Below are 139,388 nucleotides of genomic sequence, written 5' to 3'. Positions count from 1 at the left end.
AAGGCCTAAGGTGAGACTTCAACTGAAACCTGCTTGATGAGAAGGAGCTGGCCTTGCAAATTGTACTTGAGAATAAGGGTTGGGGAGTATTCCAGCAGAGGCAGCAACACTGCCTGTGTTGCAGGAAACAGCGTTTGGTGAACTAGATTGGTGTGGATGGACTACAGTGAGGTGGGGAGAGTGCTAGAAAAGAAGGTTGGAGACTATAAAGGGAGGAGGGGTTTTTTGGGGGGGCAGGGGGTGTGAGGGAACTGGACCACTTTATAAACCATAGTAAAGCTTAGATTTTCTTCTTCTCTGTTTAGCTCCCAGGCATACTTCTACCCCAGGGCCTTTGCACTTGCTATTCTCTCCAACTGGAATATTCTGCAGAGCTCAACTCCCTCATTTCTTTCAAGTCCTTTGCTCAAAGATCACCTACTCAGTCTCAGTGAAACCTTCCTTGGAGTCCCTGTTTAATAACTGTAAAGACACACACACACACACACACACACACACACACACACAATTCCCTGTCCTTCACGCCTTCTTTATTTTTCTTCACAGCATTTACCACTATCTACATACTACATATTTCTTTTATTTCGTGAGTGGAGGCGTTGTTGAGGGTATGGCACACCGAGGGCACTCAGTAAAAATATGTTTAGTGAATGAATGGGAAGCCATTAAAGAGGGTTAAGTAGAGAGTGACACAGTATAATTTCTGTTTGGAAATGGGAGCTGTAGCTGCTGTGGAAAGAATGGACTAGAGGAACACTAGCATAGAAGCAGTGAGACCAGTTGGGAGGCTGGTACAGTGGCCCCGGTAAGAAATCATGTTGGCTGAGCCGAGAGTCATGGCAGTGAACATGAAGAGACTGCTTTGGACTCAAGACAGATTTTAGAAGTAGTAGCAACAAGACTCACTCATGTTGTTGGGGGTAAAGAAGAAGGAGCAATGCTTCCTCTGGCCTGAGTTACTGTGTGAAATGGGGTACAGTTTATTGAGATGGGGGAAGATGAGGGCAGAGAATCATTCGTTTCATTTTGGACCCATTAAGTTTGTAATGTTTTCGTAACATCCAAGTGCAAATAGTAATTAAGCTGGATATGCAAGCCTGCAGCTCAGAGGACTTGGGCTCAGAGGAGTGGATGGGAAATACAAGTATGTATTGAAAACCATGTAAAAAGTGGATATTTTAAAGACAGACAATGCCCTGGTGGTGGTGGAGGTAGGAAATATCCACAAGGAAGAAACTGAAAAATGATGCCGGGGGGTGAGACCTGGAAAGGTGGCAGGAAAAAATGGGGGGACGGAGGCAGAGGGGAGGAAGAGGAAGAAAGAGGGAGATGGAGCTATGAGTATGGTTATGAGAAGGAGGGACAGAAAGCAGGGGCAAAGAAGACGGAGATGTCAGTCATATTGAAATGCCCAAGGTCGCGAGGCCCCTCCACAAGACCACCAGAGTCGAGAGTCAAAGCCAAACGGCAAGGGTCATTTATTGCAGGTTCGAACCTGGACCTCCGCGCACTCCTTGCCCGTGACGCTAAGAGGCCCTGGCGGAGTTTAGTACAGCTCTTTTATAGACCGGTACAAATATAGTCGCCGATTGGTTGACTTTTAAACAAAGACACTAGTCGCCGATTGGTTGACTTTTAAACAGAGACACTAGTCGCCGATTGGTTGACTTTTAAACAAAGACACTAGTCGCCGATTGGTTGACTTTTAAACAGAGACGCTAGTCGCCGATTGGTTGACTTTTAAACAGAGACGCTAGTCGCCGATTGGTTGACTTTTAAACAGAGACACTAGTCGCCGTCTGATTGGTTGGACGGTTGCGGGGGGGGGGGTCAGCAGGCGTAATTACAGAAGCGAGAGCGGCTGGTTAAGTTTCGGTTTCCTGAGGTTTTGTTTCTTAATTAGAAATACTTAAGGCGGGGCCATGGTCGCAAAAAGAAATAGTGCAAACAGGAGGACTGATACAACCCTAGCAGTGCTGCGGCCTCCACCAGCCCAACGGCAGGGCGTCGGGAGGCTGTGCGCCCAACTTCAGGCGGCGCTCCCAAATGTGGCAAGCCCAGCGCCGCGCCCTGGAATGGTCCTTTTTTCGGCCCTCCCCCTCCGGAAAGAACAGAAAAGAAATTCCAGGAAAAGCACAAATTGAATGCAGGGCGTCAACTCAGTCCTATTCTCACCAAACTAGAACATAGCCCCCTCATTCCCCCCTTTCTCATGAACCAGAGGAGCCAATCTTGGGTCCTCAAGGCTCCGTTTCTTCAATTTCTGAGGCCTCGCAGGGCTGATATTGTGTTCTTAATATCATTAGCTGGACTGTATTTATTCTTTCGCGAACAAAATTCATGACTTTACTGAGTATACAGGGGCCTATAGTGAGGAGGAGAAGGAGGCATAGTAGAGGGCCCAGGATGGGGAGGAGGAAGGGGAGCATCCCATGAAATCCTGACCAAAGGGGATTATCCGCTAATTCTTGCCGGCGGCGAGCTAGGTCTTCCTGGAGCTGGTGGATCTTATTTCTTACAATGCCTGATTTATTTGCATAGAAACAGCATTTTTCTTTTAGGGCGAGGCATATCCCACCCTGTTCAGCTGTCAGTAAGTCTAAGCCCCTCCTATTCTGTAGGACCACCTCGGCCAGCGAATCTAATTGGTCCTGTAAGTCCTGAATGGTCCCAGAGAGAGTTTCTACATCTTCTATTACTTGCCTAGACAGCTGACTATAGGAGTGAAGGGAGACCCCAAGACCTGTACTCCCTGTGGCCACAGCTCCTGTAATTCCTAATCCTACCAGGAGGGGTAGGACTGTAATGGCTCGTTTGGTTCTGCCTGCCCAGAGGTCAAAGCTGGGAATGGGCAACGGGGTGTCTCCCGAGATCAGGTCTACATTGGGGAGAAGGGTGGCCAGGGTGCAGACCCCTGTCCAATTCGGGGGTAAATAGGTGTATGCTAGGTTACTTCCACAGACAAAGACAGTGGTATTAGGACTACAGAGGGAGGAGTTCACGGGGATATATTGACTACATTCAGTGGATGAAAGGATTCCCAAGTCAATACTGGCGTTAGAGAGGGAATCGTTCTTGACAAAGCATGAGGTATTAAAGGTGGTTGAAAATTTTGAAAATTGTATGGGGAACGGCTCGGGGAGTGAAGTAGGGTTACATCGTTCGCTGATATTTAAATTGGCGAAGGTGGGGATGGCTATAGGGCGGGGCGGTCCTTGAGGAAGGCAGAGCCAGCAATCCTGTGCTAAGTTGGGGTTGGTGGTATTCAAAAGCGCAAAAGTAGCTTCTAGTATGGACATGGTCTGGGAGTCCAATTCAGAGGGATCGACCTTAGGGAGAATTAGGGGGTGGTAGCTGAGCTGTGGGTACAGATGCCGATAGGCCTCTTCTATTTGTCTTCGGGTTTCTATCTGGCGCACTGCGTCCTGGGGCCCCCCACCGTCTGACATATGTGTGGGGGCCCTGGTATTCCAGCATACCGGGGTCCCGGGGGTGCCAGTGCATCCAGCCTGAAGGTATTTATTATCATCACTAATGGTGGGGCTTTTATTATTCTGTAGTATGGCTGTGAAATAAGTCTTGTTATTGGCCCCTATACATTGCTGGTAAGAGGAATAGCACATGCTATGCATTGATTCCTGGAAGGTAGAACAGGGGCAAGTAGCTCGAGGGGGAAGTGGCTTAGGCTTATGGTAGCATTGCCAGTTTTGAGAGGCCCCGGTAACCCTATATTCCTGAACAAGATACGCAGTTATGCCCCCGCAGTCCTGCATATGAGTATACCCTCGGGGAACAACAGGAGTCTCCATAGTACCTCCCCTGCACTCGCACGGTGCACCATATAGTAGTTGTATTAAAGTATTCTTATTGGGGGGAGGGCCGAATCCTCCCCTCGTGGCCCGAGGGTTGAGGGTTAGGACTATCATTAGGGCTATCAGCAGTACCTTGGTCATCATGGGGGAGGGTACGGCGCAAAGTCAGTTTGAGGGGATTGTTCTTACTCCGGTCAACAGTCCAGGTGACGTCAGCTTTAGTGGACTTGATGAGGTCAGAAAATGGGTCCACCGGCTTGACGTGCGTGTGATGGATCCAGGCAGCTATGCTGTCCACCTTAATGGCTGTCGGCGTTGTCAGGATGATCTGGTAAGGTCCTTTCCACCTGGGTTCTAGGGTCTCTTGTCGATGGCGTTTGACAAGGACCCAGTCACCTGGCCGGAGCTGGTGTGGAGTAGGTGGGGGTCCTGTTGCATATAGCTCTTTTAGTTTGGGCCAGATTGTCTCGTGTATCCGCTGTAAGGCTTGGAGGGAAGACAGGAGATTATTTTCTGGGTCCAATTGGATAAGGTTAGTCTTTAGATTAGGGATGATAGGAGGAGGCCTACCATGCATTATTTCATAGGGAGTAAATCCTAGCTTATAGGGGGAATTTCGCACCCTAAACAGAGCGTAGGGGAGTAGGACTACCCAGTTAGCGCCAGTCTCCATGGTCAATTTAGTCAAGGTCTCTTTTAGAGTTCTATTCATCCTTTCTACCTGTCCTGAACTCTGGGGGCGGTATGCACAATGTAATTTCCAATTAGCCCCAAGTATGGAAGCCAGATCCTGACTTACCTTAGAAACGAAGGCTGGCCCGTTGTCGGACCCTATCATAACTGGAAAGCCATACCTGGGCAGGATCTCTTCTAGTAGCTTCTTAGCTACTATTCGTGCAGTCTCATTCTTGGTTGGGAATGCCTCAGTCCAACCTGAAAAGGTATCTATAAACACCAGTAAATATTTATACCCATATTTGCCAGGCTTTACCTCCGTGAAGTCCACTTCCCAGTAGGCTCCGGGCTGGTTTCCTCTCTCCCGGATGCCAGTGGTTGGCGGGTGGGTGCTGGCATTATGGAGTTGGCAGACTGCACAGTCAGCAACCAGTCGTTCAGTCTTCTCGGAGACATTTTTAATTTTAAGTCCAGTCTGCCTGATGAGATCCTGTAGCCGTCGGGCGCCCAAGTGGGTGCTACGGTGGATCCGTTCAAGGACCAGGGTTCCTAGTCTCTCAGGAAGGAGGATATTGTTTTTAGCGTCCCGCCACCATCCGTCTCTAACCTGGGTTAGAGGAAGCTTGCTCATCCATCTGATGTCATCCTCCGAGTAGTCGGGTTGGGGCGGTAGTTCCCGGGGGCCTGGATCCGGCAGTTGCAGGGGAAGTAATGGTATTGGAGTGTGTGCCGCCTTTCGAGCCGTCTGGTCTGCCAAATTGTTGCCTCGGGTGACTGGATTCGTGGGTTTTTGATGCCCCGGGCAGTGTACAATGGCTAGCTTTTTGGGTTCCCATATGGCCGCTAGCAAGGCCAGGATTTCCTCTTTGTTCTTGATGTCTTTGCCCTCTGCTGTGAGTAGTCCCCGCTCTCGGTATATTGCCCCATGTATATGTGCGGTAGCGAAAGCATACCGGCTGTCTGTGTATATGGTGGCTTTTTGGCCTTTGCTCATCTTGAGAGCTTGGGTCAGGGCAATTAATTCAGCTTTTTGGGCTGAGGTCCCTGGGGGGAGAGTCTCTGCCCATATCACCTCAGTTTCTGATGTTACTGCTGCCCCCGCATACCTCTGACCTTGCTGGACAAAGCTGCTGCCGTCAGTGAACCATGTGACTTGTGCATCCGGTAGGGGCTGGTCACGTAGGTCTTCCCGAACCCCATGGATCTGGGCCAGTACCTCTGCACAGTCATGGAGTGGGGAGTCCAAATCTGGGTCAGGTAATAGGGAGGCAGGGTTTAATGCCCGCGGCGGAGTGTAGCTGATTCTGAGGGGATTTAACAGTAGACCCTGGTAGTGGACCAATCGAGCATTGCTCATCCATCGGTCGGGAGGCTGTTTGATAACCCCGTCGATGGCGTGGGGGGTGGTGACATGTAACTCCTGCCCCATAGTTAGTTTGTCAGCATCCTTTACCATTAGGGCCGTGGCGGCGATCATCCGGAGGCAAGGAGGCCAGCCGGCAGCCACTGGGTCCAATTTTTTTGATAGGTAAGCAACAGGCCGGGGCCAAGGACCGAGGGGCTGGGTCAACACGGCCTTAGCTATGCCTTTGCTTTCATCTACAAAGAGGTGGAAGGGCTTGGAGACATCAGGGAGACCCAGGGCGGGTGCGGACAGCAAGGCAGTTTTGATCTGCTGAAATGACTGCTCAGCCTCTTCTGTCCATTCAAAGGGCGTCTGCTCTTTGGTGGCTAGGTATAGCGGTTTGGCCATTTCAGCAAATTTGGGTATCCATAAACGGCAGAACCCAGCCGACCCCAAAAATTCCCTCACCTGTCGAGGCGTGGTGGGTCTGGGGATGCGGAGGACGGTTTCCTTCCGTGCATCTGTGAGCCATCGTTGCCCCCCTTTCAATAGGTATCCCAGGTAAGTTACCTCAGGCCTGCAGATCTGTGCTTTCTTGGCAGAGGCTCGGTATCCCAGGGTGCCGAGAGTCCGTAGGAGGTTTCTGGTTCCCTGCAGGCAGGCTTCAGCGGTCTCAGCAGCTATTAAGAGATCATCAACATACTGCAGAAGGGTTACATTGGGGTTTTGTCTCCGGTACTCACTGAGATCCTCGTGTAGGGCCTCATCAAACAAGGTAGGCGAGTTTTTGAATCCTTGGGGAAGTCTGGTCCAGGTGAGTTGTCCGTTTATACCTCTCTCGGGGTCTGACCATTCGAAGGCAAAGAGTTCTTGACTTTTGGGCGCCAAGGGTAAACTAAAAAAGGCATCTTTGAGGTCCAGCACAGTATACCATTGTTTTTCTGGACAAAGGGCGCTCAAAAGAGTATATGGATTGGGCACAGTAGGATGGATGTCTATGACCCGTCTGTTAACTTCCCTCAGGTCCTGCACTGGGCGGTAGTCTTTACTGTTAGGTTTGCGGACTGGCAGCAGGGGTGTATTCCAGGCCGACTGGCAGGGACGCAGTATCCCCAGGTCAAGAAGCCGGCGAATATGAGGAGTGATACCAGTCTTGGCCTCTAGGGGCATGGGATACTGTCGGACACGTGCAGGATCTGCCCCCGGTTTGATCTCTATGAATAGGGCTGGGCGGTGTTTGGCTAGTCCCATCCCCCCTGTTTCTGCCCATGCTTCGGGGAACTGCTGAAGCCATAACTCTATATCTTGATTTTGGGAGGGTGGTTCCTGGTGAAGTCGGTACTCATCTTCCAAGTTCAGGGTGAGCACAGATATGGGTTGGTCGTGAGGGTCTGTTACGATTGGCCCCTCTGGCCGAAAATGAATTTGTGCTCCCATTTTAGTGAGTAAGTCTCTCCCCAGTAAGGGGCAAGGGCTATCGGGAATGACCAGAAAGGTATGGGTTACCCTTCCCGTGCCCAAGTCCACAGTTCTCTGAGTGGTCCAAAGGTAACGTTTGACTCCCGTAGCTCCCTGGACTCAGGAGGATTTGTTAGAAATTTTCCCGTGGGGCTTAACCAAGACCGAATGCTGTGCCCCTGTATCCACCAGGAATTGGACTGGTTTCCCCTCCACTCGTAGGGTTACCCTGGGTTCGGGGAGGGGGTCCGAACCCCGTCCCCCCTACTTTGTATCATGTGTAAACAGGACTGGGGTGGCGTTCGGTTGCCATTGCCCCTGGTTGGGGCGCGGCTGCCTTTTCTTGGGGCATTCCCGAGCCCAGTGGCCCTTTACCTTGCAATAGGCACATTGATCTCTATCCAATGGTCGCCTGGAAGGTCGAGTGGCTGGGGGGCCCTCTTGGTCTTTCTGAACAATGGCGGCCAAGACTTTAGTCATTTTCTCAGTGGCTTTAAGTTGTTTATCCTCTGGGGCGTCCCGGTTATTAAAGACGCGCTGGGCGATACGGAGTAAGTCCTGTATCTGTTTGCCCTCCAGATCTTCTAACTTCTGGAGTTTCTTTTTAATATCAGGGGCTGCCTGGTTAACGAAGGACATTACAATGGCGGCCTGATTTTCGGGGGCCTCTGGATCCATAGGGGTATACTGCCTAAAGGCTTCCATTAATCTTTCTAAATAAGAGGAGGGAGTTTCTGTTTTACCTTGTACGATTGAATATACCTTGGCCAAATTAGTGGGCTTGCGCGCGGCAGCCCGGAGACCCGCCATTAGAGTCTGGCGATAAATGAGCAGTCGTCCCCTACCTTCTCCGGTGTTATAGTCCCAATCATCCTGCGGGGGGCGAGTTAAGGGAAAGGCTGCATTGATGAGGTCAGGGTTAGCGGTGGGTTGACCATCATCTCCAGGAACCAGTTTTCTCGCCTCCAGCTGGATTCGCTCCCGTTCTTCGGTAGTGAATAGGATCCGGAGGAGCTGTTGGCAGTCATCCCAGGTGGGCCGATGAGTGAACATAACGCTATCTAGAAGAGCTATCAAGTCTTTAGGATTATCAGAAAAACGGGCATTCTGGGTTTTCCAATTATATAGGTCACTGGTAGAGAATGGCCAATACTGGAGTCGGGGGTTCCCTGTCTCATCGGGAGGGCCTATTTCTCGCAGGGGTAGGGCTATGGTAGAATCAGGATGGCGGAACCCTGGGTCGCGCTGAGTGCGTCCGCGAGTGCGCCCAGCCGGCCCCTGGGAATTATTTTCATTGGGCAGGGGGACCGGTAGTGCCTCTGCCTCTCGGTCCTCCGGTTCTGGCCTGGGTGGCCCTCCGGGAGGGGCTGCAGGAGGTTCTACCAAGGGGAGAGGAGCAGAGCCAGGAGCAGGAAGGGGGACTGGTTGTGGGGCCACAGGAGGAGATTGATATGGGGGGGGGTCTAGGAGAAGGAGGTCTTGGCTGTCAGAGAGTATGGGTGCAGTTCGGGTCTGAGGCTTGGGAGGTTTAGTTGGTCGGGCCGCAAGGATCTTATATGACCCTGATGACAAAAAGGGGGTCATCCAGGGAGGAGGGTTTTCTACCAGGTCCTGCCATACCAGGATGTAGGGGATCTGGTCCGGATGGCCTTCTTTTCCTGGCAAGAAAACTCTAGATTTAACTTTTAGGATTATAGGAAGACAAAAGGTACCCTCGGTGGGCCAGCCAACCCCGAAAGTTGGCCATTCAGAGCGGCAGAAGGTAATTAGTTTTCTTCTCCAGATATCCAGACTGAAGTTGTGTCCTCGGGACTTTACATCCCCGAAATTAGCGAGAAGGAGGGAGAGGGGGGTACTCTGTGCTTGGCCCATGTCTAGGTCCTGTAAGAGATTGATTAGAAAAGGTTACTCTGAAAACAAAAGTGATTAAGAGCAGTCCCAATAGCGGAGTCTGTAAAAGGAGGAAGGGGAGGTTATCGCGTGCGCGCTTCAGATGGGCTGCCAGCCCCAGATGGGTCGTGGTGGACGTCTCCAACCACACCCGACTAGGTGTCCTATAGCGCGTCCGGCAGGACTGTCCTAGTCCCCAAAACAGAAGGTACCCTGAGCCGGCTTACTTACCGATCGGTTGTCAGCGATGACCCGTTGACCTGATGTCTGGTGGGCTTGGGGGCATCCCGGACGAGCCCCCAAATGAAATGCCCAAGGTCGCGAGGCCCCTCCACAAGACCACCAGAGTCGAGAGTCAAAGCCAAACGGCAAGGGTCATTTATTGCAGGTTCGAACCTGGACCTCCGCGCACTCCTTGCCCGTGACGCTAAGAGGCCCTGGCGGAGTTTAGTACAGCTCTTTTATAGACCGGTACAAATATAGTCGCCGATTGGTTGACTTTTAAACAAAGACACTAGTCGCCGATTGGTTGACTTTTAAACAGAGACACTAGTCGCCGATTGGTTGACTTTTAAACAAAGACACTAGTCGCCGATTGGTTGACTTTTAAACAGAGACGCTAGTCGCCGATTGGTTGACTTTTAAACAGAGACGCTAGTCGCCGATTGGTTGACTTTTAAACAGAGACACTAGTCGCCGTCTGATTGGTTGGACGGTTGCGGGGGGGGGGGGGGTCAGCAGGCGTAATTACAGAAGCGAGAGCGGCTGGTTAAGTTTCGGTTTCCTGAGGTTTTGTTTCTTAATTAGAAATACTTAAGGCGGGGCCATGGTCGCAAAAAGAAATAGTGCAAACAGGAGGACTGATACAACCCTAGCAGTGCTGCGGCCTCCACCAGCCCAACGGCAGGGCGTCGGGAGGCTGTGCGCCCAACTTCAGGCGGCGCTCCCAAATGTGGCAAGCCCAGCGCCGCGCCCTGGAATGGTCCTTTTTTCGGCCCTCCCCCTCCGGAAAGAACAGAAAAGAAATTCCAGGAAAAGCACAAATTGAATGCAGGGCGTCAACTCAGTCCTATTCTCACCAAACTAGAACATAGCCCCCTCAATATCTATGCCTGGGGATGAGGGCAAAGCCTGCCAGGATAAAAGGAATGAGGGGAGAAAAGAGGAGAGGGAGAACGGGAACACTAGGGAAGATACAAGACTCAAGTCCAAGGGGGAAAGGTGAGAACACAGATTAACTGTAATCACAACTAGAAATCAGCCCAGCAGCTGTGGCTGAGGAGGTGACCACAAGGTCAGGGCAGTTCAGAGGTCAAAGAGTGATTCTAGTATGAGATTAGAGGGTAGAGGAATGAGAAGGGAGGTGAGGATGGAATGTGAGTCTAAGAACGTGGCCATGAGGAAAATAGGATTCTATTATTAAACTCCAACATGAGCTCATAATGGGCAAAAGCCTGCTTAAGGCAGGGATTTTAAGCTAGGCTGCCCAAGCTTCTGGATGTCCATGAGCTCCCCAAAATTGCACACATAGTTTTATAAGTATGGTATTTTCTGTGGAAATAGGTTATTTTTAATATATTGCTTTTGTCTCATTAGATTAATATAACACCCCGAACAAAGTGAAACAAACCTCTCTAACTCTCCATCCCACTCCCTGTTCCCTTAAACTGCAGAAGCATTTGCTTCTGCCCCAGGACATGTGTGTCTGCAGGGAAGAATAAATGGTCTCCTTCTAGGGAAGTCAATGGACAGAGTTGGGAAGTAACAACACTAATGGCTAATGCTTAATGAGCACTTAACGCGCAGCACCGTTCACAGCACCTTATCCTAACCTCCACAAACCTCAGTCACACAGCAGCAGAGACAAAGTTTTTAACCCAAGAAATCTGGCTCGGAACCCATGGGTTAACCAGTTCACTATACTAGAGGCGGATCTAGGGATCCAGAGAACGGTATTATACAGGAACGTGTCTGCTATAAGTTGAATTGTGCCCCCCCCCCCCGCAAAAAGATAATGATGAAGTCCTAACCCCCAGCACCTCTGAATGTGACTTTATTTGGAAATATGGCTGTTGCAAATGTAATTAGTTGAGCTGAGGTCATAACTGGAGTAGATTGGACCCCTGATGCAATATGACTGGTGTCCTTATAAGAAGATGGCCATGCGAAGACAGGGAAACAGAGAGAACATCATGTGATTACAGCAGATTGGATTTATGCATCTATAAGCCAAGGAATGCCAAAGATCACCCACAAACCACCAGAAGCAAGTAAGGGCCAAGGAAGGATTCCCCTGCAGGCTTCAGAGGGAACAGAGCCTGCTAACATCTTGATTTTGGACTTAATCCCTCCTATACTGTGAGACAATACATTTCTATTGTTTTAAGCCATCCAGTTGGTGGTACTTTGTCACAGCAGCCCTAAGAAACTGATACAGTGCCCTTCTTTCTTGAACCCATGGGTGCCAGGTGGTACAAGAGAATGTGAAGTCATTCAGCAGTTGATAAAAGGTGGCTGTCCCCTTCCTCCCATCTGGGCCCAAGGTGCCATGTCTTCACAAGGCAGAGGCCTCATCCAAGTGGCTATGATGAAAGGGCCTCAGATAGGCACTACCCAGGCTCTGACACCATCACCACTACATAGTTCTTGGGAATTTTCCAGCTACATAGTTAAGATCTTAATTCTGGTTCTGTTCAGTGGGCGTCTGGCAGGGGTATGGTTGGCCATCTCCCAGAGCCCCCTCCACTCTTCCCAGCTTCTTCCAGTTTTGAAGTGGAGCCTGAGAAACTCTGCAAGCTCCAGATAGGGTGAAATTCTACCCCAAACCAAGTTAGGTCCTTCAACTATAGCCAAGCTCGTGCATATAGAGAAGCAATTAAATCTTCTATAGATAGACTGTTACCTACCTCATTTTGTTCCACGAGAGGCATCTCTTTGGGGCCAACTGTTGGGATCTGTAAGGCCACACATGCTGGGTGCTGTATGAATGTTTGAATTGCTTGGACTCTATGAGAAAAATTGCAGTGAGCCCTCTTTGGTAAGGTTAATAATCTTTACGAAATACTTTTGTTTGCATACCTTGCTGTGCACCACTGCAGCTGGGAGGGTCTGAAACAGCAAGATCCGGAAGTCTCAAGTAACTGCAGACAGACCGGAACTTCCCTGGGGATGAGACATTTAGTCAAGGTGACCCACCTCTAGGAGGGATGGGGCAGAGCACATAGCACTATGGGGGCTCAGACCCCTCTCAAATTTTCCATTGCCCCCAGCCTCCGCATACCCTCTGCTATTTCTCTGGAACCATTTCCTTGCTCTATCCATTCTAAAACCTGGCAAGTTTCTTAGTCATCTCTGTCTTCTGTTTGATCAGGCATTCAGGTTTCCCATAGACTAGCACATTCTACCCAGGAGTATCACTAGTCCACCCAGTGGCATTGTGCAGATTAGGTAACAAGGGTCCCTTCCCCCAGAGAGGCAGCTCTGTGCCAGGCACCATGGTGAGCACAGTGTGAAAGCATAGCCTGGATTTCAGTCCCTACTTGCCCTTGGGCCGGATGCCCTCGTGCAGAACCTGACCTGCACAACCCTCCTTGACGTTCCTGTAGTTGGGAGGCAGCCTTCACAGAGCGAGTGCTGTCTACCATGACACAGTCATCCAACCAGACGCCTGCGGGTTTTGGGCACCATACTGAAGTGGCTTCATTCATCTAATTGCTGCGAAAGCCTAAAGCATTGCCTTGCTCAGCACAGGTACACTTGTGACCTCAAGGAACTTTGCCTAGACTCTGTTTCGTCCTCTGTAAAATGAGGATAATAATAAGACCTACTTCATGGGATCGTTGTGACAATTAAATGAGATATTCAGCATAAAATACTTTGCACAGTGCTGAGCCCAAGAATAAAAGCAATGATTGCATTTCAAGTTCTTTCATCAATTAATCAAGAGCAAGTCGAGGTTCATTCAACAAGTATGTATTAACAGCTATTTTGTGCCAGGCATTGTGTAGGGTGTTGTGGTTACCAAGGTGAATACTCCCAATGTGGTAGGGAAGGCAGACGTGGATGTATACAAAGGCTGTGTACAGTGGGATCAGGGCTGTGACAGAGGTCAGTACAGAGGTGGGAGGAGAGGTGGTAAATGTCAACGAGTTTCATTCTGCTTGTGTTAGGGTTAAGGAAGCTTGACTATATCATTGGTACTCCTTCTGCATTTGACATTCACCAAAATAAAATGTATTGCTTTAGTTCTATTGTTACGTATCAATTCACCCCCAAACTGAAATGGCTTAAAACAACCATTGAGGGCTTCCCTGGTGGCGCAGTGGTTGAGAATCCGCCTGCCAATACAGGCGACACAGGTTCGAGCCCTGGTCCGGGAAGATCACACATGCCGCGGAGCAACTAAGCCCGTGCGCCACAACTACTGAGCCTGTGCTCTAGAGCCCGTGAGCCACAACTACTGAAGCCCGCGTGCCTAGAGCCCGTGCTCCACAATGAAAGAAGCCACCACAATGAGAAGCCCGTGCACTGCAATAAAGAGTAGCCCCCACTCGCCACAACTAGAGAAAGCCCACGCGCAGCAACGAAGACCCAACACAACCAAAAATAAATAAATTAAAAAAAAAAAAAACAACGATTGATTGTCAGCTCATCGGGAGGGTTTGTTTCTGCTCCAGATGTTGTTGGCACGGTGACTCAGCTGAGATTGGAGGATCCAAGATGGCGTCACTCACATGTCTGGTGCCTGAGGTGAGATGGCTGGAACAGCTGGGCTGGCCAGGCATTTACCTCTCCCTCCTCGCGGTCTCTCCAGCAAGGAAGTGGAACACGTCTATATAGTGGCTTGAGGTCCCAAGAGGATGAAGGCTGAATCTGCCAGGTGTCTTAAGACCTAGGTCCAGACCTAGGCAGCATCGCTTGTGCTGCATTCTATTGGTCAAAATAAGTCACCAAACCAGCCCAGGTTCAAGGGAAGCACCAATAGACTCCACCTCTGGGTGGGAGAAGAGGCAGAGAACTGGAGACATGTTTAACCCACCACATCTGTTATATCATATTCCATTTTACAGCCTATTTATTTATTTAATAAATTTATTTATTTTTGACTGCACTGGTCTTCGTTGCTGTGCACTGGCTTTCTCTGGTTGCGGTGAGCGGGGGCTATTCTTTGCGGTGTGCGGGCTTCTCATTGCAGTGGTTTCTCTTGTTGCGGAGCATGGGCTCTAGGTGTGTGGGCTTCAGTAGTTGTGGCACGCAGGCTCAGTAGTTGTGGCTCGCGGGCTCTAGAGCGCAGGCTCAGTAGTTTTGGCACACGGGCTTAGTTGGTCTGCGGCATGTGGGATCTTCCCGGACCAGGGCTTGAACCCACGTCCCCTGCATTGGCAGACGGATTCTTAACCACTGTGCCAGCAGGGAAGTCCCATTACAGCCGATTTATGACTTAGGAGGTATCTATCAATAATTGGTGAGATTCCGTGGCTGCTTCAGAAATCAGTGGCGTAAAATGCAGTGTGGTATAGCAGTGATAAAACACAGGGTTCAAACCCTCATTTCAGTACAAACTTGCTGTATGACCCTCGGGCAAGTTATCATACCTCTCTTCCCACCCTTTCCTAATCTGTAAAATGAGGGGCAGTAAGATCTAATTTGCCAGGGTTATTTTGAGTATTAGAGAGAATGCATGGAAAGTGCCGGCGCCTGGTAGATGAGATAGCTGAGCAGTTCTGTAATACTGTTGTTATTAGATTGCCTTTCTTCTTGTTTTTTTTTTTAATTTAATTTTTTGCAGTTATCTTCGGGTCTTTGACCATTTCCTGGGCAAAGAGAAACATTTTATTTTTAACATTTTTTATTTATTTATTTATTTTTGACTGTGTTGGGTCTGTTGCTGCATGTGGGCTTTCTCTAGTTGCGGCGATTGGGGGCTACTCTTAGTTGCGGTGCGCGGGCTTCTCATCGCGGTGGCTTCTCTTGTCGTGGAGCACAGGCTCTAGGTGCGTGGGCTTCAGTACTTGTGGCACTCGTGCTCAGTAATTGTGGCTCACAGGCTCTAGAGCGCAGGCTCAGTAGTTGTGGCGCACGGGCTTAGTTGCTCTGCGGCATGTGGGATCTTCCCGGACCAGGGCACGAACCCGTGTCCCCTGCATTGGCAGGCAGATTCTTAACCACTGTGCCACCAGGGAAGCCCTGTCTTTCTTCTTAAGTAAGGTAATAGGACTGGTAATAGAGTGATTTCTTCTACCTGTCAGGGGAACACCTAACAGACCTCTAGTATTGCTTGCCCCTCCCTGAAAACCTCGGCAATTATGCTGTGGAGTTGAGGCATGGCTTTGTCAATTTGTTCAACCTTTTGGAAAGCAATTTAGTAATCATTAACAAGAGTCGTAAAAAACGTTCATATCCTTTGACCCAATAACCAGATTTCAAAAAAATTATTCCAAGGGAACTGATTCAAAAGAAAAGCAAAATCCATATACATCAAGTTCTTCATTGCCATTTTCTGTAGAATGGCTAAAAATAGAGAAACAGCTTAAATGTCTAGTAATAAAGAAACGGTTAGTTAAATTATGATACAAATAAAAACTTGTTGGAATATTACATGATTCCTAAGGTGACAATTATTATCACTACATGAAAGCATGAAAACATTTTTTAACAAAATGCTAAGTGACAAATTCAGAATTAAAGAATTTCTCTACATAAACAACAACTAGAGACAAACAAGGAAAAAAAATTGTTAGTGTTTGGGAAGTGGTTTTGAAATTGATTTATTTTCTTTAAAAATATTCCTTATTTTTTAATATCAAAATCAGAAGAAAAATTTAGGCAGGGCCATGTGGGAAAGTGGTTTATTAAAAAAGAAATGCCACATCATAAAAGCCAGAGAATAAATTGCAGAGCTTTTAAAAATACAAATGCCCAAGCTCCTCCCTGGAGATTCTAATTCAGAAGGTCCCAGATAGGGCCCAGTTATTTGTATTTTTTCAGAGCTCCACAAATGATTTTGATGTACACGAAGGTGAAACTCATCATTATCCTTTCAAATGATCTAATAAACACTCTGTTTGATCAGAAATAGCAATACAAGGAAAACTTACATAACTAGAACTCTTTTTCCCTAATAAAATTGGTTTCTACTTGTGGGCCTTCTCCATTTCCAGTTATTTAGTTGTACTCTGATAAACTGCGGCCTTTGTACATAATCCAGAACACAGAAAGGACAGCTTTCGATAAACATGTGTGGTTCTGTACAATGTAAGGAAACAACATGACATAAGAGCTGATGACCTGGGGTTTAGCAGGAAGAGTAATAGCACCAGAAAAAAAATCTCATCTCCGTATCAGTCAAAAGTTATTGACAGAATTTCAAGGATCATCTCCCACTGTGACCAGCTGTGGCCCTTTCTTGAGGAATAGAGGTAGTGGGTAGGCTCATGAAAATTAATATGCATATTTTTCTTTCTTTTTATATTGCTAACATTAACCCATAGACAGTTATTGTTAAAAACGGAAGAGTAGGAACAGATAAAGCCATATAGAGCCTTGTTCTACCCAACTTAGCTTCCACAGAATATAGTGAAAGAGACAGCACACTCTTTGAGAAAATCCTGGAGTTAACCAATTTTCACAATAACTGTTTCCTGAGACCATCATTTCCCAAAGTGAGCTCTTTGTAGAAAGCAGTTCCTCAGAAGGCTGAAAGGTATTGCCTGAAAAGGGGTTCCGTGATGAAATAAATTTGGAATGAAGGATTTAACTGAGGTAGAGAGGTTTCTTTGCAGGACTTGTCAGGGCCTTTGTGAATCTCTCAGAAAGAATTGTAGTATGGAATACAAAACCTCCTCTTGGTCGATGAGACATGCTTTGCAAAACACTTCCATAGACCACATGATTTCCAGTAAGAGCTAAATAAATGTTAGTTGTTAAGTCAAAGAAAATTAATACAGGGTATTATGATCCTAAGTTTACATTACTAAATTTGCATATTTCACCTAAGGAAAATTAACTTTTGTGTAAAAATTAGGAGATAAAATTTCTAGAAAATTCAACAGCCTCTCCAGACAAATCCTCAGAACTGATGGATTTCCAGTAAAAAGAAAGTTGCAAAAAAAAAAAAAAGCAAATAATTGGAAAATTTGATTTTAAAATACCATTCATAATAGGACAAAAATCTATAAGCTATATAGGAATAAGTCTTATAAAATATGGTCAGACTTCTATGAAGAACAATTTAAAGCTTTTACTGAAAGACTTAAAAGTATTCCTAAACAAATGGAGAGATGATACCATGTCTGTGGCTGCGGAGACTCAATGTAGTAAAGATGTAATAGTCTCCATCTTTCACTTCCTTTGCTTCCTAATGAAGACCTTTACTTCTCATCCTTTCATTTTCTTGTTTCTTGTAATGTCCAAAAACAAAGAAGGTAGTAGCTCTTTCATTGCCAGAATGTCTTCTGCCTATCTTAACAAGCCTCTAGTGAGATGAATTTTAGAGCTCCATCTAAAGATGCCCAGTGTACCCTGGTAGTTGTTTTTAAGGTTTCCAGTGTAATATTCGTGTAATATCAGATCCTGTGAGGGGCCTAGGCAAGTTGTGTCTTCCAACCATTGGATATCTCTTTGCATGGCTTAGTTAGAAAGGGCTTTTCTTGTGTTCGAAATTGCCAATTTAATTTACTAAGCAGGGTGCGATAGAGATAAATGAAGGTAGCTTCCTGGCTCACAATAATACTCCTAGTGGCCACATTTGTGCTACAGTTCCCCTGATAATAAACTCAACCTCAAGTCACAGAGGTGGGCAAGCAATCCCACCTGGGTTAATTAAAATGCCTCATTTCTCAGGCCTGTAATTGGACCAGTGGTGGATACATGACCTGAGCTGGGCTGATCAGTCTTTCCTGATAGGCGGAAGGATAAAGCTAAGAGGAAAAGAGCAGAAGAGATAAGAGACTCATAGTTTTTGAAATCCTGGCTCCAGTCACCCCTCTTCTTTCATGGGTTGAGGATATAAGCCAAAAACGGTCCCTCTTTTGCTTAAATTAGTTCAGTATGGCTTTCCGTCTCTTGCAACAAAAGAATCTTCACGATAAGTAAGCAGGTGGAAGCTTCCGTGCATCGATTTCCCAGGAGTCTCCACAGGCTACTAGTAATGCAGTCAGAGGTTATTTAGGGAAGCAGAAATGCTCCAAGTCATAGAGTAGGAATTTATTATAGGAAGGAGACTTACACAATGGTGGGAGAATCTGGTGAAGAGAAGGACCAGGAGGAAAGTTGGGGATCAGAGAAGAGATCACTGTTTGGTCAATCTGAGAAGCTAAGCACATCCAGCACCAAAATGAGCCAAGTCTCATGGGAGGTCAGTGGGAAGCTGTGCCTTTGGGGAGCGACTGCCTTTGCGGATCACTGTCAAGCATCTGGTGTCGGGGGCCACTCTTAGTCATCAGGGTTAGCAGTTGGTAAGAAGAGGCAGATCAGGGGCTTCCCTGGTGGCGCAGTGGTTGAGAGTCCGCCTGCCGAGGCAGGGGACGCGGGTTTGTGCCCCGGTCCGGGAAGATCCCACATGCCGCGGAGCGGCTGGGCCCGTGAGCCGTGGCCGCTGAGCCTGCGCGTCCCGAGCCTGTGCTCTGCAACGGGAGAGGCCACAACAGTGAGAGGCCCGCGTACCGAAAAAAAAAAAAAAAAAGAAGAGGCAGATCAGGAGCAGAGGAGAAGAAGGACGAGCTGGAACCCACAGGCACCTCTGCAGCTATCTGTAACCGCTTCCGACCACAACAACCTGCCGAGGGTGATGGCTACTGCTTCCCCTCCACCTTCCAAATCTCATGCCAATTCCTTTTTTGGCCAAACGCTACCTGGAACCATACAGAGAAGGGGATCCTGGGAAACGTACATCCCAACTTAGTCAAACAGACACAGTACAAATTATCCTAACTTTATCCAGGAGGCACACATTGAGAACGTCCTGTAAAGGTTCTCCATTGAGAAGGACAACCAGACGCTACTGCACTTGACTTGACCGTGGGCTCTGCAATAGTCTGACCCTCCAGATACTTCTCATCGGGCAGTTTTTCTCACCCCCTTCCAGGTTCTCAGCTCTGCAGCTCTCTTCCCTTATACCCGAGAGCCCTTGATCCTCCTCCCAAACCTGTAGACTCAGCCTTGTCACAATTTCTAGGACCAATTCTAACTTTAGAAAAGGAAGATTAATGTTTAGTCTGATGATCAGGGACACGACATAAAGGTACGCTTGCTCTGAGATCATCTTTGACTTCTTGCTCTGTCCTAGGTTCCTTTGGTTGGGGCCAACAAGGCCCTTGTTTTTTTTTTTTTTTTAGCTTAAACAACAGAAATTTATTTTTTTTCCCAGTTCTGGAGGCTGGAAGCCCCAGATCACGGTGCCAGCACGGTTGGGTTCTGGTGAGGACTCTCTTCCTAGCTTGCAAATAGCATGTGTCCTCACATGGCAGAAAGGGATAGTAGCATCAAGGCCCTTTTTCTTATCACCCTAGTCCTCCCAGGACTAAGTCCTTACCTTGCTTTGGCTCTGCCCACGCCCCACCCAAGTCCTGCCTCTGAACTCCAGCTGGGAGAAATGGCTGCTACCTGCAAACATGCTTTCCCGAAACCGGCGCCTACAGGCTTGATTTCCAATTGCAGCAAACCCATGACATGCTTGAGCAATACTCTTCCAAGCCATTTCGAACCCCAACATTGTACAAGTGACTCCGTTGTGGAGCGCAGGCTCAGCGGCCATGGCTCACGGACCCAGCCGCTCCGCGGCATGTGGGATCCTCCCGGACCGGGGCACGAACCCGTGTCCCCTGCATCGTCAGGCGGACTCTCAACCACTGTGCCACCAGGGAAGCCCTGTATAAGTGACTCTTGTTCTCCAGAATCAAAGGGTCACCTGCTTGTCGTGTCTCATCACCTACTCACCTCCCTTTCAAAGTTCACTAAAATTTAACTCTCTTTTGATGACCAGTTTCTGTGCCATACTCAAACAGCTTCTTTAATTTCTTTTTTTTTGTATAGAACACAAGTGGACCTGTTCATCCCTTCCAGCCCAGCACAGCTGAGTTTGACATTCAGTTATATTTCATTTTTCTGACTAAATTTCTCTTCAGTTTAATACCAGCATCAACAGCTAACTTCTTCTTTCAAAGAAAAAAAAACATTGTGGTTATTGTTATTTTTTAATTACCTAAGGAAAATTTCTGTATGCCCAACAATGAGCAAAGAACCACAGCGTCATGGTGAGATGGAAGACCAGTCATTCGCTCAGTTAGTTCACACGTGCTCAGGTATTTAAGATGCTTGTCCTGGCAAAATGACAAATGGCTGCATGTCATGGATCTTCGGGGTCCCTCAAAAGTATTTTAAGTGGTGACTGTGACATCCAAGAATTCCAAGGGTGTTAATTTATTAGCTGCTCCGTTGTTACCCTGTATCCGCCTCTTGTCATATCAGATGACCCTGATGTCTCCTATTTTACAAAACAACTGCTTATCATTGATTGCCCTGTTCCCCAGATTCCACGTTCTGCCTGCAACACTGGAGAGCCTCCTAGCACCCCAACCCGTGGGCTGCATTCCCAGGGCATATCCTGGGTGGGTGTGTCAAGTGCCAGGTCCCCACCCCTTCCAGTGCACCTTGTTTCTTCAATGCTCTGCACCAGATTGGCTAGGATGGCTGCCATTACCAATAACACATTGAACACTGGATATACTGACTCATGGAAATAGTTTTAAATACCTCAGCTGGTTCCAGGGAAACATATCAAGAGAAAATACAGGAATCCATAAGATATCTTAGATCATTAAATCACCTCTTATGAGCCATCTAAACTCTAACAAGTTGAGCGAGATTATCATTTACCCTTTATAGCCATCAACTTAGGCTCTAGCTCAAGTGTATGATCCAACGGCACTTTTATGCACTTACAGCTCATTGGGCTCTTGTGTAATCATTGCAGCTATATTTAAGTCTGTTTTATAGAAGTTGAAGCAGCACACTTTTATTGTTCTAGGTGATAATAGATTTTATAATCTTTTCTCCTAGGATGTATTTTTGACCATGTCTCTGACTTATTTAATGCTGAGTCCTTGGTTAGGAGCCCACTGTCCCATTTTAATAGTATTCCTATGAAGAAATGAAATACATCTTCATTTTTTCATTCAATGAATATGTTAATGTTTAAATGACCCATTCTGCTACTGAGGACATCATGAGCAGTCTGCCTCTGATTTGTGCACTGAGTGTGTGTGTGTGTGTGTGTGTGTGTGTGTGTGTGTGTGTGTGTAGCCAATAGTGAGGGATGGGGTGGTGTGGAATGGATATGATCCTTGGAGAAGAAGCTCTATTCTAGGACTGATAAGTGTGACAAGTTTCCCAAATGGCAATAAAAGTAGAGAGCCTGCTGGTTGGGATGACCCTGAGCCAGGCTCCCCCAAAGATTCAACATCTTCAGCTTCCCCTAGGTTTCCTCCCTTAGAATTTCAGCTCATTCTTGTTCTTTCTCTGGACAAAATGGAGCCATTCCTTTTTATCTTGACCCTACTTTGTCTAGAGGCCCTAGCGTCTTTTCCCTGAAGCCTCAGCCTCTCCTAAGTACCTCCCAGGGATGTCCACATCTTAATCCCCAGAACATGGGAATATGCTACCTTGCAGGGCAAAGGGGACTTGGCAGATGTCATTAAGTGAAGGATCTTGAGATGGGAAGATTATCCTGGATTATTTGTGTGGGCACAACATAATCACAACGGTCCTTATAAGAGGGATGCAGGAGGGTTAGAGCCAGAGAAGGAGATGTGACTATGGAAGCAGAAGTTGGAGTGATGTGGGGCTATGAGCCAAGGAATGTGGACAGCCTCTAGAAGCTGAAAGAGGCGAGGTAACAGTGTCTCCAGAAAGAAGGCAACCTGACCAATATCTTAGCCCAGTAATACCCATTTTGGACTTCTGATCTCCAGAACTATAAGAAAATAAATTTGTGTTGTCTTATGCCACTCAATTTGGGGTGACTTGTTACAGCAGCAATAAGAAACTAATACAGTGCCCCAGCCAACATTGACTAGAAGGTAGAGACAGAGGGCTTATCTAGAGCCGTGCTGTCCAATATGGTAGCCATAGCCACACGTAGCTACTGAGCAGTTGAAATGTGGGAGGTCTGAATTAAGATGTGCTACCAGTGTAAAATACACACCAGATTTTAGGAACTTCATGAACATTTTGGATACATTGGGTTAAATAAAATATACCATTAGGATTCCTTTCACCTGATTATTTTTACTTGTTTAAATGTAGCCACTAGAAAATTTAAAGTTACCCCTGTGACTTGCATTATACTTCTATTGGTCAGCGCCGTTCTAGGGATTTGGATGAATCTTGCTGCTGGGGTTTCTTTTATTACTATGAAACCTGACTGGGTTGGTGCTTCCAGCTCAGATGCCTCTAGTCCCTGTTGAGTACTCCAGGATGCTGCCAGAAGGAGGACCAGTCCTGAAGTTCCCTGCCTGTCTTGAGTCCTGGTATTCCACTTTAAAAGTTTTATGGACTGGGGGCCACCTTTAAGAAAAAGAACAGAAAATTAGGTATGGGTCTTGGAGCAGTCTGTGCAAATAAAGGGCCTGGAAGCTTAAGCCTCATTTAGCCTCATGGTGATCTGCCTCTGCCCCCTCTCCCAAATCTCACCTAGCGGGTCTCCTTTCTCCTGGTTGCTGATCTGCCAGGTTTTCCAGTCTCCATAGATTCTCACTATTCCAAAGACAACATCCAAAGTGGCCACCACAGCCCTTAATCCAGGCAAAAGGGGCCCAAGCCTTGAGCTTTACACAACAGATAAGTGTATTAGGGAATGGAAGAGTGCCCATCATTTGGGGTTTGGCAGTCAGTGCTACCACAGCACGATCCGTAAACCCTAAACATTTGTTCTCGTGACTCACACTGCTCAGCTCCCAAGAAATGGCTTCCTTACATTTCTAACCCTATGCCCTTGAAATACAAAGGGACTGAGACCAAATGCCAGGAAGATTTGTCAGTGGTGCTACCGCTAACATAGAGCTAGACATTGCCTCCGAGAGCGCAAGGAGGAGGAAGAATTTAAGAAAAAAAGACAAATCAATTAACTTGTCAAATCCTTCCTCTCAGCTAGCTTGAATGCAACAGATTCCTGCATAACAAGGTTGTCATTTCCCGGTGGTGCATGGTTCTGGTATTTGCAAGAGTTGCAAGTAAAAGCTAAGGGATATTTTGTAACACTAAATAATTCATATCACTCTTAAATTTGTATATATGCAAGTTTAGATGCAACATTCAGGAAACATTATATGAATTGGCAACTAGGTGGACAAATACAGTGGCAACTAGATGCACATTGAATGCTAAAATGATTAATTTTCATTAACATTTGAATAAGATGTAAATTTTTCCAAGATTTAGATATACATTTCAGCTTTATTTAAATAATTTTGAAAATGAGTACAAGATCATCATAGAGATAGAAAATACAAAAGTGAAGCTCAGTGAAGAAAAAAGATGAAGGAAAAGGAAGTATTGATAGAAAGCAGTCTGCTTACATAGAGAACAGACTTGTGGTTGCCAAGGGGAAGAGAGGGTGGGAGAGGAACTAATCGGGAGTTTGAGGTTAGCAGATGCAAACTATTATATATAGAATGGATAAACAACACGTCCTACTGTATAGCACAGGGAGCTATATTCAATATCCTGTGATAAACCATAATGGAAAAGAATATAAAAAAGAATATATATATAGATATATATACACATACATATATGTATGTGTAACTGAATCACTTTGCTGTACAGCAGAAATTAACACAACATTGTAAGTCGACTACACTTCAATAAGAAAAAAAAGCAGTGCTTAAATTTCTAAAAACTAGAAACAATGAAAGTGAGCAGGTTTCTGCTGAGCATGACCCACATAAAGAGACAGACAGGATTTTACAAATTTTTTACCTAATAAAGATTTCATTACTAATCAAATAACAATGAACAAAATAATTTCCAACTCATCTTTTGGAAAGATTAGATGAAATCCCTGCAACTTCATATTCTCCATTAAATAAAGGCTTAATTATTGATTAAAATGATAACAGCAACAAAAAGAATTATTCATAACAAAATTATGACTCAGGGAGCCAAATGCAATTCTGGCCTGTCCGATAGCATATGAAGAAAATTGCATTTATAAAAGCTGAAATTGAACGTGAAAACGAAAAACCTCTGGCGCTTTACTGTGCTTATTGGACAGTGATCCTGAAAAATGGCTGTCACATCTTTCCGACAGTGTAAATATATTTCTAGCAAGATGCAATCCAATTCAAATGAATGAGTACAATTTTCCACTGTATGTATATGGCAGAATTAAATTTAGTATTTAATTTTACAGCAAAATTATTTTAGATGGAGAAAGAAATTGTAGAAATAGCTGTTATATGTTTTTATATCCTAGGTCCAAAAGCAGTATTTTGTTACCACTGTGACAAAATTTTAAAGCAAGCCTCATGATCAGTTTTGGCCAATTAAGGTGTTTGTTTCTGGAATCACTTAGGTTCTTGACTAAAATGAAACACCACTTGCACACAAAAAATATTACATATGTAACTACTACAATTAATTTTTAAAAGATTGAATAAACAGCAAAACAAAAATAGTATTCGACAGAGACAAATGATGTTCTTATATTATGTATGATGCTCTTATAATATAGTATGTGTCCAGATGGCAAATAGGCACATGAAAAGAAGCTCAACATCGCTAATTATTAAAAAAATGCAAATCAAAGCTCACACCAGTCAGAATGGCCAATCATCAAAAATACACATACAGGGCTTCCCTGGTGGCGCAGTGGTTGAGAGTCCACCTGCCGATGCAGGGGACGCAGGTTCGTGCCCCGGTCTGGGAAGATCCCACATGCCGCAGAGCGGCTGGGCCCGTGAGCTATGGCTGCTGAGCCTGTGCGCCCGGAGCCTGTGCTCCGCAACAGGGGAGGCCACAACAGTGAGAGGCCCGTGTACCGAAAAACAAAAACAAAAACAAAAACACATACAATAAATGCTGGAGAGGGTGTGGAGAAAAGGGAACCCTCCTACACTGCTGGTGGGAATGTAAATTGAGGCAGTCACTAGGAGAACAGTATGAAGGTTCCTTAAAAAACTAAAAATAGACTTGTCATATGATCCAGCAATCCCACTCCTGGGCATATATCCAGACAAAACTATAATTCAGAAAGATACATGAGGGATTCCCTGGTGGTGCAGTGGTTGAGAATCTGCCTGCCAATGCAGGGGACACGGGTTTGAGCCCTGGTCTGGGAAGAACCCACATGCCGCGGAGCAACTAGCCCCATGAGCCACAATTACTGAGCCTGCACGTCTGGAGCCTGTGCTCCGCAACAAGAGAGGCCACGATAATGAGAGGCCCGCGCACCGCGATGAACAGTGGCCCCCGCTCGCCGCAACTAGAGAAAGCCCTCGCACAGAAACGAAGACCCAACACAGCCATAAACAAATAAATAAATAAATAAAATTTAAAAAAAAAAAGATACATGCACCCCTATGTTCATAGCAGCACTATTTACAATAGCCAAGACATGGAAACAACTTAAATGTCCATCAACAGTATGAATGGATAAAGAAGATGTGGTACATATATACAATGAAACACTACTCAGCCATAAAAAAGAATGAATTAATGCTATTGCAGCTACATGGATGGACCTACAGATTATCGTATGAAGCGACATAAATCAGAAAGAGAAAGACAAATACCATAGGATATCACTTATATGTGGAATCTAAAATATGACACAAATGAACTTATCTACAAAATAAACAGACTCACAGACATAGAGAATGGACTTGTGGTTGCCAAGGGAAAGGGGGATGGAGGAGGGTTGGATTGGGAGTTTGGGATTAGCAGATGCAAACTATTATGTATAGAATGGATAAACAACCAGATCCTACTCTATAGCACAGGGAACTATATTCAATATCCTGTAATAAACCATAATGGAAAATAATTTTTTAAGTTAGAGGATAAAATAGTATGTGTCCAATATTTAATCAAGCATAATGATGCTTTTTGTGGCAATGGCAGCTCAATATTTACAGAAAACAATGGAAATTTTCTCAGTTTCATAAAAATTATTTTACAACATAATGCAAAAATGTTCAGCATGGAAAAAGAGAAAAAAAGAAAAAATAAATTTAAAAACAGAAAAACAAACGATAAAAAAGAAAAAACAACTACAAAAAAGGGAAAAAATGTTCAGCATGTAATATAGGTTAAAAAATGCATCAGATGGGGCTTCCCTAGTGGTGCAGTCATTGAGAGTCCGCCTGCCGATGCAGGGGACACGGGTTCGTGCCCCGGTCCGGGAAGATCCCACATGCCGCGAAGCGGCTGGGCCCGTGAGACATGGCCGCTGAGCCTGCGCGTCCGGAGCCTGTGCTCCACAACGGGAGAGGCCACAACAGTGGGAGGCCCACGTACCGCAAAAAAAAAAAAAAAAAAAAAAAAAAAAAAAATGCATCAGATGATCACTATATAGAATGGAGGACTCAAAAAATGAGATTATTAATTTAATGTGTTTTAAAGTAAGAGGAAAAATCATATACAACATACTTAGAAGTAAATTTTACTTAGGTACTCAATTTACTTAGATCATATTACAGAATATAATCAAAATTATTATTTCTTTTTCTTTATTATTATAAAGGTAACATTTCAAAAGTCATGGAAAACAAGTCGTATATATTATATATATTGATGAACCACCAGAAGGAAAAAAAAAACAAGGAAATTGAAATTAATTTTCACTACAGTAATAATTACATTCAGTTATCTTTGCTATTTTGTTGGCTTTAAGTCATGTTAAAAACCACAGCTTTATGGATTTTAAAAAAAAATTTTGTTGTTATGAAAGTATGTTTGTTTTGTTGTGATGAAGCCGTATGTGAGAGTTAGAATTTATTTTATTTAACCGTTTATTAGTTTGATTCTAAACTCTTAATTATTTAGACATATGGTACATGAATCTATTTAATATTCTTACTTGGGCCCAGCAAATGTTAGGTGTAGACCCAGCTGCCACCCACCACCTTTCTCAGGTCTGCAGACTCAGAGCCTTTAGGAACCCAGCTTGCAGCTACACCAGTTTGCCAAGTCCTGGTCACACCAATTCCCAGCTTCTTCCACAACCCACATAGCTAGTTGTTGATGTACCATCAGGTCTCAGGCACAAGGGCACATATGTAACTACCATAAAAGTCTCCAAAGTGTAAAACATACTAAATCAACCATGTGTGAGGCGCAGCCTCACAGATGAACACTTTTACCTGCTGACGAAATGATCCTACTTCTTTCTCCCACACTCTAGGCTCCCAGACAACTAGTGTTTGGAGTACCAGACCCATGGGAAGTGAAGAGAGACTTAAATTTATACTAATCTTCCTCATCCAGAGCCTAATTACGTCATGGCCATTCGTCTGTGTGAACTCAAACGGCTGTGTAGAGTCGGGGAAGTCACGTATTAATTATTCAAATTACTGATCTCCTGTATGAATTAGACCCTTACCTTCGCCCAAAGTCCCCAGCCTGGTTTCCTCTCTCATCAGCCACTCTCTTGGGGGATACAAGCTCTTTCGAACTGTCAGAGCAGTACATTTGCTGGTTCAAAAAACAAAAACTGGGCTTCCCTGGTGGCGCAGTGGTTGAGAGACTGACTGCCTGCCGATTCAGGGGACGCGGGTTCGTGCCCCAGTCCGGGAAGATCCCACATGCCGCGGAGCGGCTGGGCCCGTGAGCCATGGCCGCTGAGCCTGCGCGTCCGGAGCCTGTGCTCCGCAATGGGAGAGGCCACAACAGTGAGAGGCCCACATACCGGAAAAACAAAACAAAACAAAACAAAAGCTAAGTACCTGTAGATGAACACCCTGGGTTCAGTCACCAATGGTTTGGAGGATCTCCTCATGTTTTCTATCACTTCTCCTTTCTATTATCACAGATCCTTAAGAGTAGCTGCAAAGAGAAGAATTTAGTGGCAAGCTGTGCCCACATCCAGATAAGCGACAAACTGCTCCAGGCTCTTTGATGTCCAGGATAGCCTTGAGTCTGTGTGGTAGGATTTCCCTGGGAGCGGTGCTTGTATTCATCAAAGACAGACTGAGAGAGTGAAAAAACAAACAAAAAACAAAACAAAACAAAACAAAAAAAAATAGGACAACTGAAGCCTGCCAAGATAGGCTGGTACCTTATCCATCCCATGGCATCTGGTCATGAAGCTTTGCTAGATCTTCCAGAAAAATCATTCACTGTTTCTCTTTCTTTTATAATGACATGGCTTTTTTGTTTCTTTTTATCATTCCATAATAGTTGCTATGTATTGTACAAACTAGAGGAATTACAGATTGGCAGAATAATATACAGCCAACTGCATATGTGCAAAGTAAAATATAATTTTAAAAATCACCTGTAGTTCTACCCACACTATCATTGGTAAGTTCTGGTGTATATCCTTCCAGTTGTGTGTGTGTGTGTGTGTGTGTGTGTGTGTGTGTGTGTGTGTGTGTGTGTATTTTAATAAAAATGAGATCATGTTGTAAATGCTCTTCTGACAATCTGACTTTTTAATCTATAATATTATGAATGGTTTTCATGGCTTAGAATTTTCTGCTATATTATCATGATTATTATTATTGAAAATGAATTCTCAGTATATGATAGCTACTTCTATGTGCCATGTACTATACTAAGCACTTCACCTATATCATTTAATCATTTCTGTGACCCTGGGAGGTAAGTATTACTATCCCTATTTCACAGATTAGGAAATTAAGTCTCAGAGAGATTGAATAAGTTAAAATATGCCAAAGAGTTAGTAAATGCCATAGCAGATTGGAGCCCAGTTCTCTCTGCTGACAGAGCTCAGGTTTTTAACCAATATGATAATAATTCTGATTAGCAGAACTGAGTGTTCTAATAACCTTTTAGTTAGAAACATGGATAGATCAACAGGTAGTAGGGAGATCAACAATCAAAAGATATACATAAACATATGTAAATATAGTCGAGCATGTCATCATATACATGGACGTGCATGGGTATTTGTAGACACATACACACGTGCGCATGCACACACACACACGCAGAAAAACAATATAATCCAGGATCAAAAGAAGGAAAACCAGAAGAGAGAGTAAGGTCAGAGGCAATGACATAGAAAATGTTCTCATTCTTTGCCTGGATAAGTTGTGGATGTCTTGGAGAAGTAGAAACTACCCTTTAGTTTTCCTTTAACTCTTTTTTTCTCCTATTGGAGTAAAATTGCTTTACAATGTTCTGTTCGTTTCTGCTGTACAATGAAGTGAATTAGCTGTATGTATATCTATAACCCCTCCCTCATGGACCTCCCTCCCACCCCCCCATCCCACCTATCTAGGTCGTCACAGAGCACGAAGCTGAGTTCCCTGTGCTATACAGCAGGTTCCCACTAACTATCTATTTTACACATGGTAGTGTATTTATGTCAAACCTAATCTCCCAATTTGTTGCACCCTTCCCCACCGTGTTCCCCACCATGTTCTCTACATCTATGTCTCTATTCCTGCCCACAAATAGGTTCATCTGTACTATTTTTCTAGATTCCACATGTATGCGTTAATATATGATATTTGTTTTTCTCTTTCTGACTTACTTCACTCTGTATGACAGACTCTAGGTCCATCTACGTCTCTACAAATGACCCAATTTCATTCCTTTTTATGGCTGAGTAATATTCCATTGTATATATGTACCACATCTTCTTTATCCATTCATCTATTTCTGGACATTTAGGTTGTTTCCATGTCCTGGCTATTGTAAATAGTGACGCAATGAACATTGGAGTACATAAGTTCTTTTGAATTATGGTTTTCTCAGGGTATATGCCCGGTAGTGGGATTGCTGGGTCGTATGGTAGTTCTATTTTTAGTTTTTTAAGGAACATCCATACTGTTCTCCATAGTGCTGTATCAATTTACATTCCCACCAACAGTGCAAGAGGGTTCCCTTTTCTCCACACCCTCTCCAGCATTTATTGTTTGTAGATTTTTTTTTTTTTTTTTTTTTTGTGGTACGCGGGCCTCTCACTGTTGTGGCCTCTCCCTTTGTGGAGCACAGGCTCCGGATGCGCAGGCTCAGCGGCCACGGCTCACGGGCCCAGCCACTCCGTGGCATGTGGGATCTTCCTGGACTGGGGCACGAACCTGTGTCCCCTGCATCGGTAGGCAGACTCTCAACCACTGTGCCACCAGCGAAGCCCTGTTTGTAGATTTTTTGATGATGGCCATTCTGACTGATGTGAGGTGATACCTCATTGTAGCTTTGATTTGCTTTTCTCTAATAATTAGTGTTGTTGAGCATCTTTACTTGTGTCTCTTGGCCATCTGTATGTCTTCTTTGGTGAAATATCTATTTAGGTCTTCTGCCCATTTTTGTGTTTGTTTTTCTGATATTGAGCTCCATGAGCTGTTTGTATATTTTGGAGATTAATCCTTTGTCCGTTGCTTCATTTGTAAATATTTTCTCCCATTCTGAGGGTTGTCTTTTCATCTTCTTTATGGTTTCCTTTGCTTTGCAAAAACTTTTAAGTTTAATTAGGTCACATTTGTTTATTTTTGTTTGTATTTCCATTACTCTGGAAGGTGGGTCAGAAAAGATCTTGCTGGGGTTTATGTCAAAGTGTGTTTTTCCTGTTTTCCTCTAAGAGTTTGATAGTGTCCAGTCTTATATTTAGGTCTTTAATTTATTTGGAGTTTATTTTTGTGTATGGTGTTAGGTAGTGTTCTAGTTTCATTCTTTTACATGTAGCTGTCCAGTTTTCCCAGCACCACTTATTGAAGAGACTGTCTTTTCTCCATTGTATATTCTTGCCTACTTTGTCATAAATTAGGTGACCATACGTGCATGGGTTTATCTCTGGGCTTTCTGTCCTGTACCATTGATCTATATTTCTGTTTTTGTGCCAGTACCATACTGTCTTGATTACTGTAGCTCTGTAGTATAGTTTGAATTGAGGGAGCCTGATTCCTCCAGCTCCATTTTTCTTTCTCCAGATTGCGTTGGCTATTTGGGGTCTTTTGTGTTTCCATATGAATTGTAAAATTTTTGTTCTAATTCTGTGAAAAATGCCATTGGTAGTTTGATAGGGGTTGCACTGAATCTGTAGATTGCTTTGGGTAGTATAGTCATTTTCACAATATTGATTCTTCCAATCCAAGAACATGGTATATTTCTTTACCTGTTTATGTCATCTTTGATTTCTTTCATCAGTGCTTTATAGTTTTCTGAGTACAAGTCTTTCGCCTCCTTAGGCAGGGTTATTCCTAGGTATTTTATTCTTTTTGTTGCAATGGTAAATGGAAGTGTTTCCTTAATTTCTCTTTCTGATTTTTCACTGTTGGTGCATAGGAATGCCAGAGATTTCTGTGCATTAACTTTGTATCCTGCAACCTTACCAAATTCATTGATTAGTTCTAGTAGTTTTCTGGTGGCATCTTTAGGATTTTCTATGTACAGTATCATGTCATTGGTAAACAGTGACAGTTTTACTTCTTTTCCAATTTGTATTCGTTTTATTGCTTTTTCTTCTCTGGTTGCTGTGGCTGGGACTTCCAAAAGCTATGTTGAATAAGAGTGGTGAGAGTGGACATCCTTGTCTTGTTCCTGATCTTAGTGGAAATGCTTTCAGTTTTTCACCATTGAGTACTATGCTTGCTGTGGTTTTGTCATACATGGTCTTTATTACGCTGAGGTAGGTTCCCTCTATGCCTATTTTCTGGAGAGTTTTTATCATAAATCGGTATTGAATTTTGCCAAAAGCTTTTTCTGCATCTATTGAGATGATCATATGGTTTTTATTCCTTAATTTGTTATTGTGGTGTATCACATTGACTGATTTACATATATTGAAGAATCCTTGCATCCCTGGGATAAATGCCACTCGATCATGGTGTATGACTCTTTTAATGTGCTGTTGGATTCTGTTTGCTAGTATTTTGTTCAGGATTTTTGCATCTATGTTCATCAGTGATATTGGTCTGTAATTTTCTTTTTTTGTGTTATCTTTTTCTGGTTTTGGTATGAGAGTGATGGTGGCCTCATAGAACGAATTTGGGAGTGTTCCTTCCTCTGTAATTTTTTGGAAGAGTTTGAGAAGGATAGGTGTTAGCTCTTCTCTAAATGTTTGATAGAATTCTCCTGTGAAGCCATCTGGTCCTGGACTTTTGTTTGTTGGAAGAATATTAATTACAGTTTCAATTACAGTGCTTGTGATAGGTCTGTTTATATTTTCTAATTCTTCCTGGTTCAGTCTTGGAAAATTGTACCTTTCCAAGAATTTGTCCATTTCTTTGTGGGTCTTCTTTTTATTGGCATATAGTTTTTTGTAGTAGTCTCTTACAATCCTTTGTATTTCTGCGGTGTCAGTTATGATTTCTACTTCTTCATTTCTAATTTCATTGAATTGCATCCTCTCCCATTTTTTCTTGATGAGTCTGGCTAAAGGTTTATCGATTTTGTTTATCTTCTCAAAGAACCAACTTTTAGTTTTATTGATCTTTGCTATTGTTTTCTTTGTTTCTATTTCATTTATTTTTGTTCTGATCCTTATGATTTCTTTCCTTCTACTGACTCCGGGTTTTCTTTGTTCTTCTTTCTCTAGTTGCTTTAGGTATAAGGATAGATTGTTTATTTGAGATTTTTCCTTTCTTGAGGTGAGATTGAATTGCTGTAAACTTCCCTCTTAGAACTGTTTTTGCTGCATCTCATAGGTTTTGGGTCATTGTGTTTTTGTTGTCATTTGTTTCTATGTATTTTTTAAATTTCTTTTTTGATTTCCTCAGTGATCTCTTGGTTATTTAGTAGCACACTGTTTGGTCTCCATGTATTTGTGCTTTTTACAGTTTTTTTCCTGTAATTGATTTCCAATCTCATAGTGTTGTGGTCAGAAAAGATGCTTGATATGATTGCAATTTTCTTAAATTTTCCAAGGCTTGATTTGTGACCCAAGATGTGATCTATCCTGGAGAATGTTCCGTGTGCACTTGAGAAGAGAGTGTATTCTGCCACTTTTGGGTGGAATGTCCTATAAATATCAACTAAATCTATCTGGTCTACTGTGTCATTTAAAGCTTGTGTTTCCTTATTTATTTTCTGTTTGGATGATCTGTCCATTGGTGTAAGTGGGGTGTTAAATTCCCCTACTATTATTGTGTTACTGTCAATTTCCCCTTTCATTGTTGTTAGCATTGCCTTATGTATTGAGGTACTCCTATGCTGGGTGCATAAATATTTATTATTGTTATATCTTCTTCTTGGATTGATCCCTTGATCATTATGTATTGTCCTTCCTTATCTCTTGTAACAGTCTTTATTTTAAAGTTTATTTTATCTGATACGAGTATTGCTACTCCATTTTTCTTTTGATTTCTATTTGCATGGAATATCTTTTTCCATCCCTTCACTTTCAGTCTGTATGTGTCCCTAGGTCTGAAGTGGGTCTCTTGTAGACAGCATATATATGGGTCTTGTTTTTGTATTCATTCAGTCAGCCTGTGTCTTTTGTTTGGAGCATTTAATCCATTTACATTCAAGGTCATTATCAGTATGTATGTGCCTATTACCATTTTCTTGTTTTGGGTTTGTTTTTGTGGGTCTTTTTCTTCTCTTGTGTTTCCCACCTAGAGAAGTTTCTTTAGCATTTGTTGTAAAGCCTGTTTGGTGGTGCTGAATTGTCTTAGCTTTTGCTTGTCTGTAAAGCTTTTGATTTTTCCGTTGAATGTGAATGAGATCCTTGCTGGGTAATCTTGGTTGTAAGTTTTTTTCTTTCATCACTTTAACTATATCCTACCACTCCCTTCTGGCCTGCAGAGTTTCTGCTGAAAAATCAGCTGATAACCTTATGGGGATTCCTTTGTATGTTATTTTTGCTTTTCCCTTTGCTTTTCATATTTTTTCTTTGAATTTAGTTTTTGTTAGTTTGATTAATATGTGTCTTGGTGTGTTTCTTCTAGGGTTTATCCTGTATGGGATTCTCTGTGCTTCCTGGACTTGGGTGCCTATTTCCTTTCCCATTTTAGGGAAGTTTTCCACTATAGTCTCTTCAAATATTTTCTCAGACCCTTTCTTTCTCTCTTCTTCTGGGACCCCTATAATTCGAATGCTGGCATGTTTAGTGTTGGCCCAGAGGTCCCTGAGACTGTCCTCAATTCTTTTCATTCTTTTTCTTTATTCTGCTCCTTGGCAGTGATTTCCACCATTCCTTCTTCCAGCTCACTTATTCGTTCTTCTGCCTCAGTTATTCTGTTATTGATTCCTTCTAGTGTGTTTTTCATTTCAGTTATTGTGTTGTTTATCTCTGCTTGTTTGTTCATTAGTCCTTCTAGATTTTTGTTAAACGTTTCTTGTATTTTCTCAATCTGTTCTTCCATTCTATTTCCGAGATTCTGGATCATCTTTACTATCATTACTCTGAATTCTTTTTCAGATAGGTTGCCTTTTTCCTCTTTATTTATTTGGTCTTTTAGGTTTTTACCTTGCTCCTTCATCTGTGACATATTTTTTTGTCATCTCATTTTTTTTTTTTTTTTTTTTGCGGTACGCGGGCCTCTCACTGTTGTGGCCTCTCCCGTTGCGGAGCACAGGCTCCGGATACGCAGACTCAGCGGCCATGGCTCACGGGCCCAGCCGCTCCGCGGCATGTGGGATCTTCCCGGACCGGGGCACGAACCCGTGTCCCCTGCATCGGCAGGTGGACTCTCAACCACTGCGCCACCAGGGAAGCCCTCTTTTTTTTTTTTTTTGATGGGTGGAATTGCGTTCCTGTCTTACTGGTTGTTTGGCCTGAGGCTTCCCGCACTGGAATTTGTAGGCTGTTGGGTAGAGCTGGGTCTTGGTGCCAAGATGAGGCCCTCCTGGAGACCACACTCTGATGAGTATTCCCTGGGGTCTGAGGCTCTCTGTTAGTCCAGTGGTTTGGACTTGGAGCTCCCACCGCATGAGCTCTGGCCCGACCGCTGGCTTGTGAACCAAAGTCCCACAAGCCGTGTGGGGCAGCAAAAAACAGAAAAGAATAAAAGGAGCAGAACTGTAACAAAGAGTAAAAAATAAAATAAGGTTAGAAAATTAACAGATATGTTAGAAAGAGTAAAAAAGTAAAAATATAGATGAAACAGCAACCAGAAGGTAAAACAGAACCACTGTAGTAAAAAAGAGGAGACGAAAAAAAAAAGAAGCTGGAAAAGGCCTTGGCTGGGGGGTGGGGCTTAGGCTTCACTCAGCAGGAGGGGCCCAGGAGTGCCTCTGGCCTTGGAGGGCAGAGGACCAGGTCCAGGACCCCAGCAGGCTCACTGGGCCCGAATGGGTGGGGGAAATGCTAGGCACGTTCTTCCTGATCCCCTGATCCCAGAGGGCCCCTCCCCATTGGCATCTCTTTTTCTTCTCCTCCCCTCCCTCCTATGCCCCTAGTAGCCATATGGACAGAGGGGGCCCCAGAAGGCAGGGAGGGGACCAGACCTGGAAGCCCAACAGGCTTCCTGGGGCCAAGTGAGGGGGGAGATACCCTCCATGCCACCCCAGATCCTCCAGTCCTGGAGGGTCTGCCCCCCACCGTCAGCCTCTCTCCTCTTCCCCCCTCCTCTCTCCCTCCTATGCCCCTAGGATCCACAAGACTGGAGGGGGCCCCAGAGAATGGAGGACCAGAAAATCATTCCAGGGAGTTTTGTAGGAAATAATGGGAAGAGACTCTTCCTTTCAGAGTTTGTGGATAATAAGAAACTGCTGGTTGCTATTTTTATCATGACTAGGGAGACACTAGTTGAGAATGAAGCCCAAACAAAAGGGAGCTGGATCACTGAAGACGACTCTGAGTATCTAGATCCAGCTGTGTCTGAAGCCAATCGACCCCTAGACTCAGGTAAGTCAGCAAATTCCCCTTACTGCTCTGGCCAATTCAAATATGATTTGCCATCTGTAACTGAAAGAGACTTGTAGCCTTCACAGGGCTCTTCACAAATACTCTGCTTCTTTCTTTCCAGACACGTGGTAAGACTGTACTTCCACATCCTCTTTAAGTTAGGGGTGGTTATGGGACCTGCTTTGACCAATTACGTGTGAACAGATATTTTAAGAGCCAGTACCAGATACGCCACTTTTTTCTCTGTGCCGTAGCAACCAGCAATACTCCAGATAGCGTCTCTCCCATCAGCCTGGCTCCCAGCTGACCTGCAATGGACATGTAGCGTGAGCTAAAAATAAACCTTTATTGTTTTCAAGCTACTGAGATTTTGGAGTTGTTACTACAGCATAACCTATGCCATCCTCACCAACACTAATATAGACTAGTTTAGAAAGGAAAGGGATTATTGCTTTGTTAATCTGTGTATCATTTAAAAATCGTCAGCATGCACAATGATGTAAATATACACAACGCCACTGAACTGTACTCTTAAAAACGGTTAAAACGGCACAGCCCCTTTAAGGGGGTGACAGTATCATCACCACTTTACTGCAGGCTGTGAGCCCGAGTACCAGAGCTGTGACATCAGTCACCTTCATGAATGATGCTCTTCATTTACACTTTAAAGTTGCTCACTCTCACCTAGCTCAGCACCAGACTGATGTAGCCCTTCCACTTCTGTCCATCTTCAATCCCACTACAGCACAGAGAGCAATGCAGGGGCATATATATGAGGTTTCTGATTGGACTGTAACCATGAGCAATACCAAATTTCAAAATTCCACTCTCCAGTTCGGATATTGTATGATGCCCTATGACAGCTCTGAGGATAAAATTAAAAGGCCAGGTTACTTTCTTCTGGAAATAAAAGGGTTAAAATTGTCAATTTTATGCTGTCTATATTTTATCATAATAAAAAATATCACCAGCAGGCAATCAGGTATTTATTAGGGCCCTATGGGAGAGTTCCATGTAAATGGCTCTGATGGCCAAAAAAATTCTTTCTTGCATTCATTCAGCAGACCTTTATTGAGCACCTACTATGTGCCTATCACCATGCTAGGCACTGGGGCTACAGAGACCACACTTTTGCTCTTGAAAAGCTTTCATCCAGCAAGAGGGCACTCATCACAGCTGGTCATCAACTCATCACAGCTGTTCGTCATCCTCGACTCCCTGTCCACCCCCTCACCACCACTTTCAGGTTCTTGTATTATCACTAGACCCATCTATGGGCCTCATCAAGCAGTATTGACTCAAAGCCATTGTAGCCATTTAAAGAACACTCCCTCTTTCTAATCTCTTTGCCCTCCTCCTCACTAGGAGTGTTTACGAGGATAGGCTGGAAGGTCCAGCAGGCAGAGTCAAATCCCAGCTCTACCACGTAATAGTTTTGTGACCTGGGCAAGTTACTTAATCTCTTAAAATGGAGACGCAAATAGTAACTGCTTTGTGATGGTTGTGAAGATTATATGCGGTATTTCACATAAACACGTAGCCCAATGCCTGTACAGAGTAAGTGCTGAATAAATATTAGTTATCATCAGTAGTTGTTCTGAACTTCTGGTTTGCCCTGTGATGCTTACATATCCAGCCCACTAGTGGAAGTTGCAGTCGAGGATCCTGTATCCCGGGCTTCTCCATGTTCTCCATGTCCTGATACTTGGAGTTGGGCTCCCATTTCTTGCTTCTCTGCAGGGGACCATTGCTGGTCCACAGCCACTTGGGAGCACCCTTGAGTTAGGCACGACCTGTTCTCCCTCCAGACAGGTGGCTCCATTCCCAGCCAGCAGAATCCAGTCAGAACCCTTCACGTTCTCATTTAGTCAGAACTGGGTGTGTCCTCCCGGACACGGACACGAGGCTGGAGGCTGGTTCCCAACAGCTAAAGGAGGCCACCCCTGCTGCGAGAAGGCTTATAAGCAGCTCAGTATCCCAACTTCCCAGCCTTGTCAGAAGGATTTGTAAGTGTGGCTGGATTAATATTTCAAAGTCCCCCTCACTCTTGTCAAATTTCTGGAAGGCCTCCCTGCATACCCTGCTCTTTCACCCTTTGTGAACAGGAGTCACCTTCTGAACCAGAGAACAATGGTGCAAACACCGGACAGTTATAGGCAAGATGCCGCTGGGCTAAACAAAGAGAGACCAAAGGGCACATTTGTAGAGAAAATCTCTGTGTACAATCCTTCTAGATGGTAATTAATAATTTTCTTCCAGGTGTTTGTAGTTATCTCAACCAAATCTAATTCCAATGATTTTTTTTTTAATTCCAAAAAATTTTATTTTTTGAAAAATTCCAAAACATCTTATTTGGATTTTTTCTTCTATTTTCCTTATCTTGTAAAAAATTAGCAGACATTTTTTAGAGCAGTTTTCGGTTTATAGAAAAATTGGGCAGAAAGTACAAAGAGTTCCCATATACCCCCTCTCCCCAAGTATACACTTTCCCGTGTTATTAACATCTGGCATTAGTGTGTTATACCTGTTACAATTAATGAATCAATAATGATGCATTATTATTAACTAAGGGCCCTAGCTGACATAAAGCCTCACTCTTTGTGTCATACAGTTCTATGTGTTTTGACAAATGCATAATGTCATGCACAGTATCAGACAATAGATTCACTGCCCTAAAAATCCCGTGTTCCATTACTCATTCATCCCGTTCCCAGCCCCTGACAACACTGATCTTTTTACTGCCTCTGTAGTTTTGCCTTTTCCAGAACATCATATATTTAGAATCATACAGTATGTAATCTTCTCAGATTGGCTTCTTTCACTTAGAAATATGCATTTATAGTTCTTCCATGGCTTTTCCTGGCTTGGTGGCTTGCTTGTTTGCTTCCTCTCTTCCTTCCTTCCTCCCTTTTTTTTTGTGGTGAGAACATTTAAGATCTATTCTCTCAGCAACTTTCAAGTAAATGAAACAGTATTATTAGCCATAATCACCACGTTGTACCTCAGATCCCCAAACTTGTTAATCTTATAACTGGAAGTTTGTACTCTTTGACCAATATTTCCCCCACCCCTGCCCCCAAGTGGCTCATTTCTTTTTATCATTGAATAATATTACATTGTATGGATGTACCATGATGCGTTTATCCATTCACCTATTGACGCACATCTTGCTTGGTTCCAAGTTTTGGCAGTTATGAATAAAGCTGCTATAAACATTTGTATACAGGTTTGTGTGTAGACATAAGTTTCCAACGCATTTGGGTTAATACCAAGAAATCTGATTGCTGGATCATATGGGAAGACTATGTTTAGTTTTTAAGAAACTGCCAGACTGTCTTCCAAAGTGGCTGTATTATTTTGCATTCCCACTCTTTCGGATGCTCATGATTTGTTTTCATTAACGTGCAGTGAGAATTTGCAGTCAGAGGAGATCTAAGTATAGCATTTTTCCAGATAATAATTATCTTTCAGTCATTTGCAGTTATTTGAATCAAATCTAATTTTTTTTTAGCAGCTGTCTCTTATTGAGAGATCCCAAAACATCTAATTCGGAGTTTTCTTCTTCTTTTTTCCTTATTATCTTTTTTTTGGGGGGGGGTACGCGGGCCTCTCACTGCTGTGGCCTCTCCCGTTGCGGAGCACAGGCTCCCGACGCGCAGGCTCAGCGGCCATGGCTCACGGGCCCAGCCACTCCGCGGCATGTGGGATCTTCCCGGACCGGGGCACGAACCCGCGTCCCCTGCATCGGCAGGCGGACTCTCAACCACTACGCCACCAGGGAAGCCCTCAACTAGTACTTTTATTGAGGTATGCCTTTATTGAGGTTATACCTTTATTAACGTAAAATTTATATACAATAAATTGCATCCATTTTAGTGTACAATTTGATGAGATTTAACAGATGTATATATACATCCTTGAAACCGCTGACATAATCAAAACACAAAACATTTCTATCATCCCCCAAATTTTCTTGTGCCCATTTGCAGTCCATCCCTCCCTCTGCTGCCGTTCTCAGGCAACCATGAGCTGCCTTTTTTTTTTTGACAACATATGTTTCCTCCTCACATTATTTTGAAGCAAATGTCACATATTGCTTAATCTATAAATATTTTACTATACATTTCTAAGAGATAAGAGCTCCTTAAAAATACGTAATGTCAGGACTTCCCTGGTGGTCCAGTGGTTAAGACTCTGTGCTTCCACTGCAGCAGGGCACGGGTTTGATCCCTGGTCAGGGAATTAAGATCCTTCATGCCACACTGTGTGGCCAAAAAAAAAGTAAAAAACAAAATGAAAAAAACCCAAATGTCATTATTATACTTCATAATCAACAATAATTCCTTAATATTATCAATTATCCAGTGCAAAGCAGGTGTGCACCCTGCACACTAGGTAGAAACCCCCAAGGGCTGGCAAAAGGGAGAGAAGTGTGAGCAGATCGAGCAAGTGCAGGCACTGCTGGCTGCAGAGCCCAGGAGCATTTTGCCTGCATCCAGCTGTCCTTTCCTTTGCTGGATGCTGGGTACTCTCTCCCCTAGGGTTGCCAAATAAATACACAAATAAAAATAGGATGCTCAGTTGAATAGTTGGATTTGAATTTCAGATAAGCAATGAATAATTTTTTTAGTATAAGTATGTCCCATGCAATACTTGCGGCATGCTTATACTAAAAAGTTATTCATTGTTTATCTGATATTCAGATTTAACAGGCGTCCAGTACTTTACCTGGCAAGGCTACCTCCTCTGAAATTGATGGTGGAAGGACGCTGTCATGAGCCCAGGGCATCTAGAGGGCTGGTAATTCACAGAGCAAATCTCCAACTGACTAAGGTGGGACTGGTTAGAAGGAGCTCCAAATCCCCCAAAGAGATAGGACATCTCCCAGCTCCCGACCCCCAGGCCCCTGTCCCTACTGATGGACAGAGACTGGCTTCCAAATCCCTCTCAAGTATTTCCAGCTGGTCTGGCTTCACAGCCTCACACAGCACCCACCCTAAAAGACCCCTCTGCGTTTTGGACAGATTCTAAAAGGGAATAAATTAAAGCCTAATTAGTCTGAGGTGCCCAGGGAGCGAGCTTTCCCTGGCACTTCTCTACAAAGTTGCTCTTTGCTTTGTACTGATCTAAGTGGCCATTGTTATAATGGGAATCGTCTCCAGCAGCCCTTTGTGGAATAGGAAAACCCCACTTGCTCAGACTTGCTGTATCAAATTGCAAGATGATCTCACCAAGCGCTTGTCCTCCTCAGAATTTATTTTGGGTGTAACACATGTTAAGAACATAGGGGTGAGCCAGGCTGTGAATCTATCTGTGCCAAAGGCAAAAAGACCTTATGCCCCTCATGTCTATAAAAGAGAGCTCTTTACCTGCCATCACAGGTGCCTGCACCTGGCAAGTAACATCCCACTCAATGCAATTGGTTCTTTATTGTCATTTTATTTATTGTGAGATATCTGATATATACAGAGGAGAAAATAAAAACACATGTACAGTTTAATGCATCATTAGAAACTGGACACCCATATAACAACCAACCAGGTCTAAAAGGGCACTCAGCCTTGTGAGGCCCCCATCCCAAATCATATTCCCCTCCTCCTCCAGAGACGGTCACTATCCTAACCTGTGCAAATCATTTCCATGCTTTTCTCTTTAGGGTTATGACTATTTGTGCACCGCTAAGCAAGCCCGTTTTTTTTTTAATTAATTAATTAATTTTTATTTTTTGGCTGTGTTGGGTCTTCATTTCTGTGCGAGGGCTTTCTCTAGTTGCGGCAAGCGGGGGCTACTCTTCATCGCGGTGCGCGGGCCTCTCACTATCGCGGCCTCTCTTGTTGTGGAGCACAGGCTTCAGACGCGCAGGCTCAGTAGTTGTGGCTCACGGGCCCAGTTGCTCCGCAGCATGTGGGATCCTCCCAGACCAGGGCCCGAACCCGTGTCCCCCACATTAGCAGGCAGATTCTCAACCACTGCGCCACCAGGGAAGCCGCAAGCCCCTGTATTTGAACTTCATACAAATGGAAGGACATTGCATATATTCTCTGTGACTTGTTCCTTCCTCCCAATTGTTCTTAGACTAGCAATGTTTTCTGGAGTAGGCTGTCTTCATAAAAATTACTGGCCTTGAAGTCACACTAACCAGTTTTGCCCTCCTGGCTCAGCCACTTACCCACTAACTGTGTGACCTCTCTTTTCCTCCTTTGTCAAATTGTATCCCTGGACATGAGCACCTCAAGAGCAGAAAGTGCACTTCATGTATCATTCTCTTCTCAGCAGCTCACAGGGCTTGATACCTGATGAATCTTGTGTGAATGAAGGCGTCGTGGTGAGGTGATGTATTCAGGGCCAAATCCCACACCTGATTCATAGCAAATGGTCAACACATGGTGGCTAAAATTATTATTGTCATCAGTGTTGTTTACTTGAATATGCACCTGCCTATGGGAGGAAGCCTCTGTAATGGCTGCCAATGGTCCCTGCCTCCTGATAGAATGTGGCAGGAGAGATAAGATGTCACTTCCAAGATTCCATTATAAAGGGCCATGACTTCCACCTTGGGTCCTCTTTCTCACTGTCCCTGGGGGAAGTCAGCTGCCACGTAATGAGGTAGTCCGGAGGAGAGGTCCCTGGGATGAGGGACGAAGGCCTGTCAACCACCACACAAGTGAGCTTTGAAGCATATTCCCTCTCCAGTGGAGCCTTCAGATGAGACCGTGACCCCAGTACAGCTTGACTACAACCTCTTGAGAGACCTTCAGCCAGAGGCTCCCAGCCAAACTGGGCCTGGATTCCTGACCCACAGAAACTATGAGATAATGAATATTTGCTGTTTTAAGCTACTACATTGGGGGGCAATTTGTTACACAGCAATGGATGACTAATACACTGCCTTTTCTTGGATGAAGGAGCACTGCTAATTTTTAGAGCATGTGGCAAACAAGGAAATGCAGTGTTCAGATCCCCATTTAAGGATGGACTCCTGCCCAGATGCAAGGAGTACAGTTAACTGACAGCCTTTGGGGTCCAGCCCAGCTTTCAAGCTGAGATCACATTTTTCTTAAGTGCCTTCCCCAGCCAACAGGTAAGCTGAAGTAGTGGTACAAGGGCTTGGCCATCTCCATCTCTGTTTTTGCTTACAGAGCTCCATGTTGGGCTCCAGAGACTTTGACAGGTCTGCACTGGAGTCTTGCCTTTCCATGGGTGTCACTTCCCAATAAACCTTTCTCGTTCCCAATCCCATCTCAGCCTATGCTTCCTAGATAACCCATTCTGCAAACCAAAGACAACATCTGCTTCATAGAAGCCCAAGCTTTCTAGTCAGCCCAGACCTGGATCCAATACAGACTCTGCCCCAAGCTAGTTCTGTGACTCTGTGGAAGTTACTTAACCTTTCTGAGCCTTTTTTCTCACATATAAATTGGATGGTAAATAACATGGGGCTCAAACAGGACTTTTATTTACAGTGTATGACAGAATGAGCGACACATAGTAAGTGCTAGATAAAGGACAACTATTGGGCTTCCCTGGCGGCGCAGTGGTTGAGAGTCCGCCTGCTGATGCGGGGGACACGGGTTCGTGCCCCGGTCTGGGAAGATGCCACAGAGTGGCTGGGCCCGTGAGCCATGGCCACGGAGCCTGCGCATCCAGAGCCTGTGCTCCGCAATGGGAGAGGCCACAACAGTGAGAGGCCCGCGTACCACAAAAAAAAAAAAAAAAAAAAGGACAACTATTGTCTATCCGTAGACTATATACCAACTAGTAGCCACTTTATATTTTCCATAAAGTTTTATTGGAAATTATTCCAGTAATTTGTCCAAAATATGTTGTCTAGTATATCTATAATAGACCTTTGATTTTCATGAGGGTGTCAACAAAAAATTAATCATTCAATCTAAGAAAAAAATGGAAAATTTTATTCAAGCCAAATTTGAGGATTATAACCTGGGAAGAGCATCTCAGAAAGCTCTGAGAACTGTTCCACCTCCTTAGAAGTCAAGGCACAGTTACATAAGGTTTTTTTTGTTTTGTTTTTGTTACATAAGTTTTTTGAGACAGAGGACTGTACCTCAAATGACATATTATTGACAGTTCACATAATCCAGATATAAGCCTCATCGTGGTGGGTCATGTGACCCCTAACAAAATCAAGAAGGAATGCTATCTTTTAAGGAGTTGTCTTGTTGAGGCTGGGAGAATGTTGCTCTTTATGGCTAAGCAGGTATTTCTACCGATGGGGGAGGTCTGGTCAATGTAAAATGCAGATACACAATGCACAGTGGGGGAGAGAGGAGGCCAAAGGGCAGAGATTTTTGTTTAAATTTTTCTTGTCTTGCCATAAAAATAAGACTTTTATTTCACAAGGGTTATACCTGTTATCTTTGTGAAACCTCAAACCACCAACTGCCCCTCTAGCACGTATTGTCAGCCATAAAATGAAATCAAGTACAACTCAAACACATACATGACCCTTTTAAGTCCTTAACAGTTCTATAAATAAGGAACTAAACCTTTTTAAAGCTGTTAACTTGTGCCAAAGCAACTGGGTGAATTGTTTCTCTTGTTTGCATTGAACTTTACCACATCAGAGGTCTGAGCCACCTCTGAACACTGCCCTTTTAATAAACCCAGTCATCTGAAGTTTAAGTCCAAACCTGTTCCTCCCACAGTCTGTCTCACTTTGATGGATAATTCCAAGCCGGGAGATGGGAAGCCATCTGTGTCACTGCCCTCTCTCACTCCCCACCTCCAGTCCAACAGCATGTTTTGTCTTCAAAACGCCCTAAATCCACGCACCTCTTTCCATCTCCATGGGCACCATCCCAGCCTCCTTTCTTTCAAGAGCCTCCTAACAGTCTTCCTCTTGCATTTAGAATAAAGACCAAAAAACCCTTTATCAAGGCCTAGGGGCTCTGCATGAACTGGCCCCTCCCCTCCAAATCTCACCTCTGTTCTCCAAACACTCCTTCCCATGTGTCAAGCTTGCTCTTGTCTCAGGACCATCCTGCAGACACTTCCGGTGTCTGGAACCGTCCTCTGTCCACTCTGTGCATTGCAGCCTCCTTTTCCTCCTAAAAATCTGAGCCTAGGGAACTGCTTTCTCAAGCTGGTTCCATCACTCTCAACCACAGCACCCAGGTCATTTCTTTCAAAGCGTGCATCTCACTCTGTCATGACATATTTATTCGTTTACTGAAGGTTTCCCTCGATTTATTACAGTTTCTCTGAGTGCAGCGGTCTTATCCCTTTTGTTCTTCCAGTGCCACGCCCAGTGCTGTCCACAATACAGCCTTGATAAACATCTGTTGGAGGGATTTTCTAGCTAAAAATATCACTTTTATCTTTAACAATTATTTTTCCCCTATTGCAAAAGCCATACTTTTCGTTGTAGAAAAGATTAGAAAGTACAGATTAAAAAAACAAAACAAAACATGTTATCTCACATTTAGAGATAGCTGCATTAGCCTTCAGGTGTATTCTTCCAGGGCAATTTCAATGCATCTCTACCCACGTATATAGGGATATATATGCTCCCAAGTCCTTCAACTTTCTGGGGCTACTCTTTCAACAGCCAAACAAAATGTCTTGGTCCCCGGGCAACACACAAAGGGAAATCAAGCCTTCTAGAGGGACTATAATGGGGCTTGGTATCCTAGGAGGAATAAACATTACAGTTTGTGGCAATCAGTGACAAAAGCCTTTGGGGAGGTCCCTGGAAGGGGAAGAGGAAGCAGCTAACATGCAGAACTGCCCAAAGCTAGAGGAAAAGGCTCTGGCTCATAATAAATGTGTTTGACTTAGTTTATTCCATCTTAGCCAGTTTAGTTTTCCCAGCAATCTCAAAATAGCCTTTGTCATACTTCAGCCAACCTGCCCAGCAAGATGCTAAGATGAGGCCAACTGGGTTTCCAGACAAAACAGAGGGAACAGTTCTCACTGAGTTTGACTCCAGTCAAACTTAACCAAATGTGGGAAAAGTCTGATGTCCTAGGAGCCCCCAGAGCTATTTAGAATATATGTGTAGTAAAGCATAGTAGGGCAGGGGAGCTCCTAGACAGTGTCATGATCAAAACAGATGGACAGGCCTTGGTCAGCTACTTTTCATGTTAGTTTACCCGCCCAACAAGCCTGCACCTCAGGTGAGGTGGTTTTTTACCCCTTTCACAGGGAAGTTAAGTAATTTGCCCAGAGTGATTCAGCCAGAAGGGGCAGAGCTGAGGTTGGAACCCAGTCTGTTTGGCCTCAGAACCTGAACTCTTTCTGCGGATCAGAAAGATGGGTATAAGGGTACCATAATCATCACTGAGCTGCAGGGCTCTTCGTGGCATGATCCTGTGTTGTTGTCAGAAATAATGATAACAACTAACATTTAGTGCATTTGGCTAAAATTCTTCTGTGCGTATCTCAATTACTTCCCCTAACAACTCTATAAAGAAGGCATGGTTATTGTCTTGCCTCTGCAGATAAGAAAGGTGCAGAGAATCGGAATAACTTGCCCAAGGTCACACTACTAGTAAACGGCCGAGCTAGGATTCAAACCCAGAGAGTCTGGCTCCAAAACCCACACATTTATGCCCCATGCTACGTTCCTCCTACCAGATATAGGGGCCAGAAGCTCATAGACATGAATTCCCACAGTCCCAAAGCTCCATGCAGGGCTGGGAAAGGGGGGTGTGGGAAGATGCGACTGTACAGATAATTAAGGCATGAGCTTTGGAGTCAGGCAGTTCCAAGTTCACATCTCCCCTCACCCTGGGGGCTTCGAGTCTCCCTTCTCCACCCGAAAACAACTCTGGATGTCATTTCCTTTCTGCTGTTTTCCAGGATTGAGATGTGCACACACAGAGGAACCAAAGTGCCGTAACCCAGCCGGGGCTTTCCTATCTCCTGTGTCCAGCCGCTCCCTCTTTTCACTCAGCGTCAACAGACCACAGAATGAGCAGCTCCCCAGCGTCCCCCAAAAGGATGCACTCGGGACTTCCCTGGCCGTCCGGTGGTTAAGACTCAGCGCTGCCAATGCAGGGGGTGCGGGTTCGAGCCCTGGTCGGGGAACCAAGATCCCACAAGCCACGCAGCAGGGCCAAAATAGCCCCACAAAAAGCAAAACAAAACAGACAAACAAACAACGACAAGAAAACCAAAAGGATGCACTGACCACCACAGGGAACAACAGAAACGTTACTGAAGATTTCAAAGCAGAGCTGAGGAAGGGGATCTCCAGAGCACAGCTCACAGAAGACAACAATTCCATTTTTATTCCTCCATGCTTCTTTCCAGCCTGCCACCCGTTCTTCTGTCACCGCTCCCTCCAGCCTCCCTCCCCCCTCCCCCACACATCCTCTGCCTGGGGTGGCAGGTGGTGGCTGAGGGAGGACTTCCCTCTTTTCTTTTCCAAGTCTCTCCTTCTCACTCTCCCCTTCTCACCCAAATTCCTCTTGGAGCCGCCCTCGGGTTAGCAAACCAGTTTTCCTCATCCAGCACATCCTTTGGGTGCCTCCCTCCAGCCCAAGTTGTTAAAGGCTTTTCTCTCCCTGCTTGGAATCCTGATTAATACATTAGCTCCCTCTACCAACCCTCCTTCGAAAAAGGAAGCTCTTTTGAGAAAGGAAGGCGATGGAAATGTTGGGGCAGAGCTGTTGTGCCTGTCTTGCCGGGAGGGGGGAGGCGGGGTTCATATGCCTTGGCCTGTGCTGACCTCTGTTTGGAAAGGTCACTGGTTTCAAACGTCTTGGCATGTCTGTCCTGAGCCCCTGTTTTTCCATCTCTGGGTTTCTAGCTTGTCCTAACAGCAAAAGGGATTTGTCTCTGGTGAAGGCTGCCAAAGGTAGTGGCAGGAATCTCTCAGAGAGCAATTACCTGGAAGAGCCCTCCCTGGAGAACAGGCTCTTTCGCTTCCGAAATGGAAAATTTGCACATCATGCCAGTTATTCCAGAGGGCACTTGGACCTTTACCAGCTGAAACACTAACAAGTCTTAAAGGGAAAGTGAGCAAGGAACAAGGGCAACCTTCCAGGCGCTAGGGAAGCAGGCAGGTGGCTTTTGAAGAAAAAGCCCAAGGTAATAACGAGCTGTGCCGCTGGTGGAACACACTGGAATGTAATGCTAACACCCATCAGCGATTAAAGTCATACGCCCCAGTCTTTTTTTCTTTTTCTCCGAGAGAGTATAGATTTCATTGCCAAGTTCTACAACCCTCTCCTTTACCCTAGAGGTGAAATGTCTATTTTTAAAAAGACTTATGGGGCTTCCCTGGTGGCACAGTGGTTGAGAGTCCGCCTGCCGATGCAGGGGACGCGGGTTCGTGCCCCGGTCCGGGAAGATCCCACATGCCGTGGAGTGGCTGGGCCCGTGAGCCATGGCCGCTGAGCCTGCGCGTCTGGAGCCTGTGCTCCGCAGCAGGAGAGGCCACAACAGTGAGAGGCCTGCGTACTGCAAAAAAAAAAAAAAAAAAAAAAGACTTATGACATCAGAAACCTCCTAAAGTCCATACGTAAATTTGACTTGCTGAAGGTTAATTATTTATCTCAATAATAGAATGGCTGAGGATGTTTGCAGGTTTCTTTCTAATCCCATTGGCTTTGAGATGCACTATACGATTTATTTTGGAAACAGATTTGCTACCTCTGTTAGGCTTTGCCTAAGACAAAACTCAACTTTGCTTTCCCCAGGTGAACACTGATTGGAGTAGTTCAGAGGTGTGCAGACTGGCGGGAAGAAGCTGGCTCGGGCTGACATCTTGCCGTGTGTAACCACAGACTGGATGGCCCCTCTACAGCTCGTCTGCAAGCACCCAAAGCTTCAATCCAGTATGAGTTAGAGGGAAAGAAGGCATCTTACAGGAACTGGTCAGACCTATCACACGTGGTTTTGCAGAGAAGACAGTGAGTGGGGAGATCTGGTCGAGAGAGTTCTTTACACCAGAAGGCAGCAAATTAAGCTACGTCATTGGTGATGCTATTTCCTTCTGAAGAGGGTCACCTACAGGCTGCTCTTTGCTTTTGAATCTGATCCTGATTTTGACTGCCGACAAATTCCTAATGCCAGGAAAAAGCAAGGGCCAGGATTGCTTCTAAACATCCCAGCAAAACATTTTACTCCCTTCGCTGCCCCCAGAAATGAGCACTTTTTTTGACAAACAATAACAAAAATCCCTGATTCCCCATTCCCAACGTATCTGAGCCCCAAAGTTATCTGTGCTTTCACCAAAATACATTCTAACGTGACTTTCTTTTGACTTGGCATTTTGTTTCTCTTTTTTAGATTGACATTTTTGTTTTAAGATATTTTCTTAGTGGTTTCTTTTTCCCAGCTCAGAGGAAAACAGAGCTAGACTTGGGCTTTAGCAAATTAAAACAGGTTCTCCTTCTCAGAGCAGAGTTAAATGTGTTCCCAGAGAGATGCCAGTGCCACTTTATTTTTGGTTTCAGTTTTCTCAGGAGGACTTTTTCATAGTTCTTGGAGTAGGGATGGGAATCTCTGGAAAAAAGATAAACTGGGATATATTTACCCTACCCCTACTCTCTTTTTTTTTCTTTTACACTTGAGGTAACTAAATTGGAAGTTGGACATCATGAATCCTATAGTTTTACTTGGGATTTCCTGCTGTTGACACTAAAGTTTTCTTTTTTGTTGGAATCAGCAATACTTAAGCCAAACCTAATGACGTGTTCTCGAAGTACATTTGAAATGCTTTTTCCAGGGCAGTAACTCTTTCCTTCTCTGGGCTGATGAAAAAGAGTGTAGCAATGCTATTCCTAGCTTCTAAAGCCATATTCAGTTAGAATAAGGTTTGGCTGTATGTGGTAGAAAACCCAAACCACCAGTGGCTTAAGATGGAACTTTCTCTCTCCCATGCAAAGGGGAGGGAAGTGGAGGGAGTGGAATGGTGGGTGCATTCCTCAAAGTTCTCAGTGACCCTGGCCTCTTCCAGCTTGTCTCCCACCGTGACTAGGCTTTTGTCCTTATGCTCATTATCCCAAATGATGGCATGCATATTACCAGCCAGTAAAGTAAAAAAAGAAGAGGAAAAAAAAAAAAAGGCAAAAAGCACCCATTGGGGAAGGTTTCCATCCACTGGCATGAGAACACTTCTGCTTATATCTCACTGACCAGAACTTAATCACATGATCACACTTAGCTACAAGGGAGGCTGGGAAATGTAGTCTTTTTTTCTGGATGGCTGTGTGCCCACTTAAAAATTATATTTGTAGGGGAATTCCCTGGTGGTTGGGCAACTAAAATCCCACACACAAACTGTGCAGCACGGCCAGAAAAAAAAAAGCAAACCCAAAATTATATTTCTATGACATACACTCTAGGTCTTATGTTCTTAAAATTAATGTTTCTATCAATTTTACCTTAAGAAGTTTGAATCACCTTTTGAGATAACAATATAAGATGGTGTAAAATCAGTATTAGAAATACCCCATTCTATAATATTCATACTCTTTTACCAGTAATTTTGCTACAATTTAACTCAAAATTCAGAAAAAGTTTTTTTTTTTTTTTTTGCGGTACGCGGGCCCCTCACCGTTGTGGCCTCTGCCGCCGCAGAGCACAGGCTCCGGACGCACAGGCTCAGCGGCCACGGCCCACAGGCCCAGCCGCTCCGCAGTATGTGGGATCTTCCCGGACCAGGGCACGAACCCACGTCCGCTGCATCGGCAGGCGGACTCTCAACCACTGCACCACCAGGGAAGCCCCAGAAAAAGTTTTAAACAAAAAAATACTCATTACATAGTTATATATAATCAGACACAACAAAAGGGATCAGAATGCCAAAATATGGGAGATTGATCAAATAAACCATGCTATACATCCTTAATGAAATATGCATCTATTAAAAATTATGTTTACAGGGACTTCCCTGGCAGTCTGGTGGTTAGGACTCAGTGCTTTCACTGCTGGGGTCCAGGGGTCCAGGTTTGATCCCTGGTCAGGGAACTAAGATCCCGCAAGCCACGCGGCACAGCCAGAAAAAAAAAAATTATGTTTACAAAGAGTCCATGGTAACTTAGAAAACTGCTTACCCTGTTAAATAAAAATATAGGGATATAAACTTGTAGTACAGTTACAATTAACCTATATACAGAAAGAAAAACAAAAAACAAGTAAACAAAACAAAAAAATCAAACATTAAAATCCAAACCCCAATGGCTTTTTGGTTAATAAGAATTTTAATGACTATTTTTCCTACATTTCTTAATTTTCCAAGTTTTCTTACTATTATACTTATTTATTATATTAGAAATAAAAAATAAATCCTATTCTCTTGTTTCTTTAGGTACCTACATTCAACCCACCTCATAGGGCTCAGTTTAATCCTTTTTCCTATACAAAAGCTTTTCCTGATTACCCTCTCTCTCTTTTGTATTACTGTTATTACCACTTAAAATGGAAAGTCAGCTTTTTTGACTTACCACCATCAAGAGGGAATCCTCTGCTGGAGGAGTCTTGGGGTCTGAAGCGGGCTAGATCTCCCCTCTCCCTGCTCCTTGGCAGACACAATGCCGTCCTATGATCCGGGCACACTAATCAGATGACATGAAGCATGGGATATGCTTTAAAATAGTCCACTTCAGGGGATGGAGGGTAGACTAGGTGAAATAAGTTTGTTCACGAGTTGATTAACTGTTGAAAAGAGTGAGAGAAGCATAGTGGTTCATTATACCATTGTCTCTACTTTTGTATTTGTTTGAAATTTTCCATAATGTAATTAAAAAGAAAAAAGATACTTAGAATTTACTCCAGTTTCTGAAACTGGCTAACTATGCAACTTCAACAGTTCATTTAATTAGGGCATTCACAACTGGGAACAAAGTCATTAGTAAATTTTAAGGCAGGAGGCAAATGTTATCACCAGCATCATTTAGGGCTGTTTCCATTCTAAGGGAAGGAAAATCTAATTCAAAATGGTTTAAGCAATTTATTGGATCCCATTCATGAAAAGTTAGAAAATACGACCCTCTTCAGCTTGTTAACCTAAAACAATAAACAGCCGGTTATTTTATCAGCAAAATGGGTTTATTTGGGAGCAGCAAAAAATTGCAATTTGGGACATGCAATTACGGAAAACCACATGCAAGTCCCGGTAAAGCAAAGGAGAGGAAACTCTTTTATAGAGGAGAAGGGGAAGTTGGGAGGGACTATTACAAACAAAATGTCCATTAGAGGAAAACTGGAAGTTTCCCAGTATAGTGGCTTTTCATTGGCTGAGCTCTTGCCAAGCAAAGAGAATCTTTTTTCTTCTTTCTGGAGGTGATAAAATATTGTCACTTCCTGCTGGAGACGCAAGGTACATCTCTTCCGGTTGGGATCTGAATTGTATGTGCATGAGATCTCCCCTTTCTGGCCTCCTGACTATTTTAGTAGGGTTTCCCCTTATTAATTTTCACAAGGCATTGTTCGAGCCAGGGTTCAAACATGCCATCGCACTGGGACTCTCTACATCTCTCTGTCTCTTGGCTCTGCCGTCTGCCAAGTTAGCTTCATCCTTGGACTTCACAAGGTGCTTCCTCAGGTTCGCATCTGATCTGGTTCAAGTCTAGCAAAAACAAGTGAGTAGCAGTCGCTGTTGCTGCCCCCTCCCCCATGCATACACACACACACACACACACACACACACACACACAATTACATTCATCTTTGTATCCCACCATCACCCAACACAGTCCTCGCACATGAAAGGGGTTCAACAAATGCTTCTAAATGTTTTTTTGAATGGAAAACTTGTTGCCAGTGTACAACTACAGGGCCAACCAGGCAGACTTGGAAAAGGAATTTTGCAACACCATAGAGAGAAATTTCATTAGACCTGTCTGATGACTAATGTCTGATAATCCCATGGGGGATAATACCATGTGCCAGGCTTCCCAAGAGATAAGCCTTTAGGAAAAAGAAAAACTTCCTCTTTCTGTGGAATGATTAACAATAACAGCAGCTAGTGCTGACTGAGGGCTTACTCTATGCCCTTCACATTTCATCATCACAATAACCCTATTATTATCCTCATTTTACAAATGAGGAAGTTGAGGCACAAAACAATTAAGTCAATTACTGTAGGTCCTCTGGCTAGTAGTAACCTGAGCCAGGATTGAATTCTGGTAACAGAGCTCGTTCTTTGAATCCCTCTCCTTCTTGGTCTTGCCGACACTTCCAAGCGCTCTTTCTCAAACACTCTCCCTTACAAGTCAGCCTCCAGTACCTGGCCGTTAAGTGTTACAAGTTCTCACAGGATTCTTCCTAGGCCCTCCTCTCCTCTCACTGTCTAGATCCTATCCCTGTGCAATTGCATGAAGGCCCTTGGGTTCAGTTGCCGTCAGTATCAGGACTGCATTTGCCTACATACAGTTGGCCCCTTCTGTACCCATGGATGTGGAACCCACGGATACAGAGGGCCAACTATGCCATTTTGTATAAGGGACTTGACCTTCCTTAGATTTTGGCATCCTTTTGGGGAGGGTTCTGGAACTGTTAGGGGAACCACTGACCAAAACCACCCACCGTGGCCAGATATGATCGTAACCACTTGCATGAGTTATCTTACAACAGGAGGTCCTGGTAAGGAACGTGGAACTAATAAGCTACCACCAACCGGAAGAATTTGGTAAAGGTCAAAAGGAGAGAGGACACTCCAGTCTATATGTCCTCCCAACCTCTCAGAATCCTTCTTGCTGGAATCCATCTTGGCGGAGCAATGCACGGGCCACCAGGAAGGACCCTGAGTCAGAACGATTGATCAGAGACAACCTGGAAACTAACCCCATTACCCTAAAACCTGAGACTGTGAGCCACGTGGCAGAGCAGATCTCCTGGGTTCTCTTACCCTACGGTTCTCCGCCCAGGCACCCCTTCCCAATAACGTCCCTTGCTTTGCCAGCATGTGTCTCCTAGGTCAATTCATTTCTGAGTGTTAGACGAGAGCCCTGGGAGGGATCCCCTTTCCTGCAACAGAACTAATCCCCCATGGATACTGAGGGACGACTGTACAGCTAAAAAAGTGACTATTCTAGCTTAACCAAACGGGGGCTTGCTTTTCTAGTAATATTAAAAATACTATATATCTATATATGTATATGTATAGCTATACATGTATACGTATAGCTGATTCACTTTGTTATACAGCAGAAACTAACACACCATTGGAAAGCAATTATACTCCAATAAAGATGTTAAAAAAAAAATACATGATCTGGGCTCTGCCATGTCATCAGCGTCCTAGGGACCCTTGACTGTTCCTCTCCACCATCCTCACATGTAGCTTTCATTCTCATGCTCTTTTTGCCTTAAATAACAAGATAGATGCTCTGCCCCCAGGTTCAAGTTCATATTCCAGGCAGGTAGATGGGAGAATGACAAAAATTTATGGAAGCCTAATCTATCACTTTGTATAAAGTCTCCTGGAACTCTTACCTGACTACTTCTGTTTACCGCTTTGGTCAGAGCTGACAATTTCCAGCAGCCAGGAAGTCAGGGAAGGTATATTTAACTGGGCACATGGTATCCTGAACAAATTTAAGACTCTGATAGAATGGAGGAAATTTAAATATATACAATGAAATACTATTCAGCCATGAGAAAGAAGGAAGGAAATTCATCATTTGCATCCAACAACATGGATGGAACTTGGCATAATGCTAAGAGATAAGTCAGACAGAGAAAGACAAATACTATATGATATCACTTGTATGTGGAATCTAAAAAGCTGAACTAAAAACAGAATAGAATGGTGGTTACCAGGGGCTGGGTGTGTGGGGTCGGGTGGGTGGGGGAACTGGGAGATGTTTAAGGGTGCAAACTTGCTACTAGTAAATAAAAAAGTTCTGGAGATCTAATGCATAGCATAGTACTTATAGTCAACAATGCTCTATTATAAACTTCAAAATTGCTAAGAGACTAGATTTTAATTGTTCTCATCACAAAAAAGAGATGATAATTAGGGGACGTAATAGAGGTGTTAGCAAACACTATTGTAGTAATCATATTGCAATACAGAAATGTGTCAAACCAACACACTGTACACCTTAAACTTACACAATGTCATATGTCAATTATATATATCTCAATTGGGAAAAAAAAGGAAGAGAAATGATATTGGGAAGGCAATCAACACACCATTTATATACCATTGACCTCAAATTTATAATTCTATCTCAGACCCCTGCACAAATTGAAGTTGAGTTGAGTTTATGCTGGACTCTCTTTCCTGTTGCAAAAGTATTACCGAATAAAGTCTAGCCTCACCACTTTAGCTAGTGTTCAGCTTTGCTTATCTTTTTTTTTTTTTTTTTTTTGCGGTACGCGGGCCTCTCACTGTTGTGGCCTCTCCCGTTGCGGAGTACAGGCTCCGGACGCGCAGGCTCAGCGGCCATGGCTCACGGGCCCAGCCGCTCCGCGGCATGTGGGATCTTCCCGAACCGGGGCACGAACAGGTGTCCCCTGCATCGGCAGGCGGACTCTCAACGACTGCGCCACCAGGGAAGCCCCAACTGAGTAAAATTTAAAGACCTCGTTGGCTTTGTTCAGAGGTTCATAAATTGGGGAGCATCAATCTAGCAATAGATAGATAGGAACCTCAAAGAACTATACAAGGCAAGAAATGTTATAGGCACAAGGGAGCAGGAACAAGGAAGTTATACTGGGCGTTTGCTGATTTGTTAAGGCAGGGTTTCTTTCCTTACACGGAGCAAAGGGAAGTCTTAGAAGAGCTGGGCCAGGTAATTTGTGCTGAGCAGGCAAGAGCTGATGGGTTGGCTTAGGTCTTCCTTTCCCAGGAGAGCCCAACATAAAAACTTAGAGACGTTTTGGTTTGATGACATGTGGTTTAGCGTGAGTGACTCCATCTTGGCCCTAATCTGGTTACTTTAACAGTCTTCATCTTGGTTTACTGCCTAGCTATTGCCCTAACTTACTCCAGGTCAGGTTTCTCATTGTGATCTTTGTCTGACAGCTTTTTAAATTTACAAAAAGTTCTTCAAACTGAAGTAAATAGAGTGGACTTGTTTGGGGCCCACCAGGGGGTCCCTTTTGTCCACCCAACCTTCAAGCGTGCTGTGTTAAGACTTTTGTTTCAATCCCATCAATGTCCAGTTTTATATATCTCATTTCTAAGGATTTCCATCCTGCTGGGACGCATCCCTTGATCCGCCCTTCCCCCCACCTTTCCACATTCTCTTGTTCATTAACCTAGAGTTTTTATTAGCATCTGTAAAGCCCATGAGGAGAAACTGAGACAGCAAATTCGATAAGGCTTCTGGGATTATTGCTGATTTTGCAGCAGTAAAGTTACACAGGGTGCCCAGTGAAAAAGGGCACCCCTTAACCACAGAATTTATCATGACCTGGGTTACAGGTGTGAAAATTGATAAACAGAAACCTCATTTAAAATGGAGTCAGGGTCTTCCCTGGTGGCGCAAGTAGTTGAGAGTCCACCTGCCGATGCAGGGGACACGGGTTCATGCCCTGGTCCGGGAAGATCCCATATGCCGTGGAGCGGCTGGGCCCGTGAGCCATGACCACTGATCCTGTGCATCTGGAGCCTGTGCTCCGCAACGGGAGAGGCCACAACAGTGAGAGGCCCGCGTACCACATAAAAAAAAAAAAAAAAAAAAATGGAGTCAGGATGAGACTTCCCTGGTGGTCCAGTGGTTAAGACTCCACATTTCCACTGCAGGGGCCACAGGTTCGAATCCTGGTCGGGGAACTAAGATCACACATGCTGTGCGGTGTGGCCAAAATAAACTAATTAATTAAATAAAATGGAGTCAGGAGGCCAGAACAGGGAGCTCTTATGCACTACCACTTGTAGTCAATTGCAGACCCAATAGGAAGAGACATACCTTTGCATCTCCAACAGGAAGAAGATTACTACTTTACTACCGAGCAGGAAAAGGAAGAATTTCTCCTTGCCCAGCAACAGCCCAGCCAATGAGAGGCTGTCACCACTCAGCCAATGAAAAGCCACTACACTTGGAACTCCCAGTTTCCTCCAATGGACTCTTTATTTACAACAGCCCCTCCCAATACCTCCTTTTCCTTTATAAAAGAACATTCTTTTCCTTTGTTCTCCAGACTTGCTGGTGCTTCATCAAAGATTTTATGTCCTGAATTGTAGTTCTCTGCTGTTCCCAAATAAACCCATTTTGCTGCAGGTGAATACCCTGGTCACCATAAAGCCAGTCCCACACAGCTTGCATACAGAGCATATCAGCTGCTTCATGTGCGGTGTTCACTTGGCCTTTATAGGGAGAGTCAGACTGTCTCCCTTCTCAGGGTAAAAAGACCTTACATTCACTTTTAGTCATTCACCAGACTGGTGTTTCCTTGGGAATAGCCTATTACGTTTCTGAATCTTGCACAGCCACCTGTGATTGCTCCATCGTGAGCTGTGAGTCCTACATCAACCCAAACATGCTCTTCCACTGTGCAGCTTTCAAAACCAAAGACAGTGCTCCTAAATTACTCTCATAATCTATTCTAGTAAAGGTTCTTCGGGAAGCTGATGATACCAATCCACAGAATAAGATTCTTCGCGCTGTACCCTCTAGTTTCAATTGTTTCTTGATTTTGCCCTCCCCCAATGTGGACCACCTCCTTGGTGACCAGAGGTATTGGAGTTACTCTCTGTTGTCCCCACATAATCCATACTTTTGGGGTGGCTTTGAGGCTTGAGGCTGAAGCTCAGACTGATAGAAACGTGAGCATGGTTCAGTATCAAGGTCTGACCCAGCACTCTCTTTTAATATCATTTTAGTCTTTACAGATAACAATAACTTAGGGACTGTGTGTTTTGCTTTTTTCTTATTCGTTTGCAGTTTTTTTTTTAATTTTTATTTATTTATTTTTGGCTGCATTGGGTCTTCATTGCTGTGCGTGGGCTTTCTCTAGTTGCAGCAAGCGGGGCTACTCTTTGTTGTGGTGCACGGTCTTCTCATTGCGGTGGCTTCTCTTGTTGTGGAGCATGGGCTCTAGGCATGCAGGCTTCAATAGCTGTAGCACGCAGGCTCAGTAGTCGTGGAGCACGGGCTTGGTTGCTCTGCGGCATGTGGGATCTTCCTGGACCAGGGCTCGAACCCCTGTACCCTGCATTGGCAGGCAGATTCTTAACCACTGCACCACCAGGGAAGCCCTTGTTTGCATTTCTTATGTATCCAGTGTACCAACTCCCTGGGAGCTATTAATTTTTACTGTTAGTAATTTATCCCACCACAGCTGCTGCTCCTTACTGTGGATGGCCACATGACTACCCAGGGATTAAAGGTTCCTTATACTCCACTCACTTTTCCTCTTCCCAAATCACATTTTTCAGTGAGCAAGGCCGTTTTAGCAAATCCCACATTTTTTCTGACACTGAAAGAGCTGTTTTAACACACAATACTTGTGATACCAAACATGGGTTTTTTTTTTCACATCAACAACCAATTCTCTGATTCTCTGACACCAACTAGGTGTCTTACAATTCAACTCAATTCTAACACTAACCACCCACAGTGAGCATCAGGCCCACAGGTTTAAGGGCTCAGTCTCATACATCAGACACTGGTCACAAATGGGGTGGTTAGGGTACCCACACTTCTATCTAAATTGGCTAAAGTTTGGGGGTTCCTACAAATCCATCTCCAAGTTTCAATAATTCACTAGAACAACTCACTCAGGAAACAATTTACTTACTATTACTGGTTTATTATAAAGCATACAACTTAGGAACAGTCAAATGGAAGAGATACGTAGGGCACAGTATGGGGTGAGGGGTACACAGCTTCCATGTCCTCTCTAGACACATCACCCTCCCAGCACCTTGATGTGTTCACCAATCCAGAAGGTCCAATAACTGGGAAGTTTTATATGAAATACTATTAAATGAAAGAAAGGGTAGGATATAAAATATAAATACATGATGACTAAAAACACATAAAAATTAAATTTCCACATGGTGCCTGAGCTTGATTGCTCTCTTCTTGATCCCAGATGGTAAGGCTGAAGTTACAAAAGAAGGTGTGAAACTACCATGAGTCCAGGAAAAGTATTTGGGAGGTAGCTATTCTTTACAACTGTACTCAGACAGTGATCATCAGGAATAGATAAAATTAAGCCAAGTGACAAATGGGTCACTGAAGAAATCAAAGAGGAAATAAAAAAGTACCTAGAGGCAAGTGAAAATGAAAACACAACAATCCAAAAATCTATGGGACATAGCAAAAGCAGTTCTGAGGGGAAAGTTTATAGTGATAGAAGCTAACCTCAGGAAACAAGAAAAATCTCAAATAAACAACCTAAATTTACCCCTAAAGGAACTAGAAAAAGAAGAACAAACAAAACCCAAAGTTAGTAGAAGGAATGAAATCATAAAGATCAGAGCAGAAATAAATGACATAGAGACAAAAAAAAAATCAATGAAACTAAGAGCTGGTTCTTTGAGAAGATAAGCGAAACTGATAAACCTTTAGCCAGATTCATCAAGAAAAAAAGAGAGAGGGCCCAACTTAATAAAATCAGAAATGAAAAAGTCAACACCAAAACCACAGAAATACAAAGGATCATAATAAATTACCATGACACAATTAAACACCAATAAAATGGACAACTTAGAAGAAATGGACAAATTCCTAGAAATGTACAAACTCTCAAGACTGAATCAGGAAGAAATAGAAAATACGAACAGACCAATTACCAGTAAAGAAACTGAATCAGTAATTTTAAAACTTCCAGCAAACAAAAGCCCAGGATCAGATGGCTTCATAGGTAAATTCTATCAGATGTTTAGAGAAGAGTTAACATCTATCCTTCTCAAACTACTCCCAAAAATTGCAGAGGAAGAAATGCTTCTGAACTCATTCAACGAGGCCAGCATCACCCTGAGACCAAAACCAAAGATATCACAAAAAAAGAAAATTATAGGCCAATATCACTGATGAATGAATATAGATGCAAAATTCCTCAACAAAATATTAGCAAACCTATGCAACAATACATTAAAAGGCTCATACACCACGATCCAGGGGATTTACCCCAGGGATGCAAGGACGGATCAATATCCACAAATCAATCAAGGTGACACATTAACAAACTGAAGAACAAAAATCATATCATCACCTCAATAAATGCAAAAAAAAAGCTTTTGACAAATGTCAGCATCCATTTATGATTAAAAACTCTCCAGAAAGTGGGTATAGAGGGAACCTACCTCAACATAATAAAGGCCACATATGACAAGCACACAGCTGAACATAATTTTCCATGATGAAAAGCAGAAAGCACTTCCTCTAAGGTCAGGAACAAGACAAGGATGCCCACTCTCGCCACTTTTATTCAACATAGTATTAGAAGTCCCAGCCACAGCAAGCAGATAAGAAAAAGAAATAAAAGGAATCCGAATTGTAAAGGAATAAGTAAAAGTGTCAGTGTTTGCAAATGACATGATACTATACATAGAAAATCCTAAAAATGCCACCAAAAAACTAATAGAACTCATCAGAATTTGGTAAAGTTGCAAGATATAAAATTAATATACAGAAATACGTTGTGTTTCTATACACTAACAATAAACTATTGGAAGAGAAGTTAACAAAATAATCCCATTAAAATTGTATCAAAAATAATAAAATACCTTGAAATAAATCTAACTAAGGAGGTAAAAGACCTGTAGGTGGAAACTGTAAGGCACTGATGAAAGAAATTAAAGATGACACAGATGGACAGACATACGGTGCTCATGGATTGGAAGAATTAATATTGTTAAAATGACCATAATACCCAAAGCAATCTACAGATACAATGCAATCCCTATCAAAATACCAATGGCACTTTTCACAGAACTAGAACAAATAATTCTATAATTTGTATGGAAACACAAAAGAACTTGAATAGCCAAAACACTCTTGAGAAAGAAGAACCAAGCTGGAGGTATCATGCTCCCTGACTTCAAACTATACTACAAAGCTACAGTAATCAAAACAGTATTGGGCTTCCCTGGTGGCGCACTGGTTGAGAGTCCGCCTGCCAATGCAGGGGATACGGGTTCATGCCCCAGTCCGGGAAGATCCCACATGCTGCGGAGCGGCTGGGACTGTGAGCCATGGCTGCTGAGCCTGTGCATCCGGAGCCTGTGCTCCACAATGGGAGAGGTCACAACAGTGAGAGGCCCACGTACCACAAAAAAACCCAAAACAAAACAGTATGGTACTGGGGCTTCCCTGGTGGCACAGTGGTTGAGAGTCTGCCTGCCAATGCAGGGCACATGGTTTCGAGCCCTGGTCCAGGGGAATCCCACATGCCGTGGAGCAAGTGGGCCTGTGTGCCACAACTGCTGAACCTGCACTCTGGAGCCCGCGAGCCACAACTACTGAGCCCACGTGCCACAACTGCTGAGGCCCGTGCGCCTAGAGCCTGTGCTCCGTGACGGGACAGGCCACCGCAATGAGAAGCTCGCACACCATGGCAAGGGTTGGTGTGTGTACACTCGCCGCAACTAGAGAGGGCCCACGCACAGCAACGAAGACCCAATGTAGCCAAAAATAAATTAAAAAAAAAAACAGTATGGTACTGGCACAAAAATAGACACACAGATCAATGGAGCAGAATAGAGAGCCCAGAAATGAACCCACACTTGTGTGGGCAATTAATCTATGACAAAGGAGGTAAGAATACAACATGGGGAAAAGACAGCCTAATAAATAGTGTTCAGAAAACTCGACAGCTACATGCAAAAGACTCAAGCTAGAGTATGTTCTCACACCATGCACAAAAATAAATTCAAAACGGATCAAAGACTTGAAACCGTAAAATTCCTAGAAGAAAACATAACCACTACACTTTTACATCAGTCTTAGTAACATTTTTTTGGATATATCTCCTCAGGCAAGGGAAACAAAAGCAAAAACAGACAAATTGGGCTGCTTCAAATTAAAAAGTTTTTGCACAGTGAAGGAAACTATCAACAAAATGAACAGGCCACCTACTGAATGGGTGAAGACATTTGCAAACAATTATCTCCTATAAGGGGTTAATATCCAAAATATACAAAGAATGTATACAACTCAACATCAAAAACACCTCTCAATTAAAAAATGAGCAGAACATTTTTTCCAAAGGAGACATACATATGGCCAACCAGTACATGAAAAGATGCTCAACATCACTAATCATCAAGGAAATGTAAATCAAAACCACAGTGAGTAGATAAATAACAAGGACTCACTGTATAGCACAGGGAACTATATTCAATGTCCTGTAATTACCTGTATTGGAAAAGAATCTGAAAAAGAATATATATATATACACACACACATATATATACATATGTATATATATATAATATACATATGAATCAGTAAATAAACTATACTATGATTTATCACCTCATAACTGTCAGAATGGCTATCATTAAAAAGACAACAGGGGCTTCCCTGTCAGCGCAGTGGTTGCGAGTCCGCCGGCCGATGCAGGGGACACGCGTTTGTGCCCCGGTCCGGGAGGATCCCACATGCCGCAGAGCGGCTGGGCCCGTGAGCCATGGCCGCTGAGCCTGTGCGTCCGGAGCCTGTGCTCCGCGGCGGGAGAGGCCACAGCAGTGAGAGGCCCACGCACTGCAAACAAACAAATAAATAAATTAAAAAGACAACAAATACCATGTGTTGGTGAGGGTGTGGAGAAATGGGAACCCTTACGCACTGTTGGTGGCAATGTAAATTGGTGCAGTCACTATGGAAAACGGTATGGAGATTCCTCAAAAAATTAAAAATAGAACTACCATATGATCCATCAATTCCACTACTGGGTATTTATCTGAAGAAAACAAAAACACTAACTAGAAAAGATATAGGTATCACCTAAGTCGCAAATGAAACTGGAAACGTGAAACTGGAAATGCACTTCTCCATTTCTTAAGTAGGTTCCAGGCTTCCTGTGTGATGCTCATAATTTAGTTTGGTTTGTCGAATATTTACCACGTGCTCTTATATGTCAGGCATTGGGACAGGTACTTGGGATCTGAAGATGAGTAAGACACATTCTTTTATTTGTTTATTTATATTTATTTTTAAACATCTTTATTGGAGTATAATTGCTTTACAATGGTGTGTTAGTTTCTACTGTATAACAAAGTGAATCAGCCATACATATACATATATTCCCATATCTCCTCCATCTTGCATCTCCCTCCCACCGTCCCTATCCCACCTCTCTAGGTGGTCACAAAGCACCGAGCTGAACTCCCTGTGTTATGCGGCTGCTTCCCCCTAGCTATCTATTTTACATTCGGTAGTGTATATATGTCGATGCTACTCTCACTTCACCCCAGCTTCCCCCTCCCACCCCATGTCCTCAAGTCCATTTTCTGTCTACCTTTTTATTCCTGCCCTGCAACTATGTTACTCAGTACCGTTGTTTCTGTTTGTTTTTTAGGTTCCATACATATGTGTTAGCATACGGTATTTGTTTTTCTCTTTCTGACTTACTTCACTCTGTATGACAGACTCTAGGTCCATCCACCTCACTACAAATAACTCAATTTTGTTTCTCTTTATGGCTGAGTAATATTCCATTGTTTATATGTGCCACATCTTCTTTATCCATTCATCTGTTGATGGACATTTACGTTGGTTCCATGTCCTGGCTATTGTAAATAGTGCTGCAATGAACATTGCGGTACATGACTCCTTTTGAATTATGGTTTTCTCAGGGTATATGCCCAGTAGTGGGATTGCTGGGTCGTATGGTAGTTCTATTTTTAGTTTTTTAAGGAGCCTCCATACTGTTCTCCATAGTGGCTGTATCAATTTACTATGGATTGTAAATTGATACCTTTTTGTAAATTGATATCAATTTACCTTTTCACCACACCCTTTCCAGCATTTATTGTTTCCAGATTTTTTGATAATGGCCATTCTGACTGGTGTGAGGTGATACCTCATTGGAGTTTTTTTTTTTTAAATAAATTTATTTATTTATTTTTGGCTACATTGGCTCTTCGTTGCTGCACACGGGCTTTCTCTAGTTGGAGTGAGCGGGGGCTATTCTTGATTATGGTGTGTGGGCTTCTCACTGTGGTGCCTTCTCTTGTTGCGGAGCATGGGCTCTAGGCACGTGGGCTGCAGTAGTTGTGGCATTTGGGCTCAGTTGTTGTGGCTTCTGGGCTTAGCTGCTCCACAGCATGTGGGATCTTCCCGGACCAGGGCACGAACCTGTGTCCCCTGCATTGGCAGGCGGATTCTTAACCACTGTGCCACCAGGGAAGCCCCCTCATTGGAGTTTTGATTTGCATTTCTCTAATGATTAGTGATGCTGAGCATCTTTTCATGTGCCTCTTGGCCATCTGTATGTCTTCCTTGGTGAAATGTCTATTTAGGTCTTTCACTCATTTTTTAACTGGATTGTTTGTTTTTTTGATATTGAGCTCCACGAGCTGTTTGTATATTTTGGAGATTAATCCTTTGTTGTTTCATTTGCAAATATTTTCTCCAATTCTGAGGGTTGTCTTTTTGTCTTGTTTATAGTTTCCTTTGCTGTGCAAAAGCTTTTAAGTTTAATTAAATCCCATTTGTTTATTTTTGTTTTTATTTCTGTTACTCTAGGAGGTGGTTCAAAAAAGATCTTGCTGTGGCTTATGTCAAGGAGTATTTTCCCTATGTTTTCCTCTAAGAGTTTTATAGGGTCTGGTCTTATTTAAGTCTTTAATCCATTTGGAGTTTATTTTTGTGTATGGTGTTAGTGTTCTAATTTCATTCTTTTATATGTAGCTGTCCAGTTTTCCCAGCACCACTTGTTGAAGAGGCTGTCTTTTCTCCATTGTATGTTCTTGCCTCCTTTGTCGTAAATTAGGTGCCTGTATGTGTGTGAGTTTATCTCTGGGCATTCTATCTTGTACCATTGATCTATATTTCTGTTTTTGTGCCATTACCATACTGTCTTAATTACTGTAGCTTTGTGGTATAGCTTGAAGCCTGATTCCTCCAACTCAGTTTTTCTTTCTCCAGATTGCTTTGGCTATTTGGGGTCTATTGTGTTTCCATACAAATTGTAAAGTTTTTTGTTCTAATTCTGTGAAGAATGGCATTGGTAGTTTGATAGGGATTGCACTGAATGTGCAGATTGCTTTGGTTAGTATAGTCCTTTTCACAATATTGATTCTTCCAATCTATGAACATGGTATATTTTTCCATCTGTTTATGTCATCTTTGATTTCTTTCATCAGTGTTTTATAGTTTTGAGTACAAGTCTTTTGCATCCTTAGGCAGGGTTATTTCTAGGTATTTTATTCTTTATCTTGCAGTGGTAAATAGAAGTGTTTCCTTAATTTCTCTTTCTGATTTTTCACTGTTGGTGCATAGGAATGCCAGAGATTTCTGTGCATTAATTTTGTATCCTGCAACCTTACCGAATTCATTGAATAGTTCTAGTAGTTTTCTGGTGAAATCTTTAGGATTTTCTGTGTACAGTATCATGTCATTGGCAAACAGTGACAGTTTTACTTCTTCTTTTCCAATTTGTATTCCTTTTATTGCTTTTTATTCTCTGACTGCTGTGGCGAGGACTTCCAAAACTATGTTGAATAATAGTGGCGAGAGTGGACATCCTTGTCTTGTTCCTGATCTTAGTGGAAATGCTTTCAGTTTTTCACCATTGAGTATGATGCCTGCTGTGGGTTTGTCACGTATGGCTTTTATTATGTTGAGGTAAGTCCCCTCTATGCCCATATTCTGGAGAGTTTTCATCATAAACCAGTGTTGAATTTTGCCAAAAGCTTTTTCTGCATCTACTGAGATGATCATATGGTTTTTATTCCTTAATTTGTTAATGTAGTGTATCACACTGATTGATTTGCGTATACTGAAGAATCCTTGCATCCCTGGGATAAATGCCACTTGATCATGGTGTATGATCCTCTTAATGTGTTGTTGGATTCTGTTTGCTAGTATTTTGTTCAGGATTTTTACATCTATGTTCATCAGTGATATTGGTCTGTAATTTTCTTTTTTGTGTGTGATTATCTTTGTTTGGTTTTGGTGTCAGGGTGATGGTGGCTTTGTAGAATGAATCTGGGAGTGTTTCTCCCTCTGCAATTTTTTGGAGGAGTTTGAGAAGGATCAGTGTTAGCTCTTCTCTAAATGTTTGATAGAATTCTCCTGTGAAGCCATCTGGTCCTGGACTTTTGTTTGTTCGAAGATTTTAAATTATGGTTTCAATTTCACTGCTTGTGATAGGTCTGTTTATATTTTCTAATTCTTCCTGGTTCAGTCTTGGAAAATTGTACCTTTCCAAGAATTTGTCCATTCTTCGTGGTTGTCCATTTTATTGGCATATAGTTGTTTGTAGTAGTCTCTTATCATCCATTTTATTTCTGCAGTGTGAGCTGTGACTTCTCCTTTTTCATTTCTAATTTTATTGATTTGTGTCCTCTCCCTTTTTTTCTTGATGAGTCTGGCTAAGGATTCATCAATTTTGTTTATATTCCCAAAGAACCAGCTTTTAGTTTTATTGATCTTTGCTATTGTTTTCTTCATTTCTATTTCATTTATTTCTGCTCTGATCTTTATGGTTTCTTTACTTCCACTGACTTTGGGTTTTCTGTGTTCTTCACTCTCTGGTTGTTTAAAGTGTAGGGTTAGATTCTTTTATTTGAGATTTTTCTTGTTTCTTGAGGTGAGGCTGTATTGCTATAAACTTCCCTCTTAGAACTGTTTTTGCTGCACCCCATAGATTTTGGCTTATCATGTTCTCATTGTCATTTGTTTCTATGTATTTTTTAATTTCTTCTTTGATTTCTTCCATGATCTCTCGGTTATTTAGTAGTGCACTGTTTAGCCACCATGTATTTGTGTTTTTTACAGTTTTTTTTCCCTGTAATTGATTTCCAGTCTCATAGCATTGTGGTCAGAAAAGATGTTTGATACTATTACAATTTTCTTAAATTTTCCAAGGCTTGCTTTGTGACCCAAGATATGATCTATCCTGGAGAATGTTCTCTGTGCACTTGAGAAGAAAGTGTACTCAGCCACTTTTGGGTGGAATGTTCTAAATATCAATTAGATCTATCTGGTCTATTGTGTCATTTAAAGCTTGTGTTTCCTTATTTATTTTCTGTTTGGATTATCTGTCCATTGGTGTAAGTGGGGTGTTAAAGTCCCCTACTATTATTGCGTTACTGTTGATTTCTCTTTCCATGGTTTTTAGCAATTGCCGTATGTGTTGAGGTGCTCCTATGTTGGGTGCATAAACCTTTATAATTATTATATCTTCTTCTTGGATTGATCCTTTGATCATTATGTAGTGTCTCTCCTTACCTCTTGTAACAGTCTTTATTTTAAAGTCTATTTTATCTGATACAAGTATTACTACTCCATCTTTCTTTTGATTTCCATTTGCATGGAATATATTTTTCTATCCCTTCACTTTCAGTCTGTATGTGTCCCTAGGACTGAAGTGAGTCTCCTGTAGGTAGCATATATGGGTCTTGTTTTTGTATCAATTCAGCCAGTCTGTGTCTTTTGGTTGGGGCATTTAATCCATTTACATTCAAGGTTATTATCAATATGTATGTTCCTATTACCATTTTCTTAAATTGTTTTGGGTTTGTTTTTGTAGGTCGTTTTCTTCTCTTATGTTTCCCACTTAGAGAACTTTCTTTAGCATTTGTTGTAAAGCTAGTTTGGTGGTGCTGAATTCTCTTAGCTTTTGCTTGTCTGAAAAGCTTTTGACTTCTCCATCGAATCTGAATGAGATCCTTGCTGGGTAGAGTAATCTTGGTTGTAGGTGTTTTTCTTTTATCATTTTAAGTATATCCTGCCACTCCTTTCTGGCCTGCAGAGTTTCTGCTGAAAAATCAGCTAATAACCTTATGGGGATTCCTTTGTATGTTATTTTTTGCTTTTCCCTTGCTGCTTTTAATATTTTTTCTTTGAATTTAATTTTTGTTACTTTGATTAATATGTGTCTTGGTGTGTTTCTCCTAGGATTTATCCTGTATGGGATTCTCTGTGCTTCCTGGACTTGGTTGCCTCTTTCCTTTCCCATGTTAGAGAAGTTTTCCACTACAGTCTCTTCAAATATTTTCTCAGACCCTTTCTTTCTCTTTTCTTCTTCTGGGACCCCTATAATTCGAATGTTGGTGTGTTTAGTGCTGTCCCAGAGGTCTCTGAGGTTGCCTTCAATTTTTTATTTAATAAAATTATTTTATTTATTTATTTTTGGCTGCATTGGGTCTTCATTGCTGTGCGTGGGCTTTCTCTAGTTGTGGTAAGCAGGGGCTATTCTTTGTTGCAGTGTGTGGGCTTCTCATTGTGGTGGCTTCTCTTTTTGCAGAGCATGGGCTCTAGAGCACAGGCTCAGTAGTTGTGGCTCACAGGCTTAGTTGCTCCTCAGCATGTGGGATCTTCCTAGACCAGGGCTCCAACTCATGTCCCCTGCATTGGCTGGTGGATTCTTAACCACTGTGCCACCAGGGAAGCCCCCTGTCTTCAATTCTTTTCCTTCTTTTTTCTTTATTCTGCTCCTTGGCAGTTATTTCCAACATTTTGTCTTCCAGCTCGCTTATTCGTTTTTCTGCCTCAGTTATTCTGTTATTGATTCCTTCTCATGTATTCTTCATTTCAGTTATTGTGTTGTTCATCTCTGTTTGTTTGTTCTTTACTTCTTCTAGATCTTTGTTAAGCATTTCTTGTATTTTCTCAATCCATGTCTCCATTCTATTTCTTAGATTCTGGATCATGTTCACTATCATTACTCTGAATTCTTTTTCAGGTAGGTTGCCTACTTCCTCTTCATTTATTTGGTCTTGTAGGTTTTTACCTTGCTCCTTCATGTGTGACATTTTTTTGGTCATCTTATTTATTTATTTATTTATTTTTTTGACGGGTGGGATTGTGTTCCTGTCTTACTGGTTGTTTGGCCTGAGGCTTCCAACACTGGGGTTTGTAGGATATTAGGTAGAGTTGGGTCTTGGTGCTGAGATGAAGAACTCCGTGAGATCTCACTCCTATGGGTATTCCCTGGGGTCTGAGGTTCTCTGTTAGTCCAGGGGTTGGGACTCAGAGCTCCCACCGCAGGAGCTTTGGCCCGACCCTGGGCTCATGAACCAAGATCCTTCAAGCTGCCTGGGGCAGCAAGAAAAAAAAAGTAAAACATAAAAATAGACTAGTAAACTAACAATATGTTAGGAAGAATATAAAAATAAAAATATAGACGAATCAACAACCGGAAGGTACATCAGTACTACAATAGTAAAAAGGAGGAAGGAAAAGAAAAAAAAAGGGTGGGGAAAGGGCTTGGCTGTGGAGGGCAGGGACTAAACAAGGGAAAGGTTTGGGCGGTGGGTGGGGCCAATGCTCAGGACCCACAGAGTCAGAAAAGGCCCTGGGAGCTGTGGGGTGTGGGGCTTAGGTTCAAGAAACAGAAGGGGCCCAGGCGTACCACCCATCCCTGGTCTCAGAGGGCAAGGGACCTCACCTGGGAGCCCAGCAGGCTTCCTGGGCTCAAATGGGCAGGGAAAACACCCTCCTCTCCTCTCCTGCTCCTCTGGTCTGGAAGGGCCCCTCCCACCTGCCTCTCCTGATCTCCCCGGTCTCCCTCTTATGACCCCCAAGGACCCGTGTGGCCTGGAGGGTGCTTTTGAGGGCAGGAGATCGGCCTGGGAGCTCAGCAGCCTCCCTCTCCCGAGTGGGCGTGGCAATTGCCCTCTGCTCCTCTCCCACTCCTCTCACCTGCCTCTCCTGTTCTCCCCTCGGCTTCCTTCCTATGCCCCCAAGGACCCACATGACCTGGAGGGGGGTTTGGAGGGCGCTTTTGAGGGCAGGGGATCAGCCTGGGAGCTCAGCAGGCTCCCCAGGCCCAAGTGAGCATGGCAATCACCCTCCGCTCCTCTCCTGCTCCTCCTGGATGGCTCCTCCCACCTGCCTCTCCTGATCTCCCCAGCCTCCCTCCTATGCCCCCAGGACCTACGTGGCCTGGATGGGGCTTTGGAGTGGGGGTACTGGCCTGGGAGCTCAGCAGTCTCCCCGGCCCGAGTGGGCAAGGCGATCGCCCTCCACTCCTCTCTTGCTCTTCCTGGAGAGTCCCTCCCGCCTGCTTCTCCTGATCTCCCCACCCTCAGTGGCGCCAATCCTGTCTAGCCTCCACTTCTCCTCCCCCACTTAGTCCCCCTACATCCTATCAGTTCACTTTGGCATTCCTCCCATCTCCTTGGGCATCAAAGTCCCCCACCAGCAGCCGGCAGGCGCCCTAGTTGTGGGGAGATGCTAACTCCGCGTCTTCCCACGCCACCATCTTGATACCCTCTATTTTATATATAGTAGTGTGTATATATTAATCTCAAACTCCTAATTTCTCCCTCCCCCCAACCTTTCCCCTTTGGTAACCATAAGTTTGTTTTCGAAGTCTGTGAGTCTGTTTCTGTTTTGTAAATAAGTTTATTTATGTCATCTTTTTAGATTCCACATATAAGTGATATCATATATTTGTCTTTCTCTGTCTGACTTCACTTAGTATGATAATCTCTAGGTCCACCCATGTTGCTGCAAATGGTGTTATTTCATTCTTTTTTTATGGCCGAGTAACAGTCCATTGTATATACATATCCCATCTTCTTTATCCATTCCTCTGTCGATGGACATTTAGGTTGCTTCCATGTCTCATGTATTGTAAATAGTGCTCCAGTGAACACTGGGGTGCATATATCTTTTCAAATTATGGTTTTCTCCAGATATATGCCCAGGAGTGGGATTGCTGGATCATGTGGTAGTTCTATTTTTAGTTTAGTTTTCTTTTTTTAAACATCGTTATCGGAGTATAATTGCTTTACAATGGTGTGTTAGTTTCCATTGTACAACAAAGTGAATCAGCTATATGTATACATATATCTCCATATCTCCTCCCTCTTGCGTCTCCCTCCCACCCTCCCTAACCCACCCGTCTAGGTGGTCACAAAGCACCGAGCTGATCTCCCTGTGCTATGCGGCTGCTTCCCACTAGCTATCTATTTTACATTTGGTAGTGTATATATGTCCATGCCACTCTCTCACTTTGTCCCAGCTTACCCTTCCCCCTCCCCATGTCCTCAAGTCTATTCTCTACATCTGCATCTTTATTCTATTTTTAGTTTTTTTAAGGAACCTCCATACTGTTCTCCATAGTGGCTGTACCAATTTACATTCCCACCAACAATGTAGGAAGGTTCCCTTTCCTCCACACCCTCTCCAGCATTTATTGTTGCAGAGTTTTTAATGATGGCCATTCTGACCTCTGTGAGGTGGTACCTCATTCAGAAGGGCTTTCGTATTGGCACTCTCTGCCTACAACCTGCTCGATTACCTATCCTACAGCATAGCTAGACCTCCATAAAGTGTAACTAACCTTGCAACAGATGGCCCTAAGTCCGGGGCACAGCTCCTCGTGAGAAATACAATTCTTGTTCTTGCTATCATGGAAGACGTTGCTCCCAAGACTTCTGCAACAGTGAACTACATCTGCCAACAAAGTTGGAAAGAGAACAGCACAAGTGAAAAGGTCAAGTTTTTGAAACGAGAAAATGTGGCAAATTTTCATGCACAGATACGGCAAAAAGTGGGTATCACTGAATGGTGAAATCCCAGTCAGAGCCAATGAGGAAGACAAGCACCTGGAACAAAGCAAACTCAAGTGCAGCTCAGGGACTGCACAATTTGGAAGAGGTCCATGGTGTTCCTTCCTCATTCCTGCTCTGGAGTGCTACTCAGCCAAACAACTAGCGAACCCTGAAGGCCTGCCCTGTACCAGGGCCCCAGAAAGTAATCACTAGAAGACTGAGGATCACAGAGGACGGGTAGAGGGCTATGAGACTGAGTAAGGGGGCTGCTAACTTCCCAGGGGAATCAGGGAAGGCTTACGAGAGAAGGTCAGGTTTATGCTGAAACCTGAAAGATGAGTAAGAAAGTAGCTACGTGGGGAGGGGCAGGAGGTCTTTCAATAAGAAGGACACAAGAAAAGTCCACTGTTGGGTGCTGAAGAGTGGAGAGGGGAAAGGCTTCTTCCCTGTTTCTGGCTTTAAGTCTTCCTGAAGACTCAGAGCTCTTGCCTCACTTTAATCCTCCGCGATGAGGAAGGCTGAGTTATCTGATGGGTATCTGTTTTGTGGCAGTCTCAGCCTATGGACAGTGATGCTACCTATCTGCTCGGAATGCCTGTGGGCACTCACCTGGGCCCCTGCTACCTGTGGTGAGCCTCCTCTTCCCCTACTGGAGCCAGTGTTGTGGCCAGATTAGCTCTTGTGGTTCTGATCATGATTGCAAGATGCACCTCACAGCAACCCTCAGGGAACTTTGAAAAAGCAACGTTGATTACTCACAAGCCCTGGAGGGTACAGGCATGCCTGGGGCCTACATACTGAGGTCATGGCCAAAGAGAAAGAGAGTGCATACCTGGGTTCTGCCTTTACTGGGGTGCCTAGAGTTTCATGAGTTCACTCTTTATTAATTTAGAACACAGGATTGGGAATGAAGGAGCAGGAAGGGAAAAAGCAGGATCACTCAAGCGGTCAGTCATCTAGGTCACCCAGGGCTTTCTAAAGGGGGAACTTCATAGGTGCAGTGGCCTGGCTCTTTATGTACTTGTGCTTATTCAATCGAAAGTTTAATGTCAGGCACCTACATTACAATCAAATAAGCTAATTGTCAGGCACTTCCACTACAATATCATCCAAAGTTTAGTGCAGGAAATAGAAAGCACTGTAGATATTTTGGGTAGGAAAAGATTTATCAGTATCAGTGCTCACTACTTCATTGAAAGACTGGAAGGAGGGAAGAAATGGCTCGAGGATAGGGTCTCCAGGGGTGAGTCCAAGAACATGGAAGAACTCGTCCACTACTGTAGCTCCTACCACTGGAACACTGATTTAACACAGACCACCACAGTTGTAAGTCAGGGACCAGGAGCCCTCAGGCAAGAAGATGCCACCCCAAAAGATCCTTCATACACAGGAAGAATGGGTCCTGGAACGTTGCTGCTGAAAAAATCTCACGATTCTACAACCTGGCTTGCGAGAAAAACAAAACCAAACCAAAAGGGCCACCATCTAATATCCACCTCATTTACAACACGAACCCTAGCTACAAAGGCATCTGTGAGTACAGTTTGGGCTTTCTGACCTCTGCACTCCAGAAGGTGCCTGTGAGGGTGGACTGGCAAGTAATTCATAGTGTTCATCACACTGGGGCACAGGTGGTGGTCTACATTTCTTGACTGGGTAGAGCCAATCTAGCATGAATGCTGGCTTGGGGGGATTTGGCTTTCTTTTCCCCTTTCTACCAGGATGAGCAGGAGGCAGTGTCTGCCCTACACACTGTCCCTTTCCCTTGGATGGGCTGGTCCAAGGTCAAGACTGGGTATTTGCAATTAGCAAGTGCATTCTGATTCAAACACTAAGCTACATCTTCCAGTTTATTTTGGTTTTCTTGTCTGCTGACTTTATTGTGTTGTTTTCAGTTGTCTCAGAACTTGGGTAAGGAAGAGGATACAACTTATAGGGCCCTCTCCAGGAACCCAACTTCTAATAGCACTGTGGTGAAAAGAGAAAGGGGTAGAGAGACACCAATGAGGCTGAAGAGGGCCCTGATTCTATTAGGTCTTTGGGTCTGGTTAAGGATTTTGGACTTGAACCTAAGGCCATGGGGAAGCCCATTCTTCCACCTCAGGAGTGTGAGGTGTGAGGAGAGCCTGAAAGTCTACACATCACCATACTTTCTCCTCTGACCCCTCTCATGACAAGAAGAGTTCTGAGGTGAAGAAAGACAGAGGGAGATATGAGAAAATGAGTGCTGGCCCACCTGGTAGACAGTCTCTCAATGGCTCTCAGCGATGTCTGCTTCCTGTATTCATGCCCTTGTGTAATTCCCTCCACTTGAATGGGGCAGGACATACTGACTTGCTTCTTAAGAATAGAATAGGCAAACGTGATAAGATAGCACACTGGGATTCGGCTATAAAGGATGGTGACCTGTACCTTGCTCACTTTCTCTCCCTGATTCTTCTCTCTCACTTTGCCACGGCACGCGCTGCCCTGCAGAGAGATTCACATGGCAAATAACTGAGAGAGGCCCTCAGTCCAACCGCCTGTGATGAGCTGAGTCTTGCCAACAATCTCATGAGCGAGCTTGTAAGCAGATCCTTCCCCAGTTGAGCCTTGAGATGACTGCAGCTCTGGCTAACAGCTTGATGGCAGCCCCAGGAGAGACCCCAACTTGACCTACAGAAACGATCAGATACTAATGTTCTAAGTCACTACATTTCGGGGTGATTTATTATGCAGCAATAGGGAACTAATACTAATCCATCAAATAAGGAGTCCCTAGGTCTCTCTGGACTTTGCTTCTTACCAAAGTGGTTGGTCCAAAAAAAACAAAGAAACAAAAACAAACAAAGAAAAAAACCAAAGTGATTGGTCCATCCTGCAGCAGGGGACCACAAGAAAATCTAGGTGCCTCTGCCATGAGTGAATAAGGGCCCCAAGTAAGGTTCCCAATACAGACAGCCCACAACTTACAATGGTCTGACTTACAACTTTTCGACGTTAGATGGTGCAAAAGCAATACGCATTCAGTAGAAACCATACATCAGATTTTGAATCGTGATCTTTCCCCGGGCCGCAACACCTGGTACAACACTCTCTTGTGATGCTGGGCAGCAGCAGCCACAGCTCCCTGTCGGTCACATGATCATGAGACACTGACAACCATTCTTTCACTTTCAGTACAGTATTCAACAAATTACATGAGATATTCAACAGTTCATTATAAAATAGGCTTTGTGTTGGATGGCTGTCCCCAACCGCAGGCTAATGGAAGTGTTCTGAGCACGTTTAAGGTAGGTTAGGCTAAGCTGGGTAAGCTAGGCAGGTTAGGTATACTAAATGCAGTTTTGACTTATTTTCAACTTACGATGGATTTATCAGGATGTAACCCCATCAAAGTCGAGGAAGATCTGTTCTTATTGCTCAAGATCCCAGCATCCACCTCCCTTAGGCACCTGAACAACTAAACAGACCATATGGACCCACAACATCCAATCTTCCAGAGTAAGAACTAAGGGGACAAGCTAAAAATTAACCAAAAGAACAGGATGGGGAACGAGATTATTCTATAACTACCCTCATTCAAAGATAAGTATACATAAACAAGCAAACACAATAAACACGAAAAAACACACACACAACCAACCTCAACTAAAATGGAGGAAATCAACACAAAATACAAAAGATAGATGAAACTGATGAGAAACATTCCTTGGAAGGTTTGTACTAGGAAACTCTAAACACTTTGCTTCCTCTCAAGGAAATTAAAGCAAACACTGAGCTCATGAAATAAGAAATTAAGAAACAGATGAGAAGACAACAGTTCACAAGGTGAAACAGCAGCTGGCCTAACTAGGAAAAATCAATTTCCATCCTCCAAAGGTCATAGAATCTCCAGTCTTCTAGGCCACTCTAATCAGAAACATAGCGAAATTTAACTCTGGAAAACAGAGTTTGGCCAAGGCAAGTTGAAACATTACAAAGACTACAGTCTACCCCTTCTCAACTGGCCACCCACACGTTGCCCGAAACACCATTTAATCTCCAAATAAAGACAAAAACAAAGCTATGCTTCTGCTTAACATGACACACTATCCCTCTTACAACCAAAACCATTCTAACCTCATCCCCAGGAGAGCATCAAGGTCCCTTTTTCGTCTTTGGATAACATTCATTCTTTTCCTAGCTGATTCACACTCCTGTTTTGACATCTTGTAACTTAAAACACTTACATATAAAGTGATTACGAGCACATCTCAGGTTAGATGATAAGAGTTTGAGAGAGGAGATAAAAAATTTTTGGTTAATATTTATTAAAATATAGTCACATCAAAATAAAGAAGAAATACTTTAAACTATTAGAGTCCTCATTCTACAGCTGGTCACAAGGCCACAGCTAGTATTTGTAACTATCATCATCTACTGCTCATTCCATATTTCTTTTGCCCTCAGCAAACACCTCCGTCGTCATAGCTCCTTGCCTGGTGGAATGACTCAAGCCCTTTGTGAAGGATAGGGGACGTTAGCAGTCTAGATTGGGTGGTTGTAGTTTTCCACTGATTTTTGTTTGTTTGTTTTATTTGACGTATAGTTGATTTACAACGTTGTGTTAATTTCTGCTGTACAGAAAGGTGATTCAGTTATATATATATATTCTTTTAATATTCTTTAATATCGTTCATCATAGGATACTGAATATAGTTCTCTGTGCTATACAGTAGTAGGACCTTGTTGTTTATGTGTTTTCCATTGATCTTAATCAGAGGATATGGGAGTACTAAGAGGCACCCCAAAGGGTCTCCTGCAGTACCCCTTCTTACCCCCACCGTGCAGCAGCAACCCAGTTTCCCCTTGATAGTCAGGTCAATCGCCCCAGCCAGTACTTTGCCTATTGATTCAGTGCCCAAAGAGGCCAGATGGCAGCTTCAAGTTCCAATTTAATGCAATCTTTGCTGTGTCTCCTTGTGAAAGCATTTCTCCAAGATCTCTACACCAGCAGATGCTAAAACTGCAGAGATGGGAAGCAAAACTTTGACTATTGGATCATTAGGGTTAATACTGAGAGGACTGACTTTCATATTTATCCCTTGATTCCTGAACTTCTGAATCCAGGGTATGGGAGAAACATGATGGTGATTTAGAGAATTTACCACAAACCGGAGGACACTGCCCCAGCCCTTGCAAGATGTCACCACTTATTCGGCAATATAACTGAATCTTCAAAAAGTCATTCAATTGTCTGTCAAAGCAGTTGCTTTGAGATGATGAAGACGAGGGTTGGACCAGTGAATTCCAAGAGCACGAACCCACTGCTGTATTTCATTTGCTGTGAATACCGTGATGGTGGATGAGACATCCTGTAAGGCCACAGGTGGTAGTTTTGGCAGAAGCCTTGTGGGCAGGGAAGGCAAATCTATGTCCGGAGCAAGTGTCAGTTCCAGTAAGAGCAACTTGCTGCCTCTTCCAAAATGAAAGTGGTCCAATGTAATCAACCTAACACCAGGTAGCTGGCTGACTCCTTGCGGCAATGGTGCCACATTAGGGGCTCAGCGCTGTCTCCTGCTGGCAGGTTGGGCACTGAGCAGTAGCTGTAGCCAGTTCAGTCTTGGTGAACACACGTTCATGTTGCTGAGGCCATGCATAGCCTCCATCACTATCACCAGGGCCACTCTGTGCACAAGTCCACAGGAGTTGCTGGGGAAGGGGGCTGTCTGATGTCTACCAAATGGGTCATCCCATCCACCCGATTATTAAAACCTTCCCCTGCCCTTCAGTGAGCATTCACATGGAACCCAAATATCTTCACGCTCTGCCAATCAGACAGCTCTATCCTCAGACCTCTCTCCTTCAGACCTTTCGATTTTCCAGTTGTGCTCCTTCCAGTTCAACGACCCAACCAAACCATGACTCAGGGCAGACCCTTTCTTCTGGCCATCTCTTTGCAGGCAAAATAAACAGGTGCACTGCTCCCAGTTCTGTCCAGCAGGAGGATTTCCATTCACCACCACCTTCCAGGGCTGTCCCAGAGAGGAACTCCAGTGCCAAAGCGGTCCACGTTCAGGCGATGCATGCATATCGCACAGAACCACCTACAAACCAAGCCTGAGACTCTTCTTCCTCAGTCAACACATCATAGGGAATCCCATGAAGGCATGGGTGCGGGTTGAGAGAGAATACAATGTAGCAGGAACAGGGGCCTTAGGCAAGTCTGGGAATTTGCTATAGGATCTTAGGGCAAGAGACTAACCTCCTCAGACAGGGATGGAAGGGCTGCTCCCAATGGCAAAAAAGCTTTGAGGTCCCAGGTTCACTGGAATCTGCCCATATGACATATCCTAATGTCCAAACTTTCACTCCTTCCCCCAAATACCCTAACCTCTAACAAAAAGACTCTGTGAGGATGGGAATTCAACTTATGTTGTAATTCAACGCCCAAAGGACTCGTAAGACCCAGTAACTAGTTATACTCATAGTTCAATGTTTTTCCAGCAAATGATACCCGGCAGAAGCAGCAGGAGAACGATACGCATTGGTGGAGTCCAGAGGGGCCCCGTACAAGTCTCTGCATTCTTCCCCATCCACACAGGAGTACAGGAGCCCTCTCTTCCCAACAGCAAACCGAACTGTGGGGAAAGCGTGGAGCACCACCCGAGGAAGCCTGTTTTAGTCTCAGGTCAGAAGGGGCTCGTCACGTAGGCGTATCCTGTTAGTAACTCTTTCCTCACATACTGCAGGACGAGACTTTGGGTTTGGTTTTCAAAATCTCAGCCCCACAACTACAGGAAGTGGTATTTCTTTCAGGGCTATCATAGAAGCTATCAGGTCCCTTTGCAGATCTTGAGCCATGAATTAAAACTCTAAAGTCCCAAACTCATCATTTTAATTTTAAAGAAATGTTACAATTTTTTAACTGAACAAGTATGCTTTTAGGAAATTATTCTAAGAAAATGATAAGGATGTGTGTAAAAATGTAACTAACAGGACAAACCACCAGAGCACCGTTTATAAAAGCGACAAACTAGACACTGCTTATGGGCAACACTGGGCATTTGGTAGGTAAATTATGGTACATCCATAAAATGGAATGCTCAGCAGACATCATACTGATGTGTGAACAAAGCAGACTGTGAAATAACATAGCAATGATTGCGTTTTTTGTGTAAAATATATATGTATACATAGCAAAAAAAGATTTGCAAGAATAAACACTTAAGTGGTAACAGTGAGTTTCCGTGGGAAGGGAGCATGAGTGTTCATTTTGTTCTTTGCCTGTATTTCCTGATTTTTCTATAAATCGCATAATTTGCTTTTGTAATAAGAAAATGTTAACCTATTTCAACCCTTTATTTTGATGAAAACAAATCCAGTTTTTAATTTTAATTAATTTATTTATTTGCAGTATGCGGGCCTCTCACTGTTGTGGCCTCTCCCGTTGCGGAGCACAGGCTCCGGACGCGCAGACTCAGCGGCCATGGCTCACGGGCCCAGCCGCTCCGCGGCATGTGGGATCTTCCCGGACCGGGGCATGAACCCGTGTCCCCTGCATCGGCAGGCGGACTCTCAGCCACTGCGCCACCAGGGAAGCCCCAAATCCAGTTTTTTAAAACTTAGTTTTCAGAAGCAGAAATGATTTCCAAGTTGTCACAGAGGCCATGATTTTGTTCTCTGTCGAAGCTGATGGGACCCTTCACAATCACAGCCCAAGCGAGGTTCTCCCCCCGAGTCAGATTCAAAGGGAGAAGAGTGGTTCCTACACCTTCAGGGCGCTTGCTTCAGCTTCCGTGCCCCAAGGCCAAGCAGCTCACCTCCAGCCCAGGCCATCCTATTCTTGCTGAGTCACCAGCCTCATCATCTGCAGAGCCATGTCCCCTTGGTCGGAAGGAACCTGGAAGCAAGCAGTATCTGTGTTAGCACTCCTGGTTCTATGCCTGGAGCTGGGGTCAGGGCCGGCATCCCGAGACCCTGCTCCCAGGAAGGGGGCCAGCTCTGTGACAGCAACCTGGGAGGACAGCTGCACTTAGGTGCCATTCCTTAAAAGAGCATCTCTTCTAGGGCTTCCCTGGTGGCGCAGTGGTTGACAATCTGCCTGCCAATGCAGGGGACACGGCTTCGAGCCCTGGTCTGGGAAGTTGCTCCCACATGCCGTGGAGCAACTGGGCCCGTGAGCCACAATTACTGAGCCTGCGCGTCTGGAGCCTGTGCTCTGCAACAAGAGAGGCCGCGATAGTGAGAGGCCCGCGCACCGCGATGAAGAGTGGCCCCCGCTTGCCACAACTAGAGAAAGCCCTCGCATTGAAACGAAGACCCAACACAGTCATAAATAAAAATAAATAAATAAATCTAAATCATATGGGCTTCTAAGAAGGTCTCTGCTTTAAAAAAAAAAAAAAAAAAAAGCGTCCCTTTTGTGAAATGACCCTACGTCTGGGCGCCCACCTGCTGGGCTGCAGGGGTCTAGAGAAGCCAGCATTTAGGAAGGAATCTCCTATTCCATTGGGGCTGATCTGCTGATTTCTTTCTTTCTTTTTTTTTTTTTGGCCACACTGCATGCAGGATCTTAGTTCCCCAACCAGGGATGGAACCCTCACTCCCTGCAGTGGAAGCGTGGAGTCTTAACCCCTGGACCACCAGGGAAGTCCCTGTTGATTTCTTTATAAGGGCTGTGCTTATGTTACTAGCATCCAGCCTGTTCAAGGAAGACGGAAGATTGTAAACACTTTAAAGGATTCTATGTGTAGGAAGGGTCCCAGAGTGGAAGGGGAACTAACAGCAAATCTGTAAACCAACAAGACCCTTTGTCTGGGGCACCCCTGCTTTTACAGTTATTCAACTTTCTGTTTTCCTGTAAGATTTTTCAAATAATCCTTGTAAAAAATCTCCTTCCACACACCATCAAGAGGGGGAGGGGCAGAGGCCTCAGTTCGTCCTTCACAAGGATGGCGGTAGAGCAGATGGCTCCAAGTTCTGAAAGTCTGCGGCTCCACGATTCTCACACTCCTGCCGACTCTCCTGCCAGGCTTGGCCCCCAGGAGGCACAGGCACGGTGGGGTATGCCAACATGACACTTAATCAGCTAAAGAGGAAGCAGTTGGGGGATGATTTAATAACAGTCTCCAACAGCTATTTTAAGGCTGCCCCAACTGATGCCCTGTTCTATGGGTGACAAACCAAGAGGAAACGGGCCTGAACTCCTCACACCAGTGACAGCCCACAGCTGGTTCCTCCTGCCTCCCCCTCCTCTCTGACTCCGCAGAGACCCTTTCTTGGAATAGTGTTCTGCTCTAAGACCTCCTACTGCCTTTTCCCAGTCAACACCGAAGGTACTCAGAGCCATGACAAAATGCCTTCTTAACCCTGTGTCTTGCTGCCTTGTCCACTGTCTCTTCGGATCAAGTTTATTAAAAGGGTGGGCTACTACTTCCTTCGGGTTTCTTAAAGGAAGTTGTCTTCCGTCTTCACTGCTCATTCATTCCCTCTGTCCCTTCCGTGCTGGCTTCTGAGCCTGCCGATTCACTAAACATGCTTTTGCCACAATTACCACCAACATCGGTGCACCCAAATCACTGCTTATGCTTCAGTCCTTTATCTGAGCTCCTGGCAGCATTCGACACCACTGGCCCCTCTCTGCTTTGGGGATGCCCCTGGTCTCCCTCCTACTTTTCTAGCTGTTCTTTACTCAAGTCTCATTTGTGGGTCCTTCTTTTTCCTCCTGCCTCTTAAATACTGGTGTATCCAGGGCCCTGACCCTGGCCTTTTCCATATTTCACTGCCGAATCTCTATCTCTAAGGACAAACATTTAACTCCAGACCCACAAATACACAGTTTATATAGTCAACTGCCTATGGCTAGCCCTCTCGGCTGGTCTATCGAAAAACAGTTACCAAGTCCTGCTTATTCTCCCTTCCTACATCAAATTCCTCTACATGTCACTCCCGCCTGGATTATTATAAAAGCATCTTAGATCAGCTCTCTGCTCCAGTCTTGTCCCATGCCCTCTATTGCTAGAATGTTATTTCTTAGACAAACCTGGTAATTTTACTCCTTTGCTTAAAACCCCCCAGTGGCACATCATTGCTTTCAGGGTAGGTCTAAGCTCCTTACCAAGGCATGCAAAGTCTCCCTCTCCAGCCTCAGTGATGCGGAGACAACCCTCAGTGATGCGGAGACGACCCTCCGAGGCCGCAGTTGCCTGAAGGCGCCTCTGGACTTGTATGCACTGCTCTCTTTGACCCCACACCTTCTCCTCTTTACCCAGCTAACTCCTGCCCATCCTTAGGGCCTCGTATTTGACCCCCAAGCCTGGGCTGGGCCCTCTTCCCAGGGCCAAGCCCCATCGTGGGATTTCTCACCCCATTTTACTAGAGTCTCCTTGCCTGTCTGCCGTTCTGGTCCATGAGCTCCCAGAAGACAGAGATGGTGTATCATCCATCTGTGTACTCCCAGTACCTTGCACAGAGATGACTAGTTATGAGATACTAAAATGTTTGCTCAGTGAATAAAGGAACCAAAGAGTAAAATACCTGCTAGACAGCCACTTGCCATTAGAGAAAAGGTCATTAGTTTGGGATACTTGTTCTTTTTTGAAAGAATAACAGGCAGCTTTGCTTCAAGTTTTGCACTCGTTTTAAGTACTCACTGTGACAATAATCAGAGAGACTCTGAGCTACATGAGATGTTATGGTCACTTCCCTTCCTGTTTCAAGCATCCTAATGACTGTATTTTTCTTTTTAACATCTTTATTGGAGTATAATTGCTTTACAATGGTGTGTTAGTTTCTGCTTTATAACAAAGTGAATCAGGTATACATATACATATGTTCCCATCTCTTCGCTCTTGCGTCTCCCTCCCTTGCACCTTCCATATCCCACCCCTCTAGGTGGTCACCAACCACCTAGCTGATCTCCCTGTGCTATGTGGCTACTTCCCACTAGCTATCTATTTTACGTTTGGTAGTGTATATATGTCCATGTCACTCTCTCACTTTGTCACAGCTTACCCCTCCTCCTCCCCATATCCTCAAGTCCATGCTCTAGTAGGTCTGTGTCTTTATTCCCATCTTACCCCTAGGTTCTTCATGACCTTTTTTTTTCCTTTTTCTTAGATTCCATATATATGTGTTAGCATACGGTATTTTTCTCTTTCTGACTTACTTCACTCTGTATGACAGACTCTAGGTCCATCCACCTCACTACAAATAACTCAATTTCATTTCTTTTTATGGCTGAGTAATATTTCATTGTAAATATGTGCCACATCTTCTTTATCTGTTCATCCGATGATGGACACTTAGGTTGTTTCCATCTCTGGGCTATTGTAAATAGAGCTGCAATGAACATTTTGGTACATGACTCTTTTTGAATTATGGTTCTCTCAGGGTATATGCCCAGTAGTGGGATTGCTGGGTCATATAGTAGTTCTATTTGTAGTTTTTAAGGAACCTCCATACTGTTCTCCATAGTGGCTGTATCAATTTACATTTCCACCAACAGTGCAAGAGGGTTCCCTTTTCTCCACACCCTCTCCAGCATTTATTGTTTCTAGATTTTTTGATGATGGCCATTCTGACCAGTGTGAGATGATATCTCATTGTAGTTTTGATTTGCATTTCTCTAATGATTAATGATGTTGAGCATTCTTTCATGTGTTTGTTGGCAGTCTGTATATCTTCTTTGGAGAAATGTCTATTTAGGTCTTCTGCCCATTTTTGGATTGGGGTGTTTGTTTTTTGGTTGAGCTGTGTGAGCTGCTTGTAAATTTTGGAGATTAATCCTTTGTCAGTTGCTTCATTTGCAAATATTTTTTCCCATTCTGAGGGTTGTCTTTTGGTCTTGTTTATGGTTTCCTTTGCTGTGCAAAAGCTTTGAATTTTCATTAGGTTCCATTTGTTTATTTTTGTTTTTACTTCCATTTCTCTAGGAGGTGGGTCAAAAAGGATCTTGCTGTGATTTCTGTCATGTAGTGTTCTGCCTATGTTTTCCTCTAAGAGTTTGGTAGTGTCTGGCCTTACATTTAAGTCTTTAATCCATTTTGAGCTTATTTTTGTGTATGGTGTTAGGGAGTGTTCTAATCTCATACATTTACATGTAGCTGTCCAGTTTTCCCAGCACCACTTATTGAAGAGGCTCTTTCCTCCACTGTATATGCTTGCCTCCTTTATCAAAGATAAGGTGACCATATGTGCATGGGTTTATCTCTGGGCTTTCTGTCCTGTTCCATTGATGTATATTTCTGTTTTTGTGCCAGTACCATACTGTCTTGATTACTGTAGCTTTGTAGTATAGCCTGAAGTCTGGAAGCCTGATTCCTCCGGCTCTGTTTTTTGTTCTCAAGATTGCTCTGGCTATTCGGGGTCTTTTGTGTTTCCATACAACTTGTGAAATTTTTTGTTCTAGTTCTGTGAAAAATACTTGTGGTAGTTTGATAGGGATTGCATTGAACCTGTAGATTGCTTTGGGTAATAGAGTCATTTTCACAATGTTGATTCTTCCAATCCAAGAACATGGTATATCTCTCCATCTATTTGTATCATCCTTAATTTCTTTCATCAGTGTCTTATAATTTTCTGCATACAGGTCTTTTGTCTCCTTAGGTAGGTTTTTTCCTAGATATTTTATTCTTTTTGTTGCAATGGTAAATGGGAGTGTCTTCTTAATTTCACTTTCAGATTTTTCATCACTAGTGTACAAGAATGCCAGAGATTTCTGTGCATTAATTTTGTACCCTGCTACTTTACCAGATTCAATGATTACCTCTAGTAGTATTCTGGTAGCATCTTTAGGATTCTCTATACTATGTATAGTATCATGTCATCTGCAAATAGTAACAGTTTTACTTCTTTTCCGATTTGGATTCCTTTTATTTTTCTTCTCTGATTGCTGTGGCTAATACTTCCAAAACTATGTTGAATAAGAGTGGCGAGAGTGGGCAACCTTGTCTTGTTCCTGATCTTAGTGGGAATGGTTTCAGTTTTTCACCATTGAAGACGATGTTGGCTGTGGGCTTGTCATATATGGCCTTTATTATGTTGAGGAAAGTTCCCTCTATGCCTACTTTCTGCAGGGTTTTTATCATAAATGGGTGTTGAATTTTGTCGAAAGCTTTCTCTGCAGCTATTGAGAGGATCATATGGTTTTTCTCCTTCAGTTTGTTAATATGGTGTATCACGTTGATTGATTTGCGTATATTGAAGAATCCTTGCATTCCTGAGATAAACCCCACTTGATCATGGTGTATGATCCTTTTAATGTGCTGTTGGATTCTGTTTGCTAGCATTTTGTTGAGGAGTTTTGCATCTATGTTCATCAGTGATATTAGCCTGTAGTTTTCTTTCTTTGTGACATCTTTGCCTGGTTTTGGTATCAGGGTGATGGTGGCCCCGTAGAATGAGTTTGGGAGTGTTCCTCCCTCTACTATATTTTGAAAGAGTTTGAGAAGGGTAAGTGTTAGCTCTTCTCTAAGTGTTTGACAGAATTCGCAAGTGAAGCCAACTGGTCCTGGGCTTTTGTTTGTTGGAAGATTTTTAATCACAGTTTCAATTTCAGTGCTTGTGACTGGTCTGTTCATATTTTCTATTTCTTCCTGGTTCAGTATCGGCAGGTTGTGCATTTCTAAGAATTTGTCCATTTCTTCCAGGTTGTCCATTTTATTGCTATAGCGTTGCTTGTAGTAATCGCTCATGATATTTTGTATTTCTGCAGTGTCAGTTGTTACTTCTCCTTTTTCATTTAATTCTATTAATTTGAGTCTTCTCCCTTTTTTTCTCGATGAGCCTGGCTAATGGTTTATCAATTTTGTTTATCTTCTCAAAGAACCAGCTTTTAGTTTTATTGATCTTTGCTATCGTTTCCTTCATTTCTTTTTCATTTATTCCTGATCTGATCTTCATGATTTCTTTCCTTCTGCTAAATTTGGGGTTTTTTTGTTCTTCTTTCTCTAATTGCTTTAGGTGCAAGGCTAGGTTGTCTATTTGAGATGTTTCCTGTTTCTTTTTTTTTTTTTTTTGTGGTATGCGGGCCTCTCACTGTTGTGGCCTCTCCCGTTGCGGAGCACAGGCTCTGGACGCACAGGCTCATGGGCCTAGCCGCTCCATGGCATGTGGGACCTTCCCAGACGGAAGCATGAACCCGTGTCTCCTGCATCGGCAGGCGGACTCTCAACCACTGCGCCACCAAGGAAGCCCTTTCCTGTTTCTTAAGGTAGGACTGTATTGCTATAAACTTCCCTCTTAGAACTGTTTTGTTGCATCCCATAGGTTTTGGGTTGTCATGTATCCATTGTCATTTGTTTCTAGGTATTTTTTGATTTCCTTTGATTTATTCAGTGATCACTTTGTTATTAAGTAGTGTATTGTTTAGCCTTCATGTGTTTGTATTTCTTACAGATCTTTTCCTGTAATTGATATCTAGCCTCATATCATTGTGGTCGGAAAGATACTTGATATGATTTCAATTTTCTTAAATTTACCAAGGCTAGATTTGTGACCGAAGATATGATCTATTCTGCAGAATGTTCCATGAGCACTTGAGAAAAATGTGTATTCTGTTGTTTTTGGATGGAATGTCCTATAAATATCAATTAAGTCCATCTTGTTTAATGTATCATTTAAGGCTTGTGTTTCCTAATTTATTTTCATTTTGGATGATCTGTCTGTTGGTGAAAGTGGGGTGTTAAAAGTCCCCTACTCGACTGTGGAGTCGGGGCTTTGCTTTGGGGGCACGAGCCGAGGCGACTAAAAAAAACGTCCCCTACTATGATTGTGTTACTGTCGATTTCCCCTTTTATGGCTATTAGTATTTGCCTTATATATTGAGGTGATCCTATGTTGGGTACATAAATATTTACAATTGTTATATCTTCTCTTCTTCTTGGATTGATCCCTTGATCATTATATAGTGTCCTTCTTTGTCTCTTGTAATAGTCTTTATTTTAAAGTCTATTTTGTCTGATATGAGAATTGCTACTCCACCTTTCTTCTGATTTCCATTTGCATGGAATATCTTTTTCCATGCCCTCACTTTCAGTCTGTATGTGTCCCTAGGTCTGAAGTGGGTCTCTCGTAGACAGCATATACACGGGTCTTGTTTTTGTATCCATTCAGCCAGTCTGTGTCTTTTGCTGGGAGCATTTAATCCATTTACATTTAAGGTAATTATTGATATGTATTTTCCTATTCCCATTTTCTTAATTGTTTTGGGTATTTTATTGTAGATCTTTTCCTTCTCTTGTGTGTCTTGCCTAGAGAAGTTCCTTTAGCATTTTTTGTAAAGCTGGTTTGGTGGTGCTGAGCTCTCTCAGCTTTTGCTTGTCTGTAAAGGTTTTAATTTCTCCATCAAATCTGAATGAGATCCTTGCTGGGTAGAGTAATCTTGCTTGTAGGTTTTTCTCCTTCTTCACTTTAAATATGTCCTGCCAGTCCCTTCTGGCTTGCAGAGTTTCTACTGAAAGATCAGCTGTTAACCTTATGGGGATTCCCTTGTGTGTTATTTTTCCCTTGCTGCTTTTAATATGTTTTCTTTGTATTTAATTTTTGATAGTTTGATTAATATGTGTCTTGGCGTGTTTCTCCTTGGATTTATCCTGTATGGGACTCTGTGCTTCCTGGACTTGATTAACTATTTCCTTTCCCATATTAGGGAAGTTTTCAACTATAATCTCTTCAAATATTTTCTCAATCCCTTTCTTTTTCTGTTCTTCTTCTGGGACCCCTATAGTTCGAATCGTGCGTTTAATGTTGTCCCAGAGGTCTCTGAGACTGTCCTCAGTTCTTCTCATTCTTTTCTCTTTATTCTGCTCTGCAGTAGTTATTTCCACTATTTTATCTTCCAGGTCACTTATCTGTTCTTCTGCCTCAGTTATTTTGCTATTGATCCCTTCTAGAGTATGTTTAATTTCATTTATTGTGTTGTTCATCATTGTTTGTTTCCTCTTTAGTTCTTCTAGGTCCTTGGTAAATGTTTCTTGCATTTTCTCTATTCTATGTCCAAGATTTTGGATCATCTTTACTATCATTATTCTGAATTTTTTTCAGGTAGACTGCCTATTTCCTCTTCATTTGTTAGGTCTCGTGGGTTTTTACCTTGCTCCTTCATCTGCTGTGTGTTTTTCTGTCTTTTCATTTTGCTTATCTTACTGTGTTTGGGGTCTCCTTTTCGCAGGCTGCAGGTTCGTAGTTCCCGTTGTTTTTGGTGTCTGTCCCCAGTGGCTAACGTTGGTTAGTGGGTTGTGTAGGCTTCCTGGTGGAAGGGACTAGTGCCTGTGTTCTGGTGGATGAGGCTGGATCTTGTCTTTCTGGTGAGCAGGTCCACGTCTGGTGTTGTGTTTTGTGGTGTCTGTGGCCTTATTATGATTTTAGGCAGCCTCTCTGCTAATGGGTGGGGTTGTGTTCCTGTCTTGCTAGTTGTTTGGCATATGGTGTCCAGCACTGTAGCTTGCTGGTCGTTGAGTGGAGCTGGGTCTTGGCGTTGAGATGGAGATCTCTGGGAGATTTTCACTGTTTGATATTATGTGGAGCTGGGAGGTCTATTGTGAGCCAGTGTCCTGAACTTGGCTCTCTCACCTCAGTGGCACAGCCCTGACACCTGGCTGGAGCACCAAGAGACTGTCCTCCACGTGCCTCAGAATAAAAGGTAGAAAAAACAGAAAGATGAAAGAAAGAAAGAAAGAAAGAAAAGAAAGAAAGAAAGAAAGAAAGAAAGAAAGAAAAGAAAGAAAGAAAGAAAGACGATAAAATAAAATAACGGTAAAATAAAATAATTATTAAGAAAAAAATTTTGAAAAGTAAAACAAAACAAAACAAAAAAGGGACGGACAGAACCCTAGGACAAATGGTGAAAGCAAAGGTATACAGACAAAATGTCACACAGAAGCATACACATACACACTTACAAAAAGAGGAAAAGGAGAAAAAATAATCTATCTTGCTCCCAAAGTCCACCTTCTCAATTTGGGATGATTCGTTGTCTATTCAGGTATTCCACAGATGCAGGGTACATCAAGTTGATTGTGGAGCTTTAATCCGCTGCTTCTGAGGCTGCTGGGAGAGATTTCCCTTTCTCTTCTCTGTTCACACAGCTCCCGGGGTTCAGGTTTGGATTTGGCCCTGCCTGTGCATGTAGGTCGCCTGAGGGCGTCTGTTCTTCGCTCAGACAGGATAGGGTTAAAGGAGCAGCTGATTCGCGGGCTCTGGCTCACTCAGGCTGGGGGGAGGGAGGGGTACGGATGCAGGGTGAGCCCACGGCGGCAGAGGCCAGCGTGATGTTGCACCAGCCCAAGGCGCGCCGTGTGTTCTCCTGGGTAAGTTGTCCCTGGATCCTGGGACGCTGGCAGTGGCGGGCTGCACAGGCTCCTGGGAGGGGAGGTGTGGATAGTGACCTGTGCTTGCACACAGGCTTCTTGGTCGCTGCAGCAGCAGCCTTAGCGTCTCATGCCCGTGTCTGGGGTCCTTGCTGTTAGCCGCAGCTTGCGCCCGTCTCTGTAGCTCCTTTAAGCAGCGTTCTTAATCCCTTCTCCCACGCACCAGGAAACAAAGAGGCAAGAAAAAGTCTCTTGTCTCTTCGGCAGCTCCAGACTTTTCCCAGACTCCCTCCCAGCTAGTCATGGTGCACTAACCCCTTCAGGCTGTGTTCACGCCTCCAACTCCAGTCCTCTCCCTGGGATCCGACCTCCGAAGCCCGAGCCTCAGCTACCAGCCCCCGCCCGCCCCAGCGGGTGAGCAGACAAGTCTCTCAGGCTGGTGAGTGCTGGTCGGCACTGATCCTCTGTGCGGGAATCTCTCCGCTTTGCCCTCCACACCCCTGTTGCTGCGTTCTCCTCCGTGGCTCTGAAGCTTCTTTCCCCCTCCGCCACCTGCAGTCTTTGCCTGCGAAGGGGCTTCTAGTGTCTGGAAACCTTTCCTCCTTCACAGCTCCATCCCACTGGTGCAGGTCCCGTCCCTATTCTTTTGTCTGTTTTTTCTTTTTTCTTTTGCCCTACCCAGGTACGTGGGGAGTTTCTTGCCTTTTGGGAGGTCTGAGGTCTTCTGCCAGCCTTCAGTAGGTGTTCTGTAGGAGTTGTTCCACGTGTACATGTATTTCTGATGTATCTGTGGGGAGGAAGGTGATCTCCACGTCCTACTCTTCTGCTATCTTCCCGTCTCTCTCTGGGAGGTTCTTAAGAGAAGACTAAGGGAAGGGCTTTCCTGGTGGCGCAGTGGTTGAGAGTCTGCCTGCCCATGCAAAGGACATGGGTTCGATCTCTGGTTTGGGAAGATCCCACATGCCACGGAGCAACTAAGCCCATGCGCCACAACTACTGAGCCTGTGCTCTAGATCCCACGAGTCACAACTACTGAGCGCACGTGCCACAACTACTGAAGCCCAAGCGCCTAGAGCCTGTGCTCCACAAGAGAAGCCACTGCAGTGAGAAGCCTGCACACAGCAACAAAGAGTAGCCCCCCTCACCACAACCAGAGAAAGCCTGCGCTCAGCAGCAAAGACCCAACACAGCCAAAAATAAATAAAATAAATAAATTTATATATATAAAAAAATAGAAGACTAAGGGTCAGAGAGATTGAGGATAAGTTATTCATGGCCAAGATACCTAATAAATATTGTGAGAACAAGTATACCATATACCCAAGCTCCCATTTTCCTCTAGGTCAGGGTTTCTCAACCTTGACACGACTAACGTTTCGTGCAGCACAATTCTCTGTGGCGGGGGGCTGGCCTGTGTGCAGCAGGATGTTTACCAGGATCCATGGCCTCTGCCCACCACATACCAGTAGCAACCTTCCCCAAGCTGTGACAACCCCAAATGTCTCCAGACATCCCTGAAGTCCCCTTGGGGCAAAACTGACCCCAGTTGAGAACCACTGTTGGTAACCCCCAAGTCCCTCAGCATTTCCTTGGCGGTCCAAGTGAATGCTCTATGATGTGCTCACTGTGCACATGAAGCTTTAAGGCCAGTTCCTTAGGCCCTCCTTTCCAGCCAGACAGCTGTCCCTCAGCCCCGGCTCTGTGGAGATTCTGTCTTAGCGCTATGGCGCCAAGCCTTCCCATCTCTCCCACAGGTCTCCTCCAGGAAACTGCCATCTGGGACGAAAGGAGAGCCTGCATTTAAACGGCTGGACCGAAGCATAACCGTGAGGGGAACACCTGGGCCCCTCTGCTTCCTGGGCGTTCCCGTCTTTGGCTCCTTTGCAGGTTGTCTGTGTGTGTATGCGTGTGCATGAGTGTGCATGTGCTTGCATAGTGGATCCATCCCTCCATCATCTCCCTCAGCCCAGGGAAAGCTACTCAGTCCACCTACAGCCTAAGAGAAAACACCGTGTTCGCTAGGCAAGTGCAAGAGTGCTGCAGCCTCAGTGCCCGTCTTTGCAGGTGAAGCCTCTTCTGAACTGAAGTTCCAGAGCCACCGCTCCTCACAAACACTTGTACTCTGCACTGTGCTCAGCCTTACAGACCACCGAGCTCTGATTTCACTCCCTGAAAATGTCAGGGAAAGACAATTTCTCCCTCCTCCCTCCCTCCCTCGGGACAAGTTGTTCCTTCAGGACAAACTGTCCAGAGGAAAGTAACATTCAACTCATTTAACCTAAAGAGCAGAGGATAGAGAACCCAGCGTACGTCTCTCAGGAGGATTTACTTTTTCAATGAAGCACAAATAGAGTTTCATTAGCGACCCCAAAACACCCCCAAACCCAATGCACTTATGAGACCAGTGCGTGTGGCTCCCCCACCCCCAACTCGAGTGGCAAATCTGGAACAAACGCTGACCCTCTCTCACCATGTGTCCAGCTCTGAGAATCCAGTAGAAAGCCAGGTTCTTGTGGGACTTGACAAAGGCAGACGTTTCTGAAGTCTCAGGGTCACTGTGCAGGGGCTTCCACTTCAGCTGACTGAATTTGGGCAGTTCTGCCCACTTCAGTTTTCGCACCCAGGCCTCCTGACCTGGCGAGGGGGATAAAGAAGGCCCCAGCATTAAGAGCTGAGTGGAGGAGAACCCAAAATCTGGGTCCCATGATTCGGCATAGAATCTGCAAGCTGGGATGTACATAAAACTCACTTTGGGATCTTGTTAAAATGCACATTCCAATGCAGTAGGTCTGGGCATGGCCTGGGACTCTGCATTTGTAGCACTGGTTGTCCCAGCCACAGCCAGGCTGCCCAGGAGAAATCTAACAGCTGTGACTACTTTTTGCCCCTGACCCTCCCACTGCCCTACGCTCTGTAGGAAGGAAATCGGGGACCTCTGGAGGTGGACAGCACTGTCAGGAGGACGGAGAAGCCTCAGGGTAAGGAGATGCTGGATCACATCGGGGAGGTCGTGGAAGAAACACAGAACCTTTTCAAATCGTCCTCAGTACCCTTGGCTCCCAAGTCGCAAAAATATTCAATCCTGCTGACTTTGAGGAACGCTCATACCCTCCAGACCATGTGCCTCGATTTATCTGCCAGTTCTGAGGACCTGCCTGAGCTTCTCCCTGGCCCTCCCTGAAACCAGAGGTGGGCACAGGTGGCAGCCAACGCGGGAGGGACCCCACCAAGACCATTTCCCCTGGGTCCTCATCTCTACAGGGTCAGCAGGGCTGTCTTGACTCACGCTGCAGTGCTTTCCCATCCCCTGTGACGCTGCACAAAAATGAGGTTTTCCCTCAGTTAAATGGTGCCTCTGTCCAGTGGCTAGGGAAATGTCTTCTTTTTAAATTTCGAGGTGTGCGTGGGTATTATCCTTTTCTGTAATCATACCTAAGGCCTCAAAAGCTGGACAGGCCAGGCTTCTCTGAGGGGTCACAACCTCGGGCAGCCCTACCCTCTTCAAAGAGTCAAGGTCAGGGGTGGATGCATGTAACAGGAAATGGCCTTCCTCCTGCCATTTCAATGTCAACAGTCCCCCAAGAGGCCAGTTCCCTTCCAGCTCAACCCACGACACTGCCTCCATGGGCCCCGAGTGGTTCCTACCCATGGTGTCCACGATGAGGTCAAGCTGTCCATTATACACGGTCACGTTGACCCCGGCTTCCAGCAGCTCGTCCACAATGCTGATGACGGGTTTCATGAAGTCCCCCTTCATGTTCAGGAAGACGCTGGCAGCCTGGCCTGTACAAGGGGAAGGAGAAAGAGGTAGCAGCTTGGAACCTGCCAGAACAAGAGGCACCTTTCAGCCCAGAGCACCCAGCACCCAAAAGTGACCACCGTGCAGCACCTAACAAAGACCGAATACACAGCTGCTTCACCCACAGGGACCAGCTGGCCCAGAAATCTGTGCCCCGAGCTGGCCGTGGAGGAGGGGAGCCCAAACAGCACACGTGTCTGTTCATCCAGGTGCTTGTGATGACAGCAGATGTCATCTGTCATGAGGGATGGAAACCCAGAGAAAGCTAACACCCAAGGAAACAGGGAGGTTTAGAAAATACCCTTTGAGGGACTTCCCTGGTGGCGCAGTGGTTAAGAATCCGCCTGCCAACACAGGGGACACAGGTTCGATCCCTGGTTCGGGAAGATCACACATGCCGCGGATCAACTAAGCCCGTGCGCCACAATTACTGAGCCCACGTGCCGCAACGACTGAAGCCCGCGTGCCTAGAGCCCGTGCTCCACAACAAGAGAAGTCACCACAATGAGAAGCCCACGCACCGCAACAAAGATTAGCCTCCACTCTCCACAACTAGAGAAAGCCCGCGTGCAGCAACGAAGACCCAATGCAGCCAAAAAAATAAATAAAATTTTTAAAAAGAAGAAAATACCCATTGTGCTGGTCCTCTCAGGGGACAAACTGATTTGGGGCCAGCATTAGTCTTCCTCCTTTGCTGAGTCACACCAGAGACAAGGTTTTTTCGTTTTGCTTTGTTTTTGCTTTTCAGGGCCAAGTTTTAAGCTCTGAACCAGTAGGGCTACCTTAGTAATCAACAAATCAGTCCTAAACCAATTCAGAGCTGGCCCTAGGTAAAGTCACATGGATGACTAGCCCCAGGCAAGAGAGGAGGCGGTCCGCACAGCCTTCTTGCTGGGTCCCTGACCATCAGTGTCATCGTATGTCCTGAACGACGGCAGCAGCCATCATTGACTTTTAGTTGCCGGTCACTGTGCTAAGTAAGCACTCTGCAAGCAACAACCCATTGCCTCCTTCCTTCACCAACCCTGCGAGGTTAGGCTCTTTAGCCTGTGCAATGGCTAAAGAACATAAGGCTCAGAGAGGCTGAGCAACACACCCCAGGCCAAACAGCCAGTGGCAAGCTGGGACCGGAACGCAGGCCTGGCTGACTCCGAAGTATGTAGGCCTTAACTACAAACTGGACTTGGGACACTGAGGGTACCCGGAAAGGACAGTCTGTCCTTTCCAGACCCATACACAGGCACACCCAAGCCAGGGAGAGTTTGCTCTTATCAGTTTTCATCTGCAAAAGTGTAGTTGGCTCGCCCGTCTAGCCACACTGGGCAGCAAGGGAGGGTCCCTATAACGAGAGAAACTGGGGCTGGGCAACACTGTCATGAAGGTAAGATGAGGGGGTTGAGCTGAAAAGATGTGCTCTTGTGAGCTTGACCTTCACCTGGCCTCCTGGGGGTGCTCACATCTCCTCCTTCTCAGCATCCAACCTCCCATGGGTGTCTGTACCCCTTTAAGCTCTGACACCGCATTCTTTTGTTTGAGCTAACTTTTCCCTCATTACTAGTAAACTCTAAGGAATGAGGGGGAAATGAAGACACTAGGTCTAGGACTGCGTGTTGGGAGGATGGCCGTGTGCCCTGAAGAAGCCAGGGCCAGAGCCAAGTCCCAGCCTCTCCGCCGCTGTCAACGTTCTGCCCTAACAGAGGCATAGCTTTGGGGTCTCTTAGACATGAACAAAACCCTCCTCAGCTTGAGTGTTTCCCCTCCAGGAGTCTGGGGGTCCCACTTACTCACAGCTTCCCTATAAGACTGAGCAGGAACTTACTGGGGTCCCTGAGGACCCCTGTATTTCCCCACTATGACCTTCAGACCAGAAGGCAATAGATGGCAGACCACATCCACATCAGGACGCCTGCAGAGGCCAGCCCGAGAGAGCTTCTCAAACCCTGTCCGAAAGGGTCTTTGTCTGGAAGTCTCACCCACAACCAACTGTGGCCTTGGGCATGGCTTTTTTTTTTTTTTTTTTTTTGCAGTACGCGGGCCTCTCCCTGTTGTGGCCTCTCCCGTTGCGGAGCACAGGCTCCGGACGCGAGGCTCTGCGGCCATGGCTCACAGGCCCAGCCGCTCCGCGGCATGTGGGATCTTCCCGGACCGGGGCACGAACCCGCGTCCCCTGCATCGGCAGGCAGACTCTCAACCACTGCGCCACCAGGGAAGCCCTGGGCATGGCTTTTTTAATCTCAATTTTTTTATTATGGAAAACCTCACACTGATACAAAAGTAAAGAGGGTGTGATGATTCCCGTGTACTCACTCCTGGCTTCCACTTATAAAAAGTCGCTTCATTTCTCTCCCCAGCCACTTCCCTTACCAACCCCCGATTTTGAACCAATTTTGGCATGTTATTTACTGTCTTTCTATGTTTGCTCATCTATCAATGTCAATACTATTCTACCTGCAACACACTATCGCCACCACCAAAGCCCATTCAACAGATTAAGGCCTTTGAATTTCCACCTTTTTCACCCCCCCAGCTCTACAAAAGACGTTTTAATTCGATCACACAAGTTACCTCCCCAGGAGCAATCTTCAGGAATAATTTTGAGTTTCTTTCTGATGGGACCATTCATGAGCTGACTTAAGGCATCCTGCTGTAAGTGTCTCACGTGGCGCTGGAAAAGGTGAACTAAAACAAACTGGTACACGGTGAGTCAAAGGACTGGAAATAAGACCATCCTCTTTTCTAAGCGGCTGGGGATGCTGTGTGTAAGAGGGAGACCTGCACCTGGAAGAAGAAAAGTGTCCCCGATTCCCCCCAGATGGCGGGGGGGTGGGGGGAGTCAGGAACATGTTCAAAGTGGAGATGCTTCATTGGTTTTGATTGCTGCATTTTATGTACTCTGGGGCCACTGAGATTAGCCAGCACGGCCAAAGGCAATCAGCTGAGTGGAATCTAGAGGCCTCCTGCAGCTTCTACGTGGCGGGAGGATACCAGGGATTCAGCACCCGCAGGGAAGACAACTCAATCCAGCCTTCAGAGAACTGACATCGTCATTCAATGTGCAGAAGCTGGTTTCCAAACTTCAAAACACTGTCTAAGTGCAAGAAGCCGGATGCAAAAGCCTACCTAGTGCATGACTCCATCTATGTGAAATGTCCTGAAATGGCAAATGTAGAGACTGAAAGCAGATTAGTGGTTGCCTGGGGCTGGGAGGGGGAACAGAAATTGATGGCAGACAGACACGTGGGCTCTTTCTGGGGTGATGGAAATGTGCTAAAACTCGACTGTGGAGATGAGTGCACAACTCTGTAAATAAACTAAAAACCACGGAATTACACACTTAAAATGGGTGAATTTTATGGTACGTAAATTATATATCCATAAAGCTTTTTTAAAAATTGGTTTCCTCTCCCACGGAGGCTGAGACAGGGTCTAGCAACGTCAAGGTCCACTCACCTATGTGGCTCTGGGTGAATTCTAGACTCGATTTCGTGGTAGACGTGGGAGACGTCTTAGTTAAGATGTTATAGAAGTTCACCCCGTCTGTGTTCTGAGATACAGAAGAAATATATTCGGCTGTTTGTTTTACTTATTCATTATCAAAGTTGCAAAACAGAACGGCACCTGGCTCTCCACCTTATCCGAGGACAGCTTTAACGCTGTACATTTGCTCGGACCAGAAAGAAACGTAGCCCTTAAGGCCCAGAGACCAGCAGTGTCAGCCCAGTCTCCTGGCATAGCGAGCAGCTCATTCCAGTGGAGCTCCGATGCCGCAGGAGGAAACCAAGGGCCTGCGTGTTAATTACCAGGGAAAACCGAGCTACAGAGAGTCCTACATACTCAAGTCCTCAGCCTGTGCATTCTTCCCTCCTGGCTCACTGGGGCCAAAGCACTGCTCGGCAAGGATCCAAACACTTGCCTCTGTGGGACATATTCCTTTTTATAGAAGCCATACCTTCAGTCAAGAGGCAGGCAAGTCTTGCAGGCTGGGTGGCTTTCTGACCCTGTCTTTGCTCAGACTCGCCAGATTTATCGTTTAGTTTGGCATCATTTCTCGACTTGTGGGCAGTCTCAGGATAGATCTCAATCCTAACAACACCAACCAAGGTCCCTTCACCCAAGGGGAAAAGCCAAGCAGGCTGGCCCCGAGCGCGTCCCCTCTTACCTGTTCAATGACCATTTCTGCTTTCCCCCACAGCTCGGTGGCCTCTTCGTAGAGTCTCTTATTTATGGCATCCAGGACTTGTTCTGCAACCCGAGACACCTCTGCCAGACCTTGGTTGTCGAGAAGAGACTGGAACGCAAAGCAAGAACTAAAAGGCCCACTTTGTGAGAGACACAAACCTGGCATGGCTCCAGTTAGGGATGGGTAACAGAAAGAGCGGCAGGAAGGAGAAGGGACAGTCCATATTGATGATGGAAATATAGGAAAACGGTAACTGAGTCTAAGTGATGGGTATATGGGTGTTCCCCATGATCTTTCAACTTTTCTGTGTATTTGAAAATGTCTGTAATAAAAAGCTGGGGGGGGAATTTTAAAATGTGCATTTCTTATAGCTGGAGAAATGGGATAACTGTGCTGCTATTTCTTTAAATTTGTCCCCAAGGCCAGCTGTTGCTTAGGGTCTTTGATTTGATACAGATTATTTGATAAGTCCCTAAGGGGCAACGTCAACCACACAGGCAAACCCAGCTAGCTTTGTCCTTCCTTCGGACAGAGCCAGAAGACGTCAGCTGGGCTGTTAACCACAGAAGGCGCAGAGTTGCGGACTCATCTACTTACCATGCTGTACAAGTAAGGTCCCCAGGAGAGCACTGAGTCTAAAGGAAACCACGTAAGAAAGTAAGTTTGCTGTGGCTCTGTCCTCCCCACAAAACACCTAACTAGCTTTCCTTCCAAAGCAGAAAGAGACAGAAGAAATGCAGTGGCTTTGGGTCTGAAGGCTCCTTAACTCACCAGGGCCCATGCAGGCCTGATGTCTCAGTGGCTGGGAGGTGGGGTGAGGCTGTGGGGGTCTTTCTGGTGACTGGACTAAATGCTACATTAATTTGGCCTGATACTGGCGCAGCCAGTGAGTCGCCAGGGATGGTACCACAGGCGAGCAGTGCGTGTGCAGTGGAGGCCCTCGTTTGCAGACTTCTAGACTTTGTGACAGCCTAAAATATTTCCCCACCTTCAGAGTTCTGCTCTGCATCCTGCCTGCTCCTCCAGTCTGGGGACGCCAGCTTCCGTCAAGGAGCTAATTAAGGAAGAAGACTAATGACCTCACAAGTGTCTGTGCTGTAACTGCCGATCGATTCATTTCAATCCCGAAAATGTATTGAGAGTTAACTATGGGCCTAAAGCCAGTAAGGAGCTTTATAAGATATAAACACGAGTAAGACAATACCTGACTTCAAAGAGAATAGTTGGGCTTGGTTTGGACAAGTTCACAACTACCATAACGCTAAGGACGGCTAGTGCCATCGAGAGATGGGCCAAAAAAGTAGCAAGGCCCACAACTTTCTTTTTTTGGCTTATGTGATTTTCTTCTTCTGTAATTAAAAAAAAAACTGAAGTATAGTTGATTTCCATCAACGACCACAACTAATAGAGCACATTTGAACACGTCACTCTTTTGCTTAAAAGCCTTCAATGGTTCCCCCTAAGCCCAAGTATCTCAAAGTCTGTTTCAAATAACCCCAGTTCTACAGAACGTTAACCAAAGTATTAGAAGCAAAAATGACTTGGTGGTGAAATACCTTTGGGGTTATGCAAAAGACAACATATTTTTATTTTTTTCTGCACGACTTCTCAGAGCCTTTAATGTACCTGTGAACCGTGAGGAAGTGGGACCAGTATTTGGCACTTCTGACACTTACTTGGCCATGGAGCCCTTTGCATAGCACTTCATTGGACTGGTATTCTTCAGAGCACACCCTGAGAAATGCAGGCACACCAGGTCCTACAGGACCCAGTTGTCATTCACCTCTCCAGCTAAACCATCAAACCTGTGCCTCAGTTTCTGTTTCTGTTGCTTTTTTTTTTTTTTTTTTGCAGTACGTGGGCCTCTCACTGTTGTGGCCTCTCCCGTTGCGGAGCACAGGCTCCGGACGTGCAGGCTCAGTGGCCATGGCTCACGGGCCCAGCCGCTCCGCGGCATGTGGGATCTTCCCAGACCAGGGCACGAACCCGTGTCCCCTGCATCGGCTGGCGGACTCAACCACTGCGCCACCAGGGAAGCCCCCCTCAGTTTCTTATAAAGAATCATCTGCAGTTCTCCAATGCATCCCATTCCCTGCTTGATCTAGACCAGGGACTGACAAACTTTTTCTGAAAGAAAGACATAAATAATAAATATTTCTGGCTTTGCAGGCCAGCTGATCTCTGTTACAACTACTCAACTCTGTTTCGGCAGCCTCCAAACAGTCAGAGGATATGTAAATAAATAGGTGTGACTGTGTCCCAGTAAAAACTTTATTTACTAAAGCAGAGTGGCAGGACAGAATTGACTTGGAGGCCGTAGTTGCTGAACTCTGATGAGGACCTCTGATGTCCAGTAGAACTTTCTGCAATGATGGAAATGTTCTATATCTTTTTCTTTTTCTTCCACACCGCAAGGCTTGTGGGATCGTAGTTCCACGACCAGGGACTGAACCCGTGCCCCCTGCAGTGGAAGCACAGAGTCCTAACCCACTGGACCGCCAGGGAACTCTCAAAATGTTCTGTATCTGTGTGGTCCAAAACAATAGTCAACAGCCACACGTGGCTATTGGGCACTTTGAAATTGTGGGTAGTACAAATGAAAGGTGGAAAATTTTATGTATTTTAATTAATGTAAATAGTCACATGTGGCTACAGCTACCATACTGAACTGTGCAGATCTTCTTGAAGAAATGAAGCATGTCTGCATCTTTCCTAGCACCCAACAAAACAACTACTCCCTAGCAAGCAATTAATAATTGCTTGTGAAAATTAATAGTACTTCTTCAAAAAAGAGAGTACTTCTGGGGTGGAAGAGTGATACGTAAGGTGGATCTGGAAGGAGGGATTAAGAGCTGGGCAGGAAGATTCAAAAGGGGAGGTGGGTCACAACAATGTGAATTCGGGAGATTTTGGACCAGATGAAGAGCACATGCAAAGCCATGAGGCTAACTTACTGGTCTCAGGGAGGAATGCAGGGTAATGGTTAAGTGCATGGATTCCACTGCCTGCTGCCTTCATGTGCATCCTGGCTTTAGCTGTGTGACTTTAGGAAGATTGCTTAACCTCTCTGAGTCTCCATTTCATCACCTCCAAAACTAGGATAATAATACCATCCACCCCATGGAGCTGTTGCAAGCATTAAGTGAAGTTAACACATGAAAAGTGTTTAGTGTTATTAACACAGCTGTGATGAGACCCTCGAAGGAAGTGTGAGGCCAGGACCGTCACTCTGAGTGAGACACCTGTCAGGAAACCTGCTGACTCCCTCACGCCTCAGGTCAAGGCTTCTGCAACATCTTGGCATCCTAGGAAGTACATCCAGGAAGGAAACACAAAGAGCAGCCCTCTTCACAATGCGGACTGAGCTTTCAGTTCTGTCCTTTAACCCCTGCCCTGGAGATGCCAAGAACGAGGGCAAGAAATAACCATTCCAAGCAGCTTCAGAATGTCTTGAATCCATCAGGGACATGGCTCTATAACAAGCCAAATCTCTATCTTTTAAGGGAAAAATATTACCTTTTATAAATTATTATTTTTAAAAACCTGAGGCATCATCACAAACCATAGACATACATTTAGAAGAGCTTCGATTAACACATCCACTCATGTAACAACCACCCAACGAGAGCCTAAAAAGTTCCTTCGTGTCCCTTTCCAGCTTATTCCCCTCCCTATTTCAGAGGCAACTTCTCTTCTGAAATCTAACTCTACCGTTTGGTTTTGCCTGTGAAAAGTCACCTTTTGTTAGGTTAGGGCAGTAGTTCCTAACCGGGGTGATTTTGTCCCCTGGGGACATTTGGCAATATGTCTGGAGATATTGTTGGTTGCCAAGCTGGGGTGGAAATGCTGGCATCTAACGGGCAGAGATGCTGCTAACATCCTTCACTGCACAGGACACACCCCCCACAACAAAGAATCACACGACACTCAAAACATCAACATTGCTGAGATTTAGAAATCCTCACTAGAGTTAACCCTACCACAGTGGCTATTTCAGATGCCTGAAGCCACACCCTGGGTGTATACAATCCAAACAACTTTTATCTATACTCCCAACAAGGATGCTCAGGTTATGAAACTTCGAACTCTGAGTTACAGGACCAGATGGTAGCCCTGCCTCACCATCAAAATGAGCAACAGGTGGGAATTTCACCCCAAATGCTCATGTTAGCATAAGGATGGTAGACAGGACGAGATGACAAACAGACTTGGGTTTGTATCCTGCCCAGGCAACTCATTCTGTGTGTCAGAGGGCAAATTCCATCATCTTTCTACATCTCTAGAATGTCTTCAAACTGTAAAATTTGATTCTTTTGTTGTGAAAATCAAATAAGAGACCTCAGTTCAGCCTGTAGCAGTCCATGGTAGGTGCACTGTAAGTGAGTTCTCACTCCTGAATTTCTTGGAATACTCCTGGAGCAAACATTTTCTGTGTTGACTTTTTCAAGGACCCAGAGAATTCCATTGCCTTGTTCTTTGATCTAGATACCACAGCCCAAAGTCCCGAAGGGTAGGGAAAGGGACTTTTAAAATGTCTGAAAATTCCCTACTTACCGATGGGAGAGATCCAGGAATCACCTAAAGCAACCCCGGCAAAGTTGCACTGGATGGTCCCTTGCTGAATGGCCTGAAAGAGAAGCCAAGAAATATCCTTGTCAAGAAGACCCAGGGGCCTCCATCCCTTCCTCAACAGGAGGGAGCCAGGCCTTTAGACACTGCCTTTCCTGAGCAGAGACAGCTCCTGCCCACCCAGGATACCCTGGCTATCCAAAGACAACAGATGCCCACTAGAGGGCAAGGGTAACTCTTTCCTGCTGCCATTTGCAAAATGAGTAGGAACTGTTTGAGTTGTCTCAAGGGTGTTGGCAGGATGTGCGGGGGACCTGGTGTAGCTCCTATCTCTTCCTTAGAAGGGACGCTGGCACTCTTTCCCCTGGAGGTCTCTGATTTCTCACAAGGTGCTCTGGGGGCTCTCTGGGTACAATCGCCACTGTCTCCAGTGGTCACTGGAAAGCTGGGAGGCCTCCGCAGAAGGTCCTTGAGGGTGGGATGGATGCCTTAGGACTGGGAACTCATGCCCCCTGCTGCTTTTATCCATTTAAAAGGAGTTCATCTGCCCAGTAGCAGAACATTGGAAACAACTGAAATATTTATCAATACGGTGGGCTAAATTAATTACGGTTATTTCCATGGTGCATGATACAGCTTACAAAAGGGAATGAGGGGCTTCCCTGGTGGCGCAGTGGTTGAGAGTCTGCCTGCCAATGCAGGGGACACGGGTTCGTGCCCCGGTCCGGGAAGATCCCACATGCCACGGAGCGGCTGGGCCCGTGAGCCATGGCCGCTGAGCCTACGCGTCCAGAGCCTGTGCTCCGCCAACGGGAGAGGCCACAACAGTGAGAGGCCCGCGTGCCGCAAAAAACAAACGAACAAACAAAAGGAATGAGAAGGCTTTTTATGGCCGAATATAAAAAGATCTCCAGGGTATATCGTTAAAGTAAAAAAGAGACATGTAGAAGAGTGTGCAGTATATACAATCATTTGTATAAAAATGGGGGAAAGGAATATACATGAACTAGCTTAGATAGGCATGAAGTACTCTGAAAAGGTACAGAAAAAACTAATAGAGGTTGCCTTGGGCAGGGGACAGAGGCAAGACGGACTTTTTTTTTTTTTTTTTTTTTTGCGGTACGCGGGCCTCTCACTGTTGTGGCCTCTCCCGTTGCGGAGCACAGGCTCTGCGGCCATGGCTCACGGGCCCAGCCACTCCGCGGCATGTGGGGTCCTCCCGGACCGGGGCACGAACCCGTGTCCCCTGCATCGGCAGGCGGACTCTCAACCACTGCGCCACCAGGGAAGCCCGAGACGGAGAATTTTTATATCACACCTTTTACATATTTTGAATTTTGAATTACGTGAATGCACAAGCTATTCAGAGATCTAAAATAAGAAAACAATGAATAGCCTGACTTTGAACACTGGTAATAAAAGAGAAAAAATTATGCCATTATTTGGCTTTTCCAAAAGGAACTTATTTCAAGTTACTTAAATAGTACCAGCTGATGAGGAAAAGTTCCACTTTATAGGAGAATACCAGCTAACAAATGTGAACAAAATGAAGGGAGGAGAAAACCATCATTTGGAAACTCCTAATGAAATTACTGACTTGCGTAAGAATTAAAAATTGATGTTAAAACCGTTATTCAGCGAAAGATGGATGAAGAACTGGACATCCATGTCAGGTGAAAATAACACCACTCAGATCACTTTCTGTCCAGGCGGAGGGTATAGGAGTTCACTGGAGGGATCAGACTATATCTGGTTATTATGTGCCCTCTGATTCAAAGCAAAATGAAGTGCACAGCATCCCCTATGTCAGAGGCTGGCAATTTTTTCTATAAGGGGCAGATATTAAATATTCTAGGCTTTGTAGAACAAAAGTCTACTACGTTGCAGTTACTCAACTCTGCCACTGTACTGCGAAAGCAGCCACAAGCAATATGTAAACAAGTGAGAGTCCTAATAAAACTTTATTTGTCGAGGAGCTTCAAGATGGCGTAAGAGTAAGACGTGGAAATCACCTTCCTCCCCACAAATACATCAGAAATACATCTACATGTGGAACAACTCCTACAGAACACCCACTGAACTCTGGCAGAAGACCTCAGACCTCCCAAAAGGCAAGAAACTCCCCACGTACCTGGGTAGGGCAAAAGAAAAAAGAGACAAAACAACAAGTACGTGACCTGCACCAGTGGGAGGGAGCTGTGAAGGAGGAAAGGTTTCCAGACACTAGAAGCCCCTTCGCGGGCGGAGACTGCGGGTGGCGGAGGGGGAAAGCTTCGGAGCCACGGAGGAGAGCGCAGCAACAGGGGTGCGGAGGGCAAAGCGGAGAGATTCCCGCACAGAGGATCGGTGCCGACCAGCATTCATCAGCCCGAGAGGCTTGTCTGCTCACCCGCTGGAACAGGCGGGGGCTGGAAGCTGAGGCTCGGGCTTCGTAGGTCAGATCCCAGGGAGAGGACTGGGGTTGGCGGCGTGAACACAGCCTGAAGGGGGCTAGTGCACCACGGCTAGCTGGGAGGGAGTTCGGGAAAAGTCTGGAGCTGCCGAAGAGACAAAGAGACTTTTTCTTGCCTCCGTTTCCTGGTGCGCGAGGAGAGGGGATTAAGAGCGCTGCTTAAAGGAGCTCCAGAGACGGTCGTGAGCCGCGGCTAAAAGCGCAGACCCCAGAGACAGGCATGCGACGCTAAGGCTGCTGCTGCCGCCACCAAGCAGCCTGTGTGCAGCACAGGTCACTCTCCACACCTCCCCTCCTGGGAGCCTGTGCAGCCCGCTGCTGCCAAGGTCCCGTGATCCAGGGACAACCTCCCCGGGAGAACGGGCGGCGCGCCTCAGGCTGGTGCAACGTCATGCCGGTCTCTGCCGCCGCAGGTTTGCCCCACATCCGTACCCCTCCCTCCTCCCGGCCTGAGTGAGCCAGAGCCCCCCCAATCACCTGCTCCTTTAACCTCATCCTGTCTGAGCGGGAACACATGCCCTCAGGCGACCTACACAAAGAGGCGGGGCCCAATCCAAAGCTGAGCCCCGGGAACTGTGCAAACAGAGAAGAGAAAGGGAAATCTCTCCCAGCAGCCTCAGGAGCAGCGGATTAAAGCTCCACAATCAGCTTGATGTACCCTGCATCTGTGGAATACATGAATAGACAACGAATCATCCCAAATTGAGGAGGTAGGCTTTGGGAACAACGATATATATATATATTTTTTTTTCCCTTTTTCTCTTTTTCTGAGTATGTGTATGCTTCTGTGTGTGATTTTGTCTGTATAGCTTGGCTCTTACAATTTGTCCTAGGGTTCTGTCTGTCCTTTTTTTTTTCATAGTACAGTTTTTAGCACTTGTTAGCATTGTTGGATTTGGTTTTTGGTTTGGTTGCTCTCTTCTTTCTTTCTCTCTTTTTTTTATTAATTAAAAAATTTTTTAATAATTATTTTTATTTTTAATTTTAAAGACTTTATTTTATTTTACTTTATTTTATTTTATCTTCTTCTTTCTTTCTTTCTTTTCTCCCTTTTATTCTGAGCCGTGTGGATGACGGGCTCTTTGTGCTCCAGCCAGGCGTCAGGGCTGTGCCTCCCAGGTGGGAGAGCCAAGTTCAGGACACTGATTCACAAGAGACCTCCCAGCACCACGTAATATCAAATGGCGGAAATCTCCCAGAGATCTCCATCTCAACACCAAGACCCAACTCCACTCAACAACCACCAAACTACAGTGCTGGACACCCTATGCCAAACAACTAGCAAGACAGGAACACAACCCCATACATTATCAGAGAGGCTGCCTAAAATCATAATAAGGCCACAGACACCACAAAATACAACACCAGACGTGGACCTGCACAACAGAAAAACAAGATCCAGCCTCATCCACCAGAACACAGGCACTAGGTTCCCTCCACCAGGAAGCCTACACAACCCACTAAAGCAACCTTAACCACTGGGGACAGACACCAAAAACAACGGGAACTATGAACCTGCAGCCTGCGAAAAGGAGACCCCAAACACAATAAGATAAGCAAAATGAGAAGACAGAAAAACACACAGCAGATGAAGGAGCAAGGTAAAAACCCACCAGACCTAACAAATGAAGAGGAAATAGGCAGTCTACCTGATAAAGAATTCAGAATAATGATAGTAAAGATGATACAAAATCTTGGAAATAGAACAGAGAAAATGCAAGAAACAATTATCAAGGACCTAGAAGAACTAAAGAGGAAACAAACAATGATGAACAACACAATAAGTGAAATTAAAAATTCTCTAGAAGGGGTCAGTAGCAAAATAACTGAGGCAGAAGAACGGATAAGTGACCTGGAAGATAAAATAGTGGAAATAACTACCGCAGAGCAGAATAAAGAAAAAAGAATGAAAGAACTGAGGACAGCCTCAGAGACCTCTGGGATAACATTAAACGCACCAACATTCGAATTATAGGGGCCCCAGAAGAAGAAGAGAAATAGAAAGGGACTGAGAAAATATTTGAAGAGATTATAGTTGAAAACTTCCCTAATTTGGGAAAGGAAATAGTTAATCAAGTCCAGGAAGCACAGAGAGTCCCATACAGGATAAATACAAGGAGGAACATGCCAAGACACATACTAATCAAACTATCAAAAATTAAATACAGGGTTTCCCTGGTGGTGCAGTGGTTGGGAGTCCACCTGCCGATGCAGGGGACACGGGTTCATGCCCCAGTCTGCGAAGATCCCACATGCCGCGGAGCGGCTGGGCCCATGAGCCATGGCCACTGAGCCTGTGCGTCCGGAGCCTGTGCTCCGCAACGGGAGAGACCACAGCAGTGAGAGGCCCGCGTACCGCAAAAAGAAAAGAAAAGAAAAAAAAATTAAATACAAAGAAAAAATATTAAAAGCAGCAAGCGAAAAACAACAAATAACACACAAGGGAATCCCCATAAGGTTAACAGCTGATCTTTCACCAGAAACCCTACAAGCCAGAAGTGGGTGGCAGGACATATTAAACTGATGAAGGAGAAAAATCTACAACCAAGATTACTCGAACCAGCAAGGATCACATTCAGATTTGACAGAGAAATTAAAACCTTTACAGATAAGCAAAAGCTAAGAGAATTCAGCACCACCAAACCAACTTTACAACAAATGCTAAAGGAACTTCTCTAGGCAGGAAACACAAGAGAAGGAAAAGACCTACAATAACAAACCCAAAACAATTAGGAAAATGGTCATAGGAACATACATATAGATAATTACCTTAAATGTAAATGGATTAAATGCTCCAACCAAAAGACATAGACTGCCTGAATGGATACAAAAACAAGACCCATATATATGCTGTCTACAAGAGACCCACTTCAGACCTAGAGACACATACAGACTGAAAATGAGGGCATGGAAAAAGATATTCCATGCAAATGGAAATCAAAAGAAAGCTGGAGTAGCAATTCACTTATCAGACGAAATAGACTTTAAAAAAAGACTATTACAAGAGAAAAAGAAGGACATTACATAATGATCAAGGGATCAATCCAAGAAGAAGATATAACAATTGTAAATATTTATGCACCCAACATAGGAGCACCTCAATACATAAGGCAAATACTAACAGCCATAAAAGGGGAAATCGACAGTAACACAATCACAGTAGGGGACTTCAACACCCCATTTTCACCAATGGACAGATCATCCAAAATGAAAATAAATAAGGAAACACACGCTTTAAATGATACATTAAACAAGATGGACTTAATTGATATTTATAGGACATTCCATCAAAAACAACAGAATACACATTTTTCTCAAGTGCTCATGGAACACTCTCCAGGATAGATCATATCTTGGGTCACAAATCAAGCCTTGGTATTTAAGAAAACTTAAATCGTATTATGTATCTTTCCGACCACAATGCTATGAGACTAGATATCAATTACAGGAAAAAATCTGTAAAAAATACAAACACATGGAAGCTAAATGTGATACAAACTTAAAAAACTTAATACAGAACTTAATAAACTTAATACAAACTTAATAAACTTAATACAAAAATACAAACACATGGAAGCTATACTTAATAACCAAAAGATCACTGAAGAAATGAAAGAGCAAATCAAAAAATACCTAGAAACAAATGACAATGAAAACAAGATGACCCAAAACCTATGGGATGCAGCAAAAGCAGTTCTAAGAGGGAAGTTTATAGAAATACAATCCTACCTTAAGAAACAAGAAACATCTCAAATAAACAACCTAACCTTACACCTAAAGCAATTAGAGAAAGAAGAACAAAAGAACCCCAAAGTTAGCAGAAGGCAAGAAATCATAAAGATCAGATCAGGAATAAATGAAAAAGAAATGAAGGAAACGATAGCAAAGACCAATAAAACTAAAACCTGGTTCTTCGAGAAGATAAACAAAATTGATAAACCATTAGACAGACTCATCAAGAAAAAAAGAGAGAAGACTCAAATCAATAGAATTAGAAATGAAAAAGGAGAAGTAAAAACTACACTGCAGAAATACAAAGGATCATGAGAGATTACTACAAGCAAATCTGTGCCAATAAAATGGACAACCTGGAAGAAATGGACAAATTCTCAGAAATGCACAGCTTCCGAGACTGAACCAGGAAGAAACAGAAAATATGAACAGACCAATCACAAGCACTGAAATTGAAACTGTGATTAAAAATCTTCCAACAAACAAAAGCCCAGGACCAGATGGCTTCACAGGCAAATTCTATCAAACATTTAGAGAAGAGCTAACACCTATCCTTCTCAAACTCTTCCAAAATATAGCAGAGGGATGAACACTCCCAAACTCATTCTACAAGGCCACCATCACCCTGATACCAAAGCCAGACAAAGATGTCACAAAGAAAGAAAACTACAGGCCAATATCACCAATGAACATAGATGCAAACATCCTCAACAAAATACTAGCAAACAGAATCCAACAGCACATTAAAAGGATCATACACCATGATCAAATGGGGTTTATTCCAGGAATGCAAAGATTTTTTAATATATGCAAATCAATCAACGTGATACACCAAATTAACAAACTGAAGGAGAAAAACCATATGATCCTCTCAATAGCTGCAGAGAAAGCTTTTGACAAAATTCAACACCCATTTATCATAAAAACCCTCCAGAAAGTAGGCATAGAGTGAAATTTCCTCAACATAATAAAGGCCATCTATGACAAATCCACAGCCAACATCATCCTCAATGGTAATAAACTGAAACCATTTCCACTAAGATCAGGAACAAGACAAGGTTGCCCACTCTCACCACTCTTATTCAACATAGTTTTGGAAGTTTTAGCCACAGCAATCAGAGAAGAAAAAGAAATAAAAGGTATCCAAATCGGAAAAGAAGTAAAGCTGTCACTGTTTGCAGATGACGTGATACATAGAGACGTGTACACAGAGAATCCTAAAGATGCTACCAGAAAACTACTAGAGGTAATCAATGAATCTGGTAAAGTAGCAGGATACAAAATTAATGCACAGAAATCTCTTGCATTCCTATACACTAATGATGAAAAATCTGAAAGTGAAATTAAGAAAGGACTCCCATTTACCATTGCAACAAAAAGAATATAATATCTAGGAGTAAACCTACCTAAGAAGACAAAAGACCTGTATGCAGAAAATTATAAGACACTGATGAAAGAAATAAAAGATGATACAGGGCTTCCCTGGTGGCGCAGTGGTTGAGAGTCCACCTGCCAATGCAGGGGACACGGGTTCGTGCCCCGGTATGGGAAGATCCCACATGCCGCGGAGCGGCTGGGCCCGTGAGCCATGGCCGCTGAGCCTGCGCGTCCGGAGCCTGTGCTCCGCAACGGGAGAGGCCACAGCTGTGAGAGGCCCGCGTACCGCAAAAAAAAAAAAAAAAAAAAAAAAAAAGATGATACAAATAGATGGAGAGATATACCATGTTCTTGGATTGGAAGCATCAACAATGTGAAAATGACTCTACTACCCAAAGCAATCTACAGATTCATTGCAATCCCTATCAAACTAACAATGGCATTTTTCACAGAACTAGATCCAAAAATTTCACAATTTGTATGGAAACACAAAAGACCCCGAATAGCCAAAGCAATCTTGAGAAAGAAAAACGGAGCCGGAGGAATCAGGCTATACTACAAAGCTACAGTAATCAAGACAGTATGGTACTGGCATAAAAACAGAAATATAGATCAATGGAACAGGACAGAAAGCCCAGAGATAAACCCACACACATATGGTCACCTTATCTTTGATAAAGGAGGCAAGAATATACAGTGGAGAAAAGACAGCCTCTTCAATAAGTGGTGCTGGGAAAACTAGACAGCTACATGTAAAAGAATGAAATTAGAACACTCCCTAACAACATACACAAAAATAAACTCAAAATGGATTAAAGACCTAAATGTAAGGCCAGACACTATCAAAGTCTTAGAGGAAAACATAGGCAGAACACTACATGACAGAAGTCACAGCAAGATCCTTTTTGACCCACCTCCTAGAGAAATGGAATTATAACCAAAAATAAACAAAGGGGACCTAATGAAACTTAAAAGCTTTTGCACAGCAAAGGAAACCATAAACAAGACCAAAAGACAACCCTCAGAATGGGAGAAGATATTTGCAAATGAAGCAACTGACAAAGGATTAATCTCCAAAATTTACAAGAGGGTCATTCAGCTCAATATCAGAAAAACAAACAACCCAATCCAAAAATGGGCAGAAGACCTAAACAGACATTTCTCCAAAGAAGATATACAGATTGCCAAGAAACACATGAAAGAATGCTCAACATCATTAATCATTAGAGAAATGCAAATCAAAACTACAATGAGATATCATCTCACACCGGTCAGAATGGCCATCATAAAAAAATGTACAAACAATAAATACTGGAGAGGGTGTGGAGAAAAGGGAACCCTCTTGCACTGTTGGTGGGAATTTAATTTGATACAGTCACTATGGAGAACAGTATGGAGGTTCCTTACAAAACTAAAAATAGAACTACCATACGACCCAGCAATTCCACTGCTGGGCATATACCCTGAGAAAACCATAATTCAAAAAGAGTCATGTACCAAAATGTTCATTGCAGCTCTATTTACAATAGCCAGGACGTGGAAGCAACCTAAGTGTCCATCAACAGATGAATGGATAAAGAAGTTGTGACACATATATACAATGGAATATTACTAAGCCATAAAAAGAAACAAAATTGAGTTATTTGTAGTGAGGTGGATGGACCTAGAGTCTGTCATACAGATTGAAGTAAGTCAGAAAGAGAAAAACAAATACCATATTCTAACACACATATATGGAACATTAAAAAAAAAAAGTTCTGAAGAACCTACAGGCAAGACGGGAATAAAGACACAGACCTAGTAGAGCATGGACCTGAGGATATGGTGATGGAGAAGGGTAAGCTGGGACAAAGTGAGAGAGTGGCATGGACATATATACACTACCAAACGTAAAATAGATAGCGAGTGGGAAGCAGCCACAAAGCACAGGGAGATCAGCTTGGTGCTTTGTGACAACCTAGAGGGGTGGGATAGGGAGGGTGGGAGGGAGGGAGATGCAAGAGGGAAGAGATATGGTGACATATGTATATGTATAACTGATTTACTTTGTTATAAAGCAGAAACTAACACACCATTGTAAAGCAGTTATACTCCACTAAAGATGTTAAAAAAAATAAAATAAAATAAAAATTACAAAACAACCCAGCTTTATTTTTGGACCTTGAAATTTGATTTTCACACAATTTTCATGTGTCATGAAATATTATTCTTCTTTTAATCCACCCCACCCCACCACTGTCACTCGATAATGTAAAAACCATTCTTAGCTCATGAGTCGTATAAAAGCAGATGGTGGACTGAATTTGACCTATAGGCCATCGTTTTCTGAAATCTGACCTATTATAATATATTCTCTTCAAAACTTTTACCTTGAATGCATCAGGCCTTTAACTATGACCTCCAGTTTTGTAGGAAACACCATGAAGAGAGGAATAAACTAAATTACACCATGAATTGCTACCACACAATTCCAGAAAATGGGATATTCTGTTAGTCTGGTTTCTTTATCAAATGGGGGTCATAAAAAAAGAACTGTGTTAGATGAAAACGGACTTTAGGGACATCCCAGCCACATGTAATTCACGGATCTGGACTGAGTCCTGGCTTAAACAAACTGACCAAAAAGGACATGTTGGGATTATTAAAGCCTGAATATTTGAGATGAAAGTTTACTGAAGTAGGAAAGGGAGGACTAGTGACGGAAGGAAGCAGGCTACAGACATTATGTATACTACTATCTCCTATTGGTTAAAAAATTTACTTATTTCTAAAAGCGCAGAAAAAGATTTAAAGGCTATACACTGAGGTGTTAACAATGGTGATCTCTTTTTAATTTTTTTAATTTGTGCTTGCTGTATTTTCTAATTTTCTGTTATGCACCTATACTGCTTCTTATAAAAGGTTCATTTTTAAAGAGAATTAATAAATCTTAAAAAAAAAGCTCATACTGTATAACACGAGGAATATAGCCAATATTTTACTATAGAGTATAATCTTTATAAATTGTGAATCACTATATTGTATATGTGTAACTTATATAATATTGTACATCAACTATACTTCAATTAAAAAAAGCTCATACAAGCTCACTGTAAAAAGTTTAATCACAGAAGGAGACAGGAGAAAATGTGAAAAAACTTCTACCTCTGCCCCACCTGCACCCTCACGCTCACTAACCAGTTAACATGGTATATATCCTTCTAACTCCTTTCTTTGTTTTCACAAGCATATATATATACATACATGTATACATATGCACAGATCTACCCATTCTTTCTGATGGCTTCAAAGTGTCCATCACGGAAGGATCCACGTATTTCATTTAAGTAATCCTCTACACACAGCCACTGATCTCGTTTTCCGTTTATGGACATTATAAGCAACGATGAACTTAACATCCTCTGACACACACACATGTATAAGTATTCCCACAGGACAGATTCCTGGAAGTGAAATTATTGGGTCAAAGGGCACATACATTTTAAAAGTTTATAGATACTGCCAAAGTGCCCTTTTACAATGATTTACCAGTTTTCATTCCCATCAAACGTGCACAAGAGCACTTGTTTCCCTGACTGCTTACCAAAACTGGGGGTTACCAAATTTTTACTTTATTTTATTTTATTTATTTATTTTTTTGGCCATGCCATGTGGCATGCAGGATCTTAGTTCCCCGACCAGGAATCGAACCCGTGCCCCCTGCAGTGGAAGCGTGGAGTGCTAATCACTGGACCCCCAGAGACCTCCCACCAATTTTTAAAAATATTTGCAAATCTCACAGATTTGACTTACTACTAAAAGTTGAACATTGTTCACATGTCCATAGGCAGTTTGCATTTCTTCTATAAATTGTTTGCCCATATTTTCTGGCCAATATCCTATTAGAATATTATCTTTTTTTTTTTTTTTTTTTTTTTTTTTTGTGGTACGCGGGCCTCTCACTGTTGTGGCGTCTCCCGTTGCGGAGCACAGGCTCCGGACGTGCAGACTCAGCGGCCATGGCTCACGGGCCTAGCCGCTCCGCGGCATGTGGGATCTTCCCGGACTGAGGCACGAACCCGCGTCCCCTGTATGGGCAGGTGGACTCTCAACCACTGCGCCACCAGGGAAGCCCCCTAGAATATTATCTTCTTTAATGAACTTATTGATGTGAATACTACTTCTACTATATATTTATTTGTGTGTATATATCTTTTAAAATTGTTTATGAAACTCTAATTAGTTTTAAATTTTTATGTGGTCTAAATACGTCAAACTTATTCTTTTTGCTTTTGGGTGTTTCATCTTATGAAGGAAAAGCAAGTTTTTCGTACCCAAGATTATAAAACTTTTCTCCTATATTTTCAGGTTCTCTTACAGTTTTGATTTTTATGTTTAGATTTTTAATCTATCAAGAACTGATGTTTCGGGGCTTCCCTGTTGGCGCAGTGGTTAAGAATCTGCCTGCCAATGCAGGGGACACGGGTTCAAGCCCTGGTCTGGGAAGATCCCACATGCCGCGGAGCAACTAAGCCCGTGCACCACAACTACTGAGCCTGTGCTCTAGAGCCCGTGAGCCACAACTACTGAAGCCCTCACGCCTAGAGCCTGTGCTCTGCAACAAGAGAAGCCACCGCAATGAGAAGCCTGCGCAATGCAACAAAGAGTAGCCCCCGCTCGCCACAACTAGAGAAAGCCCGTGGACAGCAACAAAGACCCAACGCAGCCAAAAACAAATAAATAAAATAAATAATTTAAAAAATAAAAAGAACTGATGTTTCATGTAAGGCAAGAATCTAACTTTACTATTTTCCAAAGTGATAGCCACTTGTCTCCATATCATTTATTGAACATTCTGTTTTCCTCAATGATTTGAAATACCACCTTATCATTTATATGTTCATATGTAAGCATGATACATATGTATGTGTTATAAACATACACAGATACATATATACATATACATAAGTATATATAAAATATGTTTCTAGATTCTTTAGCCTGATGCACGTATCTGCATTTCTGTTGCTATGCCAGCCGCAAATTGCTTTACTCGCTTAGCTGTATAGCCTGTTCGATATCTGGTGGGGCAAACTTCATTGTTCTTTTTGAAACTTTTCATGGTTATTATTACAGACTTACTCTGTATGTACAAGGTCCTATTCAAAGAATATTCAATTATCAGGTGACTATAACAAGATAATCAGTTTCTGTCCAACATCAAAACAAAGTCATCTTCCTTGTTACCTTATAAAGTTCTAGAGCAATGCCAGCAGCCATTTTTCCTCCATAGGACTCTGAGAAAATGTAGAATGGAATCGTCTAGGAAGAAAAGGAATTTACAAAGAATTAAATATCCTGAATGTCTTTTAATTCACACAAATCAATTTCAAATTTCTATTGCATGTAATGGCCAGACAAAACAAATCTGCTTTTGCTGATCTTTCCTCCCATATCTGATTATTATGTTTAATTAGAATACTGGCTGCAGGGTCATTTTTTTCAAGCTAAAACCACCTTTAGTGATGACTGAAACAGAAGCCCACAATCTGATCCTGGGTGCAAAAAAGTTTTCTCTGGAATCAGTTAGGCATGTAACTCTTGGGGAAGTTTGCATCTGATGGATGCAGTGCTGCAACTGCTAGCCCCCTCTGAGCTTGCTTACCTGGAATTCTTTGTGGCATTCAAAGAAAGTCTTCAGGAGAACCATCATGTCTGATGCCACCATGGCCAGGTCTTTGGTGTACGCATCACTCTTGTTCACATAACTGAACCCAGTGCCCACTGGGTTATCCACAAACAGGAGACTGGCCGACTGGAGCTACAAGCCACAGAGGAAAGTCAAATGTTGCAATCAGGGGCTTCCCTGGTGACGCAGTGGTTGAGAGTCCACCTGCCAATGCAGGGGACACGGGTTCGTGTCCCAGTCCGGGAAGATCCCACATGCCGCGGAGCTGCTGGGCCCGTGAGCCATGGCCACTGAGCCTGCGCGTCCAGAGCCTGTGCTCTGCAACGGGAGAGGCCACAACAGTGAGAGGCCCGCGTACCGCAAAAAAAAAAAAAAAAAATTGGAACAGGAACACAGACTAGTATAGCAAAGAAAGGCAAAGAAAAGGAGAGGCAAGAAGGAAAAATTAACATATACACAGGGATCGAAGCATCTAGGCTGTTACTTTCAGACACTACAAATGTCCTGAATGTAATTCATTCGTGCAGGTAGAACCATGCAGTGTCAGTCTGAGCAACAGCTCGAAGCAGTGAGAGGCTGGAATACCACACGTCTGTTTTCTTCAAGATGAATCCAGTTTCCACATTGGCCTGGCTTTGCTGAACACTACAAGAACAGAATTTATTCTAACACCTTTCCCAAAGAGGTTTAGAGTTATAGAATTTTACATCCTGAAGGATCCCTAGTGATGACACACTACAGCCATGTCCTTTACTGATCAGGACATTAAAGCCCAGAAAGGCCCAGGACTTGTCCAAGGTCACAAAGTTGGATAGGTAATGGCAGCGTCAGGACCAAGGCCAGCATCTCCTCACTTCTTGTTCAGGCTCTCTGCCCCAGTCACATTACCCTATTAGTCGTGGGAGGCTTGGGGACAAGCCAGTGGGGTACTCTGCTACTGGAAGTGAGTATGTGAATGTTCTAGGCTGAGGGAACAGCATGTGCAAAGACCCTGAGGCAAGAGTAAGTAAAATGTGCTTAAAGAAGACCAGTATGGAGACAGACAAGAAAATCAAAGGGCTCAGAGGGGATCTTCAGGTGGAGGTGCTCCTGCAGAGTCTTAGAGGTGAGTCTGGTGAGCTAGGTGTGACCGGGTGACCAAAGGAATGAAGTGCAAGCCCAGGAATGGCCCGCGCAGAGGCCTCAAGGAGAGTGCGCATGCAGAGAAGCTGGGAGGTATGGCTAGCAGAAGCCAGTTTACGCCCAGGAATCTGGATCCGATCTTTGGGGAACTGAAAGACAGTAAACTAAGGAGTGACTGGCATTGGAGGGTTTCACCCAAGCACCATGTGGGAAGTGGATTGGGGGTGGGGGGGCATGTTGAAAGCACCCACAAGAGGCGATGGAAAAGGGGTGGATGAAGAATATTAGCAACACTTGGGTAGTAAACATAGAGCTACCATAGGACCCAGCAATTCCCCACCCCGCCCCACCAAATTGAAAATAGGGGCCCAAACAAATATTTGTACGCTAATGTTCCCTGCATTATTCACAACAGCCAAAAGGTGAAAACAACCTAAGTGTCCATCAACAGATGGGAGAGGAGCAGAGGAGAAGCACAGAGCAGAGGGTGGCCACCAGCTGGGAGCAACAGCCCCAACCTGCCCACTGGTGTGGGTTTACCCACCAGTGTTTGGCAGCCTGGAGGAAGGGGCTGAGCAGGTGGACAGGGGGACTGACCCCAGGCTGGGCATGGCAAGGATGCGGAGGGAGAAGAATGAGGGAACCAGGGGTGGGGGTTAGGTAAGGAAGTGAAGCGAAGAATGAGGGGGCAGGGTGAGACAGAGAATTAGAGAGACATCAAAAGGGCAGAGGACAAGGGGTTTGAAGTCCTGAGGAAGACAAGAATGGAAGTAGGAGAGTAGGAGGGGAAAGGATTGCAGGTTGTGGCCAGAAGGTGGGACCCTGGCGTCTCAGATTGCAGGGATGGCCAATATGTGGGTCATGACAAGGTCCAGGGGGTCTGCTAGAGTAGACAGAGGTTTCTGCAGGCAAGTGGAGAGAAAGGTCACCGAGTTGGGAAGGTGACCAGTGTGGGATAAGCTGCCCCAAGAAATGGAAGAGGCTGGCCAGAGAGGAAGCCTGTGGACAAGTACGCAAGGTCCCCCCGGACACAGAGGAAGAGGGAGGGGGGTGGAGTGGGATGGCTCAACTTGTGACGCCACCCAGAATGGGGTAGGGCTGGGTGGGACTCAGCCTGGGAGAGGCCACACGGCAGTTTGAGTTCGAGGCCTTCCTCACTGTACCCAAGTAGTTCTTCGTGGTTTGAGATCTCTGTCAAGGGGCCCGATTTCCTCAAAGTTCCCAAATCCAGTGCTGGAACCACCTGGACCACCCTGTGAAAGCAAAAAAAACAAACAAACAAAAATAAAGTCAGAGAAAATGTTAGTCAAACCTTCGTCACTCCAACAATGACCCCATTCACTATAAACAATTTATGAGTCAGTGATGGCTGGGTCAACCTTACACACAGGACACAACTGATCCAGTGTCTGCACTAACTGAGCCCCCTGGTAACTGCTCAAGTCTTTCTAAGAAAAGGAAGCAACCGGGCTAAGAGCCCCCAGAGGGAACGTTCCTACCTCTGATTCTCTGAGCTCGAGCCTTGGCCTCACGTGGGGTTTGCTGACCTCAAAACATCTCGTCCAAACCTCTCCCTTCAAAGATGAGCAGTATGGCCCAGAGAGGGAACGTGGCAATTAGGGGCTCCACCAGGACTGGACCCGGGGCCTTGTGACTCTCCACCACCCTCTCCTCAGTGTCCCTGAGGCTTTACAAGGGACCCAGACTGAGGGGCAGTTTGATCAAGATGATCCCCAGGATATAACATAGTAAATGCGGAAGTCCCTGGGCAGGAAGCACTCAACACTGTGGGCATCCAAGGCCAGGGGCGAGGCAGGATTCTGAACAGAAGCTCAGTGCTGGGGGCCCAGACAATGGGAGGCAGAGGTTCTATGGCTTCTAAGGGCTAAGAGAGGGGAGGAGGTCCTTCAGGAGATGGTCAGGGGTAAGGATGGTCAGTGCTTTTCTGGACAAAACCTCAGGGGTCAGCTGAGCCAACAGGATAGGCTGAGGGCCTTGAATAAAAGGATGCTGTGTCCCTGTGCAAGATGGTTAGGAAAGGGAGATACACAATGATGGAAGGAAACAGCTCAGGCAAAACAGAAACCAGGGCAATCTGTACAGGGAAATCTAAAGGAAAAGAGAGACAACATAGAGTCAGGGCTCAGGGGTAACTAAAGGACCCCAACAGAGAGTTTATGAAACTACTGAATGTTTTGAACCGACACCAAGCTATTATAAAACTGGGAGGCTATAAATCCCTCTAAGCAATGTCCTCACCATCGACAGAATGAAAAGACCTATGGAACGGGAGAAAATAGTTGCAAATGATACGACCAATAAGGGGTTAATATCCAACATATATGAACAGCTCATATAACTCAACATCAAAAAAACAAACAACCTGATTAAAAAATGGGCAGAAGAACTCAATAGACATTTTTCCAAAGAGGAAATGCAGGTGGCCAGCATGAACATGAAAAGATGCTCAACACTGCTGATCATCAGGGAAATGCAAATCAAAACCATAATGATGTACCACCTCCCACCTGTCAGAATGGCTATCATCAAAAAGACCACAAACAAGTGTTGGCGAAGATGTGGAGAAAAGGGAATCCTTGTAACACTGTCGGTGGGAATGTAAATTGGTGCAGCCACTGTGGAAAACAGTATGGAGGTTTCTCAAAAAACTAAAAATAGAACTACCACATGATCCAGTGATTCCACTCCTGAGTATATATTTGAAAAAAACAAAAACACTAATTTGAAAAAATACATGCACCCTAATGTTCATAGAAGCATTATTTGTAATAGCCAAGATATGGAAGCAACCTAAGTGCCCATCAACAGATGAATGGATAAAGAAGAGGCGGTGTATACATATACAATGGAATACTACTCAGCCATAAAAAAGAATGAAATTTTGCCAACTGCAGCAACATGATTGGACTTTGAGGGTATTATGCTAAGTGAAATAAGTCAGACAAAGAAAGACAAATACTGTATGATGTCACTTATATGGAAAATCTAAAAAATACAACAAACGAGTGGCTGTAACAGAAAAGAAGCAGACTCACAGATATAGAGAACAAACTAGTGGCTACCAGGTGGGAGAGGGAAGGGAGGGGGGAATGTAAAGGAAGGGGATTAAGAGATACAAACCACTATGTATAAAATAAACTACAAGGATATATTGTACAACACAGGGAATATAGCCCATATTTATAGAACTATAAATGGAGGAGAACCTTTAAAAATTGTGAATCACTATACTGTATACCTGTAACATATAATACTGTACACCAACTATTATTCAATTTAAAAAAAAGCAAAGCAAAAAACAAAATAAAATAAAAGCAAGGGTCCTTGAGTGAAAGCTGGGCCCCTTTTTCCTAGTGGACTTACTGGGCTGGGATAGGACCAAAGTGAAAGGAGAGAAGCTGGAATCCTAGAGGTATGGTCTTTGTGGGAGAAATCCCATTCTCCTGTCCTGTTCTACTTGATAACATACCACTGCAAAATCTCTTTGTCTAGAACTTTGGGATGGGGGTACTGTCACGGCCCGGGACTATGCAGTGACTCTGAAATATGGCAAGTGTGTCCAAGGGCAAACTAAAACGCTTAGATGACTTGAAAGTGTACCTAACGTAGCACACGACATCACTCAGAGCTACTCCACTCAGATGACGTGACCTTGATTCCCAAAGACCTGTCCAGAGGAGTCAGTGCATGGATTCTCAGTAGGCTGCTACGAGAGATCTCCTTTTAACCTGAATTAATTATTTCTTCCTTAATCATACTCTTTTCCCCTTCCCTTGGGCCTCTGAGGAGATGAAGAGCAGGACAGTGAGCCCGTTGATAACCATCAAATAGCATCTCAGCTCACAGAAACCAAAGGTCACAAACTGCACGGTCTTGAGGGGCCAGAAGAGGAGCAGAGAGGGCAGGTGGGTCCCCCGAAGCTCCTGCCTGTGTGCAAGAGGGGCCCCACCACTCCGCTCCGGGACAGCAAGTTCAGGCCCCAAGTAATCGCATCTCCTGGTTTTTGGAAAAAGGAAGGAAATGTCTTGATTTGTAAATGTTGGCAACTCATTCAAATAAAACAACTGCCCTACTCTGCAGTCAACCAGAAGGAAGGTTTGCAGTTTCAGAAATTCAGTGGTTTTCAAACTGTGTTCCTGGAAGCCCAGAAAGTGCCTGAGGGGCAGCACGTGACAAAGGGGAGGCTGAATGGGTGGGACTTGGCACTCCGCCCCAACCTCGGCCCCAGCACTTCCTTCTTCTGCTTTGGCTGGTCTGCAAGCTTTCACTTGGGAGCGGAAGAAGTTCTGCTGATTAATAAAAAGTTTGAAAACCGCTGAAATCCCGCAGACCAAAGCCCAGAGAAGGGAAGTGTTTTGCCACGGCTCTAAGTGGCAGGAAGGCAGAACTGGGCTTGTCCACTGCACGGCTCTCCCTGACAGCCCTGCCACAGCTTCATCTCCAGCTGCCCGGGATGCACAAAAGCTCCCTGGGCCACACAGACGGGTTCTTCTTCTGAGACATTTTCATATCTGCGCTCTGGGGCTGAGCCTCACCCCAGCCTTCAAAGAAAATACTTGCGATAATCTCAAGAGAAAAAGGCCCCTCCGTGCAAACTGTTCATCAGAAAGCCTGTATCCACTGGTCTGGAAGGCAAAGATGGGGGCACTGGGAGGCTGCTTATGAATAATGACATTTTTGGAGGAAGTGACATTTACATCCCATGGGGGTATCAGGGCGCCCTATTTTTTTTTTTTTTTTCGGTACGCAGGCCTCTCACTGTTGTGGCCTCTCCCGCTGCGGAGCACAGGCTCCGGATGCGCAGGCTCAGCGGCCATGGCTCATGGGCCCAGCCGCTCCGCTCCGCGGCATGTGGGATCTTCCCGGACCGGGGCACGAACACGTGTCCCCTGCATCGGCAGGCGGACTCTCAACCAATGCGCCACCAGGGAAGCCCTAGGGTGCCCTATTTACTGGTGAGCAACCTGGTGCCCCAGCTGGGCCATGCCTACAGTTTCCAGAAGGTGAAGCAAGACCGCATTCCTCAACCCCTCCCTAGATCTTGGTCTTCCAGGTGGGTGTGGGGCCACCTTTGTACAGACATTTTAGGAATGAAAGGAAGGAAGGATCCTCTGCCTGCCCTCAAGTAATTTCCAACCAGTTTCCTGTCTTCAATCCTACCACTAGAGCTCAAGATTAAAAATGCAAACACTCTTTAGAGAGAAGGATAGGGCCCGACACTTAATGCTAAGATACAAAAGGCTGAGTTCTTTCAAAATACCAGTTTTTCTAGGGGCAAGGAATTCAGATCTAGGAAAGGACTGGGAGGGGAGAGGAAGGGCTGGTCAGGGTACCTCAGTCTTTGCTTTGGAACCTTCCAGAAACACTTTCTGTCAGCATATTGTCAAATGTGTCTTCAGGAGCTTCCAGTAAGGGTTCCTACTGCTGCCTGTGCTGGGCTCAATAGAAAAAGACCCCCGTAAAAGACTAGAACCTCTCACTCTCTGATTTGGCTTCCTTGACCGTACCATCGCCTTTGCCTGCCTCAGAAGGACGCCGAATTCCCAAGCCTAGGAGAGCCCCAGCTGGCTGCTGGACCACATCAGTTCTTCACTGCTGAGCTGTGAGCCTTTAAGGGCAAGCAAGGTGGTAAGTGGGAGAAACCTGGCCTCAACGTCAGGCCAGGCAGTGAAACCAATTTTACCTGAAGCCACATGACCAGGGGCAGTTCTGAGAAGTTCTTGCTGGGGCTGGTGGCATAATAGAGCCACCAGAACATGTGGGCGTCCTTCCGGACAGTCACATAATCCCATACTTCCTTGCCCTCTTCTGTGGGCCAGCTGATGACAGCTCCTGAAACAGAAGCACAATTCGATTTTCCGGAAGAATGTCTATGTCCAGTTAAATTCCCAGCCCAGGAGACACGGCTGGGTTAGGCTAGTGATGATTTGGTTTATACTTCAGACAATTTATTTACTCCAATATATTGTGGAGATAAGGAAAAAAAACCTCAAAAAACTCAGCTATGAAAAAACATACCAAACTTAATAGTGGCACAGGGGGCTGGAGGCTTTCACATTTTCACCTACACCCTCTGTAACGTTTGGATTTTTAACAGGAAGCATAAAACGTGTTTATAATTCTGTTTAAAAGAGAGAGATTTACACTTTGGGGGAAAAAAATCTCAAAATGCAGCACGTTGATTTTTGTTCCTCATTTAATATACAATTAAAGAAGCATCACGGGCTTCCCTGGTGGCGCAGTGGTTGAGAGTCCGCCTGCTGATGCAGGGGACACGGGTTCATGCCCCGGTCCGGGAAGATCCCACATGCCGCGGAGCGGCTGGGCCCGTGAGCCATGGCCGCTGAGCCTGCGCGTCCGGAGCCTGTGCTCCGCAACGGGTGAGGCCACAACAGTGAGAGGCCCACATAACGCAAAAAAAAAGAAGAAGCATCACAAGTTAGTGGGGCAAGATTACTCACTATATTACTCTGGAGTAACAGATTTTTGAAGAAAAAAAATAGAGATGTAGGTTCTTTCTTAACACTCTAAACCAAAATAAATTCCAAGTGGATCAGATATTTCAATTTTAAAATTTAGATGTGAAAAATAATATGAAAATAGAGTTGAAAGTCTCTTTGACCTCTGGATGGGGAAACGATTAAAGCATACCCTAGAGACTATAAAACAAAATATCAAGAGTTGAGGACAGAAACTTGTTACATTTCTGTACAACAAAAATAAAAGGCAAAACAACAAAGAAAGGTCGGCAACGAATATGAAAAAGGGTATTTCCTTAATCGTTAGACCAACTAAAAAACGCAAGATCCTTGAAACAATCAAGATAGTTGTACAATACCTAGCACTTACCAGGCATTCAATAAATGCCCCCGCTCGCCGCAACTAGAGAAAGCCCGCGCGCAGCAACAAAGACCCAACGCAGCCAAAAATAAATAATAATAAAATAAATTTATATAAAAAAAATCGGGGGGCAACCTATTCGACAACATTTCCCAGACACAAGTCGAAGGGTCATATGATCCCCATTTTACAAAAGGGAAAACAAGTAAAGCAACTTGCCTAAGATCACAAGGCAAGTTTGTGGTTAGTTCGAATTCTCAGTTCTTGATTCACACCAGGGCTCATTTTGCTTAAAGAAAAGACTGAAAATCAATTTGCAAGTCATCCCATTAAACACGAATTTGTTTTTGCCAAAAAGGACTGCGGTGAGGGGACATATTATCCTGCCTGTTCTGATCAGGTAGAGGGAGAAAGGCTTACTCGCAATTAAACGTCCCATTCGTGGTAGGATTTTTCAGTCTTGGTACCGTGTGTTTCAGCTCAAAATAAAAAGACCTTATAATCTCATTTAGCAGCCAATCGCGGCAGGAAAAGGGAGGTGGCCTTAAGATTGCGGAACCCTCATTGATCAGGAGCTTCTCCAAATCTTACATTTTGCAAAACTGCTTCTACCTACACGCAGGGAAGAAACAAGGCAGCAGACCACCCAGGGCCAGAAAAAAGTAGAAAAAGAACTTTGAATCCGGAAAAAAAAAAATAGAGTGAGACTCAAAAGCAAAAATAATTACGCAAGGTAGAAACAGGGGAAAAGGAATATGCTTTAAAAAGCACAAACCCACTAACAGATTCTTATCCCTAAAGAAGAGAAGGAGGCACCGGCCGCTGAAGCACTTTTGCCCGAACCTACCCGTGCTCAGGCCCAGGAGCAGCAGCAGCACCGGCATAAAACAACTCCGCGGCGCCAGCTCCATGACGAATACCGCGCGGCAGCATCAGCTACGGGCTGGACGCCGCGCCTCAGCACGTGACGGTTGCGGGCTGGGCGAGGCCGAGCCGGAACGGGGGCGGAGCCTGGGCGTCAGGGGCGGGGCCTGGGCGTCGGGGGCTGGGGCTGGGGCGGGGGCTGGGGCGGGGGCTGGGGCGGGGCTGGGGCGGGGCTGGGGCGGGGCTGGGGCGGGGCGGGGCTTGGGCGGGTGGAGAGGCTAGCGACGTCTCGCGCGCCCTTTGCCCAATTGGCCCACTAGGATCCCTGCAACGGCGCTCGGGGTGTTCTTTTTGCCCCACTACGTCGTTCTTTGCCGTTTTGGGGACAAGCAGAAAGGAAGAGGCGTTTAATGCATTGATTTGACTTGGGTTGTGCGACAGAACTGAGACGCTACAGAGAAATAACCATGAGGACCGTCCTTCCTGCCCCGCCCATCTCTTCCATCCCCAACAAAAGACCTGGCATTTCAAACTGCTGCATCTGCCCCAATCAGATTAAACCTGGCCAGCTTAATCTGGAAACTGTGGGATTCCGTTTTCATAGATTTGTTCTTAAAATTATTTTTCTTATAAAATTACGAATATAATGGACATTTTGGAAATTTGGGGGGAAAATTAGATACTACATAAACAGTGTTGGCATTTGGGATTTTTTTTCCTCTGGTCTTTTACGTCATCTTTTTAAATAGGATAATAAAATTTTTTATTCTGTTTTCTTTCTCGATACTTTGTCATTGGCATAATTTTGTGTTGTTAATGATAGGGATTGAGTAGGATAATCAAATAGCTTAGAAACCCCATTAGGGGGATTGTTGATAGGGAACTTTAGGGAGCTTTGGGAGACCACAGTAAGATTAATGATCACTCAAGAAAGTAATGGGAAAATCCTGAAAAAATGTGGGCTTGCTTGAGTCAAAGCAGAACAAGTGGCTTAGCATCAAAGCCAGATTGGCTTGCTTAACAACAAAATAAATCTAGCTTGACTAGCAACAAAATAATGCAACAGAAGCCTGAGACATGCCCCAGAACAATACAATACAACAATGGTGGCATGCTCTGTGCACACAAAAAACAATCATTTATGGAAAGGTGACATATCAAAGTGAAAGGTCCTCATTGTACTGAGACCTGAAATAAGTTTTCCAAAGTGCCATGACAGTCCTGGCCTGACTATGTAGGGACAAAAAACCCAATCTGGAGGAGGAACTGATGAGGAAAGCATGACATCTACTCAAGAAAGACAAAGAAGGTCTTCTCCCCGTCCTCTCTCTTCCTCTGATTATAAAAATGTAACCCACTAAGTACTCGGGGCATCGCAATGCTTGCCTGACTGCTTGTTAAGCCTCGCAAGTGTCCTATTCTAATAAATCACTTCTTATCTATCAATTTGTCTCTCGCTGAATTCTTTCTACGCTGAGACATAAAGGACCGAGCCCCCTAAATAACACCTAACCGTTTCGTTAACATGACAACAGTCATTTTAAAGAGGCAATTAGAGGTTTGGGAAGGGGAAGGGAGGAAAAAGGATGGGAGAGGTGTTTTCTTGTGTGTGTGTGTGTGTGTGTGTGTGTGTGTGTGTGTCTAAATGTCACTTTTATTTTAGGGTGTACAGAATAACTCACCTCAGAGCTAGGAAACAAGATTGTGCAGGGCGGTATGAGGGTCAGGTTACTTCTAAATATTCTGCTTCAAAGGTGCACATGGCAAAACAGAAAAACGAAGTACATGTGACAACTCTCTCTTTCCTGTTCCCTTTTCTAACCCTCTGCCCCTGCAGGTAATTAACAGACAGATGTTTTCATCTGCAGCCTTGTGAAATGGCAGAGTGCTGCAGATGAAGGGAGAGGGTGCTGAGATTTGGGCCAGAGAAGAGAAATATGCAACCAGGTTCTCTTAAACTTTAGCATGGGATGCTCCAGAATGAGTAAAATCCCATAATGCTGGTATTGGGGATGAGCCTCTGGAGAAACATTTGAAAGATATTATTTATGTAAAAGTTACACTGTTAGTCAAACAGAAGTAATGATGTAACAAAGATTGTCCTAAACTTTTCCTAGCTAAACATTCAAAGTTGTTCTGTGTCGCCAGAGCTTCAAATACACTTAAACCCTTCCATAATTAGACTCTAGGGCTTCACTTTGTCACAGAAAAATAGCACTATGATAAGTATCTATATTTTGCCTATGGTATTTTCCATATTTGGGGTTATTTCTCTAAGATAAAATAGAAGTGGTACTATTGCATTAAAGGCTGCAACCGTTATTCTGCAAGTCAGCCCTCCCTCACTATTGGCTGGTTCCATATCTGTGGATTCCACATCCGTGGATTCAACCAACAGGAGATCAAAAATATTTGGAAAAAATTCTAGAAAGTTCCTAAAAGCAAAACTTGAATTTACTGCATGCAAACAACTATTTACATAGCATTAACATTGTACAGGCATACCTTGGAGATATTGCCGGTTTGATTCCAGACCACCACAATAGAGTCACACAGATGTTTTTGTTTCCCAGTGCATGTAAAAGTTATGTCTACAGTATACTGTAGTCTATTAAGTGTGCAATAGTGTTATGTCTTAAAAAATGTACATGCCTTAATTTAAAAAAAATTTATTGCTAAAAAAAATACTGACCATCATCTGAGCCTTCAGCAAGTCATAGTCTTTTTGTAATAGTAACACCAAAGATCACAGATCACAAATCACCGTAACAAATATAATAATAATGAAAGTTTGAAATATTGGCAAATTGTGAAGAATTACCAAAATGTTACACAAGATGCAAAGTGAGCAAATGTTATTGGAAAAATGGCACCAATAGACTTCCTTGAAACAGGGTTGCCACAAACCTTCAATTTGTGAAAAATGCAATACCTGTGAAGTACAATAAAATGAGTCACGCCTGTATCTACAACTATTTACATAGCATGTATTAGGTATTATAAGTAATCTAGAGATGATTTAAAGTGTATGGGAGATTATATGCAAATACTACACTATTTTATATGAGGGACTTGAGCATCTGTGAATTTTGGTATCTGTGGGGTGATTTGGAACCAATCCCCTATAGATACTGAGGGGCGACTGAATATAACATTAAAAGTGTTATTTTTAAATCATGGGATGGGCTTATTCACTAGAAGTAATGGAGGGGAGGGAACTCCCTGATAAAATGACAGAGTAAAAATGAACTAGAAACTGTGGTTGATAAAAGGCAGGTATCAAAGGGATAAAAGGCAGGCATTGACAGGGAAGGGATATGAAATTTCCTGGGGGTAGTGGTAATATGGCACATTTTGATAGGTGTGTTAACGAAGAAAATTCAACTGAGAAAAAATTTTTTTTTTTTTTTGGCCATGTCTTGCAGCATGCGGGATCTTAGTTCCCTGACTAGGGATCAAACCTGTGCCCGCTGCATTGGGAGGGTGGAGTCTTAACCATTGGGCCGCCAGGGAAGTCCCCTCAACTGAGTAAGTTTTAAAGATCTTATTGGCTTTATTCAGTGATTCATGAATCAGGCATCATTCAACCTAGCAGATAGAAAGGAGCTCCAATGTACAAAATGAAAGACTTTTATAGGTAGAAAGGAGCAGAATGAGGAAGTTATACAGACAAAAATATGGGTTGGTTATTGCAAGTTTACTTGCCTTTACGGGATGGCAGGGGTCTATCAGGCAGATTAACTAGCGCTGAATAGGCAAATCCTGATGGATTGGTTTAAGATTCCATTTCTGGGACAGCCAAAACTGTAATTAAGTCTCGATTTGGTGATGTGGGGCTGAGCATAAGTGACATCATTTGGGGCCTGTTGTCTTGTTTGTAACAGGTGTTTGGATTACAAAGATGTATATATTTGTCGAAACTCAGCAAACATACACTTGATTTGCTTGTTTCATAAGAGACAAATTTTGCTTGAAAAGGAAAAAATTGTAAACAAAACTTCACCTTTAGTTAATCATATGGGTTTGAAGGGTTTAGGAGGAAGTGTATGCAATCTTTAAAATGTATCCAAAATATACGATGGAATGATGGGTGGAAAGAGCAATGAATAGATGGATAAATATGTGATAAAGCAAGTATTATAGTAAGATGTTAATGGTAGGATATGGGTGGCAGGTATATGGGTGTTCACTATATATTTTTTTCAAACTTTATATGTGTCAGGAAATTTTTATAATAAAAAATAAGGAAAAAGCTAGGAAAAAGTAGGACTAGACCTCTGATGGATTGTAGAAGTCCATTCTTAAAATGCCTTAGGACTTGAAATGCAAACTGTTTCATCCGTTTAAGTTTTTGACGATATAAGCAAAGGCTAACCAAACAAGGGAACCCCCAAAATGCTCTTATGACACAAGAATCACCAAACAATGAGTCACTTACAGTGGCTGTGTAGATAAATGTGGTGTTAAGTATAGCACACTGTGAGTAGGTGCACTATAATCTCCATTTTAATCTGGCCTTCAACACTGGGTGGTCTTTTATGAGGGCAAACACTAACATATCCCCTTTTCTTTACAGTTTATAATCACTAGAATCAAAGCAACAAAACACGCCTGGGAACCAAGTGAAAGATTATTATTCTAAGAGCCAGCAGTAAAGTTCCTCCCAACAACTGGAATGGTCTTTGTTTAAGAAAAATATCTTTTTGAATGAAATAATGCCATTTGCAGCAACATGGATGGACCTAGAAACCACTGTACTAACTGAAGTAAGTCAGAAAGAGAAAGACAAATATCACTTATACGTGGAATCTAAAATACGACCCAAATTAACTTATGTATGAAACGGAAATAGACTCAGACATAGAAAACCAATGGATGATTAAAAAGGGAAAAGGGTGTGGGGAGGGATAAATTAGGAGTTTGGGGTTAGCAGATACGAACTACTATATATAAAATACAGAAACAACACAGTCCTACTGTATAGCACAGAGAACTGTATTCAATATCCTGTAATAAACCATAATGAGAAAAAAAAAACTTATTGGTTCCTTGACATGAAGAGGTGGGAGCTGAGAGTATAGGGGCATCAGCAAAGGCAACAAAGAATTGCTAAACTGTGCTGCACAGGAATTTGAGAGGAATTTGGTTTCCTTCTAGGAGAGAAAGAAGCGAGATAGATGAAAAGAAGGGGACTGTGCAGAAAGACCAGCAAAAGAGATAAGACTGAAGAGCCAATGGAATTTTCTCTCATGGAGAGTGGCAAAAGCACATTTTTTAAGGTGATGCTTGTGCTTGTGGTTCAGTTTGAACTTGCATTTTCTGTGATGTAAACTCGTCCTCTCGGGACAGATCAAAAAGTAATAGAGCTTTGGGGGAGGCAACAGGATTGGAAGAAACTTATCTCAAAACTGTGTTTGCAACAATACTTTATTTTTTAAATTATATGTTGGGGAAAGGTATGAGAAGCTGATGGAGGCTCATTGCCTGGGGGTTCGTTAAAGGCCTTCCCCGTGAATTGTTGCAGAATAAAGTACAAGGGGTCTTGGTTGGTCTGGATCAGAATGCAGCTACTGCGGACAAGCTACTAATTCAGGATTCACTGCAGGTGGTGTGAATCCTGGGAAGGGGATTCGGCACGCAATCACATGACCAGATCTGCGGGGGGTGGGGGGGCAGGCAATTTTGTTTCATAGTTGCAACAAAAGTGTTTCTTCTCTTCTTCAGGGCTAATTTCCTGAAGGAACCGGACTAAACGCCATAGCAATTATTTCCAAAACTCGAAAAGGATGATAGCAGGCAGGGAATCGTAACAAGGCCCCCCAGTCAAGGAGGAGGGAAGATATAAATGTGCTTGACAAAGCTGAGTGAGAACAGGAAAATATGAGAGAAGGAATGGACTAGAAATCATTCTCAGGAGTGAGGAAAACCCAGGAGGCCAATGCTATTTTCATGCTCCTTAGTTTCAGCTTCAGTTTCTAAATTTAAATCCTGTAGGTGCAACAACAGGAATTCAACTCTACATGTGGAGTGAATCAGAATGCACCTTGTTTCTCAAATTTCCAAACTCAGATAAAAATAAATCAGGGACCAGAGACAAATGAGTTTGCTTGAGTCCATTCTTACATGTCAACCAGGATGGGAACTCCCACCAGTGGCAGCAGCAAGGAGGAGCTTCTCTGCCACTTGCGCCTTCAGGTGTTAACATAGCCCAGGTGAGGAACTTGGACTTCAATCCCCACCTGCCGTACCTCCCCTCCCCCACCAGAGCAGTGTCAGAGAAAGACAGCTAAAACAGAATAAACAAGATCCAGAATCTCAGACCATAATAAGAAAATGTTCAGATTTCAACTTCTTCAATTTCATACCCAGAACCAGGAAGATCTCAAACTGAAAAAGAGACAATTAATAGATGCCGACACGGAGATAATGGAGATGTTAGAATTATCTGACAAATATTTTAAAGCAGACAGGATAAACATGTTGAAATGAATGAAAGAAAAGAAAGACTCAGCAAGGAAATATAAAGTCTCAGCAAAGGAATAGAAGATGTAAAGGAGAACCAGAAGGAAATTTTAGAACTGAAAAATACAATTACCAAAGTAAGAAGCTCAGTGATGGACTCTACAACAAAATGGAGGGGAGAGAGGAAATAATCAGTGATCTGAAAGAGAACAATAGAAAATTCACAATCTGAACAATTGAAAGAAAATAAAGTTAAAAAAAAAAGAGCCTCAAGGATCTGTGGGACTATAATAAGAGACCTAACGTTTAAGCGATTGGAATCCTAGGAAGAGTGGCTGAAAAAGTACCCAAAGAAATAATGGCTGAAAATGCCCCAAATTTGGCATGAGATATAAACCTACAGATTCTCAAAGCTGAGTGAAACTCCAGCAGGATAAACCTTAAAAAATCCATGCCAAGACACAGCATAATTAAAATTTTGAAACCCAAAGACAAAAAAAAAATCTTGAAAGCAGAGAAAAATGACACCTTACCTATAAAGTAAAGACAATCCCAAGGATAGCAGATTTCTCACCAGAAACCACAGAGGACACACTCGAGGTCCTGATAATAGGGGGAATGGTGGTGTTTTGCGCATCTCCAGAAAGGAAACAAGACTAGCCAGGTAAACACAGCTTAGCTAACTTTCCATGTTTTGGAGTAGCCGTCTTCAAACTGGGCGTAAATGTGTCCTGAGGAGTCGCACGCACTTTCTAAGGAGAGGTAGGCCTGCGTGGTTTTAAGAGAATTCAGTTCATCTCCTCCTTTCACTGGGACTCCTTCCTACAGCTGATTGCCTGAGAGTGTGCCTGGGCACCGTTTCTGTTCTCAAAGTGTCTTTCTCCCTCCTGACCCCATCCACATAGCCTTACAGCACCTACTGTACTTGTTTGTTTCCTCCAGCTATTATTAAATTTAGATTAACTTTAGGGAAACATGTAGTGGATTCTGCTGTAAATCATGTCCATGACAGCCATCATTCATACAAAAAATGTAACAATGCCCTGAACTTGAGAACCCAGCTTCATTTTATTGGGATTAACTCTTCTTTCTTAGATGTTGATATGCTCTTCCAATTCTATCAAATGAATATTTATAAACATAATTGATTTCAACTATCAGATTAAATTGCTAATAAATCTATATGTAAGAGTTTTATAGGGATGATTTATATATAATCACCCATCTCTCTATCCATCTGTCATCAATATACAGGTCTTTGATCATAATCCCCATTTTTATGAATTGTCATTTTTACCCCCGTTTCATCTAAGTTTAGCGCCATAGACAAGGCACCTCTAATTGTAAAAGTAAGTGGTATAATAATCACTTAAATCTTAGTAGAGCCTTCCCAGATATTGCGAAAGTGAACAACTCTAGCGACTGGGTAAACACTTTCTTTGAAAGTCAGGTGATTCCCAATTCTTTGTTTTTAACATTATTGAACCTAACTGAATTGTTGACTGAAGGAGTACCGAAAATAATTTTTAACGAACGATCTCTAGGTGATTTTAGCATGTAAGTTGGAAAGAGTTTGAAGGAATTGACTGATATAGCCAATAACATAAGTCCTTCCATTCTTGTCTACTTAACACAAATGAACATATTTTCTCAGGGCGTCACATCTATAAAAACAAAAAATAGGTCCAGGTTTGATGGGGAGCCCTGTCTCATTTAGCAATATCCATTCACAGAGACTTGGACTAATTAAAAAAATCCACACAGACCTCCATTTATTTTATTAATAGATATAGTCCATGTCCATTTTATTTTCTCCGTTTAATAATTATGTAACAAAATGTGTGGCGTTTTATGCTATTTTGATCAATTGTGTACCTCTAATAATAGTAATAACTCAATCCAGAAGACCTAGAGCATTAGGGTCACAGGAAAATAAAACTTAAAAAAAAACTTTTTTAAACGTATCTACTGACTGCAAGGTATTAGCCACGTACTTAGTCCAGTGACCCTGGGGAAGTTACTTAGCCTCTCTGAACTTTTTGGGTTTTTTTAATCTTCAAAATGGGAATAATAATAGCTTATAATTCATACCTTTGTAATGAAAACTAAAGGAGTTAATATACTATGTGGAAGGAATGGAATGGAAATTCAAGTGATGTAAAACTTCTGATTCACTTACCTAAGAGTTAATAAGAGGACTATTTTTTATATTTTAAAATTTGCATGGTGGTAGGTATTAAACTGCTAAGGTATTTAAATTCCACTGAATACTTTTAAAAGAGTGATTAATGGTTTTATTTTAAAATGTCAATATTTACAATACATTAGGAATTACATCTTTTGCAACTGTGTATGAGGAAACATTTTGTAAACTAGATGCATTGGGAGTTACGTTTTTGAAATTATTTTATGTATATGAGCAAATATCTTAGAAGGAGACCACAGCTGAGCAGTGCTTGTTTATCTAGAGAGTTGCCTAAATTCGGACCCTACGTAGGGCTCAGCAGGAAAGGAGTAAAGGCATTTCGCTTATTCTCTTCCCTAGCCCTGTCTTGAGCGGACCCGAATCAATCCCGCTCCGCGTTCTCGTCATTCACAAAGCCTGGAGCAGCCGTTTGCCACCAACAGGTGGCACCCGTTAACAGGCTCCAGGGGGCGGGCCCCGAGCACGCCTCTCGGCGGCCCCGTGGAGTCTCTCGGCTTCCGTTGCGCATCGAGCAAGATGGCAGCCTCCGAGACGGTTAGGCTACGCCTTCAATTTGATTACCCGCCGCCAGCCACCCCACACTGCACGTCCTTCTGGCTTCTCATCGACTTGAACAGATGCCGAGTAGTCACGGATCTCATCAGTCTCATCCGCCAGCGCTTCGGCTTCAGTTCTGGGGCCCTCCTGGGCCTCTACTTGGAGGGGGGGCTCTTGCCCCCCGCCGAGAGTGCGCGCCTGGTACGAGACAACGACTGCCTCAGGTGCGCGGGCGGGATGGGGGCACGGCGGTGGGGCGCCGGGGACGAGCCTGCGCACGTCCGGGGGCGCCTCCGGCGTCTGGAGACCGCGTGTGGGTGTGGGTCCGGGTGAGGGTCGGGGTGAGCTGGGGGGGGGCTGTCAAACTGCACTTCCGTGAACCCCGGAGATTCTGATTGGTCCAGTCAGGTTTGGGGCTCAGGAGTCTGCATTGTAACTAGCATCTTTCCCCGGGAAGCTTCTAATGCAGAAGATTGGTGGACCACACTTGGAAAAACCCTGATCTTGGGTGTGGGCAGGGCCCGCGTTTCTTCCAGCCTTGACTTAGCAAGCGCTCACTTAGCCGGGCACTGTGTTAGGTGCGCGGGGTGCCGGGCGTGCCTGAGACCTGGCCTTCCCCTGGCAGTTCGCAGGGTCAGGTGCCGGAGACCCAAGCAAACGGACCCGCAGTCATGTTTTCTTCACCGCTTGCAGCGTGTCCAATCTCAGAGCTCCTGCGATACCCCCTGGGACTGGTGGGCGTCATTCAGTGTCTCACCTGGGTTCACTTAAATAGGTGTTTGGAACCTTTTGGGTTGTGAATTGGGAAACAAAATAGTTTTAAATATGCTTTTGGAAGTTTTAAAAGATGATACTGAGATGAATATCAAGGAGCGGTTGTGGTGTAAATTGCTCACGTGTGGCTGATTTATCTCAATAAAATGGTAAGACACGATTTCAGTTCGGATTCATATCTTGGACTGATTTATTCAGGGCTTCTTTTTAAAAGCTTCATCTACAGTGAAAGAAATTCTAGAGTTGTGAACCAGGCTACTTACTTCTGCTTGCCATTTGTGGCATGTTGAATATTCCTTTCCCCAGAGTATGTCAGATTCGTAAGATTTCTTCAGAGCATCAGGGAATTTAACTTGGAACAACTGCTACATCTTTGAGCATATGTGTGTCGTTCTCTCTTTTAAAAGCAGGAACACTGACTTACTAATAACGTTTAGCTGTTTCCAGTGACAATTTGAAATAATCCAAGTTTCAAAAAGAGGTCTTTTTCCTTTTTATTCACTGTGAAATAGATCTCCATTCTCTCTGCAATTCAGGGACTATTTAAATATTGCAGTTGTAAGGACTGCATCCTCTCCTGTTAAGTTTACTTTCTGATCTATCTCCTGTCTAATGAATTAATAACTTGCTGATGGCTAACTGCAGTTATACTTCATTTAATGAATCGTCTGGAAATTAGACTCTTTATAATGAAGTCAACAGTGTCAAAAGCAAACCATGAAAGCTGTTATGGGAAATAAATACAGCACAATGGCAGGCAGAATTCCTCCTAAACACCAGAATGCACAATTGCATATGGCAAGGAATACCTCTGCAGCTAGCTTCAGTGGTAAATGGGGCAGACCTTAGGAAAAAGTTGAATCTGGAAAAGTTTTGTATGTTTTCGTGGTTTCATGTCCATAGTCATTCTCTGTCTTCCCCTGACAGACTCACTTTTCTTCAGAGCTACAGAAGAAAACAGTTTCTTTTCTCAAAGATACCCAATATTGTTGGAGTAGACCAAAATAACTAGTTTTGTGTTTCTGTATATTATGTTCTTGTGTCATGTGGAGTGGATAATTATCTGACTGGATAATCATACCAGGTTTTGCTGCTAAGTGCAGAAGATGGTTGAAAAGAAGAGATCATCGTGGAACACAAATGGTCAGGGAATTTCACAGTACCTTGAAGGTTGGATAGCCTCGTACAGTTGTGGAGGCAAAAGCTACCCTGACTTGGTGAAGGGATGAGTTTGACCAGCAGAAGAATTCTGTTGGGATTGCCAGGAGTGCTGAGAGAGCTCTCATGAGGAGAAGCGGAGCCTGGTTGTGGGAATCCTGAGAACTAGCCCTGGAGGCGCGAGCATCTCCACACTTGTGTGCCATGGCCACTTCCTCACAGCCCCTTCTTTTGAGCCCCCAGAATCTGACTTCCTCTGCCCCCAGGCTGCTAACGTGGAGCTCCTCAAGGCGGTCTCCATCTCCCCTGGGAGGAGGAAGTGCTCCCATTTGCCTGGAGCCCCATCCATCTGCTAGGGCTGCTCTAACAAAACACCACAGGCTTACGCAACCGAAATTTCCCTCTCACAGTTCTGGAGGCTGGAAGTCCAAGGTTAAGTGTTGGCAAGTTTTGTTTCTTTTTGAGGCCTCTCTGCTTGGCTAGTAGGTGTCTCTCTTCTTACTGTGTCCTCACATGACCTTTTTTCTTTCCTCAGAAAAAGGCACGTGACCTGGTGTCTCTTTGTGTGTCCAGATTTTCTCTCTCATAAGGACACCAGTTAGATTGGATTAGGGCCCCGCTCTTAACGGCCTCATCTTAACTTGATTACCTCTTTAAAGGCCCTGTCTCTAAATACAGTCACATTTAGAGGTACTATGGGTTAGGGCTTCAGCATAAGAATTTTGAGGGGACACAGTACATCCCATAACACCCCCTGAAGAGAGCTTCACAGAGGCCTGGCTGCAGCACCTGGAGAGCGACCAGCTGGAGTGAGATTTCCCTGTTGAAGAGCCATTCTGTGAGGAAACAGAATGCCTTCTCTCCTCTGTCACTCTTTTGACTCTGCGGCATTTAATACTGATTATTAAATGCTGAACATTAGAGATGAGCTCTCATTTCATGTTGCTATGATCAGTGGCTCCTTGGATAGCCAGCCAAGCCCCTCTTGACATGTCTGTGAGGCTGGCAGTGGGAGTGAAGAAGACAGAGCGTCTGAGCCAGGCTGAGGGCAGTTTGGTTTCCTGAAACCTCGAGAGCCAAAGAAGATACTTGCCGTTAAGGCTGCCGATCCTTGTGCAGCTCTGGGTCTCTTGACGCTCAGTCTCGTTTTGTAGCGCGCTGATGGTTTTGGGGATATAGAATACTGAGAGCTCTTCTCTCACGTTCAGGAGTGTGTTTGTCCAGTGCCCGTGGGTGAGCAGAAACCAGTGGAAGTTAGGCCTGGGCTGCTTTCATTGTGGAACATTGATAGTCCCTTCCTATTCTTTTATTAAAACAAAGCAAACAAAAAGGCTTATTGTTAAAAAAAAATTATACTTCAAAATAGTTCAGGGTACAAAATCCCTTATTTCTTTTCTCATGTACTCTTCCTACACCCCACTCTCCAGAAGTATCCTCAGTTAAATTTGGAGTGTCTTTTCCATACATATGCAAACATATATACTTAGGCTCTTTAAATACACATGTCATTATAATATACATTTTTTCCTGCACCTCACTTTTTTTTACCTAACGTATCTTGGGTATCTTTCATTTTAGTATATACGATATGTGATGCAATTGCTACGTCATTCTTTTTAAATGCTATATTATTCCTTTGCATGGCCATGTTAATTTATTTAACCAGTCCCTTATTAATGGACATTTTAGGTGGTAATCTTAGTTTGACTGGGCTTCTATAATAAAAATACCATAAACTGGGTAGCTTATAAATAACAGAAGTTTAATTCTCACAGTTTAGAGGCCAAGGAGCCCAAGATCAAGGTGCTGGCAGACTTTATGGTCTGGTGAGGGCTTGCTTTCTGGTTCACAGATGGTACCTTCTTCCTGTGTCCTTACATGGTAGAAGGGGACTAGGGAGCCCTGGGGGTCTCTTTCATAAGGGCGCTAATCCCATTCATGAGGGCTTTACCCTTATGATGTAATCACTTCCCAAAGGCCCCATCTCCTAACACCATAACATTGGAGGGTTAGGATTTCAACATATGAATTTGGGGGGGACACCGAAACATTCAGCCCTTGGCAGTTGTCATCTGGTTTTCACTGTTACATACTGCTGTGGTGAGTATTCTTCTATATCTTTGTGTACTTGGGCAATGATTCAGTAAGATACATTCCCAGAAGGGGTACTCCTTGGTCAAATTTTAAAATTTGATAAATACTGTCAAGTTGACCTCCAGAAGAGTTGTACAGGTCTGTATTTATGCCAGAAATATATGAGTTACTTTTGTTCAATATTGTGCGAAAGGTAAGAGAGCAGAGTGATTAAGAGCTCAGGGTCTGGAATCAGGGCCCTGGATTCAAATCTTGGCTCTATGACTCATTAGCTGTGTGCCCTTGGTCAGGTAACTTACTTCTCTGAAGGTGGTAATGCAGGGCACTGCAAGCAGCAGCTAGACAGGAGGGAGGCTGCAGGGAACAGGTGGGACCCAGAGAGATTGCAGGTCCCTGCTTTCACCCTCTTTGTTGAATTTCACCTCCATTTGATGGGACAAGTTCATTAAAAACCCATCAACTCCTGCCCTCAGAGGACTAACAACATTCACTGTATTAATAAAAATTAGAGCTAACATTTAGATAGCACTTGCTCTGAGCCCAGCACGGCTCTAAATATATATGATAGCTCATCTGAGTACTATAATTATTACTGTTACCCCCATTTGTACAGATGGGAAAAGTTGAGGTAATGATATTTTAAAATTTTAACTAAAGGCAGAAGAAGGATTTGAATCCAGTCACTTTGGCCTTGGCAGGCAATGGCTAGTGGGAGTGGGGAGGTGTCAGGCAGTGCAGATGGGCATGTCTGTATTTATGTATGATAGAATCCTAGAGGTGAACTTGCAAATTGAAAGGGAATACCTTGCATTTTGATACTAGTGCCCAGTTTGCCCTGCAAAGAGTTTGAATGAACAGTGGAGAGTCTGTTTTAAACATTTCTTGGGATCAAATCTCTTTCATTGCTAATTATACAGGTAATTCACTTTTCTTTGTAAAAGGACAGCTACATTCACTTCCGTTTGTAAAAGGACAGTTACATTTGTTGTCTGTGATCCAAGTGGGGAAATGAAGAACATTGCCAGGGAAAGTGTCCACCCTGAAAAGAATGGTAACTGAGCAGACCCAGGTGAAACGTTTCTTGTTCTCTGGATGGTGTTTTGTTTCTCAGTCTTAATATGCTCCAAACTGAAATTACTCTCTTCAGGAGTAGCAGGTAGCGAGGCTGCAGCAATCACAGGTCAAGTGTCCACAGATCCATGATCTTCAGGATGGGTGAGGTGATGACAGGAGCTGCTCTTGAAAGCATGATGCTGTTGTAGGCTCCTTTGAAAGCCAGGGGTCCTGCCTACACGGGATGCAGCACGTGCAGTGTTCCAGTGAATTAATGAACCACAGTGACTGAACAGAAGGTCTTGCATCCGTTTTCAAAGTGTGATGGAAAGTTTGGTACTAATTGTCATCTCAGAATTGAAACTTGAATCATAGCATTGCTACAGGTGAAAACAAATTAATCAAGAATGTTATGGAAAGTTCCATATCCTGGAAGTTCCTAAGTAGTTCTTAGATTCACAGGATGCCAAACTAGCTTTTGCCTGTTTAAGAATTACTTTCTTGCTGCTAGGTGCCAAGGTCCACAGCTGAGAACAGGGGGTAGTGAGTTTTATTTAAGTCCCTGCTCTTTCAGAGTTTTATTTCTCTCTTCATCCTACTCCTGGTATCAGTAGCTTTTATTTTATCTTCACTTGTATGTGTCTGTGTATTTGTGTATTCTGAAGAATAATTGAGGATTTTTTTCAACTACCACATTGACATAAATCCACAGGATTACTATACCTTAAAAAAAATTAAAGAATGCCTATAATCTATCTTATTACTCACCAATTATACTTTATTTTCTATTTTTTAAAAATAAATTTATTTATTTTTGGCTGCATTGGGTCTTCGTTGCTGCGTGCGGGCTTTCTCTAGTTGTGGCGAGCGGGGGCTACTCTTCGTTGAGGTGCGCAGGCTTCTCATTGCGGTGGCTTCTCTTGTTGCGGAGCACGGGCTCTAGGCCCGTGGGCTCAGTACTTGTGGCTCCCGGGCTCTAGAGCGCAGGCTCAGTAGTTGTGGCGCATGGGCTTAGTTGCTCCGCGGCATGTGGGATCTTCCCGGACCAGGGCTCGAACCCATGTCCCCTGCATTGGCAGGCAGATTCTTAACCACTGTGCCACGAGGGAAGCCCTGTACTTTATTTTCAAATATGATTGTCCACATCTTTCCCTGGTCACTAAAAGTACTTGATGAAAGATACAGCTGGATGTAAATGTATTGAAAGAATAATGTATGTTTTTAGGAGACGTTTTTTTAAAATAAATTTATTTATTTTTGGCTGCATTGGGTCTTCGTTGCTGTGCATGGGCTTTCTCTAGCTGCGGTGAGCGGGGGCTACTCTTTGTTGCAGTGAGTGGGCTTCTCATTGCAGTGACTTCTCATTGCAGAGCACGGGCTCTAGGCCTGTGGGCTTCAGTAGTTGTGGCATGTGGGCTCAGTAGTTTTGGCTCACGGGCTCTAGAGTGCAGGCTCAGTAGTTGTGGCTTACGGGCCTAGTTGCTCCATGGCATGTGGGATCTTCC

General features: G+C 44.0%; 2 protein-coding genes across 3 annotated transcripts in view; one reads left to right on the top strand and one right to left on the bottom strand.

Annotated features, from left to right (window-relative positions):
- Positions 1 to 78,665: 78,665 nt before the first annotated feature.
- On the bottom strand, positions 78,666 to 123,702 carry SCPEP1 (serine carboxypeptidase 1). 2 transcript variants are annotated; one of them, XM_079904235.1, is made up of 13 exons: positions 123,583 to 123,649; positions 121,579 to 121,727; positions 117,038 to 117,127; positions 114,729 to 114,884; positions 114,311 to 114,385; positions 101,509 to 101,581; positions 97,552 to 97,589; positions 96,934 to 97,062; positions 96,225 to 96,318; positions 95,340 to 95,453; positions 92,621 to 92,758; positions 91,446 to 91,609; positions 78,666 to 79,566 (listed from the first exon to the last, which is right to left on the bottom strand). In XM_079904235.1, the coding sequence occupies exons 1-13, from the start codon at positions 123,644 to 123,646 to the stop codon at positions 79,504 to 79,506; spliced, it is 1,347 nt and encodes a 448-aa protein (XP_079760361.1). In that variant the 5' UTR covers positions 123,647 to 123,649; the 3' UTR covers positions 78,666 to 79,503. The 2 variants fall into 2 exon arrangements, with proteins under 2 accessions (XP_079760361.1, XP_079760360.1); XM_079904234.1 differs by lacking the exon at positions 78,666 to 79,566 and adding an exon at positions 80,611 to 80,754 and having other exon boundaries at positions 123,583 to 123,702.
- Positions 123,703 to 132,778: 9,076 nt separating this feature from the next.
- COIL (coilin) overlaps positions 132,779 to 139,388 on the top strand; it is a 17,274-nt gene continuing 10,664 nt past the window's right edge. Inside the window, exon 1 of the mRNA XM_079905936.1 lies at positions 132,779 to 133,028. Coding sequence (XP_079762062.1) covers positions 132,784 to 133,028 — 245 coding nt within the window. The 5' untranslated portion in view covers positions 132,779 to 132,783. The remainder of the gene's footprint in view (positions 133,029 to 139,388) is intronic.

Source organism: Stenella coeruleoalba (genome assembly GCF_951394435.1).
Source record: "Stenella coeruleoalba genome assembly, chromosome: 19".
Lineage (NCBI taxonomy): Eukaryota > Metazoa > Chordata > Mammalia > Artiodactyla > Delphinidae > Stenella > Stenella coeruleoalba.
This window is presented reverse-complemented; position numbering and strand designations above follow the sequence as displayed.

Coding starts and splice junctions, on each gene's coding strand:
- SCPEP1 (XM_079904234.1), bottom strand. CDS start 123,646: ATGGAGCTGGCGCCGCGGAGTTGTTTTATGCCGGTGCTGCTGCTGCTC. Junction 117,128..121,578: donor CCCTGGTCATGTGGCTTCAG/GTAAAATTGGTT, acceptor TTGCTTTCACAG/GGTGGTCCAGGTGGTTCCAG. Junction 114,885..117,037: donor AACCACGAAGAACTACTTGG/GTACAGTGAGGA, acceptor TGTGGCTTGTAG/CTCCAGTCGGCCAGTCTCCT.